The 122,916-nt window shown below is 36.5% G+C and overlaps 6 protein-coding genes across 15 annotated transcripts; 5 read left to right on the top strand and 1 right to left on the bottom strand.

Moving 5' to 3' along the window:
• The first annotated feature begins 5,415 nt into the window (after positions 1 to 5,415).
• dtna (dystrobrevin, alpha) lies at positions 5,416 to 24,298 on the top strand. Of its 8 annotated transcripts, XM_056249326.1 has the most exons (24): positions 5,416 to 5,560; positions 7,273 to 7,340; positions 8,200 to 8,280; positions 8,448 to 8,661; positions 9,529 to 9,614; positions 10,616 to 10,770; positions 11,605 to 11,710; positions 11,834 to 12,000; positions 13,080 to 13,204; positions 13,339 to 13,347; positions 13,485 to 13,568; positions 14,263 to 14,331; positions 14,907 to 14,999; positions 16,777 to 16,864; positions 17,087 to 17,175; positions 17,260 to 17,373; positions 18,577 to 18,673; positions 18,793 to 18,813; positions 20,649 to 20,835; positions 21,933 to 22,022; positions 22,104 to 22,176; positions 22,274 to 22,379; positions 23,507 to 23,544; positions 23,640 to 24,298. In XM_056249326.1, exons 1-23 carry the CDS (start codon positions 5,544 to 5,546, stop codon positions 23,522 to 23,524), a joined length of 2,157 nt encoding a protein of 718 aa, XP_056105301.1. In that variant the 5' UTR covers positions 5,416 to 5,543; the 3' UTR covers positions 23,525 to 23,544; positions 23,640 to 24,298. The 8 variants fall into 8 exon arrangements, 7 of the variants coding, with proteins under 7 accessions (XP_056105301.1, XP_056105302.1, XP_056105305.1 ...); XR_008806898.1 differs by lacking the exon at positions 23,640 to 24,298 and having other exon boundaries at positions 22,279 to 22,379; XM_056249327.1 differs by lacking the exon at positions 13,339 to 13,347.
• A 2,119-nt stretch (positions 24,299 to 26,417) lies between these two features.
• Positions 26,418 to 43,643, top strand: mapre2 (microtubule-associated protein, RP/EB family, member 2). 2 transcript variants are annotated; one of them, XM_056249325.1, is made up of 7 exons: positions 26,418 to 26,560; positions 33,841 to 33,968; positions 35,788 to 35,933; positions 39,919 to 40,135; positions 40,248 to 40,393; positions 42,181 to 42,339; positions 43,152 to 43,643. In XM_056249325.1, the coding sequence occupies exons 2-7, from the start codon at positions 33,848 to 33,850 to the stop codon at positions 43,224 to 43,226; spliced, it is 864 nt and encodes a 287-aa protein (XP_056105300.1). In that variant the 5' UTR covers positions 26,418 to 26,560; positions 33,841 to 33,847; the 3' UTR covers positions 43,227 to 43,643. The 2 variants fall into 2 exon arrangements, with proteins under 2 accessions (XP_056105300.1, XP_056105299.1); XM_056249324.1 differs by lacking the exon at positions 26,418 to 26,560 and adding an exon at positions 29,717 to 29,946.
• A 1,291-nt stretch (positions 43,644 to 44,934) lies between these two features.
• On the top strand, positions 44,935 to 89,236 carry spidr (scaffold protein involved in DNA repair). Of its 2 annotated transcripts, XM_056249320.1 has the most exons (20): positions 44,935 to 45,039; positions 45,609 to 45,764; positions 45,846 to 45,909; positions 46,420 to 46,608; positions 47,512 to 47,606; positions 55,503 to 55,726; positions 57,326 to 57,420; positions 59,525 to 59,702; positions 65,309 to 65,519; positions 66,739 to 66,935; positions 75,869 to 76,027; positions 79,718 to 79,805; positions 80,685 to 80,816; positions 83,005 to 83,064; positions 83,917 to 84,118; positions 84,999 to 85,130; positions 86,440 to 86,530; positions 87,830 to 87,944; positions 88,879 to 88,929; positions 89,023 to 89,236. In XM_056249320.1, the coding sequence occupies exons 1-20, from the start codon at positions 45,028 to 45,030 to the stop codon at positions 89,143 to 89,145; spliced, it is 2,574 nt and encodes an 857-aa protein (XP_056105295.1). In that variant the 5' UTR covers positions 44,935 to 45,027; the 3' UTR covers positions 89,146 to 89,236. The 2 variants fall into 2 exon arrangements, 1 of the variants encoding a protein (XP_056105295.1); XR_008806897.1 differs by lacking the exons at positions 87,830 to 87,944; positions 88,879 to 88,929; positions 89,023 to 89,236 and adding an exon at positions 85,859 to 85,967.
• A 966-nt stretch (positions 89,237 to 90,202) lies between these two features.
• On the bottom strand, positions 90,203 to 91,566 carry cebpd (CCAAT enhancer binding protein delta). The gene has a single exon (XM_056249322.1). The coding sequence runs from the start codon at positions 91,365 to 91,367 to the stop codon at positions 90,495 to 90,497; it is 873 nt and encodes a 290-aa protein (XP_056105297.1). The 5' UTR covers positions 91,368 to 91,566; the 3' UTR covers positions 90,203 to 90,494.
• A 1,207-nt stretch (positions 91,567 to 92,773) lies between these two features.
• On the top strand, positions 92,774 to 103,129 carry mcm4 (minichromosome maintenance complex component 4). Its single transcript, XM_056249321.1, has 17 exons — positions 92,774 to 92,867; positions 93,816 to 93,873; positions 93,984 to 94,118; positions 94,217 to 94,380; positions 95,504 to 95,614; positions 95,726 to 95,821; positions 95,955 to 96,050; positions 96,923 to 97,061; positions 97,145 to 97,365; positions 97,660 to 97,780; positions 98,397 to 98,656; positions 98,764 to 99,129; positions 99,212 to 99,339; positions 99,676 to 99,883; positions 99,971 to 100,199; positions 102,675 to 102,808; positions 102,896 to 103,129. Exons 2-17 carry the CDS (start codon positions 93,828 to 93,830, stop codon positions 102,986 to 102,988), a joined length of 2,547 nt encoding a protein of 848 aa, XP_056105296.1. The 5' UTR covers positions 92,774 to 92,867; positions 93,816 to 93,827; the 3' UTR covers positions 102,989 to 103,129.
• Positions 103,130 to 103,719: 590 nt separating this feature from the next.
• ube2v2 (ubiquitin-conjugating enzyme E2 variant 2) lies at positions 103,720 to 113,034 on the top strand. Its single transcript, XM_056249323.1, has 4 exons — positions 103,720 to 103,801; positions 105,532 to 105,680; positions 108,667 to 108,792; positions 112,173 to 113,034. The coding sequence occupies exons 1-4, from the start codon at positions 103,786 to 103,788 to the stop codon at positions 112,317 to 112,319; spliced, it is 438 nt and encodes a 145-aa protein (XP_056105298.1). The 5' UTR covers positions 103,720 to 103,785; the 3' UTR covers positions 112,320 to 113,034.
• The last annotated feature ends 9,882 nt before the right edge of the window (positions 113,035 to 122,916 follow it).

Raw genomic sequence — 122,916 nt, 5'->3', positions numbered from 1 at the left:
TTTGATTTCATGATAACTTTAAGGTCAACATGAAATGCCATGCACAACCCCATTTTATGTCCATAATCTGAAGATTTTTGAGTGAAACAGCATATATTCAATAAAGGATGGGCTTTTTATCCAACTGGAGAATGATGAAAACCTACAAAGACGATTTGTTTTTCATTTAGAACAATGCAGATGGAAGAATTGTTCAAAATTAGGGGGTTAGGGTTAGTTCACCCAAAAAATTTAATTATCCCATAATTTACACACCCTCAAGCCGTTCTATATGACTTTCTTCTTTCAGTCGAACACAGTCGGAGTTATATTATAAAAATATCATGGCTCTTCCAAGCTTTATAATGGGAGTGAATGGTACCTGACATTTTGAAGCCCCAAAAAAGTGCATCCATCCATCATAAAAGTAATCCATACGGCTCCAGGGGGTTAATAAAGGCCTTTTGAAGTTAAGCCATGCGTTTTTTGTCAGAAAAATATCCATATTTATAACTTTAAAAACTATAATCACTGGCTTCCGGTAACGGCCGTACGTGAGTCTAGTTCTGGGGGAAGAGTGACCTCTGACTCGACGCATTATACATTGACAAACATGGAAGCGCAGAGGATAGAGCAAAACAAAACACCTGTCACGAATTACAAGCCTAAAACGAGATAAATAAATAAAAATGTCAGAGGAGCTTGAGTTTGAGGCGTGTACTCTCATCTAAGCTTACGCTACTCCTACATCATACGTCATGCGTCGGGTCAGAGGTCACTCTTCCGTCAGAACTACGGCCGTTACCAGGAGCCAGTGATCATAGTTTATAAAGTTAAAAATATGAATATTTTTCTTACAAAAATGCATCGCTTCGCTTCAGAAGGCCTCTATTAACCCCCTGGAGTCGTATGGATTACTTTTATGATGGATGGATGTGCTTTTTGGGGTTTCAAAAACCAAGGTGCCATTTACTACCATTATAAAGCCGGGAGGAGCCATGATATTTATTAATATAACTCTGATTGTGTTTGTCCGAAGTCATATACACCTAGGATGGCTTGAGGATGAGTAAATTATGGGATAATTTTTATTTTTGGGTGAATTAACCCTTTAAGACAGTAAATAGGTTCATTTAGATTTAATGTTGTCTTTAACAATGGCTTGTTGGGGGGGGGGGGGAATTGAAATAAAACTTTTTGGAGCACATTGTAACTAATTTTACAGTATCCTCCATGTATATGTGCTTCTTATTGTGGCTAATCGTATATATTGCTACATTATAATCAAAACGGTTTGGGAATGTATATTATGATCCTCCTGATTCCTCTATACTCCATGCTAAGCAAATAACATTGATAAACAACATTGCATTTTACCTGGTAAGAATGCTTCTTCACTTGAAGGAAACTTGAGTAACTTTATGTCAGGCATCTCTCAAGAAGCATCTATGAAAATCAAAAAATCAATGACTAAATGAATCAATGAACAACTATTGATCACTTTGTCATACCACTAAACCAAATTCTTTTCTAAGCTTAGTTGTCAAACTCTCTCTGAGTCACACAAAAGTAGCTACTGTTGCGGTACAGTATCAGATTGCATTACAATGGTACTTTGATTTTTAAAATATGTTAATGTGGTAAACATTGACTCATTTGTGTTGTGGCATTGACATGAAGCAAAACAGCTCTATAACTACAGTCTACACTAAATAAATACTGTTATCTTAAGTTAATTGGTAATGAACGCCGGGTTAAAAAAAAGGTTAATAGTCGCATATCAGCTGACTACAGCAACACAACAGGTTTGACTGTGATTCACGCTCTCAATACTTACATTATTCCACGCTAAACCGCAGAACGTTCAGCCGTGGATGATATTTATTTTATTTTTGACCCATCAAGCGCGATATGATAAATTTTGACACATATCTCAGCATTGTGTCACGTCGCGGCCTGTTTCATACTTTGTTTCCAGCCCCCCGCTTTCAACGTGCGCGCGCGGTTACTAGGCAACAGGAAGGCTTTCATTCACCACGGACACAATAGACAAAACTGAGAAAGTGAAAAAAAGCCTTTCAGGGTTTCGAAGGTTTGGATGTTGAATGGTAAATACAATCAGGTATTAAATGTATTCCGGCCGGGTCTGGGTGATGAAAAGTTTTAGGACACACTGCGCCACAAAAATAATAATAATAATAAAATAATAATAATAAAGAAGAAGAAGAAGAAGAAAAATGCAAGAATGCAAAGAAATGCTTCAAGAGCATGGACATTAAGCTAAACACAAAAAAATGTACACACACATATATGATTAATCGCAATATAATATACACATAAGTAGGCTACATACAAAAGGTTTTTTTTTCCCTTCTTTTTTTTTTTTTACAAACTTCTATGTTAGATGCGACACACACACACACACACACACACACACAGAGAGAGAGAGTATATATATATATATATATATATATATATATATATAAGGAAATGCCTCTAATTGCCTCAAAAGCAATTCAATTTTTTAAAATAAATTAAAGCAAACAACAGCAAACGCTCGTTGTAGTAATAAATGATAACGATTATCATTTTCGTCTTTAAAATTCAAATAAGCTATATTATATTACAATACATATATTTGTAAAACATTTGTCCCACAAATTATTTGCTCATAACATTTTGCACAAGCCATTTTTTCTATATTCTTAAAATCTATAATGTATTATACAAGAAGAAGAAAAAAAACGTTTAATTTTTACTAATATTTTTTAACATTTCTGCAGAGCACCGATGGCTGTGTTCAGTGGAGAGATTCCGCATTACGTCATCGCGAGAGGCGCATTACGTCACATCAAAGCAAAGGAGCAGCAGAGAGAGAGAGAGAGAGAGAGAGAGAGAGAGAGAGAGAGAGAGAGAGAGAGGTCTGAGATCCGCAGCGCTCTCTTCCGAGTCTAATGCGAGTGAAAACACACTTTTTTATTTATACGCTGAAATCTTCGTCGATAAAGTGCATCGTTTTTACCGCGGATGGTCTTCACTGAACGCAGAGGAACAGAACTGAACCCCGTTTTGGCGATGACAGGCGTTTGGTGAGTAGCAAGTGCACAGAGAACCAGACGCCTCTCATAGCTTCATTGTGAATGCTCCACAGTCCACTACTAACAGGCATAATGCAGATTCTGCAAGTATGATATTAATAGTGTGTATCTGGAACGTTATGTCCTAAATCAAGCTCTGGCTTCAATCCCAGAGCTATGATGTCTAACTCTGTTTATTTTTGGTAATATAAGTATTTTTAAATTCGCTTATTATTGCATGCATCATAGGTTTAATTGTTTACATTTGGTTGAGAATTTTATACAGTGTATTTTGGTTTAGCTACTGTTTTTTTTCATAATTGTATAATTTCCCTAGGTCTGTGAATACTCATCTTACAAATGAAATGGCCTATACATTGTTGGCATTTTATTTGTATTTTCTGTACTTTAAGTGGAATTTGAGTACCAAGATGTTTGGAAAATAGATAGTAGGTCCTACATGCACATAAAGTTAATCTGCTTTCATAAAAGGTATTTCTTTATTTGCTGTGCTGTATTAAATAGATGTTGTTTTTGAAGTGCACCATTGCATGAACTCATCTATTCATGTGGTTAAAAAGAATTGGAGATGAATGAGAAGAAGACAGCATCGACAACATTAGAAAGACTTTCCTGTAAACAGCTACATGTAAATCACAGTCTGAAAGGGCTGTGAGACTTTACCCAGAGTGCTGTGCTGCTTCATAGTGGTACCATGACAATCAGAGTAGCATACAGGGAGTTACTGTGTCTGATTGGGGGAAAAATCAGTTAGGTTGAGTAATGGGTCACTTTGCTGTGGATAGAGTTCTCATGGAATCCAATTTGCAGCTTTATGTGTTTTAGATAATGCATAATAATCTAAAAATTCTGTGACATTGACTGTAGTGACCACTGGTTAATTGACATAGATTTTAGGACTTCAAGCAACACAAGACAGTACCAAATTTTACATAAATATATACACTGTCCGGCCAAAAAAAAAAAAAGAGGTCGCTGTTTGGATTTAAATTGAGGAGACTTTACAGAGTGCTTGACTCTTGCATTGTCAATACAAAAATTGATGCACCTCTTGATGGAAATAAATGTTGTGATGTTATTTCCATCAAGAGGTGCATATGTGTTTGCTCAAGATCTTGTATTGACAATGCAAGAGTCCAGCACTCTGTAAAGTCTCCTCCAGCACATCCCAAAGACTCTCAATGAATTTAAGGTCTGGACTCAGAGGTGCCAGTTCATGTGTGGAAATGATTCTTCATGCTCCTCCAAACCATTCTTTCACAGTTTGAGCCTGATGAATCTTGACATTGTCATCCTGGAATATGGCCATGATGTGTTTTCCTACATGGTTGTTTAAGAAATGAAAAGCTAAACTCTCCATCAATTAGGGTTAGAAGAACTCTTGCCAAACAAATAACACGATAGATCCATAATAATCACTGCAATAATGATCCAATCATAGACTCTTAAGCATTTGCCTATTTAAAGGTGAACTAAGTAACTTTTTTACCTTAACCGAACAGCTTTGGAGTCGTTGTAATGTTTATATTACTGATTTCATGTTGAATGGTATACAGTATAATATATATATATATATACACTGCACGGCCAAAAATATTCAATTTTAGCCTGCTTTGATGTCAGTTTCATATGGGACATGTACTGTAGCAATGTCGTTTCTCAAATAGATGCATTATGTAGTTTTGGAAAAATGCAGCAACATTAGCTGCTATCAGTTCCTCCCACAGACGGTTTAATGCAAGTAATCCAGTGCTAATTACTCTATGAAGACACTTCGAACAGCTGCTTCATGTAGAACATGACTTTGTCCTCCAGGTCAGATCTGGACGTATTATATGCCAACCGACTTCAAGGGCGAACAACATCAAAAAGCACAATTTCATGTTTTTCATTCAACCTGCCATACTAAATAAATCACCCACAGAGAGTGACAAAAAACGGAGTCGGCCTCAAAATGCCTGGATGCCACCGACTGTCCAAAAGGATATTTATAGACCTGGAGATCCCAGAGCCACAATAAAAGGAGAAAGGGAGAGAGCGCGAAATATTAGACGAGTGACTCTGTGAAATATGGCATCTCTCTAGAAATGTCCCATTAGAGGGCTTGAATTACAGTCCTCTCTAGCAAGCCGTTCTTGCGTAGCCTCATCATTTTGCCTAATAATTTCACACAGAGTCTTTAAACTGCAAACAACTCCACAGGCCCTTCTTACAGGACCAGGCCTCCCAGTGGAGGGATAGGGGACGGTACAAACTTGCAACCAGAGCTAGTCCAACAAGAATGTGAGTCTCTCTCATTGGAGGTTAAAGATAGAGGCAACACATGCTGGATCCTGACGGGTTCTTATTTCAGTCGGCTGCCAAGAACTCGAAGGGACGCTTTTGTTGTGTTTCGACCTGACGAAAAGCGTTATTAAAACCTTTCAGACTTGTATTGATCACTCATAAATAAGCAAGAGGAGGACTATGGTGCTGTCTGAAGGGTATCTGGTTTGAATTGTCACGTGTATTTGTTGTTTTCATAGCAACGGTTTGTTTATATCGCTTCCATTTGGTTTAACATGATAGATGCAGTGTTGAAACAGTGAACCAAAACACTAAATTACACTTAATTACGCTGTGGCAGCTTGTTTATCTCTGATGTGAGTTCAATAGGGTAGATAAGTGTCACATTACTGATGGATGGACTTTTTTTTGCAGTGCATTCTGGATATTTTTCACATCTGCAGGTGAATTTGATAGCGATGGTTGGATGTGTAGTGCTTTGTCCCCGTGTTGTTCTGAACTCTGGGATCTCTGGGATTGTGATTGAACATTCCTTAAAGTTAACTGAGCATTAAAAGCTTTGTGAAGGATGGAGTTTAACTTCTCTAGGAGATCAAACTCATGTTTCCTCTTATGGTTTAATCCAGGTGTTGTTTTAAAGAGAAGGGAAAACCTGATTTAAAAGTTTTCATAGTATTAAAGCATTTTTAATGCATGGCATTTAAGGTTATGATGGTACGAACCAATCTAAGACATAGTTTATATCTCACAATTCTGAGAAAATAAGTCAAATTGCGAGTTTACTGTATATACACACAATTCTGACTTTATAACTCGCAATTGTAAATTTAAATCTCGCAATTCTGTTTTTATAATTCGCAATTGTGTTTATATTTCGGAATTCTGACTTTATAACTTGCAATTGTGTTTAAATCTCGCAATTCTGACTTTATAACTCACAATTTCGAGTTTATATCTCACAATTCTGAGAAAAAAAGTCAGATTTGGGAGATAAAAACTCGCAATTGCGAGAAAAAAGTTAGAATTGCGAGATATAAACTCACGATTCTGGGGAAAAAAGTCAGTCTTTTTTCTCTTAGAATTTGACTTTATTTTTTAGAAAAAAAGTCAGAATTGTGAGATAAAAGTTTCAATGATCTTTTCAATAGTTTCTTCCATACGATACAGCTGTTGTTTGGTCGCAGTAAAAGAAGATGGTATTGTACTGAATGTCACAAGGCAGTGATCTTGTAAATGTTATTTTTAATCAAGGTCACAAGTGGAGTCCAAAACCTCTGTTACTGTCTACAATGTGAATCATGACAAAATGTCTCTATAGAAGAAGCCAGGGAGATAAACATGAATTACACCAAGGAACATGTCAGTAGTGGGTCACAGGTCTATTCTGGTATAGGGTTGCAGACAGCAGGGAAACACAGTGCTAAATACAGTACAAATGATGAAATGCAATTAGCAATAATTGTGTATAGTTAGAATAGCAAAGTAAATAGTCTTATCATCTTTTAAAAAGGAGGAGAAAGTGCTTTCCATATCTATTGTTGTTGACGTCAAAGGTTGTGGGTCCGATCAAACTCGCAATTTTGTTGCAAATTCATCTGTAACTTGTCTGAAGCAAGTCGAATTAGGCAGATCTGACATTTATGTAGCACTTTAGTGTCTTGAGTTTATCTTGTTGTTGTGTATTGTTATATACAGTTTCTTTTTTTATTTTATTAGTCTTATTAAATTTGCAGTGGAGTTTTGATAGAGCTCAAAACTGTGGAGAGTATTGTAATACATTATAAATGTTGTTTTACCCATAATGATTGTTAATTCCTCAAAAGATCTATTTTCAGCCCAGTTTGCCTTCACAGCTGTGGGACGCCTGTCACATTGTCCTTTTGTTTTCTGTATGTGTGATGTTTCGCAGAATGATTGAAGAGTCTGGCCGCAACAGAAGCACCATGGCAGACAGAAGACTACTGTTTGCTGAAATGCGTATGTATTTAACTCATTAATCCATAATCAAGCTAACATGCTGATAATAGGAAATACACTTCTGTTCAAAAGTTTGGGGTCAGTAAGATTTTTTTTAAAGAAATTAGTTCTTCTTTTCAGTAACTAAGGATTCATATTTTTACTTTTTTTAAATATAATTTTACTAAAGATTTTTATTTTAAATAAATGCTCTGTTAATCAAGGAATCATGAAAAAATATATCACCATTTCCACAAGAATATTAAACTGTTTTTAACATTGATCATAATAATAAATGTTTCTTGAGCAGCAAATCAGCATCATATTAGAAAGATTTCTGAAGGATCACGTGATACTGAGTAATGATGCTGAAAATTCAGCTTTGATCACAGGAATAAATTACATTTAGCAATATATTCAAATAGAAAATAGCTATTTTAAAGTGTAATAATATTTCACAATTTTAACTGCATTTTTTAAATGAAATAAATGCAGTCTTGGTGAGCAGAAGAGACTTCTTTCAAAAACATAAAAAAAATATTACCAACCCCAACTTTTTTATTGATGGTCTAGACATGCTAACAGTTCTTCAAATAATTTCCCTGTTGAGAAAAAAAAACCTTTCTTAACCAGCCTAAAGTGGTTAGGTTACTTGTTCTTCACACCTAGCCAAGCTATGTTGTCTAGTCTAGTGTGTTTTGCTGGTTTTAGACAGGTTTTGGATGGTTGACCACCTGCCAAAGCCACCTAAACACCAGCTTGACTAGGTTGGAAGACCAGCTAGACCGTCTTAAACCGGCTAAGACATCTTAGGCTGATTTAAACTGTATGGTCTGCCATGTACTGTACGTTCAGTAAATGTGATGTTTTGATCTCACAGGTGCACTAGATCTGGACTCCATCAGATTGTCCACGTATAGGACAGCATGCAAGCTGAGATTCATTCAGAAGAGGTGCAATTGTAAGTTTGAGGGTGTTTACTGCAAAAGATTGTACTGTAATATAACTTTAATAAGTGTTTTTTGACACAAACATTCTGATTGCAACTTTATTTAGTATTCACAGTAGCTTCAGTCTTTGGAAATAATGCAATTCCAGATATTGCCATTTGTTCTTTGCTTCTTGCAGTGCATTTGGTGGACATCTGGAATATTATCGAGGTGTTCCGGGAAAACAGACTCAACTCCATGGACCTCAACACAGAGTTCTCAGTGTCAAATTTGCAAGCAATACTGTCCACCATCTTTTACCAGCTGAACAAGCGCTTGCCCACAACCCACCAGATCAATGTAGACCAGTCTATCTCGTTCCTCCTCAACTTCCTGCTAGCGGCCTATGACCCGTAAGAAACCCTGACTGAATCATCTGCACACTGCAAAAAAATGCTTTTCTTACTTAGTACTTTTTGTCTTGTTTCCAGTCCAAATATCTAAAAATTCTTAAATCAAGATGCATTTACTATATGAGTGAAATGCCATAAGATATTATATCCTGTTTTCCGAGGGAATTCATTCAAATTAAGTGAGTTGATGCTTTAAAAAAGTAAAATTTTCTGCCAATGGGGTAAGAAAAATAATCATAATTCAAACAGAAACAAGATTATTTTTCTGACCCCATTGGCAGATAATTTTGCTTGTTTTAAGCAAAAACTCACTTAATTTTGATTAATTCCCCCAGAAAACAAGACTTAATATCTTATGTCATTTTACAACTTTAGTAAATGCATCTTGATTTAAGAAATGTTTGATATTTGGACTGGAAACAAGACAAAAATACTAGCATTTTTTTGTAGTGCAGAGCTACCTTAAATCTGTCTAGTATGACATTAATTTAAGTGTAGAAAGAATAAAATTGATTTGAAGTACATGGCACTTCATTGTCTTCACTTGATCTAACTAGAATTTCTTTATACATCACTTGCTTTGCTATATGTGACCGTCTAAGGCCTGGTTTCACAGACAGGGTTTAGATTAAGCCAGGATTAAACCTTAGTTTAATTAGGACATTTAAGTAGTTTTTTATGAACATGCCTTAGAAAAAACATTACTGGTGTGCATCTTGAGACAAAACAATGACACTGACATATTTTTAGATATGCCAGTGCAAGTTGCGTAACAGCCTCAAAGATGCATTGTAGTCTGGGACTAGACTAAGCCTTGTCTGTGAAACCTGGCCTAAATGTGTTAGATGACGATTGTGTCTTTTCTAGGGAAGGTGTGGGAAAGATCTCTGTTTTTGTGGTGAAGATGGCCCTGGCTGCCCTCTGTGGAGGGAAGATTTTGGATAAACTACGATGTAAGTTTCACTTTGGCTTTGCCTTTGAACTGATGAGTGTTCAATGGTTTGATGCTGATTAATGGACACTTAAGTGAATGGACAGAATTAATCATTCTATCATCATTTTAAAGGTCAGAGCAGCTGTCGTTACTTGAAAGTCATATTTGAAAGGCATATTTGCCTCTCATGACCATGTCAGTATAGTTGGAAGTGTAGTTAAAACTTTTCGCCTCGTTTCTGCTGATTCATTCCTAGTAATGAAACTTTAGATTACACTAACGTTTAAAAGATTGGGGTCCTTAATATTTTTTTTAATGTTTTTTAAAGAAGCATTGTATGCTCACCTTCAGAAATCATTCTAATATGCTGGTTTGCTGCTCAAGAAACATTTCTTATTATTATCAATGTTAAAAACTGTTTATAAAAGTCTTTGATGAATAGAAAGTTTGGTCCAATTCTCACTTTTAACTATGACTTTTGCCTCAATAAACTCCTAATTACTGCTTATTAATAGTTAGTAAGGTAGTTGTTATGTTTAGGTATTGGGTAGGATAAGGGATATAGAATATGGTCATGCTGAATAATTAATTAATAAAACACATTAATATGTGGTTTATAAGTACTAATAAACAGCCAATACCCTAGAAATATGCATGATAATAAGCAACTAGTTAATAGTGAGAATTGGACCCTAAACTAAAGTGTTACCGAAAGTTCAAAAGAACAGATTTTAAAAAAATAAATTTGTCACTTTTTATTAATTTAATGCATCCATGCTAAAGAAAACTATTCATTTCTTTTTTACCCCACACACCCACACAACCTTTTTAGGGTAGTGTACAGTATATGCTGATATTTAGATGAAGAACTAAACATTTCTATACATTAAATAAGGAAAATTGTTTCCTGTCTGCATCACGCTTTGAGTTATTAAAATCTACCTGGATCTAAATGAACATAGTTTCTTTAAAAAAAAAAAAAAAATTGATCACTCCTGATGCTTGTCTTTTTTTCTCAAGATGTATTTTCACAGATATCGGACCCAAATGGTATAATGATATACTCACAGTTTGACCAGTTCCTAAGGGACGTGCTGAAACTGCCCATGACGGTTTTTGAGGGACCATCTTTTGGGTACACTGAGCAGTCCACGAGAAGCTGCTTTCCACAAGAGGTTTGTGAACATATACAGTGTATATACACACACACACACACACACACATATATATTTAATGTAATTCCATGCATAAATATGCGCCTATCATATGATACATTCGAGGCGTGCTATTACTTATTTAAGCAGTCAGACTTACACTATCATTCGGAAGTTTGGGATCAGTTACTTTTTGTTTGTTGAAAGAAATTAATACTTTTATTCAGCAAGGATTACTAAAATTGATTTGAAGTGATAGTTAAAGACTTTTATAATGTTGTAAATGCTGTTCTTTTGAGCTTTGTATTCATCAAAGAATCCTAATAAAATATGATCATGGTTTCCACAAAAATATTAAGCAGCACATCTGTTTTCAGCATTTATATTAATAATAAATGTTTCTTGAGCAGCAAATCAGCATATTAGAATGATTTCTGAAGGAACATTTGTCACTGAAGACTGGAATGATGCTGAAAATTCAGCTTTGCATCACAAAAATATATTACATTTTAAAATATATTCAAATAGAAAGCAGCTTTTTTAAAGTTTGAATAATATTTCACAATATTACTGTTTTTACTGTATTTCTGATGAAATAAATGCAATCTCAGTGAGCAGACGAGGCTTCTTTCAAAAAGCTTTTCAAAAGCACAAACTTTTGAATGGTATGTTTCATTGCACGGCGGACAATAAAACTCAAAAACATAGCAGCGTCCTTGCAACCACCAGAAAGTTTTGCGTGGGCTAGCACCATTCACAATTTCTTCAGAAAATGTAAAAAACTTTGTTTTTCACTTGTATGTTGTACATGGTATTTATTGACTCATTTGTTTACTAACCGCTGGCCTTCCACAGAAAAAGGTCTCGCTCAATGTGTTTCTTGACACATTCATGTCGGATCCTCCTCCTCAGTGTCTGGTTTGGTTACCGCTGATGCATCGGCTGGCAAATGTTGAAAACGGTGCGTCATTCTACACTTTTTTACAGCAAAACATTTATATATATTATAACTTAAATGAATGACAAATATTGTTACTGCTCTTGATTAGTAGAGCTGACTTTATTTTGCCCCTCTCCTCTCTAGTCTTTCATCCTGTTGAGTGCTCCTACTGCCACGGCCAGAGCATGATGGGATTCCGCTACCGGTGCCAACAATGTGATAATTACCAACTTTGCCAAGAGTGTTTCTGGAGGGGCCATGCCTCGGGCAGCCATAGCAACCAGCACCAGATGAAGGAGTACATGTCATGGGTAGGTGAACGGCCTTGTGGGATCGTGACTGTGAGTAAGTGTCAGTGACGGCCTGAGTCCCGTCATCCAAACAGTCAAATCACTTTATGCCTTTATACTAAATGTCATGACACCAGTCTAAATCTGACTCTGCACAATGAATTCACTTCTTTGGTAGCATTTACATTTTTTTTCTCTTTTTGTCAAGCTGACTAATATGGGTTTTTCAAATGCTGATGCCAACATGGCGATATATTGACTGTGTATAAACTATAGGCTACCGTTCAAATGTTTGGGTTCGGTCAAAAGTCTCTTATGCTCACCAAGGCCGCATTTGTTTTGGAATATTGTGAAATATTTGTACAATTTAAAATAACTGTTTTCTATTCTAATATATTGTAAAAAAAAAAAAATTTATAATAATAATAAAAAAAGAAATCCTGTGATCAAAGCTGAATTGTCAGCATCATTACTCCAGTCTTCAGTGTCACATGATCCTTCAGAAATCATTCTAATAAACATTTATTATTATTATCAATGTTGAAAAAAGTTGTGCTGCTTCATATTTTTGAGGAAACAGCATTTATTTGAAATATAAATCTTTTGTAACATTATAAATGTCTTTACTGTTAAGTTTGATCAATTCAATGCAACCTTGCTGAATAAAAGTATTAATTTCTTAAAAAAAGGAAAGAAAAGAAAAGATCGTATAGAGCCCAAACTATTGAACGGCTTGTGTACAATACAGTACAATCATTTTAATGATGGCAGGGGAAATGTACACAAAATTGCTGAAATGAAATAAACATGTATTTTACACAATATTTACCAAAAAAGAAAATTTGGGGAAGTGATTAAATAATTTGTACATGACCATTTTCCATCCCATCCCTGACTAGAATTAAACATGTATTATCTGTTATTGTACATTTAAGACCTCTATATGTAAATAATCTCTCTTATGATACTCTATGTATTTCTACATAAAACATTTACATTTAAAAAAGAAGAGTTGAGAAAATCCTTTTCATTAAACATTTATATGTATTCTTATGGATATCAATTCTTCTGGTTCACTACAGTTCTTTATTTTTCTCCAGAAATCTCCAGCTAAGAAGTTGTCAGACGCTCTCAGTAAATCTCTGAGCTGCGCCTCCAGTCGAGAGCCTCCTTACCCGATGTTCTCCGATACACCCGAGAAACCGCTCAACCTCACTCATGTTGTGTACGTGAACTCACATTTTGCTCAGATGGATAGTGTCAAATTGTTGACTATATGACTGTACAATGAATTTATCATGAATTGTGCATGCTAACATTTTCCTGCCTTGTGTTTTTCGCTTTTATGCTGAAAAACAGTGACACATGGTAAGTAAAGTGATATAGAGACATATATCCTCATATGTTGTAGGATTTCACAATAATTTGATGGGCATAACTAATCTTAGACACATTGAGATATTTGGCACTACAGTACGGCAGTACAGTATTGTTATTTCCTCCAGGCCTCCCAGACCTGTGAACAGTGGGAATGAATACATGCTCTCTCACTCCATGCCTTCCTCAGGAAACCCTTACTCCAGCAAAACGTGAGTATAAAACTGGACAGCACAAACTTTCAACAGAATGATGTTTGATGTTAAGTGTTGTTATTGGTAACTAAAACTATTCAAAGTCATTTTTTTATGAAATAAAGCTGAAATCAAATAAATTATACATATTGTACACTTAAACTTGAATGAAAGTTAGAAATGTTTCCTTGTCATCCAACTGAAATAAGTGGCAACACTTTACAAAAAGGTCTCATCTGTTAACATTAGTTAATTCTTTAACAAAACTAACAATGAGCAATATATTTTTACAGCATTTATTAGCCTTTGTTAATGATTAACATTACCTAAGATTATTAAATGCTGTAGAAGTATTGTTCGTTTTTAGTTCAAGTTAAGTTAACTACCGGTAATCTAGTTTACTAATGTCAACAAATGGAACCTGTAAAGTGTTACCAATAAGTTGAAGTTGAAGTACTAAAATTGAAATGAAATATATATATATAATAAAATGACAAGCATATAAAAAATTGCTAAAACTGAAAATCTAAAAAAATAACCAAATTCGAATAAATAACGCAAAACTATATAAATGATTATAAATTATACTAAAATTACACTGGTTTTGACGCATGTTCAGATCCCTTTATGGTGTGTTCTAAACATGTTTGTTTAAGTATACATGAGTTGCTCATTAATTTGTTTTATTATATCTCATTTTGGGGGTAAAAAGTGCTCTTGATGAGACAAAGCAAATGAAGCTGTTTTCCCGGACGACCCCAGATCTTTTAAAAGGCAAAGGGTAAGTTAGCCTGGTTGAAATAATGTGTATATGTCAACTGTTCTAAGTGATTATGAAGTAATAAAGAAAGATCTTGTAATGACTTCCAATGGGCTACATGGAAATGTTTTGAGTAGATGCAAATAAAAACAAGGCTGTGAGGGATTGTTTTGTATCAGATTGTCATTTGTTCAGCCAAGAAAAAATAGCAAATTTCAAAATTTTGTCAACATAATGACATATTAAATGAATTGTACTTCCATCCCGCACAACCCTATTTAATTTGCATCAAGATAAATATGACATCAACTCTAACTAAAGTATTGTTTGCATTCTGTGTTTTTGGTAACATTTTACAGTAAGGTCCCATTAGTTAACGTTAGTTAATGCCGTAACTAACTTTATCTAGCAATTAACAATAAATTTTTTACAGTATTTATTTATCTTTGTTAATGTTAGTTAATAAAAATACATAATACATACATTTAATACATTCAAATTAAAAGAAAGTTGTGTGACTCCACCATTACAACTGCAGAAAGTTGCTTCTGAAAAGTCATTGTGACGTCATCTGTGTTTCTGAAACGTGGTTTCAGGGTTCAGTACAGCCTCGATATTGCGGATAGGCTCGCAGACGAGCACATACTTATCGGACTTTATGTGAATCTCCTCCGAAAGGACCGTTCATGGTCAGTGTGAGCTGTCGGTCTGTCTGAGGTTGCTGTGGCACTTTTCTTCCTAATCTGTTTTTATAGCTTAGGTCACCATGTCAATCTGGTAATACGCTAAATTCAATACAACATTGTTAATGTCAAACTATCATTTGAAAGTCTTTCCACATTTGAAATGTTCCTAATTTAATTCCTGAGTTGTAGAAAGGATCCCAGATGTGGGATGGTGACTATTCTGGCCACAATTCTGTCTTATGTTTGCAGCTTGCTAACTGGCTAGGCTTTTGTTGTGTTTAAGCAGTGTTTTTACTCTGTGTTGATCATATTACATTTCACTGCCATAGAGCACAACAGTCCAGAGGTAAAAATGCCCTTCCTTTTCACCACAGAGAGATTGACTTTCAGCACGAATGAATACATTTTTTAGTAAAGAACTACCATGAGCTAGCAATATGCTTCTATAGAGTGTGATTTCAAAAATCATGATTAATCGCTGAATTCCCAGTGAAGAAATACACTACCCATAATCCTACACTATCCATAATTCACCAATTCCATGGGAACAGGAATCGTGCCAAAACAGCTCAGTAGTGAATGTCTCCCTGGACTCTCAAATAATGTATATACAGTATATATGGCTATTTAGCAATAAACTATACAATAGAAGTTATATGAATGCACAAAAATATTGTTTTATAATCTATAGATTTATACTTTACTATTTCAAGTATGTAATTTGAAATGCTTTATATAGCATTCCTGTATCTCAAACATTAGATAAAGATTATGGGTTTGATTCCAAGGGAATGCATGTAAGTGATAAATGCAATGTCAAATTGGATAAAATTATCAAAAAACAAAACTGAAAAGACAAACGTTTCCTTAAGGACACACAGTGACAGGAGTTAAATGAATCCATCCCAAACTCTAATTTGACCTCTCATTTTTATGACAAATTTTTTTGACCTAATTGTAAACTTCTAATTTGATTAATGATGAACATATGCATTGTTTTGAACGTGTAAATGGGTCTTTTTTGTGTGTGTGGATTTTGTGTCATTTTGTGCATCTATTTGGTATGGAAAAACAGAAAATACACCATCAATGATCTACTTTAGCCACAAGTCTTTAAACAGGTGTGTTTTTCTATCTGAAAGGCTGATCTGCTCAAGGATGTGATTTTTCCCGTCCATAGGAACCTATACCTTCAGCTACAGTATATGCACATATGTTTACCCATTACGCAACACCCTTAGCTATGGCTGTGTTTTCCCAGCAAAGTTGTCTAATATGGAGATTATCCTTGCATTTGCTCCTAACATTGCAATGTTTTTTGGGGGAAACTGGGGCTCTATGGTCTTCATGCTTTGCTTAGATCCTGAAATGTGCTGGCAATGCTATTTTATTCTGCCATTAGGGTATTATTGGTGACTTATTTCACTAAAAATATGTTCTTTTGATTTATAAAACCTATTTTATAAATTTTGCAAGAACTTTCTTGTGATTTTCAATATGAAAACACAAAAATATTTAGCAAAACAGTATATGTATTAATGTATGCAAAGTAAATTTATAATATATATATATATATATATATATATATATATATATATATATATATATATATATATATATATATATATATATACTGTATATGTTATTATTATTATTATAAACTAACTTTGCATAGGCTACTAATTGCTATAGTAATGTTGCAGTAAAAGCTTTTGTGATTCTGAACTAGTAATTGTAGTATTGTAGTTGACTGAGCTTTGTTCCTTTCCCTGATTGATAGTTTCCAAGAGAGCAGTAATAACCAAGATGATGAGCACTGCCTCATTGCCCGTTACGCCTCCCGATTGGCTGCTGATGGAGCTGCAGTGGTAAGACGGCCAATCAAAATGACGATAAGATGTTATGGACAATGGTAGTGTATGTTGGTAGTTGGAAAACCAGTTTTGAAACAACCTTTATATTTGCAATTACACTTGCAATTATTTGTGCAATTAAGCTTGTGGCAGAGAAATGACACACTTCATCTTTAACCATAGATATATGTAAATAAATTCATGTAAACAACTCTATAATCTGACTATTGTTAACAGAAGACCAGAGTCCCAGCAGACATCTCTCTCTGTCTGGACACCAATAAACAGCAGCGGCAACTTATCGCCGAGCTAGAGAACAAGAACAAGTGAGTATGAGACTGTTTATTATGGTACTATTGCACAGTGATCTGAATTTGCATTCTTAAAGTTAATAAATTGTGTATTTTCAGGGAGATTTTGCAAGAGATACAACGCCTGAGACAACAACATGAAGAAGCTTCCCAGCCTCCATTAGACAAAAACCAACAAAACCCAATGTTACTGGCTGAACTGAGACTGCTCAGGTAAGCACACACACACACACACGCACGGAGCGTACAGCCGTGAATCAGACCTGAAACCGGATCGGATGTGGTGAACAGCAGATGCTGATGGTTACGAGATAGACTGCATTGAAAGTGAGTGTAACCTGATCATGGCTCCTCTAATGAACGAGTGAAAGTACTTTAAAAGCAATTTGCAACACTGAGACTCCTTCCTGTTTGTAGACATCACCAAGGCAGATTTGAATGGTGAACTGAGTCAAGCGTGCATATTTAAATAAGCTCTAGTCCTTCAATTTAGAAACTTTACTGTGGTTTTACTCAAGTAACATTAATTGTAGTAACACTATATTTTGGTGCAAAAGTTCTAGATTAGGGAAGTGAGAGAATCTGCTTGTTTTGTGTAGCAGTTTTGGTTTCTAAATTTGTTTTTATGTAATTATTATTTTCATAATGAACATCATAGTTACATTTATGGAAAATAGATTTTTACATATAATTAAAACATACTGCAAATACCACAGTTAAGAACATGGTTCCCAGGGACGAACTATAGTAAATAAAAAATTGTATATGCTTATTCACCTGCTTTTCTTTTCTTTAATGTAGAAAGCATCTGTTACAAATGTTTTTGGGGGAATTCGGCATCTTATTCATAAACCACCCATAAAAGCTGTTCACACCAAGAACGATAACTTTAAAGATAACGATAACTATATTAGCGTCCACACCTGACTAAATCGTTCTGTTTATTTAAGCGCGCTGTTGCTTTAAATGCTCAAGCTCTTTAAAGGAGGATGGATTCTGATTGGCTGTCAATCATTCATCAACTGGAAAAAATTGCTTTGAAAAATTGATTCCAACTACAGTATACTGTTTCTCTGTACCATTATAGTTATAGTTGTGGTGTGGACTCAGCTATTATTTTACATTTAGAACGATTTTTAGAAGTATATCTTTATCGTTATCGTTATATTTATCATACTCGGTGTGATTGGGTGTTTAACCAGGCACTACATGGCACTACACCATGCAAATTGTGTTCGGCACAGATTTTTTTTTTGTGTTTACGCAATTTGCATAATGTATTTAGTGAATGTAGTGGTAAACAGCACAGAGAGCACATGCAAATAAACAACACTTTTAGGCTGTTAATTTTTGCACAATTCATTTTGAGTTAATGTCAAAGTTATATCGATAACCTTGTGGCTTTCTTTGTCTCAGGCAGAGGAAGGAGGAGTTGGAGCAGAGGATGTCGGCTCTTCAGGATAGCCGCCGAGAACTTATGGTCCAACTAGAACACCTCATGCTTCTGTTAAAGGTAGAAAAGGTCTCACACACACACATAAACAAATGATGATTGGACAATTTTGAGAAGTTAAATTTATAATGTGGAGATGCAGAAATCCCTGTTAATGAGCTGAACTGCTCCATCTACAGGAAGAAGAGCTAAAAAGAGCTGTAAGTCAGTAACAAAACTGTGTATTAATATACTGGTAGCACTTTATTTTTCAGTCCTTTTCCCCATGTACATACATACTATGTACAATAAATGGGTAATAACTAGGTACTAACCCTGAACCATCCCCTAAACATAACCTAAACCCATGTAGTTAGCTTATATTACCCAGTACTTTCTTAGCTAAGTACACACGCACTGTAAAATAAAGTGCAACTAATATACTTCCTCTGACTTGAGATTAAATGTATGTTGTGCGTTTGTTCTCCCTAATATTAAACTATAATAATAAATGTGTTGTGTTGGTTGTGTCTTTGGCATCCAGAACTTACTTTTGTTCATTTAGCACATTATAGCACAAATCAAAGTTAACGCATGCTGTTATTCAGACTGACTACATTCCAGCATGTCGATCACATACTCTAATTCTTCTTTGTATGATTTTGAACAAACTTCTAACCCTATAATAATAATAATAATAATAATAAACTTTCATATGTAACTCAAAGTCCTTTATTGTTGTTTGTGCTATAGACATGAATTATTAGCTAAACAACTGGCAAAAAAATCCATATAGGGACCTGAGATTTGTTTTTTTTGGGATCATTATTAAATTTACAAAGATTTAACTTTAAAATTAATGTATTTTATGATATGTTTTTGACACTTATTCAGACACTATGGGCACCTAATGTTGCAGTGTTTTTATGATTAATTCAGTGTTGTTTTAGAATTATACTTATGCTGTTACAGTATGTATTAATTTTTTAATTAGCTTTAATTTGTCATTTTTTCAGTTTTCATTTGAATGTATTTTAGGTTTTAATAGTTTTATGTGCTTTGTCATTTAAAAAAAATCTATTTAGCTTTACTTTACATTTATTTATATTTTAGTTTAAAGTCATTGTAGTACTTCAACTTCAACTTTTTTTTATTTCAGTTAGTTGCCAAGGTAACATTTCTAATTTGCATTTTAGTTTTTTTAAATGAAGTATTTTTATCTAATATTTAACCTTTATGCCAATTAACAAAAACAGGGTTTCGGCAGGTCTTAAAAGGTTTTAAAAAATGAAGACCTTAAAAAAAGGTCTTAAATCAGAGCAGAAAGTCTTAAATTCATAGTCATGGCATTAAATGTTGCATGCACTGCCAAATTTTGTCCTGTTTTCCAATCCAAATATCTAAACATATTTAAATATATTTTTGATGCAAATGTGAAATGAAGTCTTGAAAAATATACAGTATGTCAATGAGTTATGAAAACTTTCTGAGACCATATTTGTTCTTGTTTAATCATAAGCTCACTTCATTTGGATAAATTTAACAGAAAACAAGACTTCATATTTTATATCATTTTGCATTTCCAGCAAATGCATCTTGATTTAAGAATCTAAATACATTTGGACTGGAAGACAGGGCAGAGAGTCTGAGGAAAAACATTGCTTTTTTGCAGTGTGATCAGAAGGTACAGTAAACGTTATTTCCATATTCTAGTGGTTAAAAGCAGAACGATTCAAGCTACTTTTTTTTGTAAATTGAATTTTAAAAAAAAAGGATATCTTTTGGAAGTTGTATTTTCAAACTCTAAAAGTGTTGCTAAAACAAATCATTGTTTCTCCCTAGACATTCACATTTAGAGAACATGTTAACATTAATAAAAATGTATTCCTTAAATTTGATTTACTTGTTTTTAAAAAGTCTTACATTTACCTTCATAAAACCTGCAGAAACCCTGAAAATGATTTTAACTGTTTTAGTTTTAGTTAAAAATAACAACACTGGATTAAGCAGTTTTGATTTTTATCTTACAGTCATATAATCTCCTTTTGTTTCCTAGAACCAAGGCCCTGGCCACTCCCCTCGCTCCTCCCCCAGCCACACGATCAACATCCAATCAGTGTCCGGCAATACCACACCCATCCCCATGCCTGTCCAATCAACATCCGGCAATACCACACCCAGTCAGACGCCTCAGGACTCGCTAATGGGCCTGGGAGGAGAGGTGCAGCAGGCCTTCGCTCTGGGTAACCAACATGTTCCTCTTGCATTTGAAAACAATTTCAGCCAATTAAAACCAAGATATACTGCAGGGTTGCCAGGTTTGTGTAACAAACCAGCCCAATTGCTATTGAAAACCTGCCCAATCATGGCCGTTCTGGGAAGGTTCCCCAGTAAAAATCGTAAAAAACCTGTATTATTTGATCTGTAAAGATCATTTTGGAGTAATAGTGCTTTTCTAGATTCCATGTAAACAGCTTAACTAGATTAAATTGAACCCCAAATCTTCCTGTAAACCAGTGTTTCTCAACCAGGGGGCCTCAGCAAGCTTCTAAGGGGGTCTCAAAATTATTTAAAATGAGACAAAACAAACATTAAAATGTTCTTGAACATCCAAAACATCTTGAACAAGATTTATTTAAATTTTTTTCATTAATTAATTAGGAGTACATTTTAATTCACCCACTGTCTAATCCATCCCAAACCTGTCCTGGAAAATCTGGAAAAACAAACATTAAAATAAGCCAAAACATCTAGAGCAAGATATTTCAATGTGAGATCTGTTTTTCTTTAATTAATTGGGAATTAATTTAAATCCACCCACTGTCTAATCCATCCAAAAACTGGAAAATCTGGAAAAATGAGGAAGTCTTTAAAAATGTAGACCTGTAAAAGTCATGTAAGTTAATAAGACCATAAAAGTCCATGGCCATTTTAATAATGATTATTATTGAAATGAATATAACAATTTTTCTAGCTATGCCATGCTAAAATATTTTATGGAGTAGAAATTGAGAGTAAAATTATTATTTTTTAAATAATTATCCTTAATCATTAACCAGTAAATTATGACCAACTGGAAAGGCGCCTTCAAATATTGTTGTGGACAATATGGTCCTTCGAGTCGAAAAAGTTGAGAAGCACTGCTTTAAACTGAGTTAAAGTATATATTATATACTGATATGCACTTATATAAATCAAAACTGTACCTGTGACTCATTTTACTTTGGAATATGTTATGGAAAATTTAATTATTATTATTAAATAAATTATAATAATATTAATATTACTTAATGATTTTATAAATATTTAATATTAAATTATTTGATTTATTTTTTTGAAGGCTCCAGAAGGAATTTAAGAAATGATCTCCTGGTAGCTGCAGACTCCATAACCAACACGATGTCTTCATTGGTGAAAGAACTTAACTCGGGTAATATTGAATGATCCTGATCAATCAACGATAGCATACGTTATTCATTGATGTTCAAACTTTGCCTATGATGATGTTTAGAGGCTGGGAGTGAAACAGACCTCACATTCTCAACGTCAGACGTTCTCCACGCACGGAGCGCTTCAAGATCAGGGTAACAAAAACATGTTGCTAAATCACCTGCTGAAGTGTGTGATCACGTGTTGTTCAGATCTCCTGGGCATGTGCTCACTGTGGTTCTGCTCTCATAGGGCAGCAGGGAAGCTGGAGCCTGGGGAATTCTATGGACATGATCTGGAAAAGCAGCTGAACAGAAGCCTGAAGATGGAGGAACGCCTCAGACACACACAGGAACAGGTGAGACAGTCGAACATACGGAGGCCAAGTAAAAGCAGTAAACCAGCAGTTAGATCAGCACAGAAGTTTGCATGTGAAATGTTGGAATATGCAAATTGTCATCCATGGCAAATGACTCAACCGTCATCAGTTCCCATATTACTCTTATATTTATAATCTTTGCATTAATATGCTGTTAAACAGTAACCAGTCACAGAAAAGAATAAGATAAAAGAATACTGAAAATGTGTTACGGTTTCCTCAAAAATATTAAGCAGTAAAAAAAAAAAAGTCATCATTGATAATAAAGCAGCAAATCATCATATTAGAATGATTTCTGAAGGATCATGTGACACTGAAGACTGGAGTAATGATGCTGAAAATTCAGCTTTGATCACAGGAATAAATTACATTTTGCAACATATTCAAATAGAAAACGGCTATTTTAAATTGTAATAATATTTCACTATTTTTACTGTATTTTTGATTAAATAAATGCAGCCTTTGTTAGCAGAAGAGACTTCTTTTAAAATCTTACTGACCCGAAACATTGAATGGTAGTGTTATTTGGCAGCATTAATTTAGCCTTTAAATTAAATAATAATACTTGGATGCAGCAAGTGGTTTATATTTAACCCCCCCCCCAAAAAAAGATAAATAATGTCTCATATGTTTCTGTATTCACATCAATATTGTTATCTGCCCCAAAGCCATTTTTAAGTATCAAACTTTAGATGGATATTCTGGGAAATATGCCAACGGTGTGTCATGAGTACGCTGCATCATATATCAAATTTGATTTCTTTTTAATTGCTATAGAAATGAGATGAAATAGAAATGAAAAATCCATTAAAGCAAATGGATATTTCATTGTAATGAACATATCCCCCGGCTGCTTCCCTGGCACCTGTTCTTGAGGGCCGAGATGGTGTTCATTTTAACTGCATCTGTACGAGTTTTGCATGCAACGGAAAAAGAGCAAATATAAAAAGTTGAATGTATTGCAACGTTTCGACCAAATGAGGTCGAAATATTGGCGCAAGTTCCCTCCTATGCGGGTCCGAATATTCTGATCGTTTTAGTGTGGTACGGAAAGCCTCGGGTCAGTTCTGTGAATTTTAAACCTTCCTCAATGCTGTTTTTTCCAGGTGACTTTACAAGAATAGCTGCGTTTAAATAAGCAATGGTGAGTATTCGTCGGCAGCGCTGTGACAGATGCAATACAACAGCGTTTGATGGTTCAAACCAAGGCTTTTCCTTTGTCTTTTTCTGTCCTCACAGGGAGATGGAGCGACTCTGAAGCACTGTGCAACCACCAGACCTGAGCTGGAACATACAACACTTCTGAAAAGCATCAACTCACAACAATACTGTGGTACACAACCCAATCTATAAATATAGAAATATATTTTTAGAATGTTTTAAGACAATACTGTGAACTAACTTTGAAAATTTCAACTAATGGAACTGTCTACAACACCACCAGTGCCATAAATCCAATGATTACGAGATTATTTCATTTACTCGGTGTTAATGTGTTCAAGTTTGATTTGTTTTCGTGTGTATCTGTTCAAAACTTGTACTGTATTTAAATATATGTTAGGGGAAGTGGGGGTGGTCTTTACTAAAGCTGCTATCTTTACAAACAACATCTTTTATTGTACATTACGTGCAGAATACCCTGACCTGATGGTCTTTTAAAGCATATCAAATATTAGGATATTGTTGTAGCTTCAGTTTCTCGTTGAGAGTAGAATAATTTGAGACTTCGTCATAGTCTTTGATACACAAATACACTGCCTTAGCTGATCAGACTTAGTTTATTTTAATAGGTGGGTAGGTATGTGTACTTTGTTGCAATTTATTCATTTTTATAGACATTTGAATTAATAAGAACAGTACAGAAACGGACGAATCTCGTGAATACACCACCAGGTCACGTTTAACTTTAGAATCCCCAAAATAAAAATGTAATGTGTTTTGCATGAAGAAAATGAAACCTATGTTTAGGACCATTTATATTTCTGACTTTGTGACATTATTTTCAGTGTAATACAATGCTTTTATTTAAATCAGCCTAAATTTAAGGTTGTAGTAACAGATACTTGCATCATGTACTGTATATATACTTTACAATTTTATCCATATCATTACATATTTCATACTAAATAATACATTTCTTAACATATCAATATTCTTGAATTGCAACAATAATTTGGCAGTAAAACCTGTTTATCTCTACTTTAACATGTACATCGTCATGAAAACAATGTTGCATATTTGCATTGCAAAAAAAAAATATCGTACTGGTTCTAAAATATAGAATTCATTTTTTTATGCATAATATATATGTGATTTTTATGCTTTCTTTAAAAAAATTAAATAAAAATCCTTTGGATTTTAGAGGCAAATATGACCAGGGCATGTTTTTGATAGGTTTCATGAGATTCATGCAAAAAACTTGTGGACCTCTGGATTCAAAGGAAAATATTATTTGACTCCAAAGGGAATATTTACCATGCTCTATTATTTAATTTGCAAAAAACAATGAAATGCAGACATTTTGAGACAACCACATTGACAGCATCTGACACGACTGAATGTGCTGTTATGTTGTTCAAGGACTGACAAGATGCCTTTTACAAAAGCATATTTTGGTGTAAGATATATTGATCTAGAACATAATTATCACGCTTGGATTGATTTTGTTGGTGAATATGAATTCCTTGTAAAGATGTCCAGTAGATTGGTTTGGCTTTGACCATCTCCAGACTCTTTCATTGATGTTTTTTCTTTGCCACTGTCACACTTCAGCAGTCACATTGATCTCATTGTTTACTCAGAGCATTGCTTTTTCAGACAAGCCATTCTATGCCACAACAAAAACAGCATTCGCGCCCTGCTGCCAGCCGTTGCACTTTTCAGTTCATTTGCATGGTACTAAATAAAAATATTATGTTGTACAAATATCTTCAAGTGTCCACAAGTTATGGTATTTTATGTAATTTGGGCTATCAGTTTGTTAAAACTGATCCTTCAAATAATTTTTGCACAAAATGCTGTTCTAACTTTGTGAATTGTAATATGTTGATGCAATATACACAACAACCACTAGATGTCCTTGTTGAGCAATTAGATATTTTTTCTAATAAGACAACAAATATCACATTAAAGGGATAGTTCATCCAAAAACGAACATTCTGTCATTAATTACTCGCCCTCCTATCGTTCCAAACTCGTAAGACTTTCGTTCATCTTTGAAACACAAATGAAGATCTTTTTGATGAAATCTGAGAGCTTTCTGTCCCGCAACTACCACTTTATTGACGCTTCAAAAAGTTCATAAAGAGATTGTAAAACTAAATCCATATGAATTGAGCGGTTTAGTCCAAATTTTCTGAAGAGACTCGGTCGCTTTATATGATGAACAGATTTAATTTAGGCTTTTATTCACATTTAAACATTCATCAACTCACACATCACAGAAGCTCAAGCATGTTCGCTTGACGTGCGAGAACCAATGAGGTTCATTCTCGTGTTACTACGCATCACGTTTGAGCTTCAGCTAGAACCAATGAGGTTTGTTTTGGGTGAACTTTAAGAATAAATAAACAAAATGAACTAAAATGAATGGCTAACTATTAAAGTGAGACTAACTTCCTAATTGGTTTATTAAATCGCCATATGCAATTTGACTTACTACATGCTATAACTACACAGTGACATGTGTCATATGTGTTGTAAATATAAGTTTATTAGACTGTCTGCTCCCCATTATTTAGGAATACAATTCAGTTTACAATGAAACAAAGGCAGGTTATTCCTCTAAATATACCTTTTATCTATCATCCAAACATGTTTCCCGTCGTGATAAATTAACGCATCACTCATTTCCCTTGATGCATAAACACATCAGGAAATCACCATTCCATATTCAACGAGCAGCGCACTGCATTCCTATTGGCCGAGAAAGACAACATCCGTTGCTTCCGTCAACCAATCATCTGAACGAAGGGAGGAGCCAATGAGAAAAACAACGGCTATTCTATCTGTCAACCAATCAGGGGGAAGTTGAAGGGCCATCCGCCAATCAGCGGCGTCGGGTGGATAGGTGTTTTGTGCTGCTGGTTCTCGGCGCTGGAGGGTGGGGTGCGATCCCAGAAGCGCAGCTGGTTTGGTCGGATTTACTGTTGAGTTCACGGGTGAGTCGAGCTTATATCAGGCGCTGTTTTTAAACTAATTAATGTGATTTCGTTTTGAAGAGGTTTGGTTTTGCAATGGCTGGACTGAGCCTATGGGAAACCATAGATTCGTGTTTAATTTTGTCATTAAGTTCAAAGATGATGCAGGCAGAGTAGCTTGTTAGCGTAGCACCAGCTGTTCATTACGTTGAACTGCATTGATGATGGTCTCAACTTTGACCCTAAACTGTCACGTTAAATGTTTTATGATGGCGTGGTTAATAAATGCATAATATTACTTCTGACACAAATTTGTACTGTTTTATTATTATTTTTTCTTTTTGTAATTAACATGTAGTTGTTAATTTCCTAAGCACACTTCCTGTTCTTAGAGAAATATGTTTAGGATGCAAGGTGCAACTTCTACATCAATGTTAGACAGTTAGTCCACATGTTGAACAAATTTGCACGAAGAAATAAAATATTAAATGGGCTGCAAAGCCATTTTCTGCCTTGAGGAGGGAGGGGAAAGCAAACAAAAGACAATTGAACAGTCTGGTGCAATTAAAAATGCAGTAATCTGCAACACAAGGAGCTTAAAGACTGCATGTTTAACATTTTAGTGCTTCTTTAGAAACGTTTACCTGACCCACAGTCAGGTTCAAAAGTCTGAGATTATTAGTTTGCATTTTCCCATTGCTAATTATTATCACCATGTGAAATTAATTTAAAAAGGCATATGAATTTCAGAATGTTTTAGTATTTATTTTGGGCATAACTGCAGTATTGGAGCTGTCATGATCTCTAGCATGATTTCAGATCTTCTAAAGTGCAACTAAATCTTCTGTGGAAAAAAAAAATCTGTCTGCACTAAGAGTCACATGATCAATGTCACTAATTTACTCTGATATTGATTTAATTTGGTTAATAGCCTACAGTAGTGGAGAATGGGAAATGGAGAATATTTCTGGTTCATTTTACATCATAACTTTTCTTTGCCTTAAAGTCCTGCTTATTTTATGAAAATTTTGGCCGATACCGATAATTCTTTGTATTTGAAAGCCGATAACCGATATATTGGCCGATGAATCTAAATCCAAATGTTTATATAATTGTTGAGAGCCTGATAACAAAAACAAAAGTCTCATCATTAAAGCCATGTCCAAAGCACACAATTATAATCTTCTCATAATTTATTGTAGCCTATATGACAGCACGTTGCACTTAACTGTATTTTCCTTTTTTTTTAAGTGATTCCAATCATATTTCAAGCAATTAAAAACCATCATGGTGAACAGAGCGCATCTGAAGTGTCTCAGCGGAAGAAAATAATCCATTATTTATCGGCTTTAATAATACATCGGCCAAATTTTCTCATTGGGCCGAAAACGATGACACTAAAAATAACCATATATCGGCCGATACCGATATGGTTGCCGATATATCGTGCATCCCTAAAAAAAGAAATCAAAATCAAAAAAGTTTTCACTGCGGTCTGACTTTTGAACCCCTCTGGATATACACTTAATTAAATTTTTTTTTTTTTTTTTGCTGACCAATAGTTTTTGTATTGTGCTATACATTATTGATTAGTATATTGTCCAGGCTGATTAACTGGGCAATATTTGGCCATTTTGAGATTACTGGCATCAGTCAATTATCATACCCACCTGATTATCATGTTATCAAGTTTCAAAACAATATCTGTTTTCACACTTGTACAAATGAAATATTGTGTAAAATAAGAAAGACTTCATTTAATTTCAGCATATTTGTACATTTACATTTGCTAATTAAACAGTATTATTAGATTATATCCATATTATATTCAATCTAAACTCAACCAGTAGTGCAGTAATATGCATCTAATCTTTTGTAATGTTCTTAAAGGGATAGTTCACCTGAAAATGAAAATTGTCATCATTTGCTCACCCACATGTCGTTCCAAACCCGTAATACTTTCGTTCATCTTCTGAACACAAATGAAGATATTTTTGATGAAATCTGAGAGCTTTCTGTCCCTCCATTGACAGCTACGAGCTACTACATAGACCATTTGTAGTGTAGTGTTGGCTTACTGTTTATATGAAGCCGTGAAAGAATGAGAAATACCCTCACTAATGTTTTTACTTGTAGTGTCACTTTGTTTAAAAGTTTGAGAACTTCTTTCGTCAGAGTGACTAGACCTTTGCTCATGACCTGGATAGATTTATCTATCTGTTTTGACTCTAAAAAACATAGATTTGATTGATTGGAGAGACTACATTGTAAAGATGTCATACTATATACATTAACAAGAGCCATATCTAAACATTCTGTTATGTGTATGTATATAATAAATAAAATCACAGCGCTCGTTGCAATGCAGAGAAGAATAATGAGCCATTGGCCCGTCACATATACATATATATATTATCAGTTATATGACAGATTTTGTAATGCTTTGAAAGAAGTCTCTTCTGCTCACCAAGGCTGCATTTATTTGATCAACAACACAGTAAAAACTGTAATATATTGTGAAAAAGTATTACAATTTAAAATGCCTTTTTTCTATTTAAAATGAATATTTTAAAATGTAATTTATTCCTGTGATCAAGGCTGAATTTTCAGCATCATTACTCCAGTCTTCAGTGTCACATGATCCTTCAGAAATCATTCAAATTTGCTGATATGCTGCTGAATTTTTTTAAATTAATGTCATCATATTATTATTTCCAGACTTTATTTGTGCGTAAAGAGCAGGTCGATCTAAATTAAGCAGGAAAGATAAACAGTTTAGTCTAATTTTGGAATATCTGTGCCAACCCATAACATGTTTATGAACACATTTTGTTTACCCTTGCATGAAATGTGAACTAATATGGGGAAAAATACACATCACAATAAAAGTCTGGACAAATTTTATTCCAAGATGCAGGCCTGTCTTTAGAAAACACCAAGGAGTTTTTTTTTCCTATGTCCTATGAGGAGCGATGACCTCTAAGTTATATTCATAAATATAATACATCATATATAATTTATAATTATGTATTTATTAGGAAGAGGCTAAATTAATCCAACAACCTGGCTCAAATGTGAAGTACCCCTCCCAAAGTCACATGACTGTAGTTCCGTGAATCACCTGTGAAGTCGCTGTTGAGCCAGAGAGACACACATCCACATTACACACACACACACATACACACACACACAGGATTTACACTGAGAACATTAAGCAGGCAGACGGCAGGGAACATCCCCGACGTCCCTTTCCTAGTCCGTTCGAGTATTTCACAGAGCCAAATGCCCGGTCCGACCCAAGCTCTGTCCCCCAATGGAGAGAACAACAACGACATCATTCCGGATAACAACGGCACCAACATCATTCCCTACAGAAAGAACACAGTGCGCGGAGAGCGCGCCTACAGGTACACCACTGCCATTACCATCCGCCGGCCGCTTTACAAAGAAAACCCGCTTAAAACGAGTTACTATCAATGCATTCAGCCGAAAACATCAAGATCATTCGTTTAAATCCATGCATTTCCAATGCACTCGCTCTGGGAACCCCAAACTCCCATTACGGCTGCGTTATATCTACCGTTATTGGTGGGGATTTTCCTGAGCCAGCTATGGCGTTTTCCCGATGGTGCAATCATCAAGAAACCATGTTAAAAGCTTTTCAGGGAATGCGTTCGTGCTTTGAGGGGTTTCCCCAAACATTATGCATATGTTTTAGGATGTATGTTTGTTGGGATGTAGGCTGACAGGGTGCTTTCCCAGGTTTTGACAGTGCCTGGCCTGTATGTTCACGAAGCAGTCAGCCATTGCGTAATGTAATTCATTTCATCCTAACCCCAAAATGTGTTCAGATCGTTGGTTGTGTCGTGCATATCGTGCCTAATACTAGGTAATATTTCATGCATGAGTAAAAAAAATGATTGCATGTGTTTTACGGGACTATAAACATGTTTTGGGTTGATGGCTTTTGTTGACAGTGATTTTTCCCTCCCCCTTCATTCCAACATCTCTCTAAACTGTTTATCTTCCCTGCTAAATTTAGATGAATCTGCTCTTTAAGCACAAAAGCACTTATGTCTGGAAATGCAATGTGCTTTTAAGCTCATTAAAGCCAGGAGAAATTAATATGGAGGCAGATTTGTCATCCTGTAGAGTTTTAAAAGAAATCCCGAAGAAGAGATGTGGGTTTTCTTGAGGGATTCGGTTCATTATTCAAATGATGATGCACTAGGAATTCAAGGGAAATGGGATTAATGTGTATTTTTCTGAATAGATCTGAAATTGGCTTCAGTCAGTTGTTTGAATTAGGTTACTTTATTACAAACAAGTCTTTGATATGTTCTTATGCTTAATTGTGACATTTTATTACTTTGATGTGGACAGTGCTAATTTGTTATAGTTTTTAAATTAATATTATTATTATTAAGTAATCAGTTTGTACTAGGGATTCATTATATTTCAGGACCATGTCCATAATAATCTGATTGATTTTCAATGCTTGTGGCAATTGTTTTGATTTATTTTTGCTATCATAAAATTATTTAAGAGCTGTCCCACTGCATCTTTCTATATATATATATATATATATATATATATATATATATATATATATATATGTGTGTATTATAAAGTTGCCTAAATTAATTTAAACATTGGAACAGTGATTTTACATTTACAAGACTGATTTAAGAGTTTAGTTTGCTTTTATTTATTTTTATAATCAAAATAGTTCCGGTCATAAATAGGTTATCAGCCATAGCATGAAATTAATGATCAACTTATATCATGTTGGCAAGAATTTTAATATTGGTGCGTCCCTAGTTTGTTTTATTCACCCAATCAAATAGTTTTGTGCTAAACTGAGAAATGTTTCAATTACATCAGCAGCTTTTTAAGGACACAAGTTTCAGTAGAGGACATAAAGTATTTTTTGTGTGAAGCAAATGTATAGGCTGACATCAGAAACTGTTCTGAGAAGGAAAATTACTGTATTTGTGCATACATTAAAAAGTACTTTATTGAACCTTTTTCCTTAGATTTTTTTAAAGTTTAGTTTTGAGTGAGATAGATCAAATTGGTGAGCTCACAATTGTGTATGAGAACAAACAAAGCTCAGACGCTTCTATGTAGCGTTGTGGAGTGCTCTGTCTGTAGCCTATATCATGATATTTACTTGGTGATTTCCTAGTTGACATTAGGATCATGTTACACAGTAGGGGTGGGCGGTATGACCAAAATTCTATTTCACGGTATGACTCATTTTATTTCACGGTAACGATATATTTCACGATATAGATATTTATATATGTAGTTATTCTCGAAAAATCGACAAAAAGGGCTTTGTATAATAAATAAACCCAAATACTTTAGAAATGAAAAGTACTTTACATTGTTTTCTTTTTCTCTTATTTGGTAAATGATTTATTTGGTAAACTATTTAGATAGCTAAATATAAACAAAACACACTCATCAACTTTTAGATAAACTGCCCCCAACTGATTGATATTAAATACAACTCATAGGTGCAATTAAACTTTAAATAAAGTGTTTCTGAATCATTTTTCAATCTCATGTTATGCTTTACTTCATCAATCAGTTTATAATATCTGAATATTTTATATTGAACTATTCTATTCATGATAAATTAGTTACTTCCTTTTAATTTTGTAGGATAGTAATACTAGTTGTTTAAATGTGTTCCCCGGTACATTTTTGCCATGTCTGCTTAGGCTACACTGCGTTTTTAAGGGGCTTGTTTTGCTCTTTTTGTAATATCTGGCAACCCGTCACCCTGCGCTTTAATCAATAGAAGTTCAGAAGTGACTAGCAGGAGAGCAGCAGTTTGAAAACCGAACAGCAGCTACTGTTAGTGTTGACAAAGTAGCCTAGTTTAAATTATACACACCTGTAACTGCGTCATTATTTGACCATAGCCCGGTGAACACCGCGCTCCCTCAGTGCGTCTGCACGCGCGCGTCTTCTGCATCAGTAAAATGCGGTCGGTTAATTTGAGTGTCAAGTTGTAATCACGGATCGAATCAAAGGAAGATTTTATCAGCTGGTTCGGTGACCAATTGTTTGGAGTTAGAAATATATAACTCTCGATGCATATTTAGTAATTTTGCCTCAGACAGGCTACAGGATTATACATTCACTTTAACAAGCCGGTTGTTCATTACCACGGGCGGCAAATTGTTTGCGTGTTTAAAAACTATACATAAGAGACGGAAAGATGCAGATAACTATACATTATTTAAGGTTATTTCTATTCGTTACGATATTTATAACTGTTGTTGTCCAGCTTTCCCCGTTGCGAGCGTGCACTAATCTGTGGGTGCTGCACTGCTCTAGTGACTGCAGCGCCTTTCCCCCCGAAAATATCACGTTAACAACAACAACAACCCTTTAGAAAATGTAATTCCTTTGTGGATCCTCTTGATCTGCTTTCTCCGTGTTTCTTTTTACAATTCTCAGTGTTTCAGTCTCACGCACGTTGCACGCGAGTTAACCACGCCCACTTATTTGCATTTCGCGGTATACACGGAATAAAAAAATCTGTTACGGTTGACATTTTCTACCGCGGTAACGATATATACCGTCATACCGCCCAGCCCTATTACACAGTGTTTACAGGCAAAACTTGCATTGCTAGATGGCAGGAAAAGTTCAGTATTAAGAGAATAAATTCAGTTTTGTCTCAGTTTTAAGTATTAGAAATATTCCAAACACTTAGAAACGTGTTGCAGTTGCACAGTTTCATATTTTTAGTCACAAAGCATTATATAGTGCGCAGGCTAAAGGCCTGTTCACACACCAAGGACGCTAACAATAAAGATAAGATATGTTTCTAAAAATCGTTCTAAATGTAAACGAATAACAGAATCCACATCACATCTGTAACGAGAACGGCACAGAGAAACAATATTGTTGGAATCAATTTCAGAACGATTTCTTTCCAGCTGATAAACGATAAAAACATTGACAGCCAATCAGAATCCACCGGACTTCAAAGAGCTCAAGCATTTAAAGCGGCAGAAGACAAAACTGCAGCGTTATTGTGGACTCTAATATAGTAATCTTAATAGTTATCATTCTTGGTGTGAACGGGAATTAAATTAGACTTGGTACATCATCCTCTTGTTATAGTGTTCTGTAAGTAGTATGCGTTGTAAATTGCTCAGTCTGGTTCAGTCAATAGCAGAGCTGATAGTGACGTTCAGACTTTGAGCAGTCCTTCACTACATCTGCACATGATTCTGACGGTGATGATGATGATGATAATGATGATGTGTCATCCACAGCTGGGGGATGGCGGTCAACGTGTATTCTACCTCAATCACCCAGGAGACTATGAGCAGGCATGACATCACGGCCTGGGTGAACGATCTGGTCAGTCTAAACTACACTAAAGTGGAGCAGCTGTCATCAGGTATTTGAACCTCCCAACTTAAACTACCACTGACACTCATTAGACACAAAGGCCAATAATCCCAGAGGATTTACACTTAAGGCATTTTGCTAGTGCCCGTCTGCCCGGCCATAGGGCGGCTGCTGCTACCTTTAAACATTTGTGTAATGCGTTTGTCTGCTCAGTAAAGCTGTTGTAAATTCTCAGCTGCTTTAGGTAAAACAGCCATGATTTATAAATCTGGGAATAGAGTACATAACACTTTGTTTTTGTGTACACTTTAAATGCATAAAACGAGAACTTCTTTATTACAGCAAAAAACAAACAAACAAACAAACAAAAAAAAACATGTAAAGCTTTGCATCGTCTAATAATAGTGTTTGTACCAGGGTTTTTATAGTTAACTGAATCTAAAACCATTAAAAAAAAAATTTAATTGAAATGAAATAAAATATAAAAATCCAAGCAATATTTTTTTATTTTTTTTAAATAAATAAAAATGAAAACTATTAATAGTCTAATTTAATGTCTATATAAAATTAAAATGGAAAATATATAGAAATTATTAAAAATAATAACTATAGTAGTATATCAGTGATACTAAAATAACACTGGTTTATAGCATATTGTGTGCAATGTTACATGGTATATTTAATGTTAAACCTAATCTAATCCTTTTATAATTATTATACATGCAATTTTTATGTCTGTCTAATATTTTTCATGAGACTACATGGACATTTTTCATACCACAGGACTATTTAAATAGCTAAAAAAAAAAATGTTGTCATCTTTCATCAAGTACTTTTACTTTTAATCTGAAATGACTACATTACTTTTGATGGCCGCTATGATTAAGTGTCGTTTACATTTATTTAATTAGTTGTTTGATGAACGTTAAAAAAGGAATTAGGTTGGTGAATAGTAAATATAGGCTAATAAACCCCAATAATTAAGCTAAAAAATATTTTATAAAACAAACGACATTGCACACATAGCATTATTTAAATTTGTAAATATAGGCTTATGTATAATTAGTTTATGGTTTTGGGATATATATCTTTGCCAGATAAATGCGATTTACAGACCTAGAAAAGTCTTTAATCTTTAAAAATATGATTTAATGATAAATAACAATAAAATAATCTTATATCTTAATAAATACAGTTATTTTCTAGTTAAATAGTTTGCTCTGCTCGAAAATAGGACTAAATGTTTTTTTAGGACTTAATGTTTAGTTTGAACACACCCTTTTTAAATAATGTTTTATGTTTTGAATTTGTAAATGCCAAGGATTGGTATTAAGCTCCACCAATTTCTATAAAATTATTCTAGTCTTTATCCATTAGTCATGCAATTGAGTCATTAAAAGTCATCTGTCGAAATTAGTTTGAACGTTGACTGGTAATATCAAACAGTAGATCTTTGCGACACAAGACTTCTATGCTTTAGCATGACATCACATGGACCTTAATTTAGTTCAGCATAAGCACAGGTCAGGCCAGAGGTATTTAAAGATCTCAGAGACACTGAATATCCTCTGGAAGGGGTCCAGGTCTACCTAGACGGGCTGAAGACATTGATTTACGTGACGTTGCATTGGCATTTTAAATGACGTCCTTGGAGACAAATGTATCCTCCCTTTAAGTGCCCTTGTTTTAGTTCTTCTGAATGAGCAGATTAAGTTTACTTCAGAGGAAATTCCACTGTGAGATGATCGTGAAACTGAGTCTAAATCTGGTTGAAAGTTTTGGAGATGTGAAAGATGCAGAATGAGTCCTACAGATTGTCTTAGCAAAACCTTGTTGACCCAGCGAATCATTTGCGCATGACGTTACAGGAGCAGCGTACTGTCAGTTCATGGACATGCTGTTTCCCGGCTGTATCAGTCTTAAGAAGGTGAAATTCCAGGCCAAGCTGGAGCATGAATACATCCACAACTTCAAACTCCTGCAGGCCTCCTTCAAGAGGATGAATGTTGACAAGGTGAGACAAACATGAGGGCGTTGCTCTTTCACTTAGGGATGTCCCGATCAGGGTTTTTTGCCCTCGAGTCCGAGTCCGAGTCATTTGATTTTGAGTATCTACCGATACCGAGTCCCGATCCGATACTTATATAATACATAAAAAATAAAAAAAAGAAGAGAGAAAAAACAGATCCAGGATGTTCCTTATTTTTTATTTAATTCACCTTATTTTAACATTCAACAACTCTGTTAACAAACAGAGCACTTCTTTGAGGTAGCTTGAACAATCAAGTAATAAATAACATAAAATCTTCACTTTTGGACTTTAGTGCAACAGTAAATAGAAAAAGTCTAATATAAAAACAAATAGCACCTCAACTTAAAATACCCGGCAGGCATGTAAACAAAAAATAAAAATGTTTTAAAAGTGTATAAAAAATAATGAGAATATATATATACATTAGGGGTGTAACAGTGCACAAAATTGCGGTTCGGTTCGATATGATACAGCAAAAAGAAATAAATGCCAGAGAAATGTCCTATTTATTAAAAGAAAAACTATTTTTAAATAAGTTTGAGTTTTCCTACATCTTGAAACTTTCAGGTTTATAAATGGGGGTAATCTTTGAAGGATGAACAAATAATGTTTTGGTAATCACATTAAAAATAACATTTAAATATATATTTATATAATATTTGAGTTTTGAAGTGCAACAGTAAATCCATTCACGGCACAATGTTTCTCCTGGTTCCCACGTCAGCGCTGTTTGATCTAATAGAGATCTACGGTTAATAACGGACAAATTTGAATGCTTCTCACTAGATCTCGCAGCGATGTTATTACTTCAGTGGCGAATTCAAATGTTTTCTTCACTGGATCTCTTAGCACAGTGTCGCTTGATCTCGCGCTGCACAGATGTTGCTGGTCCGAACTGATAATGGTCCGTTAAGCACAATATAATGAGTAGCGAAGATTCGTTCCGCTTTCATTACGTTTGCCATTTGATGTTGCGCAACGTTGTGGTGATCGCGCCAGCGCGGATTTTGTCTGCAGGAAAAATGGTCCTAGGAATCGTTCGGTATATGCGTACCGAACCGGAAGCCTCGTACCGAAACGGTTCAATAATTAGGAATAAATGTACCGTTACACCCCTAATTTACATATATCCGAGTCCTGACCGGGAGGTAACCTCCGATTCCGATCGAGTCTGAAACCACGTGATCGGGCCCGATTTCCGATCGCGTGATCGGATCGGGACATCCCTACTTGTAACCGCTGAACGGACCACAGCAATACGGTTACGGAAATAAAAATCTGATCAAAATCACCAGAGGAAAGTACCTTTTTTAGCATGAAAGAAAGTTGTGGTTTTATCTGATAAGAAAATGCATGAAAGACCCTCAAAACCCCAGTCTGTTTTTGCCATTTCCAAAAAACGATGCTGTTTTTCAATGCTTAAAGGTGAACTAAGTAACTTTTTTACCTTATCCCGAACAGCTTTGGAGTCATTGTAATGTTTATATTACTGATTTCGTGTTGAATGGTGGTCGTCTCGCACCCCCCTGGTGCCTGTTAGCCGCAAAACCACCCTTGCAACTTTGGGCCGGCGGGCCGCATCTCTGCGTGAGTGCTATTCACGACAGTACAAGTACTCCACAGCGACTCTAGGGGTCGCTGTTTGACAAAAACGGAATTCCTACTTAGTGCTGCTTTAAAAGGCTATAACCACTTAAAGAGCATATTGTAGGTAAAAAAAAAAATCTAAATTAATATATAACCTTGTATGAAAATACCATATGAAAAGGTAATGCAGGATTTAAAATGTTTTAAAACGACATAAGGGCACTAATTTAGTAGATAAAGTGAGCGTTTCTTGGACTGCTCGTAAAAACGGCTTTTTTTTCAACATCGCGTCATTTTACGTCACGCTAGGGAGCCTCAGCCTCGCCTCAGTGCAGAGCAGGCTGGCATTCAGTGAGAGTGGCCGTGAGTCAGTGTGTTTTCGGTAGTTTTTGTATTTCAATCTATCATCGTCATGGTAAATTATTGTGTTTGTGGAGGTTGCAAAAACTCCGGCCTGTCAGGACATCGAGTCCACAGGTTTCCCACACAAGAAAAACGGTACTGCTGTATATATTTCGTGCCTGGTGCGGTTTGTGCAGGTGAAGAGACGGGATTTCTCTTCCGCATCGGCTTCGAGAAACGCGGTCGTGTGTAGCTTTCACTTCAGATCGTGTGTAGCGTTCACTTCAGATCGGAGGATTATCATCCCGGCGATATGATGGAGTTTAACATGGGATGCCGAAGCAAGAATATTGATCGTCGTATACTGTACCAATGGCATCAAATAGTGTGATATAGGTAGTCATGCCCTAAATAGAGGCAACTTGTAATTGAAAAACAAAATTACTAGGTTGATTAAATATTCAAATCTTTAATTTTCTGTTTATGTTATAACCCAGATGAAAAATATGTTTTAAAAATGTACTTGAGTATGTTTTTAGTAACTTACAATAGAAATATACTCAAGTATAGTTTTTATACATTTAATAGTATACATCTACCCTAAACATACTAATGTCTGCTGGCCTGATATACGATGGTAATAATCTGTACAATATTGTGAGCACAGTGTATCGTTAGCGAACGTGTATATCTATAAGCACGTCTCTCACCAAGACACCTGTCCTGTTCTCCACTGGTTCTCCTCACACCACAACTCAATGTGTCTCTGACCGTTCTGTCTGACATTAATCCTGGCCTGTCCCTACTCTCTTGGCAGCATAGCAGGCTCATAATTGTATGGCTGTAGTCCATAATTGTAAGTAAGTATTTCCTCAGCGTCCGAAATGTCATTGCGATCCATTGTTTTCCTGTTGTTTGAATCGACCGCTCTCCCGCCCGTTACGTCACGCCCACCACACCCATTTTCAGACGCGGAAGTAAAATTTTCTCACAAAAACGACTCCAGAAGCTTATGTAGCGTATTTATAAGAATATTTTAAAGAAAATCTAGTTCCTACATTATTTTTCTATACATTGACTCGTTGGGTCCTCTAACCTGCAATATGCCCTTTAAGCCTAGTTCACACTACATGATTTTAAAACGTCGGGCTGAACTGTGCGGTTCACACTACATGACTTGCTCTCTGTGAAATCAGGAGTGTTCAAGTTGTTGAGCTGTTCACACCACACGACACAACGTGATTGATCCGCAACAGGGGGTAACGCACTACACGAGTTGACAACAACTCTGTCACCCAACGATTCTATCTTGTCTACAAACCACGTTTTGTCACAAAAAATCACGCGATAAAACGAACCGGAAATGACGCGAAACAGCACGCGCGCCAATACCCAGCGAAGAAGACGAAGAAGAACACAACACGCGAACATGCCTTGCTCTGATTGGCTGTAGCTCATGACATCACGTCTAGCATGCTAGATATTTTTCTGGGCTCGGCGACGCGTCTGCGAGCGTCTTTGATGCGTTGTTGGCTCTTTCATACTAACAGATTGGCGAGCGTTCATCGCCCGCTAATCCTCCGCGATTTGCATGCGATAACACCCTGACCTGTCGGCGAGCTCAACGATTTGCAAATCGGGCTTAAAATCATGTAGTGTGAACTAGGCTTTATTTGACAAGATTTATTTAAGAGATTTCAACCACACATTGAAGTTTACTTGAGATTTGAAGTTAATTATTTAACAACCCATTCAACTTCTCACGGTTCACGTGCAGGTAAACAAATGTTTTCTAAAATGTTTTATTTTGATCGTTTTTATGATAAAATAGATTTCCAATTAGTATTTTTTATGGTTTCATTAATTATTAGCACCACTTCCCTGCATTTCCCACCAGGAAGCCCCAGGGTTTTTCAAACCCCAGTTTGTGAAACCCTGATTTAACTAAATAACTATAAATCCTCTGTATTTGTTAAGTAGAGTTGTCTTTTTAATCTTCTTCACTTTTACACTCGCATCCTGTTCCCCTTCCTCTTAGATTATCCCTGTAGAGAAGCTCGTCAAGGGGCGATTTCAAGACAACCTGGACTTCATTCAGTGGTTCAAGAAGTTCTTCGACGCCAACTACGACGGGAAGGAATACGACCCGGTCCAGGCCAGACAGGGCCAGGATGCCATTCCCCCTCCAGATCCTGGGGAGCAGATCTTCAACCTGCCAAAGAAATCCCTCCACGCCGCCTGCTCTCCCACCGCAGGTCTGTTCGGGCTGCTCGTGATTTATTAACAATCATAATTAATCAACTGGCAAATTGACATCTACTAAATGTTGAGCCTCCTGCATCATGGCATCTGTTAACTTGTGTGCAGGAGCTGCTAGATCAACCAGTTCAACCCCTAAATCCTCCACCTCCACCTCCCGACCCTCCTCTGCCAAAAAGATTCCTGTGATGTCAGCGACACCCGCTAAGGGAGAGAAGGAGCTGGAAGCCCAAGTAACACAACTAGGCGAACAGGTGTGACACCCCTAACCCTATTAACACTATTAAACTCTTTAAATAGACCGTTTGAGCAATCAAGAACATAATGGCTATAAGTGCTAAACGAGACCATGAGATAAGATGCTAATTTAGTAGATCAGTTTGGAAGAGATTTGTCTAAATGTATTGTTGCGTTGATTCTTGATACACTACTTAGACAGCTTTTTAGGCAATATCAAAGCCTATATTCCTAGACAGCATATAGGACGCTTAGTGTGATGGTTTCCTTCTTCCTTCATCTTTATAGATCTTCTTACGACATAGGGCTCTTTCAACATCATAGGCATCTTTCTAGATCTTCGACATCATAGGCATCTTTCTAGATCTTCGACATCATAGGCATCTTTCTAGATCTTCGACATCAGGCATCTTTCTAGATCTTCGACATCATAGGCATCTTTCTAGATCTTCGACATCATAGGCATCTTTCTAGATCTTCGGCATCTTTCTAGATCTTTGACATCATAGGGATCTTTCTAGATCTTGCGACATCATAGGCATCTTTCTAGATCTTTGACATCATAGGCATCTTTCTAGATCTTTGACATCATAGGCATCTTTCTAGATCTTGCGACATCATAGGCATCTTTCTAGATCCTCGACATCAGAGGCATCTTTCTAGATCTTGCGACATCATAGGCATCTTTCTAGATCTTCGACATCATAGGCATCTTTCTAGATCTTGCGACATCATAGGCATCTTTCTAGATCTTTGACATCATAGGCCTCTTTCTAGATATTCGACATTATAGGCATCTTTCTAGATCTTCGACATCATAGGCATCTTTCTAGATCTTGCGACATCATAGGCATCTTTCTAGATCTTCGACATCATAGGCATCTTTCTAGATCTTCGGCATCTTTCTAGATCTTTGACATCATAGGGATCTTTCTAGATCTTACGATATCATAAGCATCTTTTTAGATCTCTTTATGACATAGGCATCTTTCTAGATGTTCTTACGACATCATAGGCATCTTTTTAGATCTCTTTATGACATCATAGGCATCTTTTAAGATCTCTTTATGACATCATAGGCATCTTTTAATATCTCTTTATGACATCATAGGCATGTTTTAAGATCTTAAAACAGCCGTCTTTCTAATGTTTTTTCTTACAACATCATAGGTATCTTTTTAGATGCTCGTATGGTATTTTAGGCATCATTCTAAATCTTATGACATGCATCTTTATAGACCTTATCATGACATCATAGACTTTTTATTTTATTTTATTTTTTTACCTGTGATTGACAAGTTTTTGGGAACCTAGTGAACTTTATTCTGACATCATGGACTGTCTCTGCATTTTTGGACTTGCTTACCTTGACAGTTTTTCTTTTTTTTAACATGTGCTGTTAATCTTCTAGACAGCATTTTTGGCCATCAAATCCTGTATTTCTTGACAGCATGTGCTGTTTTATGCATTTTAAACTTTGTGGAGCTTTTTTTGAACATCATAAGCTGTTGACCTATAAAACATTTTTGGGCACCTAGTGAGCTGCCTTGTTAGACATAACTTTCTGAAATCATTTGCATCAAGGCTTTCATTAATAAAAAAAAAAGTAATGCATTGTTAATTATGTACAATAAACAAGTAAAGGACTTTTATTGGAAATGAATTAAATTCTGAAAAGGCTGCTAAAACAGCAAGTAGAAGTGCATCTGCTCAATGAAGAGTTATGTTGTTTAGAAGCATGTCTATAAAGCAATAACCAGCTTTTACTGTCCATTTACACTCTTGTGTCTCTCCACTGCTGTAGCTCAACACATTAAAGCTAGCACTAGAAGGAGTGGAGAAGGAGCGGGATTTCTACTTCGGGAAGCTGAGAGAGGTGGAGCTGTTGTGTCAGGATCAGGGCCAGGACAACGGGCCCTTCGTGGAGAGACTCATGGAAGTGCTGTACTCAGCAGATGACCAGGTTTGTACCTCCCGAGGGATTTTTTTGTCATCAGCACAGTGAGCATACACTGTATTTGTTTATATATTGTACATTTTTACTTTTAATAAAACATCACCTTTTATTATTATTATTAAGCATCACACCTATTTATGTATGTGTGTATTTATTACATTACTTTTTTTTGCTCTTTTGTCTTTTAATAAAACATCACACCTTTTATTGTTATTTTTTTCTTTTAATAAAAGCACACCATTTATTGATGTTTTATTATTATTTGATATTTTCTTTTTAGAAGACAACACAACTTTATTTTATGTATGCAATGCATTCATTCAAACTTTTTTGTGTGTGTCATATTCCAAACTAATTTAGCATTTCCCTTGATGTCCACTTATGATTTTGGACGAGGTAAAAAAAAAAAACGGTCATAATTTAGTTTTTCTTTGTTTCTTTTATCCTCTATCTGTAAATCAGAATTAAACAGGCTATTTTTCTATAAATGACCTGTTATTGTTAACATACTGCATACTACTACTTTAGTTCAAACTTTAATTCAATACTGAATAGATGTACATCAAATCGGTCACAACTCAATGTACTTTTTATTTGTGACTTCATAAGTATGATTTCTAAAGGACCCATTTGATCTTGTTTTTTGTGATATGACCGCATTTGTCGCATATGTAGTGCAGTTTGTCACGATTCATGACACTAAATAAAAGACTGGTTTAAGATATGTTGTTAAACTACTATACTAGGACAAACTGACATTATCTAAAATGCCAAGATCCCCCTAAATAACTAACAAACAACTGTGTGTGTGTGTGCAGGAGGCCGGCGGAGAGGAACACGAGGCTCCGGCTCAGGAGGAGGACGTTCCTGACGACACACAGGACGAATACTGAACACACATGCACTCAGTCAGAAAACTACTTTGGGTTCACTTTCTCAAACTCATGACGGTTTATTTCTCATTTGCTCTGGTGTTGAAGGAGAGAGACAAATTGGCCAAATATTCAAAGGTGTCTTTTGTCAACTTGTTTTCTTCATTAGCCCTGTTTAATTGCATCACGACTATTATGAACATGTATCTGACAGCAGCTTAAATGGTGACTCTTGTTCGTGTAAAGCCCTTGATAACGACCACTGCGCAGCAACTACATTTGGTTTTTACTTTACCATACTCTTTCATCTCGCTACACAGATGAAGGAAAATTGATTTCTTAAGCTGTTTGTTTTTAGATGTGACATCAAATCATGAAATTTAAAAATACCGCAATAAGAGTAGTTTAAAGAGCTACCAATACCATTTGTGAAATAAAACCCGTTAGATTCCTTACAAAAACTGACCATTGGTTACTATAGTAAATTTTGCATTGGAATATAATGCATACTGCATTTCATTTGGAAACGTTGCTCTGTTTTTTACCGTATTAGATTATATACAGTATATATATAATTTTTTTTTTTTTTTTTGTCTAAATGTGTCTCAACTTCACAGAGGTGGAAGCCAATCACAGTGTTTGATAGGAAGCATTTCATTTGAACTGTGCAATCGGTATTCTGTGTCTAAACATGTTTTACTTTATATGTACAGTAAAAAAAACGGCCATCATCTGAAGAAAACAATGCATATTGAAGAATTTTTTTAACTGTTGTTCTAAAGCACAGGTTTTAGTGTAAGATCTTCTGAACAGAAAACATTCTCGTGATCTCCTGATACTCGTCAATATTCTCCACAGGTCAACGCTTATGTCATTTATTATTGTGTACAATGAAAAGGAATGTAAACATATGTACTGTTAATAATTATAAATAGACAATGTTTTTTTTTATTTCCCTCACAGTATCTCCCCTTATGCATTCCCCAAATGTGTTGCATGTTTGCATTTTATTTGTGAATAACTTGACCTGCTTTTTACATATTTAATAAAAAAGAAGAAAAAAAACCCTAATTATGTTAAATGTTTTTTTTTTTATGTTTAACTTGCTGTTTTAAATCTCTGAAGATATGGATAGACTTGCACTAATAAAACCCTTTCATTTTCAAAAGGAAGAAATTATTGGTTTTTATTATGAATAAGTTGCCATTTATCTAGGGTAAAACGATTCGTTTTGTCCACTACTGTAGACATGGTTTATTTAATATCTATGAGATTATGCATTCCACTGTTTTAAGTAGTTTAAATATCTTACATGTATATATATTTCTTACAATAAAAGAAATATACAACTCCCGAGTTGTACTTTTTCATAACAGCTGACATCACACAAATCAACACGTTTTATGGAAAAGGGAGCATTAGGTTTATTATTTTCATTTAATATTTGAATGATTTTCAATTTCTTTTCATATGAGCAAACGTCTTAAGAGAACAGAGTAGGATGTCTTTGAAAATAAAAACTATTCGTTCGTTTGTTCGTTCATAATGATTATAAAAACCATTGCATCGATTTTGTACTATGTATTTATGTATTTATTTATTATTTTGTCAGCTTTGGAGTTCCATATGCAGTAGCAGTGCTAAGCCTGAGAGCGTTAAATGACTCTGATGACCGCCAGGTGTCAGTAGTGCGCAGAGTAATAAACCAAAAGAGCGGGAGAGACGAACCGAAGAAGAAACTGACTGTGCAGTTTAGTGAACTACAGCCCAACAATGTAAACAGTTATAATAAGCCCTGTTTGAGGAAAAATTAAGTCATAACATGATGGCCAAGGTAAGCGATCAATAAACACTTTGTAAACACACTTTCTCAAACTTTGTAGTTGTTTGGGAGAACCATTTGTATGCTTTTATTCACTGTCATTCCATTCGAAGTGTATTTATCCACTGCACAACATGCAGAAGTAATGAAAACTCCGGAGAACTAGAAATATAAATCACAAAATTAAGCTAGAGGGGGGGGAATTAAAGCAACCAATATATTAATATGCATATACATTTTCATTAAAAAAGTTGGACACACCTACCTTATTCTATTTTCGTATTTTCCATATTTTAGAAAAATTGTTGTCATGCAAACTGAAATAACATAACGTTACGTTGTAAATTATGTAGTGACCATAAAATGTTAATCAAATAATATCAAAACTACTAGTACAAACCTATTTTCCAGTGACCTCCCTTTGTCTAAATTAACAAAATGTTAAGCAAATATAAATCAAAACTACAAACCTATTTTCCAGTGACCTCCCTTTGTCTTAATTAACAAAAAAATTAAAAGTGAACCATTTATATATATATATATATATATATACCTCCATGTTTGTGTGTATGTGGTTTCAGCGTAAGAGAAACCTGGACATGAGGTGTGTGTTATTCCCAGACGATTTGAAGGACACTTTCAGAAAGGCGGGAAAACCCTCTGCCAGAACATCCACACCTGCCACCAAGAGCTGGGAGAGATGCGGGGACAGTTTCCTGGACACATCTGTCGTCCAGGTGTGTTACGCTACGTAGACGTCACGTCATGCTGTTGCTCTTCTACACAAATGCACTGAACGTCATGTGTTTGTATTTCAGAAGCTGCAAACATCAGAGAAGGAGAGCAGAAATGCACATAATGGGGCTCTGGCGTCTGTGTCTGGTAACACAACCGATTGATCAATCTATAAAGTGTGAAATTAATAGTCATTCAGAGATTTACTATTAGATGAGAAGTGCAACAATATCATCAATTAGATATTCTGTGTTCCATATATTTACACTAGTATTCAATTTAGGTCTTGGTAAGATAAAAAAAAAAAACATGTTTTTTTTTGTTTGTTGGTAAAACTAATATTATGAAGTATTCAATTTAATAAATATTAATATATTGTTTTCTATTTGAATATATTTTTAAATGTAATTTATTCCTGTGATGAAAGCTGAATTTTCAGCATGATCCTTCAGAAATCATTCTAATATGCTGATTTGCGGCTCAAGAAACGTTTATTATTATTATCAATGTTGAAATCATTTATGCTGCTACATATTTTTCAGGATTCTTTAATAAATAGAAAGTTCAAAAGAACAGCATTTATTTGAAATATAAATCTTTTGTGAACACTTTTGATCAATTGAATGTGTCCTTGCTGAATAAATGTATTGATTTAAGGGAAAAGAGATGCTGGCACAGATGAACCGGTGCACATTGCCTGGAGCTCCAGTGAAGAGGAAGAAGCAGACAATGATAGTCATCCTCCTCCTCGACTGACTGTCACACAGGCACCACATCGGCCCAGAGCACACAAACAACATCCTGTTGACTATTACAGGAATCTGCGGATGTTCAGCACTGGCGTAGGTGAGAACAGAGTTGGTTTTGATGATGAATATGAATACACCAGGAGTTTAATTTGACCCATAGTTTCAGGGTTCAACAATAAGGGTGGCTTGTTGGCCCAAGGCGAGTGTGACAGTGTTTTGGGCCATCATGTATGCATATTTTTGATCATGTACGCATATTTTTGCTTTACACAATTTAAAATGTTGTGAATTTTCAACTAGGTTAAATTATCTGACTGGCTAAATTGCCATAATTTTCTAGGTGTTTATGGAACTCATGGCTGTCTTTGAGTTGCCTACTATAATTTCTGGCTATTATTGATAATTGTCTTTTAAAAGTAAAAAAAAAAAAAAAAATGTATAGGGAAAAATATGTGATAAAAATCAAGATTTTTAAAATAAATGTAATAATTATAAATCAAACATTAGATATGTAAAATTATGATTTATAATTTAAATATTTTTTTGTGTGTGTTGGGGCAGTTGGCATGTAAAATTTTTAACTACTATCCTGACATTGCAAGCAACAAAAAAAATCCTTACTCTCTGAAATACATGTTGAATCATGTACAAATATCAGATGAAATCCCAAAAAATACAATACAGTTGCTCTAGATGGCAGCATTTAATAGAAGTTAGCTTGGTTGTAGTAAAGAATATACAGTTTTGAGTTCCTTTTTTTAGAATTCCTAATTATTTCTCAGTTAAAGAGTATTAAAGTTCATATTACTCAACAAGTGTAGTGTGATTATTACTTGACAAGTGCTATCAGGAATGTGGAATGATGTAAAAATGTTCTCGTACAATCTTAAGCTCTGGCTGCAGTTCTAGATGTTCATAACTGAAGTTTACTTAGGTAATTAACTGTAGCTTGTTATGTAATCCAGATAACACATGATATTATCTGCTGCATTTCCCTCAGAGACAGATGACCTGCCCTCTATTGATTCAGACAGCGAATTGGAGGAGGACAATTCAGCTTCAAAAGAGCACAGTGACTTTCTAAATCCTGTTCCGGTAAGTCAAGTCAAGTCACCTTCATTTATATAGCGCTTTTAACAATATGGATTGTTTCAAAGCAGCTTTACAGTGATTACAGTACCAGAGATTGTTTTGGCTTTACAGCAGCTCTAGAATAAAGTTATTGTCCAGCTAAAGTTAGTTTTGATTGATTGATTCACTTCAGTTACAAAGATCATTAGTTATTAACTTGGGGGCCGCTAACACGACATCGTTCTAACAGAAAACACGTTTATAGTATGTTATGTTTTATAGTTTTACATTGGCAGAATAATTTTACATGTATTAAAAGTAATTTCATGTTAACTTTTAAAAGAAGAACACAAATATTTTTAAATAGGGGGAAAAAGTAAAATATTAAAAGACAGATTTAAAGGGATAGTTCACTTTGAAATTAATTTTTGATATGTTTTAGCTTACCTCAAGGGCATCCAAGATGTAGGTGTCTTTGTTTTAGGGCTGTCAACGAATATTCTAAATTCGAATATATATTCGAATAGTTTTAAAAAACAGAAATTCGAAGGTGAAAATTAATATTCTAATCATGTGGAAAAACACGCGCGCGGCTGTCTGCTTTGCGAGTGACAAAATTCTGAAGCTTAAAATGTAAAACGCATTTTCCAGCTGCACAGCTAGAACAGCGAGTGTCTGGCTCACTCATTGGCTGTGCTGCGGCAACTGCACATCCAATGGCACGGGCGCCTCCAACGTGTGCGCCAATGAGCTAGCATTACATCAGACACGTCAGAGCCCGCCAAGGGGGCGTGGCCAGAGCCCTCGAAATAGCCATAGTAGCAGGCTAGCTAGCAGCAGTTTACCACAGCACAGCTCGCTCGGAGCGTTCAATGTTGGTTCTATATACTGTAAAACTTTAATTAATGTTAATAATATTTGTTTCAATCACCGAATGAAGCCTGCTATATTTAGGACAAGAGTCGCGACCTTAAATTGCTTGCACAAAACTCTTGATCAGCACTCAACATTTGTTTATTGTTGTTCATTTAAACCATTATGCGCAGAGAGCGAGAGAGAGAGAGAGAGAGAGAGAGAGAGAGAGAGAGAGAGAGAGAGAGAGAGAGAGAGAGAGAGAGAGAGAGAGAGAGAGAGAGAGAGAGAGAGAGAGAGAGAGAGAGAGAGAGAGAGAGAGAGAGAGAGAGAGAGAGAGAGAGAGAGAGAGAGAGAGAGTGCCTGCGAGTGCGAGCGAGAGTAAGGTCTGCGGTCTTGGCCATTAGTTGATTTACTTGGTTTTGTGTAAGTTAATACGTTGTCAAATATGTTTAAACTTAAATAAACTACCTATACAAGTAGTTGTGTCTCTTTGTATTCATTTGTCCTGTTATTGACGTAATGCGCGTCATTGACAAAATGCGCAACCAGATATTCGAATAGTTCGAATATATGTGTTTTTTTTAGAGGGAATATTCGAACGTCATTTTTGAGCAATTTTGACAGCCCTACTTTGTTTCCGCAGTAATTTCAATTTTGATATTTTTAGGTCAAACCGTTCTTGTCTGTCAGTCATATAATGCAGGTCTATGGTCACCACCTCAAAGAGCATGCACAGAGAAGTCCAAATTAAACATGATTTAATGACTCGTAAATGTAAGTACACATTGATGGCCTAAGACACGAAACGAGCGGTTTGTGTGAGAAAACGAACAGTATTTATATCGTTTTTACCTCTTGTAACCACAGCCACGACCAAGTGATCTGAGGGCGCGGGCGCTTCGGTCTGTGCGTTACATGACTGACAGACAAGAACGGTTTGACCTAAAAATAACAAAATTTAAAATACTGCGGAAACAAAGACACCTACATCTTGGATGCCCTTGAGGTAAGCTAAAACATATCAAAAATGTATTTCAAAGTGAACTATCCCTTTTAAGGAGAAAAATGGGACCATGTGAGATATAGGACGCACTGTTGTTCACTAGGGGGCGCTAGGATTCCTCGGATGAGACGTCTTGAAGGAATCACCAGGGTTCTCAATGTCTCTGCTCCTTTTAGGACTGACCTTTGGCTCAAATATTTATTTGCAACCTTACTTGGTAATATTTGGCATTTTGTGTCACTCAAGTCATCTGATTATAAGATCAAATGTGGCTTAGCGTCATATTATTTTACAAAACAACATGACACATGAAATGAAATAATAATAAGACATTAGTTTAATGTAATTAATGCTTGTCTAACTCAGATCTGTTGTTTTGCCAGTGCACACAATGCGTCTAATTTCCATTATGCATCTTATAATGGTATATCATGACCTGGTTTCACAGACAGGGCTTAGATTAAGCCAGGATTAGGCCTTAGTTCAATTAGGGCATTTAAGATAGTTTTTATAAACATGCCTTAGAAAAAACCATCACTGGTGTGCATCTCGAGACTAAACATTGACAGTGACGCATTTTAAGATATTTCAGTGCAAGTTGCTTTTAGTTAAAACAGCTTAAACATGCATTTTAGCCTGGGATAGGTTTAAGCCTTGTCTGTGAAACCGGCCATATGTGTAGTACATATTATCTGAAAGCCGAAGTAGTCTTTGCTGAGATGTCTTAGACATGCTAAATGAAATAAAGCTAAATGAAGTATCTTTAGATTAGATTAGATTTAGATTAGAAATATACCCATCATCATTAATCGTGCATTATGAACTGTGAGTTTTGTGAACTGAGAATGTAAATTAGATGAGGCAATGAAGGTATGTTAGGAAGTTAATAATTATCTGCCTAGCTTAACACTAATTGTCATGAAGTGGTTACGATTTGTGTGGAGAACAAAGCAGTTTCAGGTTCAGTCCTCAGTAGATTCAACAACTGGAGAGATACTGAGATCTCAGTCCTGCTCTCATCAATGTGATCGTGAGCCGGACGCTTAAAAACGATAAAAATGAGAAACCTGTCATCATTTACTCACCCTCATATGGCTCTCGTGGAAAATGTCTCAGTATTCGAAGAATGTTACTGCTTTTGTCTATACAAAGAAAGTCAATGGGGTCCAAAACATCATTGGATCCCTTTGACATTTGAATGGACAAAAGCATTTGCAACATTCTTCCAAATATCCAAATTCTTTTGTGTTCAAGTCATGCAGTTTTGGAATGACAAAATGGTGAGTGAATGATGAATTTTCATTTTTGGGATAAACTATTTTAAATATATCCTGATTTAATGTTTTAGAACAGGAACGTTATTCCCAACATCTGTGTCATCAGCAATGACATCATGAAGTAGTCTACCTTATGCTAGTGACCTTCGACCATGATTATCATAATTCATCATGATGCATCGTGTTGCCAGTAATCGTGAATTGCACCATTATGACATGAACTGCAATTCAATTCAGACTGTGTGCTGGCTATATAGTTCCTTCTATCTCGCCAGATATGATTGTAAAGCGCTTTGGGTGAACAGTAGAACATAGTAAAGTGGTAATTAAATGATTCGTTCATTCATTCATTCGTTCATTCATTCATTCCTCTGCTTCCTGGAAAGGCAGTGGTTGGCAAGTTTGTCATGTTAAAGAGATGTTATCCAGCACTGTGTAAACACAGCTGTGAAATGACTAATTCATAGTTTTTAAGGCATCACAACACACAGCGGAAAATGCTTGGGTCATCGGATAAAAAAAATTAACCTAACCCTAATAATAAATACATTTATTTCAAAATTAATTACATTTAAAACATAATATAAAATATTAATATTGTTTTAAAAAATAATGATATAAATAATTCAATCATTAATAATTCAATATTAAATATTACTCTCAGTAATTCACTGTAATAAAACAATCAAATTGCAGTTGTTTCAAATCATGTTTTTCTTTGTGAGCGAACCCGTATTTAATGTATTTCTTTAAATAATATTTTCTTTTAACCTGGTGTAGTTTTGTTTATGGTTTCTGAGGATGAGGGTATGTCACTGAACCTGTCCATTCTGTCATTTGCATTATGTATTTATCATTACCAAATGACAGGTGAATTTGTGCCAAAATGCCAGAGTTTGATTGATAGCCTTTGGCGTCAACAACAGAAGATATGGGAAGAATTATGTGCATTTAACATTGTTGGTTTTTTTAAAATGTTTTTTCTGCTGATCAGAACAGACCAGTTTTTTTCAGAATCACTACTAATGTAAAACATCTTTTAAACATTATTTTTGAATTTCCTCAAGGTGTCACTAAGGGTTTGAATGAATGATGCTGAAACATCTTTATCTTAAACGTCTGTCAGCCTTGGACTCATCCAAATCACAGCTATGTTTAGCACTTACTCCCATGCATCCTTTTTAAAGTGTCTTTTAAATCAGCCCCGCTTCCTGGATTCAAGATTGAAACCATTTGTTTAAAAAAAACAACTGATTGTTTACTTGCCCGGCTTTCACAGGAAAATCGTTTTGGGTCCATTTACAGGAAGAGTGGAAAAAACAGACTTGCGTCTAGATGTAATGTGTTTATTGCACATTTAATTGTGTTGCTTAATTTCTCAATTTACTACACCTTTGTTTCTACCCATAATCCTTATGTCTTCCTGCAATTGCAAATCAAATTCGGGCGTCCTTGGCGCTGACACGCTTTTCTGTGGCCTGGCATCCCTCTCCGTTCAGCTCCGTGATCGTCCTGTTCCCGCTGGTTTGGGAACTGCCCCTATATGACGTATCTGGAGTGATAGAATTGATAGAGCGAAAAGTTTGTGTACTCCTCCATTCACTTTGAGCCAGTGCAGGGTGAACACATTTTTGAGCCCGGGCCAGGAACATAGTGTACTGCAGAGAGAGAGAGAGACAGAGAGCGCGTGTAGTGCACTGTTCGCTGGCAGGCTGCCCTGCAGGGTCAAGTTGATTCAAATAAAAGAGTGTGTAGGCTGTTTGGCGGGCTGGAATGCCGTTCGTGTCTCCACATGATAAGGAGGCAGACGATTTTTTCCCCTGAGAAAACCAGTTTGTGACAATGCAGCCACACAAACACTCACACACACACAAAACCCCCTCCCATTCCCTTACATCTGTCGTTTACGACCTGTCATAAGGTAAATGACTCGTATATCACATATCATCAGGTCTCATGAAGGCCCTGGTCATATCTTCAGGTCTATCTTTGGAATTTATCTTCTCTTTCTTTGTCTATTGTTTGTTTGAGGGTGTGTGCTTTTTCAGGGCTGGATGTCCCTCGTCACATCTCTCAGATTGCCTTGTAGATTTTCCCATAATGCATTTGGAATCAATTCTTTAATTTTCACAAAGGGCTGTAGAATTTGCTTGTGTCACAGCAAAGGGGCTGTTTACACCTGACCACTTCATGCGTTTTCTCTGATCGGATAGCTTTGATTTCCCAGTGTTCAGTGCACAACAGAGCATGAGAAAAAGCATATATGTATAACATATGTTCCTCTGGACTGTCTGTGGAAAAGCTGTAATTTGCAGGCCTGGAAATTTGCCTACAAATAAATATATATACTGCTGATCAAAAGTTCAGTAAGATTTTTAATGTTTTTAAAATAAGTCTTTTCTGCTCACCAAGGCTGCATTTATTTGATAAAAAAAACAGTAATATTGTTAAATATTATGACCATTTAAATAACTGTTTTCTATAATTTATTCCTGTGATCAAAGCTGAATTTTCAGCATCGTTACTCCAGCCTTCAGAAATCATTCTAATATGCTGATTTGATGCTCAAAAACATTCATTATTATTATTAATGTTGAAAATGTTAATTATTAATGTCCATTTTTTCTTTGATAAATATAAAGTTCTATCTGAAATATAATATTTTGTTACATTATACATGTCTTTACTGTAACTTTTGATCAATTTTAATGCATCCTTGCTGAATAAAAGTATAGATTTCTTTTATTTCTTCACCCTCCCCTCCAAAAACAATTCTCACTGACCCCAAACTTTTGAACGGCAGTCTCTATAATGTTACAAAAGCTTTCTGTTTCAGATAAATACTGTTCTTTTGAACTTTATATGAATACACTGTTTAGATTCAGTCTTTCTATATATTATGGTCTCTGCTTCATCTTTAAATGTAAGTCTTTGACATTTTATTTTGTACGCCTGTTTTGTCGCCGATTTATTATTTATTTGAAGAAACCCTTAACCCTAAGTATGAGCAATAATAACAGTGATTCTTGCTTTAGCAAACACCAATGCTCACAAAGCCAGTGATTTTAGATTTAGTAACTAAAAGGCAAGTGTCGGACGTAGGAAGAATGGGTAGGTGTTGCGTGTGGATTCAGAGTTCAGTGGCAGTACTTAGGAAGAGTGATTCAAAGCCTTTTCCAGAGGCCAGAGGCTGAAATGAATGCAGTGCTGGATCGGCAGACGCTTGGGCCCCTTGGGAATTACCATATGTGCAGCAGGATAGATTTAATGGGAGATCACTTAGTTCTTGTTGTTTTTTTGCGTCCCACCTTTACCCTTCTCACTTATTTTCTTCTCTAGCATCCATGTGAAATGTGAATTTGAATGATGATTGTGTTGTACAAGGTACTGGTTTATAGATATTCAGATTTTTGGCTGTTGTTTTGGTGGCCCTCAGCCATCTGTAATGACTTGTTTTTGTTCATTTTTAAGGCTCAACTTAATACTGTGTTCTGGCTTTTATATCCCAGCATGATGTTTTTGTGTGTGAATAAGGTAAAAACACAGGCTGCCATTTTGTAACACCTGTTTAGTCCATAATTTCACTTTGACACCATGGCGGCAGCCTGTCAGGCGGCGTCACTCAGGTACCATAATTTGTGTAATTGACTGTGAACCAAGAGTTTGATTGATGAGAGTTTGAAGAGATTGAACGCTAAGGGTGTCCTTAAAGGTCCTTAAAAGTCTTTGGAAACTTTCAATCACAATATTATGTCAATGTTATTAAGGCTTGCAATCCTGAAATCAGTTCCTCTGTGGGTTTATTGCTGTGATTCTGAAATTTGACTTTGCACTTGTAATGTTCATCAACATTAAAGGGATAGTTCACCCAAAAATGAAAATGTTGTCATCATTTACTCACCGTCAAGTTTTTTCAAACCTGTATGAATGTCTTTCTTCTGCTGAACACAAAAGAAGATGGAAACAGTTGATGGATTAATCGTTTTCCATACTTTGGATGTCAATGGGGTCTGGTTACCGACATTCTTCAAAATATCTTCTTTTGTGTTCAGCAGAAGAAAGACATTCATTCAGGTTTGGAACAACTTAAGGGTGAGTAAATGATGACAGATTTTTCATTTTTGGGTGAACTATCCCTTTAATGTTTGACAATAAAATGAACATTAAAAGTGCAAAGTCAAATTTCAGAGTCACAGCAATAAACCCACAGAGGAACTGATTTCAGGATTGCAAGCCTTAATAAGATTTACATAATATTGTGATTGAAAGTTTCCAAAGACTTTTAAGGACCTTTAAAGACACCCTAACTATCCCTTTAAGGAAGATCTGTGTGAGGCAGACGTCACATGTCTTCCAGGACTATTCAACCTTGAGCTATGATGCTCATATGGATAGTGCAGGTTTCAATCTGACAATTATTTATCATGTATCATATTCCATTCTCTCTCCCCAAATAATTTATTTTCTAATAAAAGGACAGTAATAAACTAATAAAAGGCAAAAAGTATTCAAATGTCCTTTCATGCTTGTGATGATCCACATTCGTAAGTGACTTTGGAGTAGTGTTAAGTATTACTATTTTTATACTATATTATAGTATTTATTCATATTTTGAGCTAGGGTTTATATTTTCAGTTTTCATATTAATTTAAGTTTTAGTACTTTTTTATATCCTTTTTGTCGTTTTAATTTTTATTTTTTAAAATTTATTTTACTTTAACAATAACTACACTGCTGTGGATAAAAGCATCTGTAAAATGACTAAAACTATCCTCTCTGTTTTAGCCAGCAGCTGAGATTTCAGACTACTCGTCTTATGACGATAGTGATGAAGATCCAGAAGAAAGCAGAGCAGACTCTTTCCCTCTGGACCCAGCCGAAACCAGCAAGCAGTCGGTCAGCGAGTGGGTTCGATCCGCTCAGGCCATTCTTCGGACACCTCAGAAACAAATCGCCAAGAGCGCCAAGACCCCAGAGGACTCGAGTAAAAAGAGGAGGAGATTTGAAAGGTATGATCTATGGTGCTTGTATCTTAATCTTCATTTCAGTGCAACCCTGTGCAAGATGAACTTAAATTATGAGTTCAGTGACTGGCTTTATGATTAGGATTTATCGTCTTAACTGAAAGTAATCCATCACACTGCTATTCATTCTTACTGGGCTTTTTTCAACCCCCAATGTTTGACGTCAAGTTCACAACCCGAAAATTCATATCAGTGTAAACACACCGAATACAAAAGAGTTCAAAGTCTAGCAGAAGCCGTTTAATAATACATCCACACCCTTACCGTAAAAACCTGGTCAGTTTGGTTTTTGATTGGCTATCGAGGAGCGGTTTCTTTGCACATTTGTATCACCTTATTTAATTTACCAGAACACTTCCTCCTATGCGCATAAGACACAGCTCCGAATGCATAATACTTTGGCCTTTTTTTCTTATATTACTCAGTAGTCGCTTTCTAGTGGCCATGAAAGATTGAGTACTACTGATGACATTTTTACCATAAATGAGTCGTTTGTCCGATTTTGTGAATGGGAGAGGAAGGACATGTAGAGTTTGTCCCCTCATGGGGGAGCTGTGTCTCTTTTTGGCTCTTGTTAGTCCATACATCCTTCTGCTGACCCTCAGTCCCTTCTGCAGGCAAGCACAGGATAAGTCGTCCCCTGCCTGTGTCTGTTAATGTGGCTTTTCATGTTTCATCATGCTTTAATATGACTACACATATAAAGATTATAGCATACATATTCACTACCACCCACTTAGCATACATAGCATACATAAAAACTATAAAAATGAACACATAAACAAAGCAAATAACAGTTAAGTGCAAGCAGAATGGTGGAGCTTATAACTAGCCTGTCACAAATTTAAGCCAAGTTTTATGAAAGACAAAATGTTTTATAAATATGGATACATTTACAGTGTGAAGTATAATATATAGATTTTCGTGAATATAGATTTGATTGGTTTCTCTATGATTTATTCTCTATTTGATTCTGTTATGTTTCGATTCAGATTGATTCTAAATGGAATTAATTCAATGGCATTGGTTCTAATTGATTCTCTATGACTCATGCTATGTGATTGATTCTAGTTGATTCATTCTCATTGATTCATTCTATAGAAATGAATCTCGTTTTTTCTTTATCATTAATTGTATTGATCGATATCATGGAATTAAATCTAACTCATTCTCTAAATCTAAGTCTATGGGAATGAATGCTTAACATTCATTCTGCAGGATTTTTTATAATCTTGAATATATGGTATTTGTTCTTTGTGAGTTATTCCATGTGATTGATTTTATATGAATGATTCCATGTGGCTGATTCTATGTTTGATTCTCCGTCTTTGATTCTATAGAATTGATTCAAGTTGATTCTCTTTATGGAATTGATTCAATGAGATTTATTCTAGTTTATTCTCTATAAGTCATTCTATGTGATTGATTCTAGTTGATTCAGTCTGATTCATTATTTAATACTATATGAGTGATTCCCATTATTCTTTATCATTGATTAATTGATTCATATTCAAATGATTCTGTTTGACTGATTCTATGTGACACTGTGATGGGACTGAATTCATGTGATCTCTCTCTTTATAGAGGAGGTCTTGCTGAAAGGCTCAACCGACTCCACAGCAGGCAAAGATCAGCCATCAGCTTCTGGAGACATCAGTGCAACTCAACCACATCAGCTGGTAAGACACATCCAGTCTGAATCATGTCTGTTTATGTGAAGACTCAATAATGAATGTCGGCCAAGTGCAGATCCTTTAGAGGTTAGTTCTCTGTTGCTGACCACTAATGATAATATTATTAAAAATGCTTTCACAATTTAAATGTAAATCTTCTCATTTAAATACTGCCAATGTCTGATCAGGCCTAATATGCACCAGGAAAATATTTAACCACCAACCCGCAGTTTTCATATTTCCATAATTGCTTGTCACACTTGATGAAATGTGTAGAATATTCCAGTGATGAGATCTCTGTGTACAGTTGGAGGAGTAGGAGGCTGTAAACACCTCAGGTGACAACAGGACTTAATTGTCTCTCAGCCGAAGCGACAGGAAACCACAGACACAAACACAATGCAGACACAGTCACACACTTTACGTTTTCATTTTCCATGGTATAACGGATTTCTTTTCAAACAGTGCCCTACTAAGGGGTCTTCAGCATGTGAAGTTTGTGTGTGTGGAGGTTTAAAGAAGTTAACGTTCCAGTTGAAAGTGGAAATTCAAGAAAAAACTTATGAGGAAAGTAAACGTGTGTGTGATGCACTGAAACTGCAAAGTCGTTTAATAAATAGTATAATAAATAGAATAATTAGTTGATTACAGTTGTTATTCATCTAAATCTTTTTTTTTTTCTGAAATGTAGTGGGTTAATGATATTCTAGCCTTGAATGTCTGTCTTTCCACGTTAACTGATTCATTGCATTGCATACTTGTGGATGTAATGTTAGCTGACTAAGATGACTTCTGAATTTAGTTCTCAAGCAATTTCCATTCACGTTTACTTGTGGAAAAAGGATTTAGGGTGACATAGTTTATGGACAGCTTTGCAACTGGCATAATTCCTTCGAAAATTCCTCAGCCTGAGGAACGCATCTCCCACTCACTTCTTGCTCATTGAAAGATTTATTATTGTCTATTTTTTATGCACCACATATTAGCTGATAAATCACATATCAGTATGTGCATTTAACAACTTGGTCATTTCCTTTTCCATAACTGTTTTTGGCACTATTTAACCCCCGAAAAAAGCCAGTGTTCCATGTATTTTTGTTTTGTGATTGCATGGAGTAAACATAGCCTGTTTCTCTCGCTGCTTTCAATTTTTCACTAAAATTTCCATTACACATCGTTCAGAAGTTCTTCTCTGAAGTCTTGGCTGTGCTCGCAATGATTTCAGCTGAGTCAATTGTGTTCATGTGTCCAGTCGAGGGGGCCAAGTTTTCCTTAAACAGTCAGCATGGGAATATATCCTGTCAGAGAGCTGGATTTTGTTTCATTTCCTCAGAACTGACTGAAATGAAAAAGTTGAGACCGCGCCAGTGTGAGTTTTCACAGCATAACCCAAAATATCCTGCTGCTGTTATTAATTTACTGGGCCTGTATCGTATCTGTGTTGTTTTGCAAAACTAAATGACTTTGAGAAGGAAACAGTCTTTCAGATGCTGGTCATTTAATAAAATGTAAAGCTTACTTATATCACGGTTCCCCACGGGTCCTTGAAATCCTTAAAAAAATTTGTGAATCTGAAAAAAATAAATTCAAGGCAAGTTTTTGAACATAAACATGCATAGATACAGGTCCTTGAAAGTGCTTGGAATTTATTTTGTGCAAGAAGTTTTCTGGAAAAAACTTCGTGGCCTATGCATACTAGTTTGCTTGATTTACGTTAGTTACACTTCGTTAAGTGTTTCCCCCGTATTTACGTGTTACTTTATGTGTTTCCTGCGTGAGTTACTTTGTGTTGTACGTTCCCATGTCGCGCACACGAAACTACTATGTACCATAGTACCGATGATACCTCAACGTTTGTCGGACACAACAAATGTGCCCCCACATTAAGTCCTTGAATTTGAAGGTATTGGACCTGGAAAGTAATTGAAAGGTCCTTGAATTTGAAGTTAACCAAGTTATATGCTAATTGTTCATGTTGTATTGTACCTAACTGTATTTAAAAATATAATTATAGTTATTAAGTCAAAATTAGGACTTCAATTGAAACATGGACAAATAAACTGTCCATGTACAGATGTACTGTTTCATACATGCACTTCTTTGACCCAAGCTGACAGGCCAGGTGTCCTCACGCTGAGGATTCTGGGAGTTCGAGAGGAATGTGGCATGCAGGCCACAGTGTGTGACAGGCTGCCGGAGGGGGAAAGGTGTGTGGCTCTTTTCAACAAAGCCACGGCCGCCCAGCTACAGCCTGTGCCCGGAGACATCGTCCACATCTACCCACCCTGGTAAATTCTGTTCTTTAACATATCACCATAAAATATCAGAAATAGCATTCGTTTATTATCTCTGACAATGATAGTCGATACTGTTATTTTTTATTCAAACAATCTTAGGCAATTCATGGATTACTGACATAATACACTTGATTTTGACAGTCGTTTAAATACATATATGTATTTTTAAATTTTGTGTATTATTAGTATATTAAGCATTTAATCAAACATTAACCATAATTATCAAACTTGTACTACGGACATGTATGATGCTTCAGTTTGTGTGGATTGTTGAAGAAAGGTGTACTATTTACTCATGTGATTGGACTTTTAATTTTCAACCAGAAATCTATAAAATTGGCACAAAATACACTTTCAACTCCTAGTAATCACACAGAACACATTTTTTTCTTTATTAAATGCTTTGATTATAATCAATACAGTTGAATTAAACATTATATTTCTATTGAAGTCAAGTCACCTTTATTTATATAGCACTTTATGCAATATTGTTTCAAAGCAACTTTACTGTGATAACATGAAAATGATTCAGTGATGCAAACTAAGTTCATTTTTCAGTTCAGCTCTAAAAGAAAAGAGTGTCATTGTTCAGCTGAAGTCAGTTTCAGTGTTGATTCAGTTCCATTGTAAAGATCATCAATTATTAAATTAGTTAATTTCATCTATAAAGGAGTTCTGTAGAAAACAGTGATGTCATCATCCAGCTCAGTTCTCATCCAATAGTGTCAGTGCAGTCGGATCAATAATATTGCTGAATATTAAGTGTCCCCAACTAAGCAAGCCAGAGGCGACAGTATTCTTAGATATTTTTCTATTACCTGGTTGTTTACATTTTATTTATTTATTTTCTTAATATTTCATATAGTTAGTTTAAATTTTGTATACATTTTTTTTTGGTTTTCAAAGCTTCATTTCTAATTAATTTTCTGCTTTGTTTTGCCTGCTGGATTTAAAAAAAAAAATTTATTTCATCATAATTTCATCACAACTTGTGTCTAGATTACTTGTATTACGTAGCATTGATGCACATTTCCCTATATCTTCTGTGATGATTAGTGATGAATCACTCTTCAAGCAGTAAGCCGCAGGTTGGCAGGAACGGTCTTGTGTGTTTTGCACAGAGCTGATAAGAGCGAGAGGCCTGCGGGGCTGGAGGTGACAGAGACAGACGAGCCAGTCTCCATCTGTGTGGGAGGACCACAGATCCACGGATCAGTCCAAACCAGAGAGGCCAGGACTCGCCGGAAGCCAGGGTCCCGCCCCTCTCTCTCTCTCTCCCCCGTATCGCCCCCATGTAGCGTAGCTCCCACGTCATTCCTCAGCTCCAGGGAATGGCCTGCATACCTCTTCCTGGCAGCTCTGAGCTCATTTCCAGCAAGCTGGGAAAAAACATTGCTGGATCCTTTTTCTTCCCTCGCCTTTTTCTTTCTCTGGGTTTTTTTGTGAGGAGCGTTAGGCTGCGGATCACAATAACTGTGACAGAGGCCAGAGAGCTGAATGGAAAACACATGCAGCACAGTGTGCTGCTGGCACAGTTTCTCCTCTTGTCTCATTTGCTCTCTTTTTTTTTTCTCTCCCCTGCGGAGTGTTTGCTTTAAGGGCAGGCATAGTTGACCCTGGAAAGTCCAAGAGTTCATTTTACCCTGGAAAGTCCACCAGATTGACTCCAATTCGGCCCCCATAGTTTGCAGAAAATGGGTGGCAGATGATAACATTTTACGTATCGTCAAATGTATTTAAAAACCCGTGGGTAGTTGATTAATGTAGACATGGAGTTTTTTTTTTTTTTTTTTTTTGTCAAATCGCATGAATGCAAGAACAATTTTTTTTTAAAATTAAAGAGATTTTTAAAATACTTTTTTTGGTGCTTTTTTTTTTTGGTGCTTTTTTTAGTTCAATGAAATAGCTGTGCAGTGTGACACAGGGTTGGGCAAAATTCCAAAAGTAAGAATTGACTTCCTTTCAATTCATCAGTTGGAATTTTAATTGATTTGTCCACACCCCTCAGGAAGTTAAATTGGAATTAAATGATTCAGATTAAATGATTTAATCCAAAAGGCAATGGCATTAATTTCCATAAAAATGTTATATTATATAAAATTGCTAATGGTGACAAAACTTAAAAATTTCAAACAAGTTTGTTCTGACAAACCTTTTTAATTTAAAATGACTGTTAAGACCTGGTCACACCAAAAACGATAACTATAAAGATAGCTATATTAGTATCCATATCAATGCACGATGATGTCCTGTTTATTATAAGTGCATGCTGCAGTTTTGTCATCTACCACTTTAAATCATCAAACTCTTAAAAGGGCTATCGAGAATTAAATCACAGATGAACCTTGAAAGTTTTGTGCTTTTCGAATTCCCATCAATTTGATCATAGTTTAGATGATTTTCTGTCTATTGTGGTGGTATAAGTGGTTCTCAACTGGTTTTACTTCAGGACTCTGATTTAACATTGGATATCAAGAGGAAACCCAACACAGTGCCAAAATAGTTCATCGTACAAAAGTAAACAAGAATGTCCTTAAAATCAAATGTCCTTTCTAACCTGTCCAAATGACAGGGGAATTTCCACAAAAAAGCTGTATCTTGATTGGATGCATGGCTGTTAACAATGACAACAAAATATATGTGAAGCATTTTCTTCTCCAAACTGATAACCCCATTGTTATTATAATATAATATTATATTATTATAACCCCTATTTAGCTCCCCTAACTCTGCATATATAGTTAAGTCTCAGTTTATATTTGCATTTACCACCATTTGAGAACTACCGTCTTAGATTTGACATACATTAAAGTAAAAAATTGAAAATCCAAAGCGGTTTGGTTAATTATTTACTGGTGTATTTCTGATGACCAATTCCATCACACACAAGAACACACACACACACACACACACACACACACACATACACACACTGTTCCCAGCTCATTCATGGTTCAGCTATGAAGGAAATACCTGTCATCACTAGGTTGTGATTACACCTGTGCCGCACCCTCACCTGTTGGTGTCAGCTCTGACGTCAGCACACTCTTAAGTTTGTACATAACTTCCTTCTCCAATCCACCGGAAATACATTCATACGTATATCCCGATCGTCACGTGACGCTATGTGCACTGAGATTAACAAATCTCTCTTAAGACTTTGTTTCCTGTGCAACTGATCTCTAAGACTTTGCATTGCATTTTCATTTGTATATCATTTATGAGAAATTATATTTCTTATTTGTTAGTAAGAAATTACATTTATGTTGGGAGTACTTATTTTTTATTTGTTTTTATCTATTGAAATTATTTATAATATTATAGTTTATAATTTAATTTATGATTTTACAATTAATATTTATTCATTTTAGAATAATAAAGTCAGCGAAACTAATGGAAGCATAAAGTATGTACCAAAAAATATCAATATGATATAAAATATATTGTGTGTGTGGCTGTGATATTCCCCCTGTATCAGCACTGGAACCGTTTCACTCTTTGTATCACTCCGCTTGCAGCGAGTGTCATGGCAGACGATTAAATGTTGATTATAAATGATAATATTAAAATTATTTGATTAATTATTAGTTATTGCACATAGTAAAAAAAAAATCTCGTTTGTATTTTTAATGACCAACAAGAAAATCAGAATTCTTTTTGTGATGACTTTTTTTTCACCTGTCACTCTTGGATTGTCAAAGACTGGAATTTTCTTTCCTATTCTTCTTAGGCTGACAGCATGTTGAAAAAGCGCCTGTTTGCATTAGGGAGGAGACCACCCAACCCCCCCTCTCCTGTGTAAACTTGTCTTTGCTGGCTGCCCTGGAGCTCTTGGCTGAGGTTCATGAGGTTCAGTGAGATTACTTGCCTCTGCTGGCACCTGTTCAATTCTTTCTCAGGGCAGGATGATTTAAATGCTGACGTACATACTACGTCTCATGACATGAGCTCTGCAGGCCCCGGCTTGTAGTGGAGTGGAGGTCTCCGCTTATTGAAGACACGTTTGTTTGGAACGGATCTGTGACAAATTACCATACATCCAGTGCAAAGATTGATCAGGCTGTTTGTAACCTACTTCTGAGGCCTTGCGAATGGTACATTCTCATGCATCTGTGACAGCGGGTATTATCTATGTGCTTACCAACTTGTAGATGTTTTCACTAAAGTGTGTATGTAATTTGCAGGCTTTTGTCCCCATGTGCTTCGTATCAATAACTAGTTGTAAACACTTTCCTGTACGTGTTCCAGTGACTCCTCGGATCTTAGAGCTTTCCATAATAACGAAACTGATCATAGGTCTTTGTAGGGCTGCATGATTTATCAAAATGAAACGGACAATCGCAATATGATTTTAATGTGCTTTTGTGAACACAACATGTGCCAACTATCTTCCCATACTTTTAATGAGAAGTACTTTTTAAAGAGAAGCTTTAAAGGCTTCCTGCAGTTTTCCTTCAAAGTAAAACTTGAAGAAATTAATTTAAAAAATGAAGAAATTAAGACAGCCCTTAATATTAGTGTTGTAATTTTATGATTGTAATGTAAAAAAAATATATTATTTTTCTTAAGGGATTGATTTACCCAGGATCTTTGGCTGGACTGTGTTTCTCGAAAGCATTGTAATGGCCCGTTCACACCTAGGATGATAACTTGATAACAATAAAGATATAGTTCTAAAAATCGTTCTAAATGTAAAACAATAGCAGTCAGTCCACACCACAACTATAACAAGAAACAATATCATTGGAATCACTTTCAGAATGATTTTTTCCAGGTGATGAGCAATAAAAACATTGACAACCAATCAGAATCCACATGACTCAAACAAGAGCTCAAACATTTAAAGCGGCAGAGGACACAACAGCAGCAGAATGATATCGTCTACTGGTGTGGTCGCTAATATAGTTATTGTTATAGTTATCTTTATAGGTTTTGTTCTTGGGGTGAACAGGCCTTAAGCCTAAGTAGATCATAGAACCAATGGTCTCAACTTCACTCATGATGCTTTTGAGAAACACAGCCTTGGTAACCTTTAACCATCAGCATAAAGTCTGGCCCACTTTGCAGCTCATTTTCATCCATTTGAAAAGACAAGATGAATAGTGCTTCAGAACGAGCCATGTTTAGATGCCACTCTCTTTAATGAAGAATCATAGCAAAGGACCAAATTCACCTCTTTCTTTTAGCAAACAACATCTTGGTCTCTTACTAAGGCACACCAAAGAGCACAGCGTGTTTTGCGGTTGATCTGTTAGATGCCAAGTACAAAGAACTCATGTCGACTTAAAATCAGCATTTTCAGACTGCCTGTGAAATGGAAAAGAGCATCTTTGTTGATCAGTCAGTCACTCTTTATCACCAACAGTCATTTTCCACCCAGGGAGGGAAGGGCTTTTGTGTGTACCTGAGCATATTTTGAGACTCTTTTATGTGTGTGAGAAGTGTGGAGGTGGTTTTGCTCAGTGAGTCCGCTGTCAATCAATGTAGTTGAGTTTTGTTAAGATGTTGTAAAGCTGTATTAAGAAAGATTTGATGTTTTCGTACTGTAAGTAATTTTCCAAAATCAACACAGAACTCCCTTTTTCGTCTCCCTCCAGGCAGAATCTGGTTGTGGAAGGGGAACGCTATCCCATAATTCTCAACACCCACTTCAGTCAGAAAGTCTGCATGGAGAATAAGCAGGATAACGCAGACGGGCCGAGAGATGCAGTCGCCGTGGAGAAATGCAGACCTCCGCCGTTAACCACGTGTCTGTGGCGGTCAGGGACAAGCCAAGTGTCAACGGAGAAATCCATTCCCTGTAAACAGGTTCGTCAGCTGTTCCCTCTCATGTGATCACGGGATGAAAATTCCCAGAAATTCCCAGAAAAGGGACCGTCTAGATTTCGAATTCAGTGTGAAAGTACTGGCGGGCTGTTGGAATGGAGACAGCTGCCATTTCCTGTGTGACACTGTGTGCGAATGATTAATGAGGGGTGTTTTTATGCATGAATATTTGCTTAAGTGTGAAAATAAAACTACATTTTCCTGTATGACAAGACCCTGGTGTAAACAAAATCATGATGCAATGTCTACGATTTAAAATAACCAAAGTGCAGTGTTGTCTATACAAAGTTTATGTTGGTGTTAAACACAACACAGGTTTAAAAGTATAAAGTAACTACTGGTCAACGGGATCCAATGTTGTTTGGTTCCCAACATTCTTTAAAGTATATTAAATATCATCATTTTTCGGTGGAGAATCAATTTAAATGTGCTTTATCATACTGTCATCAACACTTAAACTACTATTCAAAAGGTCAGTAAGATATTTTAATGTTTTTGCCAAAAATCGCTAATGCTCACCAAGGCTGCATTTATTTGACAAAAATATAGTAAAAACTGTAATTGTTAAATATTATTTCAAATTTCATATTTTAAAACATAATTTAATCCCAGTCTTCTGTCACATGATCCTTCAGAAAGCAGTCTAATATGATGATTTGCTTCTCAAGAAACATGATCAATATTGAACAGTTGTGCTGCGTAATATTTTTGTAGTAATATTTTTTTTTTTCAGAATTCTTTGATAAATAGAACGTTCAAAAGAACAGCATTTTGTAACATTATAAATGTCTTTACTATTATTTTTGATCAATTTAATACATCCTTGCTGAAAAAAAAGTATGATTTTTTTTTTTTTTACATTTAAATTCCACTAGTTATTGTTGTGATGTTGTGGTTAAGGCTTAGAGTTGGTAACCTAAAAGGTGCTGTTTTGATCTGTAAGTTTGGTGTGGTCCTTCAAAGGCCATCAGCGTTGAGAGCAAGACACTTGACCCCAGAGCGCTCATGCTTTGATTTGCAGTGACAAAGAGACCGGAAATCTTTAATTTTCAGTGAGAGTTGCTGGTTTGAGGTGACATGAGGCGTCATTGTCCATTCATTGTGCTGTTCTGTAATGATATTACGTGAAGGTCGTGAAATTTTGACCGGTGTGGTTTGAAAAAAGTTTTAAGATTAACTTTTCCAATTTTTCCATCCTCAGGTTGGCGAGTTGAACAGAAGTGAAATTCGGAAGTCTCTACTGGATGCAGTGGAGGATTGTGGGTCGTCGGGCTTTCAGAGCGGTCCTGTTGAGGTGGTTGTTCAGAGGGTCTACTGCATCCCCATCACCCAATCCCTTCACAGAGCTTCTCTCCAGCACAGACCAGCAGAACCAGTGCCACCGCAGCACATCGGCAGGTACTGGACCTCTGGGTTTAAGTTGCTCTCGTTTTTGGATAGCACTGTTACTTTGGGGGGGAAATTAAAAAAGTCCTGCACACTGTTGCATCTTGCAAATTTTTATAAACAAAACTCTCATTTTGGTCAAAGACCTTCTAAAATGCTTGAAGAAATGGGTGTTGTTTAATAAATATACTTAAAAAACTAAAAATTTAGTACTGTTCAAAAGTTTGGGGTTGGTAAGATTTTTTTTTTATGTTTCTGAAAGAAGTCTCTCATGCTCACCAAGCTGCATTTATTTTAGCAATTGTATATATATATATATTTTTTTAAATCTTACTGACCCCAAATTTTTGAATGGTGGTGTATATATGCATACAGATACATATTGTGCATGACATTTTACTGTTAAAGATTTATTCAAACAGCAAAAAGAGAATTTACATAAATATTTTTTTCCTTTTACACTTCTGCTTTGCTATTGTTAAAAGCAATAACAAACGATTGGGTTTTAAGCACAGTGTGGAGCTGTTAGCAGCACAGAGGCTTGAGATCTATGTAAGTAAATACGACGTGCAGTTTATCAGCAACTCTCCTTCCCCAGTAACCAGCCAAACCAGTTTAGCAAACCAGTTATATCTAAAAACATTTGCTTCGAATAAAATGTATTTGAATTGATTGGGAATGTGCTTGGGGACATAATAAAATACATTAAATTATATTACTGGTTCAAATCACACAGCATGAATATCAGTAGATGATCTGTATGTGTATAGTAGTTTTACGAGATATCTCTTGAATGCGATACGTCGTCAGATTGTGATTGTTCTGTGTGGACGTGCACTCTGTGTTCCAGTGTGGTATAATTAGGCTATTGTCTGTTCTAAACTCCACTGCTGAAGCTCCAAGAGGTCAATCTCCTCATGGAGTGCTAAATGGTGAGAGAGAGCAACTTTGCTCCATATTCTGTCAATGACTAACCAAACAACCCCTCCCAGTACATAGAGTACTCTCTCTTTCTCTCTCTGTCTCCCTCTCTCTGTCTCACACAGTTCTTTGCAGCACATGGTAAATCTCTACAAACATCTCTAATTAAGCCCAGCAATGTCAGTGATCCATAGCCAGATCTAGAAAAAAAGGAAAATAAAGGACAGAAAGTGAGAATTTGCCTTGCAAGGGCTGAAGAAAACCTGTTTGCCTGCGCAAATCTCAACGCCATGAATGGTTGCCAGGGTGTTGCTATGTAGTTGCTATAGAGTGCAACTGAGCCCGCCCACTTTTTCTGCGGCGCTGGTTCCGGAAGCATTTTTTCCATTAATTTTTCCCATAGTGATTTAAAAAAATTCTTCGTTAAAGAGTTATGAGCCATGAACCAGGCAAATCAGCTACTAGGTGAATCACAGCATTACAAACTTTTGAAGCAAAAAAGTTTTTGAAAATCGGACAAAAAGACAAGATGGTTTGCTTAACGGCTTTAGTAAGGGAAAGAACTACAATCCCATGAAGCTTTGCGAACAGCTTAATATATACAAACATTTAAGTATTTTAAGAGTGTAGAGAGATCGACTTGTTTACATCTTTCGCAGTGCTTCATGGGACACTTCGTGTGCAGAGCTAAAGTGCTATTTTGACTGTACAGCATCATGGGTAATGTAGTTTTTCACCAGGAATTCCTCTGTTAAACAATTATTTTAAAAATAAGGTGAAATAATGTGGGGTAACAGCTTCAGCAAAAGCAATGTCCTTGTGGAGTTTTTACTTCTGGAACCCGACTTTTGCACTCTATAGTCTTCTGAGGTTTTTTGTAGCACGTTGCTGTAAAGTTGCTAAAGCTGCATGTCTATTAAACTACGATCACAGCGGAACAATCACATCTGCGTCTACGCTGCCGCTGAGCCAGAGAGAGCAGCTGTCATGTATGAAACGGCTTCGCAAACACTCTTTTTAAACCGCACAGTATCATTATTTCTGTGGTACAATAATTCTAGTTATCACAGAAGTTTTGGAATAAAAGTTTATAGTTCTGATATAAATATTGATGTCTACAGTCTACTTCAAATAAATATTGTATCAATTACATTGTTACACCAGTAGGTGGCGACAAGTAAAAAATGTATTTGTCATTGAATCATTCATTCAAGAGATTCTTTCAAAAACACTGATTCATCCCGTAACGAAACAAGTCAAGTCAATACCTTTATTTGTCCCCCCAATGGGGCAATTAGTTTCACAGCATAGGAGCACACAAACTTACAAACACAAATACACGTAGTATAATAAAATAACATAATGCACATTCTGATCAAATTCAATAATGTGTGAGCTACCTTTCCCTCCTGGCATTTAGAAGAGAGACAGCAGACGGAACAAAGGAGTGTTTAAATCTGTTTGTTTTAGCAAATGGGAGTCTGAGCAATGAACCTGATGGTAGAAATTGAAACTGTTGATATAAAGGATGAGAACAGTCATCCAAGATGGAGTTTGCTTTCTTAAACAACTGTTTTTTGTAAAGATCATTTAAAGTTTCTTGTGGACACCCAATGATTTTACTACTGAAACTAACGACCTTGTTCAGTAAGTTCCTCTCCCTTACCCTCAAGGATTGAAACCAACAAACAAAGGAGAACGTAATAGTAAACAAGTAGAGTATTCATGAGTGAGTCGTTGAATCATTCATTCAAAAAAGGCTGCAGCAATTAATATTTTGTCAGAACCTCTAGTAAATTATTTTTTTTTTGGTTGTCTATTCAGAATCGTGGGAGAATCACAATCTATTCAAGAAAAAAAAAAGCGATTTCTCAATTTATCCAGAATCCTGCAGCTCTAGCCGTTGCTAAGGTGTTCTGAGTGGCTTTTTGCATGTTGCCTTAGTTAAGCTGTTTTTAAGTATGTTGCTATGTAGTTGCTAACATGTTCAGAGTGGTTTTAGCACATTGCTGTGCAGTTGCTTAGGTTGTATGAATGTTTTGCATGTTGCAATGGCGTTATAGTGTTCTGAGTTTTGTAGCATGTTGTCATCCAGTTGTAAAGAGCCTGCGCCTCCCTCACGCTCTGATCTCTGCCCCGCTCCGAGACACATTGATTTGTTGTCAGAAATGCACGTGGTGCTGTGTTGATGAAGGGTGATTGGAAATAAAGAGTCAGTTGACTGTCGGTAACTGGATCCCAGTCAGACGCTGCTGCTGCATGCCGTAAACACTGAAACACAGGAAGACGAGACACTGTGGTCTGGAGTGTGTGTTGACGGGGAAACCCTGACTGGACCAAACCTGGCAAAGATGAAGCAAACACATGCACATGCATAATGCACAGAATCAGACCCCAGCACATGATAGCTAGCTGCCATTAGCAACCTCACATGCTCATAAATTCTCTTCATTTGTACAGGCCTCATGGTCTCAGAGAATAAAAGGGGGGTGTTTACATTCCTTTTTAATACAGTTAGACCAATATTGTATTTTTATTTATGGGCAAATGTCTCAGAACCATTTTTTTAATACGTAGAATGAATAATCATTAAACAGAAAAAACATACATTTATTATTGTTGTTGTTGCTAAATAATAATAAATATTTTCTATAAATATTATTAATATTCATATATTTAATATGTTGACTTATTTATTTATTTAAGATATGTTTTTAATGTTTGTAGTCAGATTTTTATCATTAGCAAGTTGCAAGTCTTGCATTGTCAGATAGCTCTCATAAAATTAAGATATTGTTTCCTTTTCACTTTTTGAAGAAAATACTGGTTTTCCTAAAAAAATTATAGTAAAAATATTATTATTTGTCATTTATTGTTACTATGTATTCATTATTTATAATAATTCATGCAATAATATTAGAGGTATATGTTTTTTTCTGTTTGTAGCCTAATCATGTGTATTTATTGTAGTGTCGAAAAGCATTAAAATAATTTTTATGTTGCTAAATTCTTTCGCAATCTGAATAGTCGCAAGATTAGTTTCATCTCTGTTTTGGTTTCTGTCTTACTGTTAAACTTAAAATGCTACTCAAGAATGAATAGATGTTACATAAACAGATGAGTAATTTATGTTATCAATACATAAAGTAAGTTATTTTCAACACTATTGTGAATATACAGTGTTATGCATGACACTCTTTACAGCTTCGGTTGATTATGACATCCATAACGGGCAGCCATATCACCCTGTAGCCCAAGACTGGTGCCCACTGAAGCTAAGCAGGGCTGAGCCTGGTCAGTTCCTGGATGGGAGACTCCTGGGAAAACCTGGTTGCTGCTGGAAGAGGTGTTAGTGAGGCCAGCAGAGTGTGAGGCTCACCCTGTGGTCTGTGTGGGTCCTAACGCCCCAGTAAAGTGACGGGGACACTATACTGTAACAAGCACCGTCGTTCAGATGAGACGTTAAATATCAGTGGTCATTAAAAATCCCAAGATGTCCTTCAAAAAAAGAGTAGGGGTGTAACCCCGGCATCCTGGCCAAATTTGCACTTTGGTCTCTGTCCGTCATGGCCTCCTAATCATCCCCATATATATATTCTGATTGGCTTCGTCACTCTGTCTCCTCTCCACCAGTAAGCTGGTGTGTGGTGGGCGTACTGGCGCACTATGGCTGCCGTCGCATCATCCAGGTGGTGCTGCACATTAGTGGTGGTTGAAGAGATTCCCCTCTTCCATATGTGAAGGGCTTTTAGTACCCAGAAAAAGCGCTATACAAATGTAACAAATTATTAATTATTATAATCCTATTACTGCTCCCTCATGATTTTATTTGTCTTGGAAAATGTTTTCAGGTGAAGTAAATAACATTGACTGTATGTTTTGTTGGTGCAGATTGAATCAGTCAGATTGAATCAGCTGACTGTGTTCTGTTTAACTTTTGCAGCTTTTAAATGATATAGTTGTTGCTAAGGCAATCATCACTATATCTAGTTATCTTTACTTGCATTGAAGAATGGATCTGAGCAATGTCATTGAGACTCATGAGACATTGGACCTGTAAGTATAGCCACCCAGAACACCCTAGCAACATCCTGGCAACCACATACAACACCTTAGCACCATCCTGGCAACCACATACAACACCCTAGTAACATCCCGGCAACCACCCACAACACCCTAGCATTGTGGCGGCTCAATTTTGTATCGGCAGGTATATAGCATGTGAAAATTTCCTTTTGGACTTTTTGAAGAAATTACTGCTTGTTTGTTAATTTGCTTTACCAAAGAAATTGTTTTGTGTTTTTAACTGGTACTTTTCTCTGTCTTGGTGTTCAATCTTTCTCCAATTTGGAAAGTTAAACCGTGAACTTTAAAATACTCATATTTATTTGGTTACCTGGTTACACAGCTGTTGAAATTGTTATTTTAGTATGATTTATTTTCTATTGTAGTATTTATTAATATTTCAAATTAGTTTTCATTTTAATTACATTTAAGTTTTAGTAGTTGTACTGTTTGCTTTTATCATTTTTATTAGGTTGTTTTAATTATATTTCTTTTTAGCTTTTAATTTATTTGTATTTCAGTTTTAATTCAACCTTTCATGTAGTTGTCAAGGCAACATTTCTAATTTTCGTTCAAATTTTTTTTTTTTTTTTTTTTTTAGCTTTATTTAAACTATTTTTAGTTTTAGTTAACAAAAAATAACAGCCCTGGCAAAATGGACGTATTGTTCCTTATTTTCAAGCTGTCTTGGCTCTGTTTATAATTTCACTACACACAGGCTTAAAATCAGATTATAAGCATATGTTTGAAACCCATTTTCCCTGTTTATACCCTCCAGCATACAGCATAGATGTTGACAATATCTGTTTTGTTCACATGTGTGGTGTGCTTCAACAAGGCCACCCATCTCATTACAACTGTTAGTTTGCAGTTACGTTGCAGTTTCTCTCTCTCTCTCTTTAAACATTTTTTTGTAAACATTTTCTTTCCCCTCCTCCTCCTCGTTTTTGTGGCCAGTTTCCAGACAATAATTAGCGTTTAACTTTTGGTCCAAGAAGATATGTTGTTCCAGTAAAAACTCAGAGCAGTATAAACAGGCTGAAGAAGTTCTCTTTGCTCAGACAGGAGGCGTTGGATGTTTTCAAGAAGAAGTGGAACACAATGTGCTTTACGTGTCAGATTACAGACCTGTTTATCAAAAGCTCTACTCCCATTGGCCGGCACCGTGTTGGAAGGAATCCCGCCCACTGTGCCTTAACCAATCAGCTGCCAGAGAAGTTTTTGTGCATGTGTGAAGGAAATGGAGGGGTAGTGTGGTACCTACATTGAGTAGGCTTGTGTGTGTGTGTGTGTGTGTGTGTGTATGTGTTTGTGCTCCGCTTGTGTGAGTGTTTGGACAAGCTCAATGGATCGCAATTCCTGGAAGCGCCTCCAAGTTGCTGCGAATTCCTGCGAACGCTCACAATAACAGATTCCTGAAAGTGGCTAGTGACTGCTGCTGACCAATGACAGAAACCCGGTGGGGACATCGGCCCTCTGTCCTGCTCCGTTAGAGGAAGCGCCTCAAATGGACCAAAAGGGTATAAAGAAAGGGGTTGTTTATATCAACCTGGCCGTATACCACAAAGTGCTACTGCCCAGTCACCCCTCCTGTTCTCTGGTTTCATAGACACACGGGTCTAAACAAGCCTCAGTGTTCACAACCACACTTATTTAACTCCGTGTTTTTTAGCAGCGCTACAACAGGGTAACCACAGTTCAGGATGATTCCCGAATCCCGATCTGCCAGTCATGGTTCATCAAAGGTCATCTCACAAATCGCATCAACATCATTAGCTTTAACAGTCAAATTATTTGCGTTATACAGTCTTTTAATCTATTTTGAAAGCAGATGAAACATGAAACAACATAGTTTTATCCTGATCTGGCCCGAGTTGGACATAATGTCTTGCTTTTTGAGAGTTTTTCTTGGACAGCGTAAGTATTAAATGATTGTCATAAAAGTGAAACTGACCCAATCCTAGAAGAAATTCGAAACCAGCTGAATTCAAATAAAAAGGAGCTTGAGAGAATCTTGTTTTCTGTGAATCGTGTGAATCAACACATAACTCAACTTCAATGTTGCCTTTTGTAATGTTATACAGCAAAGGTTGAGATAAATAGACAGAAATAGTTGAGAAAATAGGCAAAAAAGACCAATCACAGTTCAGTATGCAGATATTGTAATTTATATCAGTTAGATTTCAAATAGATGTATAATAATAATAAGTTTAATTTATATAGCGCCTTTCGCAAGCTCAAGGACGCTTCACAAGCGTCGAAAAATATGATTCTCATGGTTAATTTTTATTTAACATTTTATATAAGCTAGATCGATTTAAGTCTGTTCACACCAAAACCGATAACTATATTAGTGTCCACACCAGCAGACCGTAACGCTGCAGTTTTGTCGTCTGCCGCTTAAATGCTTGAGCTCTTTAAAGTCAGGTGGATTCTGATTGGCTGTCAATGTTTTATCGTTTATCAGCTGTAAAAATTCGTTCTGAAAGTGATTCCAACGATATTGTTTCTCTGTTCCATTATTGTTATGGTTGTGCTGTGGACTGACTTTGCTTTTCTTTAATATTTAGAACGATTTTTAGAACAATATCTTTATCGTTATCGTTATCATCCTTGGTGTAAACGGGTTCTTTAGTGTTGGTTGTGCAATCTTTTGCTTTCCCAAATACATGAATACTTCCAAAAGGTTTTTTTTCTTTTCTTACCCTGATTCACTATTGTAAGTGTTTATATTTTAGACGTGGCGGGATATTGCATACATGCGTCACACACCCGTGCCTGTCTCGTCATATACGTGGAGGTGGCGTTTTCTATTACTCGACAGGTGAGTAAGGTATTTTATTGAACAGATAAATTGCCATAAGGCATATGTATTATACATATGCCATATGTATTCATCTGCACAGTCACGCACAGCCGAAGCACAACCAAAACAATGTTCTTACGCAAAATACGCGCAGTTTTTTTTTTAAAGCCAAAAGTTACATTTTGTACCTTTTTAGATTATTGAAATATTAACCTAAAATCTCAGGGAGTACTTGAAGTAAATATTTTATGTCATGGTTTCCAAAAAGTGTGTGAATCCTTGTTCTAAACTGAACAGTGTTTGTTAGCGGTCTGCACAGTGGTTTCAGCTGAATTAGTTGCAGAAAATGTGTAGAAGAAAAATAGTAAATGTAGATTATTTTGAGGAGCTGCCTTGCAAGCAGTTTTTCAACTAAACACGTCTCCAGCTAAATCAGTGTGAAGAATGTACGAATCAACAGTGTTTATTTTTTATTCCACTATAGTTATCTCTACTGTGCAATCAAATCACTGTCTAGCATGTGAAAATATATTTAAATACCAGCCTGTTTGTTTAGTCCCGTGGTTTACTGGCTCCAAAAAAGTCGCCAGTCTCTGTGAAGTGACTATCTGTAGAGACTATTAATACCTGCAAAAATATCATTTTGAGTATAGAAACACCGCCATGTGACCGCTACGAGTCAGGCCATAGATCAAGTTATTAGTTAGTCCCTGTCTGGTGCCAAAGTCAACATTTAATCTGTGACGATATCTGTATCTATGTGAGTGTTTGTTGTTGGGGTGAAGCTTCAGAGACTCTCATTTGCAGGTCTTCATTTTGTGCAGTTTTACTTATGAGTACAGTTTGTCATTAAGAGTTTGTCCAAATAAACTCAAATGCCTGCTGGAGTTTTACCTTCAGTAAAAAAAACCTTCAGTCTTTCTCAACCTCTGTCTTTCTTGCCATTTTAAATTCAGTTTAGCATGCTTTATTGTTGGCATAACAAAAAGACTAAACATTTGCATTGCAAAATCAAGGAGAAATTGTTCAAAATAAGTCAAATAACAGCAGTGCAAACAAATAGAGTAAACAGCTGCAATGTAACGCAAATGAGTCAGGAATAATTTACTACTGGCAGTTAAATGATTGTTCTCCTTCTCTTTTTCTGTGTCAGGTTGTGTGCTCTCGTTCAGGACAGTTACGGGATGTTCGGTGAGGTTCTTCTGCAGTGTGTGTCCACAGAATCAGAGATCCAGCTGAACTCTGAGCAACTGGAGGGTTGTGTGTGCCTCCTCCAGGCCCTGAGGGTCGTCCAGCGTCTCACACGTGACAAGTGAGTCCATGATGAAGTCACATGACACTAAAAACATCCTTCTGATCTGAAAAACATCATTTTCATTTAATGAGTGCTAATTGGAGGCTGTCCAGAAAAACGCACCCAAGTTAATTTCCTCTTCCTTAAAGCTACTTTTTTTCTTTCTTTCTTTTTCTTGGCGCCACAGCTTAGCAGTTAGTATGCATCTAGATATTAGGTAATGGATAGACTACTAAAGAAATAGTTGGATTTAGGTGGAAAAACCAGCAATAAATAATTTATTTCTGACAATATTTTTTATTCATAACTTTATATTATATGAAGCAATATTTATTTATATAAATGAATTATATATATATATATGAAAATGTTTTATGTATATAAAACAAATACATATAGATATAATTTTGTCATATATTGTCTATATGTATATAATGAATACATTTTATATATATATATATATATATACACACACACAATATAATATATAATCATTATATTATATTATTATATTATATATTATCACATAGTATTAAATTCATTTCATATAACAGTAATTTTTATTTTTGGAATTTAAATAAATAAATTAAAAAGCAAATATGGACAGAAATAAAAATTATTTATATATATGTATATATAATTATATTATTTGTTAATGTATATTTTCACATAATTAATATATATTTTCACATAAATATTTCAAATGTATGTATCATTAATTATATAAATATTATTTATATAAATAAATATTGAAATGTATAATACAAGTTTATGAATGAAGGAATATTCATTTATAGAATAATAATATTTATTTTTAGAATATTAATAAAACTATTAAAAAGCAAATATGGTCAGAAATAAAAGTTATTTATTTATTGCTATTTTGTCTATTTCTCTAGTATTTCTAACAGTTTCTAACAGTAAACCTTCTTCTTATTTTGTCTCATCTACACCCTGTTTTCTGGACTATTTGTAAATCATTAGTGAGCCTTACTGCACTCTATTGAACTGAAAGTTAATATGAGCTACTGTTTCCAGCCTCACTGGCTCAGATTAGCAGCTCACAGTGAGTACTGAGCACACTCAGTGTGTTGAGCATTTCTGGCATCTCGCTACATGTGTCCGCTTACTCAAGATTGTCTGGGTGGTCACTCCTTTAACATCTATGTTGTTTAAGTTAAAGATGGCATGTGATGGGAATTCTGGTGACGTGTTTCCACGGATATGAACATGAGCCATGTACACGAATGCACAAGATGCTTTTCAACATGCACAGCTTATGTGGGATAAACATGGTGTATATATGGCTATATGGTGAATAGAGATTTTAAACACTTTTGGAAATTCTATAATCATTTACTTGCCTTATGCATTTTAAAACTCCAAACGATGTGCTTTTTTTTTACCATGGAACCCAAAAAGAGAAGCATAGCGAATATTCATGCTGCTTTTTTTCCATAAAATGGATGTGAATGGGTACTGGGACTGCCAAGCTCAAAAAAGACACTTAAAACATTAAATATGGCTTTTAAAAGCCATATAATAGCATTTTGTGATATTTTAAGTCGTTATTTACTAGTAATATTCCCTTCCGCCCCTGTACTTCTGTCATATTCTGTTTAAAACAATCAAATCCAGAGTAAAGGGGAAGATTTTCAGTGGATAACATCTTACTTTCTGGTCTTTTCCTCACATAAAGGCAGCGAACAGCTTTAGAAACTTTGGAATTTAGTACATATGTCACAAATTAACTACTTTCTTGGTAATTGTATAATTTTTTTAGAGTCCCTATCCACTTTCATTATATGGAAAATAGCAGCCTGTAAATGAACCCTAAATCATTATTTAGTTTAATTTATTTTCTATCACAGTTTTAGTTTAGTTTTAGTTTATTTATTTCCGATCAGTAATTTTAGTGCTTCAACTAATTTCTAATACTTTTGTATTGTTTACAGTTTTCTTTTAATATTTATATTTTACTTCAGCATTATTTCAGTAAACAAAAATGTTTTTAATAGTTTTTGTTTTAGTTAACGGTAATAACCCTGTTTGGAATGACGTGAGAGTGAGTAAATGATGGCAGATTTGTATTTGTTTATTTATTTTTGGTGAAAAACAAATAAATCATTTTGTACATGTTTGGATCGGTTAGACATGTCTCTGCATAACACATTCTGACAGTCATCTTGCTCATCTTCTCTTTGTTTCATCTTGTTTGTTTACTTCTGAATGCTGTTTCACGGTTGAAAAGGTGAGGTTTTTTTTTTTAGAGTTAATGCTCAGGAATAGACGACTTTCTCCAGAAAGGAACAGTACGATTGTCTGTCCTGCAAGACATTAAAATGTCTAGCTTAATTTCAGTCTGCTTCTCTGTTGAGTGTTTTCGGCCGTGTTTCTCGTCCCGCTGGACTGGATAGGGCGGTTGAGCGGGTCACAGGAAGAGGAGAGCAAGACTGTGATTAAGACAGCTGTGGAACTGGTTGTGGATGATCAGATCATACAGCTCTGAGGCACACACAAGGCTCAAAAACGCTTTTAAGCTCCACAAAGACCTTATCGTTCTTGACACCCATCTATGTATGGGAGCTTTCAAGAATCAAGAATCGTTATGCTGAGAACCGAGAACCATACAGCAAGGAGGATCTTATTGCTAAAATGAACCTGACCCTTTATTTTAACACATTTTAGCCAAATTTTAGGTTACACTTTATTTTGATGGTCCACTTTAGACATTCTAATAACTATAAGTAAATTGTCAACTACATGTCCACTAACTCTCATTAGAGTATTAGTAGACTGCAGAACACTGTTAGTTTAGGGTTCAGGTTAGTAGAATAAGTTGACATGTAGTTGCAAAGTTACTTCTAGTCAGTAGAATGTCTGTTCATCAAAGTAAAGTGTTATCAGATATTAAGCAGACAGTCTACTGATACTCTATGACTGCTAGTTACATGTAGTTGCAAAGTTACTTAGTAGAATGTCTAAAGTGGACCATCGAAACATATCCGTTATAATTGTGGGTATTGTGTGAGTGTTTATCTGCTAATCTTTTAAATCGAACACAGACAAAGCTGATCTCTGTCCTTTTGTCTACATGTCAGTCTGTCTGAAATGTTATTTTAGATGCATAAACTCGTAATTGGAGTGTTAACATAACAGCTAGCCTGCCAAATATTAAATTATCACCATTTTCAATAGAAATAATTTAATTCTGGAATGTTTTAATGACATACTTTTTATCTGTGTGTGTGTGTGTGTGTGTGTGTGTGTGTGTGTGTGTGTGTGTGTGTGTGTGTGTGTGTGTGTGTGTGTGTGTGTGTGTGTGTGTGTGTGTGTGTGTGTGTGTGTGTGTGTGTGTGTGTGTGTGTGTGTGTGTGTGTGTGTGTGTGTGTGTGTGTGTGTGTGTGTGTGTGTGTGTGTGTGTGTGTGTGTGTGTGTGTGTGTGTGTGTGTGTGTGTGTGTGTGTGTGTGTGTGTGTGTGTGAACAAGCCTCAGCCTGCTAGTGTAACTGATCTCGTTCTTGTCAGCAGACACTGTTCATCTGCAATAGAAGCTCAACTTGGCAGCACGTCAGTCTAACCGAAGCTAATGAGACTGACATTGTAAACACTCCACCTTTAGCTCCCCTGTTTCTGGAAGGATCCTTGAATATGAACATTCAGAGATTGAAACTTTGTCCCCCCCCCCCCTCTCTTCTTCTCTTTGCAGATGTTCTTTGCTCTTCAGTATGATTGACAGTTTGTGGCCTCCTCCAGTTGATCCAAAATCTCATGACGAACTTCCACAGTCTCCCAGCGTAGGTCTTCAGATCACATCATAAATCACAGCCGTGTTTACTTCATATTTATCGCACATACCTCCTGTTTCTGGAAGATTCCACTTGGGCAGTGGCTCATCATGTCAAAACAACCACCACGCTGGATACTTAACCAAAGTACATATAAATAAACCTTCATAGCTCAAAGATACAAAATTACTTATTAGCGGTGGTTGCTAAGACAAACATTACTGCAGTTTCTCGTACTAACAGTTAGTAACTCTGTCCTTATCGTTTGTGCTACAGACGGGAATGATACCTCAAATCAATCGGCTCTTACTTTTAAACGTCAGATTTTCACCTAGCAGGTGGTAACATGGGCAACAAATCCCATAGACTTTTACACTGACCTAGAGATGAGAATATCATGAATGTTAACTGCATCTTCAAATTTCCCCTATAAGATCTGTTTGTTTTGTACATATTGTGTTGCTCGTGACGGATAAGTAGTTACATTCATCTATTATTAGGCCTAAAACGGTTTCTTTTCTACCTTGGGTTTAAAAAAGCAGCACTTTAAGCATATTTAAAGGGACTGTTTTCGTAGTATTTTATATCTTGAAAGACACTTCTTTTGAACTTTCACTGTTAGTGATGCTTGCTTGCACTGGTTTTATTCCAGAGCGGTATTATGCAAATGTGGGCAGGCATATGTTAATGAGCTTATAGAGGTTTCTTCATGAGCGTCTTTTTCTGTTTATTTTCTTTAAATAAATCTGATCATTTCTATAATAAAATCTGAGTTGAAGGTAACTACGTTGAGTGAAACAAATAAATGATATTTATTTCCATTAAATGACCCCCCCTGAACTATCTACTTTGATATTTTTAATAATCAGGGCATTCTGTGCATTCCAGGATCGAGTCCCACCACCCAGTTTCTGCTATAGGCTGAGCATCCAGCAGGGTCACATGGTTTCGTTATCAAGACCGGCTGAGTCTCCAGTGTACCGACCACCTGTGCTTCAGACGCTGAGAGAGATCCTTCAGGTACAACACTCAGAATTATGTCATCGTTACTAACGGATTGGCAGAAACGTCTTTTATCCCGCATTCTTAAAAAAAAGAGAACAAAATACAGAAAAACCTGAAAAATATCAAGGAATTTTAAAGAGGACCTATTATGCTTGTTACATTTTCAACTTTCCTTAGTGTGTATTGTTGCTGTTTGAGCATTAAAATGTCTGCAACGTTACAAAGCACAAAGTCCACTTCAAAGGGAGTTATTCCCTTTATCAGTAAATGTTTCTAATAGCCCTGATGAGTTTTCTTGCGGGATCGTACACATCACAATATTCCTCATTTAAATAATTCCCGCCTCAGACATACGCAAAAACTGGGACATGGCCTGGTTAAGTTGTGTTTAGGCCCCGATATACTTCAAGTGAAATCAAAGAACGAATTGTGTGACGTCATTTCAAACAAAATAAGGGCCAAAACGAAGTTCGTTTTGTATTCGTTTCGGGAGATCGAAACAGCTTGACAAAGTGAGCCTTCTGGAAAGTTTGCTCTTGCTGTTAAACACCTTAGAAGTTCCATTGGTCGGTGGCGATGATGTAATAGGTAGGTGTGGCTCTGAGGCTCCGCCTTCTTTGAGGTGTTCAGCTCCTCGAGGTCGGACGTCCACGAGTAAAAACATGAACACACTGGAGAGCCGCTTTATAGTAGAAACTGAAGTTGTAATTCTAATTGAAAGAGACACTGACGCTGTTTTTGTTTAATACTGTAAAGCTGTTTGCTTTAAAAGGATCTAGTTTATAACGATTTATTGTATAACATAACAATAGATCTATTCTATAATAAACGTACCGTGACTTTACTGGAGTGCTGAATTGCAGAGCTGGTGCAGACATCCACATCGCTACGATCATATGCTTTCTTAACTGCTGTTTTCACATCGCTGTCATTTTTGTTGCGTTAATTTTGTTATTGAAAGGAAAGCGCACAGCATAACATTCATCTAAACACCTACAGTATACCACTGGTCACATATTTCAAACTTCTTTTTACCCCAAAGTGAAGAACGAAAAAGAACTTCGCCGTGAGTATATCGGGGCCTTTAGTAATCTTTTTGCTCTGTCCAAGAAATGCTGTTTATTCCACCCCAAATCTAAACCGCCTTTTTATCCCCGGCTTTCCTAAGGCAGACAAACTTAGGAGACAGTGGTTAAAATGCATTTGTATCACTGTTCCTGAACAGTACAGTATCTCTGTGTTACACACACAACATTGCATATAAAAAGTATAAGAGAATTACAAAATAAAACGTACCACTGTGAAACCTCTGTTTAAGTCGTGCTTGCAAAGGTGGTTCTGGTCGATCCGCTTGACCTTCTACATTTTCTGTATCTGACTTGAGCTCGAATTGATAAAGCAAAGCAAACGCCATTGTTAGTGTTTACACCTGAGATACTAAAACTTGTGCTCATGGTAAAGGGTGTGACATTTCCAAAACACGCTCGAAGCGGTTGACCAATCACAATACACTGGTCCACCCGACCAATCGGAGCACATTGCTCTTTTCAGAGGGAGGGGCTTCATAGAGACAGTAACTAAACAGAGCATTACTGACAGAGTGGGATAGACTCTGTAAAAGGGCATACTATGGCCTCTTCAAAGAATTGTCATTTCCAGACATGAGATTTTCTTTAAAAAGTGTTGAAGATTTTTACAGTAAATAAATATAGTTTTTCTATAATGCTCAGCACTAAAATATTTAATTGGCTGGAAATTAGTCCTTGTGGGTGCAGTCTTTATAAATGAATGATAATAAAACAAATCTTTATCCAGTATTGTTAAATAAATTTTTTTTTAATTGGAATTGTTCAAAAGGTGTGGAAGAGTAATTTTATATACAGGGTCATTTTATACAATATTATAGTTTTTATTAATATTTTGAATGAGGTTTTATTTTTATATTTTCAGGTTTCATTTTAGTTTAGGTGTTTTTAGGTGCTATATAGCTTTATTTTTATTTCAGTTTTAATCATTTTAGCACTTCAACTTTTCTAATTTTCATTTTTCATCTAGTATTTAAATGATATTTTAGCTTTATATTTTTTATTAGATTTTGTTTTGTTTTTAGTTAACAACAAGAAGACTTGTGTGCAAACCATGAAACAATGTTCTTTTAATCTAAGTTGATTTACTAATGACTTGTTCGGTTTTTGTTTTTTAGGATGAATCTTTGAGATTTCGTTGCAGCTTTCGTGCCACTGTGGTCCATAAACATTTATTGGTAATGTTTTCTTAAACTATTTTTAGCAATAAATGCATAAATCAGATCATCATTTTCATCATAGCTATATATTTGTGGAGTACCTTGGCATGCCTGATTTAAGGAGTGTGAGAAATTGTCCTTAGCTTTGCCTTTGGATTGTCTTCTTAAGAACCCACCATAGCTGTTTTCCCAGTACATTTGCCAAGTCTTTCCCCCTTCAGGGAAGCTTCCAAACTGTACACCTTTGAAAAAGCTTTTGGAAAGCTTTACGCACTGTTTAACGTTAGCTTACCATAAGTGACATCATCCTGTGACAATCTACATGATTGATCTCGCAAACCCTTAGACTTTGGACTTTGATAACCTGGGATTTATTTTATTTGAGGTTAAGGGTCATGCTTGCATACTAATGTGTACAGTAGATACACAGTTGATTAATGTGTTTTGTTTTTATTTGCTCTGTTTTGTTTTTGACATTGCACATCTGCGTAGGTGTGTGAATGAACAGTCTGTCTGGGAAAATGCCCAAGGAAACGCTTTATTCCTGTAATAATGACAGATTTATGTCTTTATAAATGATGCAAACAATTGGAGTTTTATTTACATATGAATTTTAAAATAATGTAGTTAAGAGCCAATATCCCTGTAATTTATTAAAGAAATATAATATAATATAATAAATATAGAAATTATTTTCTATACAATTCGCACATTTCATCAATTATCTCCAAATATTTGAGAAGAGAAAATGTGCATTACCCATTAAAAGTCTTACTGTATATACCAGTGCTAATCTCAAACTCTCCAGTCGGTTCATATTAATTTATTCAATAAAATGCACTGATTGCCGCATGCGTCTTGGTCTTGCAGAGCTCAAATGCAGGCGAAATGGAGATGCTGCTGTTTGTGACAGATCCCAGTCTCCAAACGGAGCCAAACACAGAGGGAAACAGGAGAACCGTAGCCGTGTGTCTGAGGCCGTCCTGCCTGATCCGGAGCTCAGTAACACATGCCCTGGACGTCCTGCAGAAACAGCCCGTTCTGAAGTTCAGAGATGCAGTGAAGGAGCATGGTATTTCATCACATAGACAAACAGGAATGCATCACCTGTCTGAATGTCTCGTGCACACCTTTTTTATTGTGACAAAGTGCAAATGACTTGCTAATTGCTGGTTCATTCAATCGCAATCATTCAATCATTCAGCTCCTCGAGGTCGGACGTCCACGAGTAAAAACGTGAACACACTGGAGAGCCGCTTTATAGTAGAAACTGAAGTTGTAATTCTAATTGAAAGAGACACTGACGCTGTTTTTGTTTAATACTGTAAAGCTGCTTGCTTTAAAGTGATCTATTTTATAATCAATCAATCGCTGTGATATAGTATTAGTACTTTTGGACCGTTAAGATTTCTTTGCATTGACATTTTCGTGAAAATTCTTAATGAAAAAATTATTTTATCAAGTTTATAAATTATAATAAATCCTTATATATGTTTATATAATGTATTTATACGTCATAGTAGTATTTATTTAGATAAGTAATTTAATTATTTATAATAAATACAAAAACTAATCATATTGGAATTTGTGCTTACCGGTAATTGTAAATAATGTCACATAATCTTAATGGTCCAAAAAATAGGCTTCATTTGGTTTATGCAATGTTGTTTCCCCTTTTGACCCACTCTTTTTTTGGGGGGGGGGGGGGCTGGGGGGGGGGTGGAATATGACCTGGACATGTTTTCATGAGATTTTAATGCATGAAAAGTTCAGTTTGTCGTTTTTTTAAGGAATCCATTCAAGCAGAAAACTCTCTGGTTCTGCTTCTTCATATCTGAATTATTTTGAGATTTAGAGGTTTCCTACATAAATCTTCATGTTGTCTTTCCACAAAACCATGTATAGAAGGTTCTGTGACATTAATTACGCTACTGCTCCTTTCACTAAACCAGGTCAGATATTCTGCTGGGATCAGACAGTAATCCAACTGGAACCAGAGGACCCGTCTTTCTCCATACCACAGCCCATAATACTGGATCACCTGGGTCCAGAAACCCTCCCATACTCTCTCTGCTCTGTCACAGGTTGGTATATTCCTCCCATAGCCTCCCCTGTTTTTGAGGAGTTGGTGCAGTCCAGCCTGACAGAACCAGATCTCCGGGGGATACAACATGTTTGTCCATTTAACCGAAACCAGTTGTTTGTTGGCTCAGGCTTTGTTCTTGATGCTTTGTTAGGGACCTTCTTGTGGTTTGTCATGTGCTTTTCCTTTTTAAAGATCTTTCTCCCCCACATTGAAGGAAAGTTGTCTTTTTGCCCGGTTTTGAGATATAAAAGTCTCATTTTGTTACTAAGTGCTCTGTTCATTCTCTTATATTAGTTTAACTCATGCAAAGTGATGCAATCTCACTGTATTGTTTTTCATTCTGTAAATGATCCCCAATTATGGATAATTTTCGCTAATAATTTGTTTCCCCGCTTTTCCGGATGCAGAATAAGCGTAATCACTAAAACCTGTTACATGTTATGTTATGTTATGTTATGTTATGTTATGTTATGTTATGTTATGTTATGTTATGTTATGTTATGTTATGTTATGTTATGTTATGTTATGTTATGTTATGTTATGTTATGTTATGTTATGTTATGTTATGTTATGTTATGTTATGTTATGTTATGTTATGTTATCCACACTGACGCTCTCACAGGTTTCATGCAGACATTATGTTCAGGTTGTTCCGTGTTCTGTTGAAGAATAGAAATGTGATATTTGACACTCCATGTTAGACTTTGAATCTCTTTCACCCTGTAGATAAGACAAATCATCTGACTCGAAAGTGTTACAAGCACAAATAATCTTCTGCAGTGGTCAGCAACTTCAGCTTCTGGCTGTGTGCCGGAGGATTCTCCAGAGAGCAGAGGTTCATGCAGGGGTCTTATCACTCTGCCTGTTGTGTATTATCTAACATAGATGTGTCCTTGTGTGCTGCGTGTTACTGCTTGTATGATGTTATTTGTCAGAAAATGTCCTAAATTTGAAAGTTCTCAGAAGTTTGAAGAAACAAACTATTTAATTATATGTTGATGATGTGCCATGATTCCTTTGGGTATCGTATTTCATCATTTCACAGTAGTATTTGCTTTGAGGGTAAATCAGAAGTGTAAAAATAGCAGTAATTAGCTAATTTACTCAGTAAGTAGTACAAATAACAGAATGGGCTTATTTATAAGTAGCAAATGAAAACTAGTAAACTATTTATTATTACATATAACTTTGTTAGATACTAACACAATGCATGGTTTATCCTGCAATCATCCAGCAAAGTGATTTTAGTCAATTATATCAATGAAATAATTGTAATGAATGTGTGATTTGCATATGTTAATGTGCAGGTGTGATTGTTGCAGTGGACGAGAGCACAGCGTTCTCCTGGCCCACCTGCAGCCGGTGTGAGAGTTGCCGTTTAGAGACTCGAGAAAAGCAGTAAGTCCAAAGTTCTGTGCTAGACCGGTTCTAAGTCCAAACCAGTGAACTTTAAAGACAAGAAACTATCCTAAGTGATCGTCAACCTACATGCGGACAGATTGAAGTTCAATCTTAGAAATAAAGGTTCTTTATTGGTATCTACAGTTCCATAAAGAACATGTAAGATCCATAGAAACTTTCCATTACACACAAGGTTCTTTAGATTAGTGAAATGTCGTTCACAATAAAAAAAAAAATGGTTCTTTTAAAAACTGTTCTCTTAAAGTGTTTAGCACTGTAAGGAAGAACTTCATTACCGATGTTGTGTAGAAATGCCTATAGACATTATTACAGCAGCATCTCAGCTGCAAATTCCTTGTGTCATCTAATAAAATAAAGTGTTTATTGAGTCCCAAATGCTTTCTTTACTAAGTTAGGAAATTGAGTTTTCCCAAAGTACATTATAGGGGACATGTTTGTGGCATTTTATTTTGTTCCCGAAGCCACAAAAAAGTCGTTATGAAACGGAAGTTGCCAGTCTTTTCTTCCAAATATCCTATTGAATTGGCTTCTCAACCAAGAAAAAAAAAAGAAGTGCAGGATCTGATTTTGCCCATGTGGAATTGATTGGCTGGTTGGATGGTTGTGGTTTGCTATTGGTGGATCTCTTGTGAGTGACAGGTTGCCCCGCCCTCACGCCAGTAAAGGCGTCATTAGAGAAAAGCGATGTTGCTGCAAGAGGGAGAGGAAGTTATTTTGATTAAAGATTATAAGGCACATGAAAAATGATGTGCATGGATAAATCAGTTATGATAAATACTTTAATATTCCATAAGAATAATTTTGATTTGATGGTGATTTTAAACACGTTCCTCAGTGTGCTTTTTCAACTTCTGTATTAAAATGAGCTCTATTATGATTGGTTGTAATTGGCTAATTTATGTGCACGTGAAATAACTCTTCAAGTCCCATACATTAAATGTCTTGTTTCATTCAGAAACATGTCAGATTATAGAAGTAAAACAGGAGCTGAACACCGTTGCATGTCGACTTCATGGAATGCCGGATGCATGTGTTCGTCTTATCCGGTCCATAAGGTTGTTGACCTGTGTCTGTTTAGAGTTAATGTGTAAGATGCCTCCATTACTTGAGTTCAATCACAACCCACTGCACGGCTAAACTGTTTTCAGCATTCCAGTGTAATAGTAAAGCCGAAGTGATGATTCATGGTGCCTTTGAGCCCTCAAACTGAAAAAGACTCAAACATTTGAATAACAACCATAAAAGTTGCATCTGTGTTGGTGTGCTGGTTTCTAGGAAAGGATTCCGCTGTTTAGTATGTGGAGCAGTGATGGATGAAGCGACCATAAAGATGCAGCTGGAGGTGTTTCTGAGCTGCTCCTCACTGAGCCACTGTACTGTCAAAGTCAAGGTGAGATGCTTTCACCTGCTTTATGTAGAAAACCTTTATTCACATAACTGTAATGAGAATTAAATATTTTCACATTATGCGTTAGTAATGGGAATGGGGTGAAAATTAGGTCCAAAAATCAGTAGTGCATTTTATGTCAAATATTTTTCTTTCTTTTTTTTTCCCCGCCGGCCTCTTCAAGATAGGTTTCGTGAAATTCTAATTTTACTCTCCTTAAAAACAAACTCTAAGACATCTGTATCTACATCTCAAATTACGTTAGAAGGATGAACATAAACACTCAAGAAAGTGAAGCTAGCACGATTTAATCACTCGTGCAGAAACTAGTGTGTCATCGAGAGTTTATCTTCATTCTGTTTTATTTCCTGGAAATTTCAGCGATAGCGGAGGGCCGCATATTATGGAACAGATTTAGCAAGATATCTCTGGTATGTTATCAGAAATGTGTTTCACACCCACCACAGAACTGGAATAAACTTAAGCATACTATACTATTTTGGACCACTGAGTAACTGATGCATGAAAGGGAAAGTTTATATATTCTGCTCTTAAATGTCAGATTGCTTTTTATTGTTATTTTCACTTGTTTCTTCAAGAAGCACCAAAACTGATTGTCTTAATAAAGTCTAAATTAATATTGATTCTCTTAATACTAAGCTATTTTTTAATGCGTTTGATTGATCCAACTATCCTCGTGTAAAAGAAGCAGTGCATTTACATAAATAAAGCCTTTGGATGATCTTGTCTAACGCTGTCGAGTGCAAATTTCTCAAAATGCTCCATTAGACGAGGTCAGGCAGGGTTGATTTCCGGAGTCTAAATGATTTCCGTCGGTGTCTGTAGGATAACAGAAAATATTAATGTTTCATATAGTATTCCTGCCACATTGTGTGAATCAAATTATGATATTAATGCGTTCATGTGCATGTTTCAGTTGCAGCAGAAGACCATTAATTCTCTCCTGAACTCGACAAGGTGTCCTGAGGTAAGATTCTGGCCTAGACTGAAGTCACTCTGTTTCAGTTTTTAATTGAGAGTTAATTGTTTGTTTGTTTTGTGTGATCTGTTTGTTTGACAGGGTTACAGTGTGGAAAATGTCCTTGGGTCGGAAGTCGGTCCTCTCGGCACCTTCGTCCACGTGGTGAACAGAAGTCACACAGTTTGGATGGGTTTGGAGGAGTTATCCTTTGACCTGCACTGACTAGCACACTCATCTGTTAATATCTTGTCTTGCCTTACTTCCAGATGTATGTAAATAAACAAAAGGAAAAAAGGGCATAGTGCCAGAATAACTCTACCACCTGAACCAAATTACTTTCTGAACGATCATTCTGGACCCTGTAGTTTTGAAACCACAATCTAATTAATATTCGTATGAAAGATGCTCATGTGATGCCCAGTATAAGCTGGTAAAATACCTTTGTTGTTGTCAATCAATTGCCAAAAGTTGCTTCTCGCCACATTATGGTGGTTTAAGTTTATTATTTGAACAAAAAAGAAAGTTTAAACAAGCTCTGATTGATGTATTGCTCTCTATGACAGTTGAATACCTACATTCACTATAAATAAAAAGTGGTATGCCTCCAAATAACTGAAGTCATTTTTTTTGCACAACCATTTCAAAAGATAATTTTTAAATGTCTGATAACTGATTATTTTGACTGATAATTTTATTCCTACTTCTTGACTCACTGATAATCATTACACTACAACAATACTCATTTGTATATCACATATGCCTTATGGACATTTGTATTATGGTTAATGATTATTATTATTTATGCCAGTGAATTGATTCACATTAATGAATCTAGGGCCATGTCTAACTGTAAACTACTATAAAATGCTACATCTTTCCCACTTGACAACAAATGACTTTAAAGTAAAAGAATATTTATAGTTATTGTAAGCAATAAATACATTAAGTATGCTTCACATGTGAATACCATTGTTTTTTGTTGTTGTTTTTTTTATGTAAATTGCTGCTCAATTCATCAAGCACTTAAACGTTCACCTTTGTGGTAATTTTTACCAACTTATTTTTAAAAGCAGAAACAGCAGCTTCGAAATTTGTTGTAGAACAAAACATGAATGTGTCTCTCTAATGTTTACCGCAAACATTACTTTACCCATAAATCCATAATCGCTATTCCTTAAACCCCATATGACAATCGTTGAACTGATTGACAGCTGGACCTTTCAAAGGACCACGCCCCCTCAGACCCGCCCCCGTGCAAACATGCGCGTTCACATATGGATCTTTTTGAAATTTGACGTCGTTTTATTATACATTTGTACACACTGTACAATTTCAAACATGCTCTGGCATTAATACGAAGTTTTGGGGAATTATAAAACAAGTACCATAAAAACATATATGAAGCTTTTTTCTGTAATAATTTAGAATACAAAAACATTCACAAAAGTAATCACGACACCGTGCGGTGCCAAAGTCCATCATCCAATGCGTAACTTAATGCACGTCTGCTACAGAAGAACATAGTAATTCAAGTTCACTGAGGTATGTTTTGGCAGGTTTTCTGACGCGCGTCACCGACTGTCAACAGCCGCGCGTGCCGCCGTCCCAAACGAAAGTTCGGGTCTCTGTTTGAAGAAGTTTCTGAGGCTGCCTAGTTCTCGCGACAGCTGATCGATCGTTTTGTGCAGGCGTTCGTTCTCCGCGTTCAGCTCGATCATCTTATGCTGCATCTCCATGTTGCGCTGCTTCGCCTTGTCCCTGCTTTTACGCACGGCGATGTTGTTCCTCTCGCGCCGCTGCCGATACTCGTTGCTGTGTCTGTCGACAGTCTTTTTGCCCTTTTCCTTCCCCGGCCTCCTGTGGCTAACGGGTTCTGGCTCAGGTGTGGTGGGAGGTGTGGGTTGTCCCGTGTGCATGAGGCTCACGGACGTCTGCGCGCACGTCTCGATCTGAGATGGTAAGGATGAGGATTGGTCGCTGTCGCTCCAGTCCGACTCCCTCTTGATCGGTGCGCAAAACGCGCCCTTGCCAAACCCCCCGTCCTGGTGCTGAAGCCTCTCCGAGCTCTTTTGCGCAAAGCCACCGATGCTCTGCGTGTAAAAGTCAGGCTTTTCTTGCTTCATGGTGTTGTTGAACAGGTCTGCAAAGAGCTCGTCGTTGCAGATCTCCAGCGGGACCGTGGACATGGACTCGATGTAGGTGCTGAAGTCGATCGCGCTCTCATCGTCGTAGATGGCAGGAGCATTACTGAGCTCCATCATGCTGCTGCTGGTGTTGTTGTTGTTGTTGTTGTTGTTGTTGTCCTGGGACATGCCATGCTCGCCCCCGGGTTTTGCATCCCCTGGCATCACTTTATTATCATAGAAATTGGCAGGCTCCATGGCCCAGCTCATGTTGCATGGTGGCGTTACGCACTGCGAGTCCAGGTTGTATATGTCAGACATGGACGTAGCGAAACTCACTCAGATGGTACCAAAATCAGCAGATCCCTTCCGAGTCCACTGGCAGCTTAAAAAACCCAAAAGCGTCTCGAGCAATCACACCCTGTTTCGCGCAACCAGCGCGTATCTCCAAAAGTCTGGCTGTCTCGGGCACAGGTGTTAAAGTCCTCGTAGCTCTCTATCGAAACTCCGCCGTCCTCGTGCATAAGTACTAGCGCTCGGCTTGCGTCACAGCATCGACGCCCCCTTCCAGAAGCCAGTGAATGTCCAGAGGCTGTCACGTGTTCCGCCCGGGCTCCTATTTGAGGAGAGTCGGGTGTGCATGAACGCCTACCAGCACACGAGAAGACACACTTCAAGAACTGTCAGAACTTGGTGTTGGAGCAGGACATGTTTGAATGCGTATGCATGCGTGGAAGAGAAAGTCATTTAATGCGCCACTACCAACATACATGTGTAAATACGAATAAATTTTTTTGAGAAACTAACTTAAAAAACTTTATGTTGTAGGACATGTTTGAATGCGCCACTACCAACATACATAAATAAATAAATACGAATGAAAGCATTGAAAAACGAACTTTAAATACTTTATGAGAGACGTTTATTCTTTGTATTTTGTTTATTGTGTTGTCTCTGTAAAGCTGCGGGACGGACAGAGTCCAAAACAAGTTTGCCTTCGGGGACAATAAAGTATATCTTAAAAAACTTTTATGTTGCAGGACATGTTTGAATGCGTATGTATGTGTACAAAGAAGGATCGGTGAGAGAAAACTATGGTAATGCGCCATTACTAGCATACCTAAATAAATAAGTAAAAATTGATTTTTGGTTTATTATTATTGTTATTTTTAGCTGTAGTAGTAGTGTCTGGTCTGAGCTGTTATACCACAGCTGTTCTTTTCATCTGGGTGTTTATTTTATTTTAGAAGCACACATTGAACGTACAAATTCAGTACAAAAAGAATATCACGAAATACAACAAAGGAACAAGAATCCGATTAAAGCAAAGGGAATCAAAAGAAAATCGTTTTCTAAGGGACGTACAGTTGTTGTTCTACAACATTGTCACATACTACAATCACATACTAGTACATTTGCCCCATCGAGGCACTTTATCTTGTCAACCACATAGACATCTAGTGGATGTCAGAGGAATTACCTCTATTTACTCTGTGTTGATGTTTTTTCCCGCGAAAACGTCGGACTATACCAAACAGTTGATGGGATTCGTTAATGTCACCCCTTCTATAATTGTCAGTCTGCAATTAAGAACGTTTGAAAAAGAATTTTCTTTCATCTTAAACATATATAATTTCAATTTTATTGCGTAATCTAAGACATAACGATTTTTATATGATTTATGTACCCACGTATCGCACTTCTCCCCCTCTCGACTGATAATGAGGAGCCTATTCTTGGTTGGTCAAAATTTCCCCGCGAAATTTACGTCACAGTCAGTTTCGCGCCACCATTCACATCGGAAGGGAAACAGTGCGAACGGTAAGTGTTATGTTATAAACTAACCGTATTTTAATAAAGTAAACGTAATCACGAGGACCTGAACATGATCTTGATCAACCGGGCGTTAACATAGTGTGTTATGGTTTAAAATAATGGTTATTTTGTATTCTAGTTTAAAGACTCGGTAATGCCATTGTATGAGATGCAGCGTGCTGCTGCTGTTCGCAGATTCACTGTTACAAAGTTACTATTCATCCTTCTTTCCTTCTTAATAAAACCCACATATTCCTTTGGCTTTCCCAGATGTGTTTACACAATTAATCTTAGTTATGTTCTTTTGTGTTGATTTACACGTAGTTTAAATATGAAGTCTGTGTCTGGTTTATTGCCTGTGAATCTCATGCAAACATTAGAATTATTTTAGAGTCTGTTGGCAAAATGAGTGTTGATAATTTGTTTCTATTCATTTTTTTGTGATGCATTGATATTTTTCTTTTCACAGTGATCATGATAATGATATCATTTGTTTTCTTTTGGGGGAAAAAATCATAGGCCTGTTGTCAATACAAAAATATTGACAGTTTATAAAAACTATAAAAGTCAGAAGTCATTAAAGTATAAGATATATATATATATATATATATATTTTATATGCTAAACTATATTTTTAGGTGTCATTATTACAGTGCAATTTTATATTTAAGTACTGAGTAATATTAATTAACAACATGTACATACTATGGGCTTAGAATTAGGTTTGGTTTAGGGTTAGTTGCATGTAATTATGCATAATTTACTGTTATTACTATGGAAAGTACATGTAACAAGGACACTGAAAAATAAAGTTACCTAAACATGCACCTATTAGAATTTTTATGAACTGAAATTAAGGTTAAATTAAATTGTTTAGATAATGTAATATTTAATGATTCAAATAGTTTAGACATTTTGGTTCCAGGTCATTAATTTTGAGTTTTAACTTTTCAGTTTTGAGTCAAGATGTCTTCACCATCATCTCAGAGCCGTAAGAGAGACCCTCCGACCCGTGAGTCCACACCATTCACTATATGCTGGCATGCATGTGGTTTTTAATTCTTAGTATTTTCTCATCAGGTTTGTCTTTGACCGTTGCTAACCAGGTTTGTGTGTTTGCAGCCGCGAGCGAGGACCCCCTCTCCCCGCCGTCTCAGCGCTCCAGAGCCCATGACACGTCCACAGAGCTTCAGCCCATGCCCACATCTCCACCCATGGACACCTCGCTGTTCTCCAGCCCTATGGCTCCACGCTCTGGTACGACTCAAACTCAACATCATATTTGCATTGAAATGAATTGCTCGTGCATTTGAATTGGGGGAAGGTCTCTAAACATCAGGATTTGTTTCATCCAGTCCTGCAGAGTGAGATCGATGCCAGTTCTCCGCTGATGTACGGCACTCCCAGCTCCAGGGTGGAAGGAACGCCCCGCAGCGGCATACGCGGGACACCGGCACGGCAGCGGCCTGACCTGGGATCTGTGCGGAAAGCCCCGCAGGTCGACATGCACTCCGAGCCGGTGAGGGAAAGTCCTTATTGTTTGTCATTTAGTTTTAGAGTTGAATCTTTTCATTTTTGACTCCCTGGGTGAGTTTTTAATAAATGTAAGGGATAGTTCACCGAAAAATGACAATTTTGTAATTTACTCACCCTCAAGTTGTTCCAAACCTGTGTGAGTTTTAGTGTTCTGTTGGAGGAAATAGTTGGAAAAGGATTTTTCTCAAATAGTTGAGGAGATTCACCCCTTCCATGTAAAGTGCTTTGAGTGCCGAGAAAAGCGATATATAAATGTAATGAATTATTATTAACATTTTTCAAAATATATTTTTGGGTTAACTATCCCTTTAAATTTAAAACCCATAACCTCATATATATATATATCATGTGTCTCAATGGGACATTTCCTGTTTAAATAAAGGTTATATATATATATATATATATATATATATATATATATATATATATATTTTTTTTTTTTTTTATGGTCTTATAAGTGTTAATATTTTACTGTGTTTTAAGTGTATGGACTTATTTTTGTGGTTTGTTCATGAGCTTCAATCAGGGTGTGATCAAAGACAAACACTTTTTTTCCCATTCAATATGACTATACGAAAAAAAAAATAACAACGGTGGTTGGTATTATTCATATGATAATTTTATTATTTAAATTAAAAAAATTCAACAAATTAAAATAAAAAAATTAAACAGATTATTAAAGAAATATATCATTGCAATAATACTATTGTACTGGGTCATATTTAAGGTTGAAAAATGCAGAAATCATTTGTTCATTGGAAAAAAAGCTAAAGTAAAATATAAATGAAACTAAAATGAGAAATGTTCCCATGGCAAGTAAAAATTAAATGTTTAATTTGAAGCACTAAAATTGCAGACTGGAAATAAAAACTGAATAAAAAATTACGTAATAACAAAATGACTTAAAATTTAAAATAAACACTGAAAATATAAAAAATATAGTTAATTTAAAATATTAATAAATATAATGGTGTATAGATGGTATACAGAAATGAACTGCAATAGCATATAATGGTAAAATAACACTAATTCATATAAATACAGAACAATCACATCCATAAAAATCGATATGTATAATTTGTGTGTGTGTGTATGGTGATTTTCAGCCGTCTGGAGACGCAGCGGCCGGCAGTGAACAGGGGACAGGAGCCGCGGGACAGAGGCTGGTGATCTGGGGGACTGATGTCAATGTGGGAACCTGCAAGGAGAAGTTTCAGGTGTGGCTGAAATCTGAGTAACTACACCCATCCACAGATGACTGACAAAAAGCTTGTCTTGTCCATGGCTAAATGACCTTTTGTTGAGAATCTGTGTTGTTGTTTTTTCAGCGTTTCCTTCAGCATTTCACAGACCCCAACTCCAAAGAGGATGAGAATGCTGGTCTGGATCTGAATGAGCCTCTCTATATGCAGAAACTGGATGAGGTGAGAAGTGCATTGCTCATTAGAAAGGCTCAAAAGTGGTCGCTTGGATATGAAGTAGTTCATGTTTGGTCATGCAAAATCCTTAATAACCAGTTCTTGTGTAATAATATTGAAGATTTGTTTGTGTTCTCAGATCAGTGTTGTTGGAGAGCCGGTATTGAACGTGAACTGCTGTCACATTCAGACTTTTGACGCTGATCTCTACCGCCAGCTGATCTGTTATCCGCAGGTAAGACCAACCGCAGCGTCAGGTGAAATCAGCCCAATATTTACACATTGACGCTACCGTTCAAAAGATTCGTCTCAGTAAGTGCGTTTTATTCGGAACCTGGTGCATTTTCTGCTTTAGTTTAGAAATTCATTAATTTAGGCATATATGAACATGCTAAAATCACGCGCTCAGATTCACAGCAAAACAATTGGTCCAAGATCACCTGAACCAGGTGGAGAGGTTCGCTTGTGGCGAGAAAACAATCTGACCCACGGACCAGGCTGTTGGTCTGTTAAGAAATGTTGCCTTGTGAAGAAGAAATTGCAACATTGTGACAATTTAAATCCCTGTTTCAGAACAAAGCAAATATTCTACAGGTCTGAACATGCGCTAATATATATATATTTTTTTTTAAGTAAGTCTATTCTTCAAGGATTCATTAAATTGACCAAAAGTGACAGTAAAGACATTTATATAATGTTACAAAAGATTTATATTTCAAATAAATGTTTTTTGGACTTTCTACTTATCAAAGAATCCTGAAAAAATTTTGGTTTCCACTAAAAATATGAAGCAGCACAACATTTTCAACATTGATAGTAATAATACATGTTTCTTGAGCAGCAAATCAGCATATTAGAATGATTTCTGAAGGATCATGTGACACTGAAGTCTGGAGTAATGACTGGAGCTTTGCATCACAGGAATAAATATGTTCTAAAATATTAAAATAAAAAACACAAAATTTCACAATATTACAGTTTTTACTGAATTTTTGATCAAATAAATACAGCCTTGGTGAGCAGAAGAGATTTCTTTAAAAACATAAACCTCTAGTTTGTTATATTGTCACTTTGACTACTGAAAGTCTTTCACTCTTATCCTAACAGGAAGTCATCCCCACTTTCGATATGGCCGTCAATGAGCTCTTCTTTGACCGTTTCCCAGACTCTGTGTTGGAGCATCAGATCCAGGTGCGTCCCTACAGCGCCGTGAAAACCAGAAACATGCGCGCACTCAACCCTGAAGGTAGGAAACCCAGCAAGCCGGACCATGTTTACTGATAAATGAGTGCACCCGTCACATCATCATCATCTCTGGTGTCCGTTCAGACATTGACCAGCTCATCACTATCAGTGGGATGGTGATCCGCACCTCTCAGCTGATCCCTGAGATGCAGGAGGCGTTTTTCCGCTGTCAGGTGTGTGCGTTTAACACGCGTGTGGAGGTGGACCGCGGACGCATCGCTGAACCTGCCGTCTGCCGCAACTGCAACACCACACACAGCATGGCACTGGTGCATAACCGCTCGGCCTTTTCCGACAAACAAATGGTGAGTTGATGATGATGTTGTTGGGATTTTTATTGTATTTTTTCATACTAGTGGTCTCCACAAGTATTACATTATAAATGAGACCATGTGACTAAACCTGACCAGTACTGGCAGTCCTGTTCATTTATCAACTTAACTAAATAGTGCTCTTGAGGTTGTTGGGGTTTTTTGCACATTATATAGGGTTTCTTTTGTAATGGCATTTGTTTACTAGTTGACCAAAACAAATATTGAGACCAATTATGAAGGCAAGCATTAATGGGGACTTTTCTGTTTTTTTTTTATGTCTGATAGATAAAACTGCAGGAATCTCCAGAGGACATGCCAGCAGGTCAGACGCCCCACACCACAGTCGTCTACGCTCACAATGACCTAGTGGACAAAGTGCAACCTGGAGACAGAATAAACATCACTGGTACGTCCTGTTGTCAATTAAGCTTTATGTGGTCTTCTATAACAGTAGTGCTAAAGGATCGTTCTCCCAAAAACGTAAATGTTGTCATCACTTACCTTCAGGTTGTTCTAAACCTGTATGAGTTTCTTTCTTCTGTTGAGCACAAACAATGATATTTTAAAGAATGTTGGTAACCATACAGCATTTTCATTTTTGCGTGAACTATCCCTTTAATGCTGTTAGCTGATGAGTAAATTATGTTTTTAAAAGAAGTCTCTTCTGCTCACCAAGGCTGCATTTATTTGAACAAAAATACAGAAAAACACACATTTTGTGAAATATTATTACTGTTTAAAATAACGCTATTTGAATATAGAATATTCATTTTATTTCTGTGATGCAAAGCTGAATTTTCATCAGCCATTACTCTAGTCTTCAGTGTCACATGATCCTTCAGAAATCATTCTAATATAGAGCATGATTGCATGGAGTTTTTTTTTTTATATATAGGTATAAAAATAGGTTAAAAAAAGGTATAAATAAAGGTTAAAAAAAAATACTTTCAACCAGTCCATTTGTATTATGAGAGATCTGGTATTTTGTGAAGACTAACCATCATGTCTGTTATTCTCCTCAGGCATTTACAGAGCCGCCCCTATGCGTCTGAACCCACGACAGAGCCAGGTGAAGTCTGTGTACAAAACCCACATCGACGCCATTCACTTCCGCAAGACAGATGAGAAGCGTCTTCATGGACTGGACGAGGACAGTGACCTGAAACTCTTCACTAAAGACAGAGTCGCCATGCTCAAAGAACTAGCCGCAAAACCGGACGTCTACGAGCGCCTGTCCTCTGCCCTGGCGCCCAGCATCTATGAACACGAGGACATCAAGAAAGTGCGTTTTAATTGTTACTGGTTAAGCCTGCCTCGTCTTTTTTTTCTTACAACAGATATAATAAAATGTTTCTCAGGATGTGAGCTGATAGTAGGCATTTTTTTCAGGGCATCCTGTTGCAGTTATTTGGTGGGACCCGTAAGGACTTCACTCAGACGGGCCGCGGCAACTTCCGCGCAGAGATCAACATCCTGCTTTGTGGCGATCCGGGTACCAGTAAATCCCAGCTGCTCCAGTACGTGTTTAATCTCGTTCCTCGCGGGCAGTACACGTCCGGGAAAGGATCCAGCGCCGTCGGCCTCACAGCCTATGTGATGAAGGACCCGGAAACCCGGCAGCTGGTTCTGCAGACCGGAGCGCTGGTGCTCAGTGACAACGGCATCTGCTGCATCGACGAGTTTGATAAGATGAGCGACAGCACGCGATCTGTCCTGCATGAAGTCATGGAGCAGCAAACGCTCTCTATTGCCAAGGTGAGGGCGATGCTTAAACAATAACGTGTGATTGAGTGAATGATTTTGTTAGGACAGATAATAACGTTTTTGTGTGTCATAGGCTGGGATCATTTGCCAACTTAATGCTCGGACATCCGTCCTCGCCGCAGCCAATCCGGTGGAGTCTCAGTGGAACCCCAAAAAGACGACTATAGAAAACATCCAGCTGCCTCACACACTTCTGTCCAGGTAAAAACAAAACAGTATTTACAACAGTTAATGTCCATAATGTTATGTATCAATTTCCGACAATTGAGTGGGATGTAAGGTAGGGAGAGAAATGTTTTATCCATCAAGATTAGATTTGATTGTGCTCTACATTCAAAATAAGTCTCTTGCTCACCAAAGCTGCATTTATTCGATCAAAATTTTGTATTTATTCCTGTGATCAAAGCTGAATTTTCAGCATCATTACTCTTCAGTCTTCAGTGTCACGTGATCCTTCAGTAATCACTCTAATATGATGATTTGCTGCTAAAGGAACATTTCTTAATATTATCAATGTTGAAACTCTCTTGTTCTTAGGTTTGATTTGATCTTCCTAATGCTGGACCCTCAGGACGAGGCGTATGACAGACGTCTCGCACACCATCTCGTGTCTCTGTATTATCAGAGTGAAGAGCAGATTGAAGAGGAGCATCTGGACATGGCCGTGCTGAAAGACTACATCGCCTTTGCTCGTACCACAGTGCATCCCCGACTCAACGAGGAAGCTAGTCAGGCCCTTATTGAGGTATATAAACACAATATAGGTCAAGGCACCTGCAGTAGTATAGTATTACATGTAATATTTAATAGTTTTTAATTTTGACCCTTGCAGGCCTATGTAGACATGCGTAAGATCGGCAGCGGTAGAGGTATGGTGTCCGCGTACCCCCGTCAGCTGGAGTCTCTCATCAGACTGTCTGAAGCGCACGCTAAAGTACGTTTCTCAAGCAAAGTAGAAACCATCGACGTGGAGGAAGCCAAGAGACTACACAGAGAGGCCCTGAAACAGTCCGCCACTGATCCCAGGACAGGATTCGTGGATATCTCCATCCTCACCACAGGTACGAGTTAGACAACTGCCTGTACCGGTCAGGTTGAGTCACATGGTCTCATCGTCTAGTCATACTTGTGCAGATATACCTGTATATAGGGCTGTCAAGCGATTCAAATTAGGGATGTCCCGATCCGATCACGCGATCGGAAATCGGGCCCGATCACGTGGTTTCAGACTCGATCGGAATCGGATGTTACCTCCCGATCAGGACTCGGATATATGTAAATTAGGGGTGTAACGGTACATGTATTCGTAATTATTGAACCATTTCGGAACGAGGGTTCCGGTTCGGTACGCATACAAACCGAACCAAACCTAGGAACATTTTTCCTGCAGACAAAACCACAACGTTGCACAACATCAAATGGCAAACGTAATGAAAGCGGAACGAAACTGCACTATATTGTGCTTAACGGACCATTTATCAGTTCGGACCAGCAACATCTGTGCAGCGCGAGATCAAGCGACACTGTGCTAAGAGATCCAGTGAAGAAAACAGTTGAATTCGCCACTGAAGTAGCTAATAACATCGCTGCGAGATCTAGTGAGAAGCATTCACATTTGTCCGTTATTAACCGTAGATCTCTATTAGATCAAACAGCGCTGACGTGGGAACCAGGAGAAACATTGTGCCGTGAATGAACATGGATTTAATGTTGCACTTCAAAACTCAAATATTATATAAATATATATTTAAATGTTATTTTTAATGTGATTACCAAAACATTATTTGTTCATCCTTCAAAGATTACCCCCATTTATAAACCTGAAAGTTTCAAGATGTAGGAAAACTCAAACTTATTTAAAAATATTTTTTCTTTTAGTAAATAGGAAATTTCTCTGGCATTTCTTTCTTTTTGCTGTATCGTATCGAACCGAACCGCAAATTTTGTGAACTGTTACACCCCTAATGTAGCCTATATTCTCTTTTTTTTTTTTATATATACACTTTTAAAACACTTTGTTTTTTGTTTACATGACTGCCGGGTATTTTAAGTTGAGGTGCTATTTGTTTTTATATTAGACTTTTTCTATATTTACTGTTGCACTAAAGTCCAAAAGTGAAGATTTTATGTTATTTATTACTTGATTGTTCAAGCTACCTCACAGAAGTGCTCTGTTTGTTGAATGTTAAAATAAGGTGAATTAATGGAAAAATAAGGAACATCCTGGATCTGTTTTTTCGCTCTTCTTTATTCCTTTTTATGTATTATATAAGTATCAGATCGGGACTCGGTATCGATAGATACTCAAAATCAAATGACTCGGACTCGAGGGCAAAAAAACCTGATCGGGTCATCCCTAATTCAAATTGTAATTTAATTAATTACACAATGTGGCAATTAATTAATCGATCGTCAAATTTGGCTGACCAAAAGATAAATTAAGGTCGTTATTGTGTTAAATGAGAAAAGCATCAAATAGACATTACAAAAGTAGCTTTAGAAAAGAAAATATTTTATTGATTCAGCAGATTTTATTACACACAAACTTAGATGACATGCGTAGGTCTGGGGCGGTAGATGCGTTAATCATTTTAACGTTATTTTTTCCCATAACTAACTTAACCCATTAAATTAACAGCCCTAAAAATAATTATTATTGCTATTACCCTTTTAAAATCGGCATGAAACGGAAGTTGCAATAGTCTTTTCTATTGTGATGTATATCCGAGTAAAACAGCTTCTGGAATGAGGAAAAAAATGTAAAGTGCAAGTTTGCAGTCAGTTGTGGATGATGTTTAGTCCCACTCTCCTCCGAGACACGTCATAAAAAGAACACGGCATATAATAATGATGTGCATGGATAAATAATTTATAATAAGCTCTGCAACATTCTGTAAAAAAAATAAGATGATCAGCGCTGTTCCTCAGTTTGACCAATCATCTCTTGACTAGTACCTGTGAATGTCATGCAAATTAAGCCCCTTTTACACAGCGCTTTGATCCCGGCAAATTGCCAGAGTGCCTTCTGTGTGAACGCAAACACGACCCGGGATTGATAGAGGCTTTAGAGTGTTGACATTTATTTATTGAAGAGGAATAACCCCTTGAGATGAACCATTTCGTTTTCGAGGGGGTCCTCAAATCCAGATACAGAAATTAACATTGACCTTACAACAGCAGTCAAATAAAACAAAAAGCAAAAAACACATACACATGCCAAAAAAAGAGAAAGCTTACTTTACAATAATGGTGAATAAAGAAATATATGGACAAAACTCATACAAACAAGACATTCACTCATAGACTCTCCAAAGGTAGAGCACTCATCCCTAAACAAAGTTAACACATAAATATGTACCAAAAACACACATCTAGACACCAGTAAGCACATATTCATACAAAAAATGTAAAAGATGTAGAAAAGATTGATGCACCATGTCTAGAATATATTTCAATTAATCCAGTTTAATGGTATCAACCCTATCAATGAGTGCAGTAGTAGAGTCTGATGGTTTTGATTGGTTGTTTCTGTTCAGGTATGAGTGCTACAGCACGCAAGCGCAAGGAGGAAGTGGCTCAGGCCCTGAAGAAGCTCATCCAATCAAAGGGCAAAACACCAGCTATGAAGTACCAACAGTTGTTTGACGATCTCCGTGGCCAGTCAGAAGCGGTATGCTTTTTTAAATTATTATTTTAATAATACTATAAAATAATCCAACTATAAATCTTAACTTAAAATGTTTTCCTCCAATTTCAGGCCATTACTAAGGACATGTTTGATGAGGCCCTCAGAGCACTTGCTGATGAAGATTATCTGACCGTCACAGGAAAGACTGTTCGGCTTCTGTGATCGCTTACTATGCCTGGCTGCTGCTTCCTCTTTTGTTACTTGCTTTATCCTATTTTCTTTTTCTATAGAGCAATTGTTGTTAATAGTCATATGTATGGAGCCTTTCTGGATGCAATAAATGAGTTGTGTTGTTCAAGAGAAGATTTTTGTAAATCGTGTGATTTATAGCTGTTATTTGCATAAACATGCAAAGCATCAATGCACTGACCTAAATCAGTCGCATTGACTTTAGTTTCCATTGGTGTTTGTAAAGTTAAAACCTCAAAGAATGGCTTAAACAAGGTGCAAAACCTAAACAGCTTACAGTGTATAGTGAGACAAATAGACATTTAAAACACTTTTTAACTATTGTCTCACACAGGAAGTCAAGCATTGAATAGTTTTCATGAGTTATCAAATATAGCTGGATTATTTATACAATGGCAATAAAATTAACCGGATGCCTAGCAGGATGGAAATAAATGGTGTCAACTTGGTTAATTTAACCATCTTATGAAATGTGTACACTTAGTATTTGAGACTGAGATAAATTACCACGCTACCAATTAAAAAAAATTCTCCACCTACAATATGCTAAAAGACATAATAGTTAAATGAATTAAACTTAATTCAAATGGCCTTACATGTTACACTGTGATATAATGCTGTAGTCTAGTGTCATATAAATTATATATTTAAAAAAATCTTTGCAGTGGAGCCACACCCCTCTCCTCTTACTAACTACAGCACTGCGCGCATTAGTCACATGACCCATCGACGTCACGCCTTCGTATGCTTTTGGATTCGGGCAGAAGAAGATGGCGGCCTCCTCAGGTTAGTCTCACAATCTCCTCAATCCTCGCTGTCCTCCGCGGCCGTTTTTTAAAACCTGAAGCGCCAAGCACATGCTTCACAATCTCATATGCATTATCCGAGAGGTTTACCGTGCTCGAATGCCTTTATTTACTTCACTTAACAGACCTGTGTGCAGTTTGAACTATTTGTGTGTGTGTTAGCATCGAGCTAACGGCCCACAAACAGACCTGTAGTTTAAAAATAATATCAGATTTATTTTATATGATCAGCTAATGAATAATATAGGCACACATCGAGAATAATTGTGCATTTATATGGTGCCGAAGCATTGACAAAATGCTGTATGTTGCAGTTGGGCGGGTGTATCGGTGCAAATGTGAGGCGAGGCGGAGCATTGACGCGCGTGCTGCTGCTGGTTCCGTCCAGTGCCGTGACAAACGGGCCTTTAACTGATGTTTATGTGTCAAACCAGAACCTGAGCAGGTTAAAACAGCCTCAAATAGTCATTTAAACCTTTTAAAGATAATACGTTTATGTAAAAGTGCGTAATGATTGTGTAATATATATATAAATAACACTCATTTATACTCTCGTGTAAAGCCATTTCATAATAATATACATGACGTTTAGAGTTTATGAGGGGGTGATTTATACAGAGGAGATCTTTATAAAGGAGACCTTTAAACCCATTAAATCTCAGATAATTTGAGAAATTCATTATAATTGTTTACTATTGTATGTAGCTGCAAATCTGAGCAGATCTCATTTATTAATATCAAATGACATTTTTAGGGTTTATATGTAAAGAACAGCACATCTTAAACATCTAGCTATTTTAAACGTTGACTTAGATCTTTAGATAAGATTGCATTGCATTTGCACAAGCTAGTTTGCACACAGTTGTACATCTTGACACAGAATAAGATGCATGTAAATGAAGTTTAAAATGTGTATGTTCACATATTTTAAGGTCAGAGGCATCAGCCGATCTTTTTTCAGAAATATATTGAGTTAATCAGTCTCGTCTTGGCCATGAGATTTTGAGGAAGTGAGAAAACTTGATAGAGAATGGCTGTCATTTCCTGAATCTTTCACGGATGAGTGATTAGTCGTTTCTTTAGACTCCCACCCGAATTTGCAAATCTCGTACCTCCACTTTAAGTCAACCCTAGAGTATCTATGAAAACACTAGATTGCTAATCAGTGTTGAAATGCACAGTTTATTAACATGTCATATTTGAAACTGCACAGATTTTGTGTGACATGCACTTAAACATGCTTAGTTACATTATTATTTTTTTCTCTGGCTGATCAGACCGTTCAGTTCTATTCTGTTTATGAAAATTGAAGTCAGTGAGATCCCTCATACCGTCATTGTTTTGTTCGGAAAAGAATTTAAATAAATTGTTTTCCCAGCCAGTGCATCAAATACACATCAAATGTACCTCAAATAAGAGGTTTTGCTCATCCACGAATAAAACATATGTTGATTTCATATTAAATGAAAACGCAACTGTCTGAAATGTTTATAAAAATATCCAAAAACTGTGAAATTAAAGTAAAGATTCACCTTACTATCCCGCCCCGTTCAATTCTGTTTTTACTTTTTACATAAAGAATTTTATAATTGAGATATCTCTCGGTTAATACGAGCTCTTAAAAACTACATGTGTAATTATAATACATTTTTTCAACTTTTGTATACTACATCTAAAATATTTTAAACATGTCAAATCTCGTTCTTGCAGGAGTTAAAGTCCCTCGCAATTTTCGTTTGTTGGAAGAGCTTGAGGAAGGACAGAAGGGTGTCGGTGATGGGACAGTGAGCTGGGGTCTGGAGGATGATGAGGATATGACTCTCACGCGGTGGACGGGCATGATCATCGGACCTGCACGAGTATGTTTGCTGTTTAACCATGTTAAATGACAACAATACGGATGACTCATCTGACAAAATGATAACATTCCTCAAATGTTGTGTTGAGATATCTCTCGTTTCAGGCTTCTTCTTTTTTTTTGCGTTTCCGCTGTCAAACTTTTTTATAGCGTGCAGGGCCTGAATTTCGTTTTGGAAAATGAGATGATTCTCATGGGGGGGGGGGGGGGGGGGGTTTGTTTGAGGGGGAGAAGGGGGGGGTTTGTGCTCGTTGCATTTTTACAATGGGGTAATATTGTTGTTAGGAATATACACAACACAAGGAAGCTTGATTTAAATTGTTTAATTAAATTGAAAAAAGTAGCACAAATAAATACAATAGAATAAAGATACAAATAAAGGCAAATAAAGAGAAAAGTTTTTGAATAGGTCTAACACTATAGTATTCATATACAGAAACTGAATAAAGTAAATGGAAAATAACACTGGGTGGTATTTTAGTCCTGAATAAATTAAATACATAGGCTATTAATCCTGATTCCTTTAACTTAAAGCTATCTTTTGTTGTATTGACAACAAAATTAATGACAGACACATATGGCTGCCGTCACTTTAAGAGCTAGTGCACGGATCCTGTGTTCATTATACTGGCATGCGTTTTATGCTTATTAAAGACAAAACCGACTATGTTTAGAGTATACTCACGAAGACCGAAATTGACACAATTTTGCGTGTTAAAGCAATATAATCCGCGAAAAATAACTTTTGTTACTGGCCAGCTGTTCTTGAGGCGGATTTTCTATGAATGTGCGCATAGAAAATCATCTCAGAGAGCGTGTGAGCACTGATTAGTTTAAAATCGCTTGAATGTTTAAACTGGTTAGACTTAGGGTGCTTTCACACCTGGATCGATTGGAGACGTTGTTCCGAAACAAAGGGGCGTTTCGCTTTTGGCCCGGTTCGTTTGGTCATATGTGAACACAACAATCGCACTCTGAATCGGAACAAAACAACCGAGCCGAGACCGCCTAGAAGAGGTGGTCTCGGCTCGATTCCATACGAACCCTGGAGCGGTTCGTTTGTAGTGAGAACACAACCGACCCACGAACCGGAACAAATCAATGTGTTGCCTGGCAAACAGACGCCAATAGATCGCTTGTCAACATGGAGCTTCGGCAGCGTATTTTGCTGATTTGTTGCGGTATGTTGTTGTGGTTAAGGTGGTCTCGTACCTTATGTAGCTAACTTACTGCTGTCCGAGTTTTTTCGCCTTTGCGCGGCACTGCTCGACGGACCGTTCATAACCCCTCTCCTTCATTTTATAGCTGATCTTCTTGTACACTTCGGTGTTCTTGTGTGTAGTGTCCAACATCCGGGAGATGTGTTCTTCCGACCAAATATCTATGAGGCATTTCACCTCTTCGTAGCACCAAGTCAACCCGCGATTCAATGCGTTGGTGGAAAGGGGGTATTAGTTAGGCTACTGTTGTCATGGCGATGTCCCACAATGGAATGCGCGACCTGCACGCATGAGGTAGTGACGTAATGGCGTAAGGAAAGCCCTGGAAGGGTGCGCGATTTGGAGCGCTTTACAACAGTGTGGTGTGAACAGAGTGACGTATTAAATTGATTCGGAACAAAGTATTCTGTTTCGGATCTGTTCCGGAACAAAACAAATCGATCCAGGTGTGAAAGCACCCTTAAAAAGACGTGCAAATGGTAAACTTCAGTCATGATGCACTGCTGGCCCGATTGTGCAAGTGAATATTCCGTCATGTCCCGACTCCTAAACGCGAGTGTGTATTATCGCCGCAGCGCTTAATGCTTGCCTTGCACAACACATTTTGAGAGAAGAGAGAGAAGACGCGGCACCGCTGAACACTCACGCTGTTTGTGAAATTGCGTCTGGCAGATAGTTGTTAAAAGAATTATTTGATTTTATCAATTATTATTTATTTTGTGTGGATTACGATTGCGGGAATTTCCCGCATTATAAATAGGAGACCTGCGGGAATGATTAGAATTATGCGCAATACCCGCAATCCCGCGCCGAAATTCGAGCCCTGGCGTGACTGAAATCTTGGACACTAGTAAACAGCATTCCTTCATACAATCCAGCCTGACGCATGACAGCTGGTGGTGTAGATTAAAGATAAAGATGCATGCCATGAAAAGCAGTACTGCAGCAGAAACCTTCTTTAGTGGTTTATGTATTTGTTCAAACTGGCAACATTATTTATTGGGCTGCAAATGTGTCCCGCTTCTGGCTATGTGGTATACTGTGATTTTGTTTCATTTGCTTAATGGCTGAATGAAACCTGCCATGAAACCTGTCTAGGTCACATTTCACTCGAAAATTATAGAAAATATACATTTTGCATAATGATAATAAATCATATGTTAGCGCCATTTGCAATGACATTACTTTCATGACAATTTAGCACTTTTGTTATAAATTAAATTTATGCTGATTTTAATCAAATACATTTTTTCAGTCTACAGTAACGAGAATTATGCTGAATTGTTATGAAAATAATGTCACTGTGCAAATAACCTTAATTAATATTAGTGTTGATTTTGAGGTGGAATATGAACTACACATTTCTTCATGAGATTCTCCATAATAATAGTGTTATTAAACAAAGTAAGATAATTGTAAAACTGAAAAGAAAGAAAAAGACATATAGCCTGGTATTTTGCTAAACAGAATTGGTTCAGATTTCTTTTGCATTAAAACTATTCAGCTAGCACGAAAATACAAGGTCATTTTGAGTGGATAAAATTGGTAAATAAGTTAAGTGAGATGTGTTTCCATCTGTAGTCCATCATCGTGTGCTGCTATCGTATAGAATACTGAAAAACATTATTTCAGCATGTGAAGTGTGATATTTTTTTCGAGTTGTGTAGGTCTATTCTCTTTGATGAGTTGATGTGTTTGTTATCCTCTCACTTTCATGTTCCATTTGGCATTTCGGCTTTAACCTTTGACTTTTTCCTCATTTCTCAGACTAATTACGAAAACAGGATATACAGCCTGAAAGTGGAGTGCGGACCTAAATATCCCGAATTACCACCGAATATTAGATTTGTTACAAAAATTAGCATGAATGGAATAAATAATTCCAATGGGATGGTAAGTTGAATCATTTTTATAACTGACTATTTTGAGTGTTATTTTACCAGCGTATTGTCTGTTATGTTTGTGATCATTTTACTGCAAACTAGAGAATTGTGACGTTGCAGTTATTTTCATACTGATGCAGAAAAGAGTCACTCGAGTCACATCAGTACTGCAGAGGAGGGACGTTTTTCACTTTGCCTGCCTAAGCAGAACCAATAATGAATCTCAAACATGTCTAATGAGATTCAGCTGGAGACAGAATACAAAAGGAGCCGCAGTAAATTAAACGGTTTATTACACCACAGAGGATTGATATATATTTGTAATTCTCTTCTGTGTGTTTTTCTTAGTGATCGGTCCAAATATGCGATAGTCTGTTGGATATAGAATCAAGATCTTTGTGCTGTTTGCCTAGTGGAAGTATATTGGTTTAAGATGAACTAAATCCCTGACCAAAATGCTGTAATTTTGCAAGCTAATTTGTTGAAACAAATTGAGGGGAATAGGGTCAGCTCTGTCACGTTTATATTAAATATACCTCTAGGCAAGTAAAAATAAAAGTAAAACAAACACATACAGCTTAATTATATAAGGATGCCTGTTTTCAACTGAAATGAGAAGGAAGACTTTATCCTCTAAAAATCTTTTCAAACTGAAGATTTCACCCTTTGGACAAAGTTTCTTGTTTTCTGTTGCTAGATTAAGGGGGCGTTTCATCCAGTGACACATCTTACTCTAGACTTTATAGTCATGATAAAACTCAATCATCTGGCACATCAGGAGATTTAGGCCTGTTTGATCATTGTTTATTGGGCAGTTTGATTAGCGTCACTCCGATCCCTTAAGTGGAAACAGGGTTCCTACGCTGTTTGGAAAAGTAATGGAATTTGATTTGAGTAATTTCCAGGTCTGGATAAATATGGAAAAAATAAAGGTTTCTGCAATTAAGAATTTTTAGAAATTAAGTTAAAAATACATTAATGGCAAAAGTGTAGTGATCATTTAGGGCATAGGTCGGCAACCCGCGGCTCTAGAGGCCGCCCTAGTGGCTCCCTGGAGCTTTTTCAAAAATTTGAAAATGGAAAAAATATTTTTTGTTTTATAATTTCTGTAGGATGAAAAACATGACAAACATTCTTAAAGTTTTTCAACGTTGAAAAAATGTGTATAATAAATATTTAATTTCAACATTTCTGTCAACGAAGAATTTACGTCATAGACTGTGACACACGTGTCTGTCAGATCGGCGTGATGCTAGACCGGTGGCTGACAAACAAACAAACAAACCGGCGGGTGTGTCATGGGCCATGGATCCCAAGGGGAAAAAGAGAAAGATAGCTGAGCACTCCCAACGCACTCTAGTGCGGCGTGGGACTAGATTTGATGGCCGAGCGCGGGCGCGTGCGGTAATGCACTCACTCTACTAAAACAAAATAGAAACGATTTACAGGCCAGAATTTCTATTCATAACATATTTGAGCGATGAGCGATATAGTCAATCACAGACATATGTGTTGATTTCTTGAACACAATGGCCAATCAGAAACATTTAAGATAGACTCCCCTCACGCTCAAAACTGACTTTTTTGTTCAGTGCTGAATTCTGTATGCTGGCAAATCCTCCAATTATAACAAACAACGTGTGGATATTATGAAAGATTCATTGTGCAGTCAGCTTAATTGATAATAACAGAGATGTGTGAGATCGCGATGAACTGTCAGCTTTTTAGGAATTATTAAGAGAGCGCACTTTGCGCGCATTCAGTCCATGCACACATAGTAAACTGCTTGCTTTTATGTTAAATTAACAGTGGTTTGTGTTTTAATGCTTTAATAACAAATAATTTATCAGGAGGATGTATGGTGGCGACACGTAGGCTAACTTGAAAGTATTTGGAGGTACAGAAAAAAGTCTATTTGCGGGCGGGAGCGGGACAAAACATAAATGTTGCGGGCGGGAGAAAGAAAGTTCAGAACGTCAGTTATAACGACCCACGCATTAAAAAATGGTCGGGTTAAAATCGGGTTCGGGCTCATTATTACGTTTAATGTGTCGGGCCGGGCTTGATTTTTTGGGCCCGATCTAAGCTCTAATTTGTAGCCTACTTATCATTTTGATACTAGAAGTCTAATATAACACTTACAGCATGTGTTGCCTTTATTATAAGGCTTATATAAAGCTTTTAATTTTTTGCGGCTCCAGACAGATTTTTTTTTTTTTTTTTTTTGGTCCAATATGGCTCTTTCAACCTTTTGGGTTGCCGACCCCTGATTTAGGGATTGTCAAACATGACTGAATGAATTCAAGGCGCACATTTTCCTTTCCCAAAACTGTCTTTTTCGTAAGTGAGTCTCTTTTGAACTTCACTCAGGCTGTTTGGTGATCACGCCACATCAAACCACATTTACAGTATCAAACCGATGTGTCAGATGTGAATATATGCCATTTATAAAGTGTTTTAGGCTTCTTGTCATCATATAAGAGCATGTTATCACTTTGAGACAACCAATAAAAAAACAGAGTAAATTAAAATATTTACAGATCAACTGTACTATATACCAAATATAATGCTGTAAGAACCGTTTGTTAAATATGGTCTGAAGAATCTACAGAGAGGTTTGGAAATTTGAGCCTTTTGAAATGGAAAATGTGTAAGATCCCTGTAAATAGGAACAGTTTTTTTTTTTTTTTTTTTGCATGTCATTACAATGACTTCAACCACTTTGCTTTTCTAGTGTAAGCTGTTACTGTTTTTTTTTTTCCTTTTTAGCTTGTTGGTAAAATTTCCTTTCAAGAAAATCTCATCTAAGACCATTGACAAGTTCCGGGTTGGAGTTGAGCTGTATCGATTGCATTTGTGGCATATTTTGATTATCACCGACAATAGTTTAGTCTCATCCTTCAGTTTTTTTTATGCAAATATCACACTTGCAGTAACCCTACCAATATAAGTTAACCAGGTTATTCTGAAAATATAATAATGAGTTTCCTACCAACAAGTACAATGTTTAAATCTTGTGGCTTTTAAAACTGCGTATTTTATTCAATGTTTACCTTCCGACTCGTGTATTTTTATTGTGGGTTAAAATAAGATACACTTACTTTACTATATATAAAATAAAATACTTTTTTATAACTGAGAAACAAATTGAAATTGTCACAAATGCTGTTGACAGATTTTAACTTGTATTAAACCCAAAAAAAACATTTCTTTAATAAATCCTGTTTATTCTTTATTAATTTTGTGACATGATTTGTGCAATGCAAATTGACTTGCAGCATTCTGTTGTAATAATAATAATAATTCATTACATGATTTAAGATACAAGCGCTATATAAAAATGTAACTAATTTCTGCATGTCCCTTTCTTTCTGTCTGTTTTTGTTTCAGGTGGATGCACGTAGCATACCAATTCTAGCAAAATGGCAAAACTCATATAGCATTAAAGTCGTTCTTCAAGAGCTGAGGCGTCTTATGATGTCCAAAGAGAATATGAAGCTTCCTCAACCACCGGAAGGACAGACGTACAGCAATTAATTGTAAATGATTGTTATGACCCTCTGTCTTAAACCTTACTCTCTTAGAAATGTCTTGTAAATCATCAGAAAAAGAAAAAACAAAACTATTGCTCACTCCACACTCAAACAGTCTCCGCTGCAGGAGCACAATTGGACATTTCTAATAGTTTAGCTTGAGAAGCAAAGAAAGGAAAATGCTTATATTGTGTGGCACCATGTTCAGTTCTGTTTTGAAATCAAGAGTGCACAAATCTCTCTCTTCCAGTTACATTTACATCGACCACAAGCTTTGTTGATGAGCTGAATCCTGTCAGCATACACGCAGAAAGAAGGCATGCTAGGTGAGGTTTATACAGATCTGTTCATTTTAAGTTAAAGTAATGGGACACCAAAACTAAAAAAAATTAGGATGCATAAACAATGGCATGCTTATTAAAAAAAAAAAAGGGAAAAAAAGAAACATAAAAAAGCAGTTGAGTAAGTTGTATGTTAACGTTTAAAGAACTTTTTTTGTGTGTGTATCTGAACCCCTCACTCACAATAACGTTAAGGGTCCTAAAAGTGTGCCTGTAGTCTTCTAGTAGACTTTCTCTTCTGTTCGGTTTTTATTTTTAATGTCTGTATTTGACACAATCGCAATTTGTTTCAGCGTGTTGTAAACGGATGCTCTGTTCTGTTCTGAAATCAAGCCGTGCGCAAGGATCTGTCGGGTGCATTAAAATGTGACTCTCCAACCCGCTGTCAGACTCTGTTTGTACACGAGTCACTCACACGCTGCAGAAATACGCTGAGATGTTACTGTACGAATAAAGCAGCAAACCCTTGCCATTCAGGGACGGGATACGGAGAGTGTCCGACTCGCTGTTTTGCATCGTTTGAATGACACAGCCTTATTTTTACAGTGATAGATTAATTTTATACATCAAACCTAGCAGTACGCGCATATCACTGCAAGGTAACTAAACATAAGTGTGTGTTGCGGTACATCACATTTGAATTGCTCATCACAAGTTTATCTGATGCGTTTGAACGTTTTACACACTTCGTGAGGTGACGTACTGTGAAAATCATTTACAAGTGAGTTTGAGGTAGGGTGTTTTCATTAGGAATCGCTGATTGTGTTAATAAGATTTGCTGTACGCTTGCCCTTGCTTAACCACAGTGCTTTACGACTCCACCTGTAACTGCAACGGCATGCTGTTATGTAGCTTTCATTACAACACCAACTAGTACTTCAGTAATTATAACGTTAGAAGCACTGTTATAATCCTTAGGTACTCTAACAAAGTTAATCATTGACTTAAAATGTAATTCCAGTGAATGGTCGGGGTTTGTTGTGCTGTTGTTCATTTATGCTTCGGTTGGCTATGACCTTTTTATTAAAGTCTTCATTAGCAAAAACTAATAGGCAGTTATCGTGCAAATTAATATATGTAGTGGCAGTTTTCTTACGGTCTCTACATTTTCAGAGCCACAAATGAAATCACCCTGTAATGCATCTAAGGAACATTTTTTTTCTCCTCCCTGTTCATGTTTTTCTTTCTTTCTTTCTTTTTTTTTAAAGACGTATAATCAAATTAAGTTGAATTATGTGACACCGGGGCTATGTTCAGAATAATAAAACAAACGTTGTGGAACACACTCGGTTCTTACTCTGGTCATTTTTTGGAGGATGTCGTGTTGAAGTATTTGTGGAATTAATATTAAAAAGATGAGTTTAAATAATTGTTTTATTTACAACACAACATTTAGCTTGTGATTCACAGGTTCCAAAAGGGGGTTTTCACAGAGATGCTATGGAAGAACTTTTCTGGGTTCCCCAAAAAAACCTTTAAGTCAGGGATGGGCAACATCGGTCCTGGAGGGCCACTGTCCTACAGAGTTTAGCTCCAACCCTGACAAAAATCACCTGCCTGTAACTTTCTAGTAATCCTGAAGACCTTGATTAGCTTGTTCAGGTGTGTTTGATTAGGGTTGAAGCTAAACTCTGTAGGACAATGGCCCTCCAGGACTGAAGTTGCCCATCCCTGCTTTAAGTAGTGTGAAGACCATTTTACTGCTGGGGCAGTACCCTCAAAAGTACTCCTTATCTAGCCCTACTAGTAGGCTATGCACTTTTGCCCCCGGTTTCACAGACAAGCTGTTTTAACTGAAAGCAACTTGCACTGAAATATCTTCAAATTTGTCAGTGCCATTGTTTTGTCTCAAGCACACCACTGATCTTTTTTCCTAATTGAACTAAGGCCTAATCCTGGCTTTATCTAAGCCCTGTCTGAGAAACCAGGCCTTTTCTTTTTCTATTTTTTTTTTTTGCACGGTTTTCTTTCAGTTTATATAAATGTACTTTTGTTTGCTTGTTAGATGTAGTTGACTACTTGTGGCACTTATTTGTGATGGATTGACATTATAATGAAAATGTCTTGTTGTTTGAAGTCAACATTAAGAAAGACAACAAAATTGAACCTTTTCTCTTTCTTAATGCATGTTTTTGTAAAATGAACAATTCATTTTTTATTTCAAAAATGATTATTATTTTTTGTAGTCTGAAATTCCTTTTTATCTCATGTCAGCAAGCCCTCTTATATTCACCCACCTTTCATATAGAGACTTTTTATGATCTAATATGGATAAATTCTAGTCCTTTCCTACATACTTTTTCTAGTTGAATATTGCTCAGTGTTTCACTGGGAAGTGCATCACATTGCGTAAGTAAAATGGCTTGAATGTCTTGGCTGGGGCAATATTTCAGTCATTGTATTAAATATGAGAGATTGAAAACTGAATGGTTACATGCCATAGCAATGTTTCTCAATCATTATCCTGCTGTCGAAATAAGTTTTGTCCTTTTGGTTTTAGGTCTAGGTGGTCCATCAGACATGACAGAAGAGAGCTTAAACGATTCTCTTTCCACTAAGGGGTCTTGCTAGTGCCAAGATACCCTGTTCTTCGGATTTAGCTGGATAATGGTTGAATCCAAGTGATTTTAAATACATGTTATTGTGCATTCAGCCTTATGGGAGATTGTAATTCTTGCTCTTCACTTCACAACATCAAGCCACAAGTATTTAGGAACTTAAGCCACATTACAAATGTCATTGCATTAGATAAATTCAGATTGGTTTTATATTATAGACAAACAAACAGCACAAGTCCACATTTCACAAAAAAGTTTGCTAGGTTTGAAATCATAAAAAGTGTTTAGACACTTTCTGTTTGTCAAAAGTGACTACTTGAATTGCAAAAGCAAAATGTCCCAGAAAAGGGAATTTATATCTGTGAAAAGCTCCTGCTGCGTTTGAGGACAAATGTCACTTGGTTTGATATGTTTGCTATCCATTGCACTGACATTTTTTTTCTCCCTAGATACTTCTAAATTTGATTTAAGCATCCAAATACGTTTTGGTCTCGCTGTGGTTGATAAGGAATGTCTGATGAAGGCTATTATAGATATGTGAGTGTGACCTCAGGACAGAATGACATCTAGAGAGAGAGTGTAAAGTAATGCCTGAGCAAAATCAGCCCATCTATTTCTGATCTGAATGATGACTTTAGTGAAGTATCATGCTGCAGGAATGCTGCCAGTGCATTTTAATCTTGAAGAGTTGTATTGATCTGTCTTTCAAGAGAAATATGTTTGTGTTCTTTGATCTGTTCCTGCATTAACCAAGGTTGACACACCGTCACATCATACCCTTCCTCAATGCTAAACCCTGCAGGAATTATAATGATCAAACCTGAGCTTTTACTTGTCATTTTAAGTGTGTCACTAGGAGGCGCTATATGCTCAGCCATGAGGTTCATTCATCCCTTGCAAATTCACAGGGACCTTCTCAGAAGATCCTCTGTCTGCGTGCAATATCGGCTGTAATCACTAGAGCGCACTGCGTTGACTCTGCATCCGTAACCCAGTGCTGCAGCAATGCATTATTTTTATGTTTCCAAAAACGACATGCTTTAATGACCTTGCCAAAGGGAAAGCCATTGACGGAGCGGGAACCAGAGCAGTCGTCTCTTGGCCGTGTTATGGTGTCTTTGTGTCTCAGGCTGTGTATAATTGGAGCATTATCCTCGACACTTGTAAGCGGTTTGTCTCTGTCCAAGGGGACCTTTCATCCTGAATTAACCACTTCTGAAAGAGGAAAAGTCCCTTATTAAAGAAAGAACCTTATGTGTGTCAGATGTTAACTGAATTGCTTTGTCATTAAGCTTGCAAGGCAAGTGTGACCAACAAGTCATGTGTCTGTATAATTCATTTATATTGGTGCAAGCAATCTTGTCAGCCAGTGTGAAAGACTCTTAAATATAAAAAAAATGGTATTTACATTGTAAATACTTCAAAGATTTTTGTTGTTGGCTAATCATTTTTATGTAGTCTTCATTGGTACTTCCATGAGTTTTGAGCATGTATCGCATGATTGCATTATATAGTTGTTGCCTTACATTATTGCATTAATGCACATTAAAATTGTTTTCAAGAAACTATTTTCTTATACAATGTTGTCCAAATATCTCAGCCCACTATATTGAAAATCTTCTACTTTTTTATTATTATTTAATTAACATTTATCGGCATTAACTTTTCTGTCCAAACCAAATCTTGACTATTGGATGCCACTATATATTCATATCTGAATATGCATGAACTACATATGTTTTTAATGGCTTAATGAAAGTTGTTGTTCAGTGCCAAACCGACAGCAAGAGAACTTGCACAGTATCAAAAGTTTGCACAGACTTAGTTGCTCATATGCATGAGGTCTTTCCCGAGTGTGAGAACCTCTGTCAGATTGAAATCATGTGTTGCTGTTGTAATCTCCCCCCGTCGCCTGTTCTCACTCTCCACTGATGAGATGCAATTGTAAATATCTGCTGGAGACAGTCTGATGTGTGTTTACTCGATGCTCTGCAGAGCTGCAAAGTAAACCATGACATCAAATCTGTGACATCACGCTGTAATCAATATGATGCTGCAGGCGTAATGCGTATATAAGAACAATAAAGCACCATGCTGTAAAGTTGCTAGCATTATAATACTGATTGATTAACAAATAATCGATCCTGAAGACGGCTGTGTTAAGCCGAAACTCGTTGATCAATTTTACCCCAGGTTTCACAGACCAGGTTTAAGTCTAGTCTCAGACTAAAATGCATGTTTAAACTGTTTTAACTGAAAGCAACTTGCACTGAAATATCTTAAAACACGTCAGTGCCGTTGTTTTGTCTCAAGATCAACTCTGGTAATGTTTTATTCATAGGCACGTTTATAAAGTCTACTTAAATGTCCTAATATAAAACTTGTCAAACTTTTTTTTATACTAAACATTTTTTTTAATATATATATAATTGACTTTATTATTTGAATTAATTGGTCTGTTAAGCCATGCATGACTTCTTAATACTAAAGTTTGTCTTTGTCAGGAAAGGCAACAAGGCAAAGAAAATATATATTCATGTTGAAGAGAAAGGAGAAGAACAAATAAGCTGTATACGGATCTCATTCCAAGTTATTTATTCAGAGGGCAAAGCCAGCAGACTTTGTGTCTCTGGCTTGTGAGCGCTATTAAATTACCGCTGGATGTTTTTAATTACCGCCCATAAATGGAGCAACACGGCGCACTCGAAACGCTCCAGCCCCTGTCTTCAGTTCTGCAGGGCGGCCTGGTCCCTCCTCGGCCCGGTGGTCTTCCTGTGTGTGTTTGTGTATGTGTGTTTATGTAATGTAAGTGTTAGAAAGTGTGCTCTTTTTTGGGGAAAAGTGAGCATTCACGCCGCTGGTGGAAGGGAGGAATTAGCTAATAAAACAAGGGTGAAAACAGTGAGGGAGAGAAAGGGAAGCAAGGAAAATGGGACGGGGTGGGAATGGGGCTCTGATCCACTTAATTGCTCTTAAATTAAAAGAGTTTTGGCTTCTTGCATACTGTTTAAGGAGACTTAAACGCAATCCCAGATGTACGGCCGCAAAGCGTCCCTCTCACTGGCCCGGCAGGCTGTAATCCGTCTCCTGCGCTGGTGCCATCAGTAATAGCACTTGTCGCCAGTAGAATTGCTGTTAATGTCTCTTTTAAAACCTCAAATCTGGTGCCATATATTTTCTGGAGCTGTGTATGTCGAATCAAACAGAGCAACCCGGCTCCTTAAAGTTTGTTTGACCTTATTTTACACACAGGGCCTTTTAAAGCAAAGAGAGTCAGTAAATCGCTTGTTCACTTTTAGGATATGAAACATTTTTGGTGTCGATATCAGCAGTTTGTCTTTTGTGAGGCGTGACGGACAAATGGACCAGCACGTCACGTCAATTACAAATGCTTTTGATGAAACTCGAGGCTATGCTGAGCCATCAAATGATGTTGTCCTGTGATTTTGTCAAAAGTAAGATTGCAGAAATTTGCTGTCGCGAGTCATAAAAGTCACTGTTGTGCATTGACAGAAACATACTTGTACATACTTAACGTGTACCCTTGCATTACAGTGATGGTAACAAATATCTCAAAAGTTAAAGGATAACTCATCAAAAAATGAAAAAGTGGTCATGTGGATTACCGTCACGATCGCTGTGTGTGTTTTTTTAATAGGCTACCAAACAACTGGCACCCGTTCTCTTCCATTATCTCACAGAGATGGATTATTTTCCTTAAAATTTAGTTTGTTTTTATCTGAGGAAAGAAAGTCATATACATCGGGGATGGCATGAGGGTGAGTAGGCTAAATTATGACCATTTTTGGTGAACTGTCCCTTTAAGAATGATTGTGCCTTTAAATTAAATGTTTTTTACTTAATATTTTAGCTAAATTTAAAGGGATAGTTCACCCAGAAATTAAATATCTGTCGTCATTTAATCTCCCTCATGTGGTGAAACACAATAGAAGATATTTTGAAGAACATTGGCGACCCAAACAACATTGGGCCCGATTGACTTTTATATGAATGTAAAAAACAGACACATTTTTCGAAATATATTTTTTTGTAACGACACGAAGTTGACTTAATGATGACAGAATTGCTATTTTTCGGGTGGCCTTAACTTAATTGCACAGTAAGATTCTCTTCAAACTCTGCATCATGACAGTAGTTGACCTGAAAGAGAAAACTGATCATAGTGTCCCTTGTGGAAGATAAACATTTTAGCACACTTGATGCCTGAAGCATAAATTGACCTGGTTGTAGTTTCTAATTAAGGTTAAATACTAAGCCTATACCCGAATGTTGTTGAATCAACCACATTAAAGTCCAGAATGGGATGTCCTGTGCCTCAACAACAGGCCGATCTCCAGCGAACCCAGCCGTAAACCTGCAGAGGTCGGTCTAGCGGACAAATGTTGTGGTGACAGAGTGGCTGTAAAGACAGTTGGTCCCTGCTGGTGCTGTTGTGGCACGGGCTGCAGAACTACTCCACAGGATGTAGGACAATACTGGGAAGGAAAGAGGAGGCAGTGAGAATAAGGGACATGAACCTGCCAACCTGTGAAGCTCCGATATGGACAGTTTCCCTTTGGATGACTTGAGCATTAGAGCTTCATTGAATGCATTCCACTTCCTTTAAGAAGCAAACACCTTCTTAACTTTAGTGTCCTTGTATTGTTTGCCTGTAAAGTGGCAAAAGTCAAAATGTTGTGCTCTGTTTTGTTCCGAAATGTGTCTGACCAACAAGTATACGCAATATTTTTTTAAGTGTCGCAAAAAAGGCCGCTCTAGTGGAAAGTAGCTTTACCATCTCCTTCCACAGCCATTATTGTGAAACAACAGTTTAGAAGTTTTTGCTGAGAAAGTTGGCATTTTTATAGCTACCTTAGAGAAATCGAGTTTAATAACATGTATACATTTAGCATATATCCAAAGCTTGCATTCATTAGTTCATGCATTCCCTGGGAATCAAAACTTAACAGATATTGGCAGTCCACCTTGGTCCATAAATTGATCAGTTAATTTCACAACCCTACTACTGTTTGAGTTAGCCCTTGTCTACTGGGGTTTATTACGATGCAAAAGCACAAATTACGTGCAAGTCGAGCATTCGCAAGTTTATTTGCAGGAAGTATAGAGTACTGCAGTGAATTTTGTTGGTCAAAACCCAGAAACGCATTAGCATTCTAGCACTTCCGGTTCCATCATCAATGGGTTTTTGGTTAAATCCCTGAAATAAGGTCTGTGGTGAACACAAGCTCAAGTTTTTTCACGTTTTATTCTGCAACATCAGTAGAAGTTCTTGCTGAACTGCAGAGAAGTACCTAACTCGTGTTGTCTCTTGGAAAATGCGGTTGTTAGCAAGTGGCTAATGGGACTACAGAGGTTGTCAGGGACATTAAACCTCAGCCGAACAGGTCAACTCTTCTAGTCACTTGTATTTAGACTCGCGCTCTTGCAAAACTGGTAACTCAAACTTTCAGGGCAAATGTTTTTTAAATAAAAACTGAGTTGTCAGATGCTTGATGGTGGTGACGTTGAAGTCATGCGACTGGGATGTAGTCCATTTGTAGCCTAAATTTAGCCTTTATTTTTGGTGATAGGCTTCAAAACTCATTGGCCACAGAGCATATTTTTTGCAATAATCCATAATCCCATTGGTTTTTTGTAAAGGGAACCAGCCAGGGTGATGCTTACTAGTGATGTAGTACTCGAGTCCGGTACTGAGACCGATTTCTGCTTTCTCGGACTCGTCTCGGACTTGTTCCTTCAAAGACTCGGTCTCGACTCGGACTCGACCCTTCAAAGACTCTGTCTTGACTCAGACTCGGCATAGGCGGTCTCGTCCCCATCACTAGTTAAGACTGCTCCTCTAAACAATTCCCAATCTAGCTTAGTCTGTAGGCCTAACTGTTGATTATTAACTGGGGTGATATTAAATCATGAATATTAAAACTGACGTTGAGACAAAATCTCGACTCGGACTTGCTTCCTCAAAGACTCGGTCTTGACTCGGACTCGACTGTATTTGAAAACCAATGGACTCGGTCTCGACTCTGACTCGACCCTTCAAAGACTCGGTCTTGACTCGGACTCGGCATAGGCGGTCTCGTCCCCATCACTAATGCTTACTACTAAAATAAGTCATGACTGCAGCGCTCTGTTGTATTGTACACTTTGCCTGAACATCCACAACAGGTGAACCTTTCTAATGGGGCCTTCAAATGATGGAGATTCATCAAATGTGTGTTTTTTATTGGTACATCTTGGCTGTGTGTATCATTAACTATATTAGATTTCATTCATCATTCATCTCTCTGTTGACTTTTGACAGACTCATGAAAGCATGTCAGTTTTCTCTGTTTTGAAAAGCAGAAGAAATGGCCGCAGTGGTGTTTCCTCTGAGGTTTTGGATGGCGTTCCTCTCCACCGCCAGACGAGAGACGGAGCGTGAGTGGAGTCAGGATGTTTCAGAGGCTCCTGTGGCCTTGAGACGCAGCATTGCTCTGGCATGAGCTCATGTGTGTGGTCAGTTACTGTAGGTCTTTCTCAGCACTGTCCATGTCCAACTACAGCGTCATCCCTGCAGATCATCACTGTGACTTGGACTTTGCTGACTTATTTAGTTTAGAAATGTATATTAGATAAATATTTGCCAAACATATTGTTTGGGCAGTGATTTCAACTGAAATAATGATGGGTGACCCATATAGCACCTTATCAAGAATATTTCATGTGCATGATTATAATCAGCTGTTTTATGAATGAGAGCTGGTCACCCTCTGCACATTTATTTAGATTATGTAGCAAAGACTCTTTTTTTATTTTTATTCAATTGCATGCGTTTAGCAGATGCTTTTTCCAAAACTGACTTTCATTTCATTCAGGGCCATATGTACATTTGGATACAAGTGCCTGCTAAATGAATTAAATATGATATTTGATCAGTTTATGCATTGCCTGATAATCAAACCTGTGACCTTACTGTTGTTAGCACAGCTCTTTACTGTTTTAAGATTTAATAGTTAAGAAGTCAACAGTCTTGAGATGTATTTAAAATATTTTATCCTGTAATTTTTACTATTAATATTAATTTGTATTCATGTTATTAACTAATATATATTATTGTAATTATATTTAATCATTTTCCATATTATTTAAAATTCTATTTATTTATTAGAATTATATTTTATAGTTTTTTTTAATTATTGCAGGTACTATTATTTATTATTATTATATTTATGTACAATATTATGCTATTTTATGAAAATGGCTAAAGGGTGTTGTTAGGCTTTAAACTTTAGTGCGCATTACCTTTCGGTAAATTTGTTGATCATATAATAAACCATGGAAAAACATTGGATATTACAGAGACTTGAGGCCAGTTTTATTTTAGTATTGTTTATTTTAGTTTATAGTCTAAAGTCATTTTTGCTTATTAGTATGGTTGAATCAAAGGTCAGCAACAAAGACAGTGGTTAATAAAGTGAGATTAAATACATAAAGTATATTTGTGTTATTTAACATTTAATCATTCAGTGTTTTGATTCATTTTGAGGAATACTGAATGTGTTTTTGTGCAAGCGAGATGAGTAAATGCCTGTTCATATTTATTCTAAAACTACAATAACATCACGTTTACACCACACACACGACGTGCGAGTGTCAGTCAATAAATGGTAAAACAAAGTAACTTACGTTACTCATTTGAAAA

The sequence above is a fragment of the Rhinichthys klamathensis genome, unplaced genomic scaffold (genome assembly GCF_029890125.1).
Source record: "Rhinichthys klamathensis goyatoka isolate OS25496 unplaced genomic scaffold, OSU_Roscu_1.1 h1tg000059l_1, whole genome shotgun sequence".
Lineage (NCBI taxonomy): Eukaryota > Metazoa > Chordata > Actinopteri > Cypriniformes > Leuciscidae > Rhinichthys > Rhinichthys klamathensis.
Note: the sequence above shows the minus strand (reverse complement) of the source record. Positions and strands in the feature narration are given on the sequence as shown.

What these genes read in the sequence shown, in the direction of transcription:
- spidr (XM_056249320.1), top strand. An exon ending in ACTTTCTAAATCCTGTTCCG is followed by an intron (nt 47,607 to 55,502) that starts GTAAGTCAAGTC and finishes TCTCTGTTTTAG; the next exon opens with CCAGCAGCTGAGATTTCAGA. An exon ending in TGGTCCATAAACATTTATTG is followed by an intron (nt 83,065 to 83,916) that starts GTAATGTTTTCT and finishes TTGGTCTTGCAG; the next exon opens with AGCTCAAATGCAGGCGAAAT.
- dtna (XM_056249326.1), top strand. An exon ending in CTGCTAGCGGCCTATGACCC is followed by an intron (nt 8,662 to 9,528) that starts GTAAGAAACCCT and finishes TGTCTTTTCTAG; the next exon opens with GGAAGGTGTGGGAAAGATCT. An exon ending in AACCCTTACTCCAGCAAAAC is followed by an intron (nt 13,569 to 14,262) that starts GTGAGTATAAAA and finishes GGGGGTAAAAAG; the next exon opens with TGCTCTTGATGAGACAAAGC.
- mapre2 (XM_056249324.1), top strand. Translation starts at nt 29,822, where the DNA reads ATGCCCGGTCCGACCCAAGCTCTGTCCCCCAATGGAGAGAACAACAAC. An exon ending in AGTGGAGCAGCTGTCATCAG is followed by an intron (nt 33,969 to 35,787) that starts GTATTTGAACCT and finishes ATGACGTTACAG; the next exon opens with GAGCAGCGTACTGTCAGTTC. An exon ending in TGTACTCAGCAGATGACCAG is followed by an intron (nt 42,340 to 43,151) that starts GTTTGTACCTCC and finishes GTGTGTGTGCAG; the next exon opens with GAGGCCGGCGGAGAGGAACA.
- mcm4 (XM_056249321.1), top strand. Translation starts at nt 93,828, where the DNA reads ATGTCTTCACCATCATCTCAGAGCCGTAAGAGAGACCCTCCGACCC. An exon ending in TAAGAGAGACCCTCCGACCC is followed by an intron (nt 93,874 to 93,983) that starts GTGAGTCCACAC and finishes GTGTGTTTGCAG; the next exon opens with CCGCGAGCGAGGACCCCCTC. An exon ending in AACACGAGGACATCAAGAAA is followed by an intron (nt 98,657 to 98,763) that starts GTGCGTTTTAAT and finishes CATTTTTTTCAG; the next exon opens with GGCATCCTGTTGCAGTTATT.
- cebpd (XM_056249322.1), bottom strand. Translation starts at nt 91,367, where the DNA reads ATGTCTGACATATACAACCTGGACTCGCAGTGCGTAACGCCACCATGC.
- ube2v2 (XM_056249323.1), top strand. An exon ending in TGATCATCGGACCTGCACGA is followed by an intron (nt 105,681 to 108,666) that starts GTATGTTTGCTG and finishes CTCATTTCTCAG; the next exon opens with ACTAATTACGAAAACAGGAT. An exon ending in TAAATAATTCCAATGGGATG is followed by an intron (nt 108,793 to 112,172) that starts GTAAGTTGAATC and finishes TTTTTGTTTCAG; the next exon opens with GTGGATGCACGTAGCATACC.